This window comes from Antennarius striatus, chromosome 17 (assembly GCF_040054535.1).
Source record: "Antennarius striatus isolate MH-2024 chromosome 17, ASM4005453v1, whole genome shotgun sequence".
Taxonomy (NCBI): domain Eukaryota; kingdom Metazoa; phylum Chordata; class Actinopteri; order Lophiiformes; family Antennariidae; genus Antennarius; species Antennarius striatus.
In genome coordinates this window covers 2,782,936-2,927,114 of record NC_090792.1, presented here as the reverse complement: position 1 = coordinate 2,927,114, position 144,179 = coordinate 2,782,936, and the positions used below count along the sequence as shown (strand labels likewise).

Below are 144,179 nucleotides of genomic sequence, written 5' to 3'. Positions count from 1 at the left end.
AAATTACTAAAAAGGGTAACAGATTACAAAAAAAATGTCACATGAATAAAAATTACTGTGAAAATACCAAACATTTATTAGAATTTAAAACTCTGCAGTATCTTTCTATGTTAGTGCAGCTGGTTGGAGCAAGAGAACTTCTGACCAACGAGAAATAAGTGTGGGATATCCTTGACCCAGGTCAGGAGAGGATTAAAATCATCCAGAACATAACTGGGACCCAATCTTCTGAGCAGAATCAATGATGGTGAGATCAGGTTTGAAGCTCAGTGAAACTGCCAGGTGCTCCATCAGGTAAATGTTAAAATCAATCTAACACTGCACTGGGGAGCCAACAATGGGAGGCAAACATGGGGAAATATGAATTTTCTTTCCTAGGTGTCCGTCAGGAGTTCGGATTTCTATACAGAACATACCCTCAGCCTCAGCCTGATGTACTGGGAGCTTGGTTCAATACTGAAACCTCAACAATGTGTTCAATGAAGGCTTTACACTGTAGGTTGGTGCTCTGCGCTCATGAGCGATGGCGTCTCATGGGTTCCTCTTGATATATGTGTGTCAAGTGCATGTGTTCAGGCTTGAAATGTAAGCCAAGAACTCTCGGTCTGAAAACCACAAAGTAGGCTAACTGCTGCTCTGATTACCATTCTCATTTATTTAATCCAATTCCGCATTTTTCAGCCATTGATCTTACGAGGCTTGGAGAGAAATGATCGTCCAAACTGACCCAGGGGAAATCGATCAGTTATAAACAGAATGCCGACATGGTAAAGAAATGAGCCTCAGAAATGGTTCAATTTCTTTAGCTGTAACTATTACTCAATGTAATGTCCTCATTATAGCTACTCGCAGCATGTACACTGAACGTAATACACATTTCTTTGAATTTTAATGTGTGATCTCTCTTCGTATGCTCTGTTTATAGACGTCGGCATTCACCCATTATGTTAGCAGTTATTGCAAAACACACACAAAAGTCCTACTTGATGGTTTATGCTCTTGTTGATTGTCTTAAATTCCCCACAAACACAGTAGACTTTTCATCATCTGCTAGCTCAGTTAATTTCTCTCCTCAGATCTATGAGCTTCAAACATTATGCAGATAGGAAATAATCAGACACACAAAAACTGCAGTGTAATTCACACAACACTGAGCATCTAAATCTCTGCCTTGTTAGAAAATGCCTGCAGGATGTAGACATGTGGCTGTAAATAAATCCATTTCTGCCCACTGTTAGAAAACACTAGTTTAAAGTTAAATGACGTTGCAGCTCCCTCCAGTGTAAAGTGATGGACAGCAGTGAAATGATTACCTATTAAAACTTGCCTGGAGCCACAGCATCAACAGAGAAGCCCATAACGAGTCAGATGGACAAATATTGTAAGGCAATATTTTATTTTTTTGGCTCCTTCTGCTCTAAAGCAGACGTTCTTTTGGAAGTCCCTTCTGATTTTAACGGCTCATATTTCCCCTGCTGGATTATGTCCTTCTGTCCGATTGATTCGACCCATTGTCTCACATCAGAGAGTTTGGGATTTTGATAAGTGCCTCTCATTGGAAAACAAGGAGGCCTTGCAGCTACAGAGGTCGACTGGAGACTGAGAAACTGTGTTCAATTCAATTTAGCACATTGATTGCATTCATTGCTGCCAAGGTTAGTCTGTCACCCCTTTTAATAAAGTGACTGTTGGTAGGATTGTGTTTACCTGTCTGCACAAACATTTGGGATTTTATTAACGTTCAAAACAGAAATAATGTAAGATATATTTATGTGTTGGTGCACAGTTTGCAACAAATTCAAAATGCAACTTTCTTTTCATGATGTAACTTTACATCTTGGCCCGTAGAAGGTAGGATTTCAAGCTCTTGACATGCACTATAATTTAGTACATTTTGTGTATATTATACAGTATATATTTATTTTGCATTATTCTAGCTGTGCATTTAGTCAAAGGAAGAATAGTTCATACCATATCCTTAAAATCCAACCTCACACAAGCTGTTGCCATACTTTTTGGGTTAAATAAGCACTCAGAATAACCAAAGCTGAATATTTTTCATAAAATGAGAAACATAAAATATAAAAATCCCACACACACCAAAAGGCTTCACTCTTAATTACGGTAGGTTTTAGTCACGTTTAAAAAAGAAATATTAAGATGTCAGATGTTATCAGATGCCTTGCTGATAAATTCATCCCACCTGTAACACACACGGAATTCAAAATCACTTAACATCATGCCTCCAGAATGACATCACCATTAATTATTACATCAGACTGCTTTAGTTTAGCTGTACTGATTTTATTTTATTTTTATTTTATGTAAACCCACAACACGCATTCATCAATTCTCACAAAGGATGAGACTCAAAGAGGAGCTTAGATATTTGCTAAAATTTTTAATATTCACACTACAGATAACATACTGGAACATTAAGATTACTGAAGCAAAATCAGATGACAAATACTTTGAAAACAACTGAAATGTTGTGAATACGACTCAATACCTCGGAGGTAATGAAATCTTATTTTGGAAATCACTTACAGGCATTGTCCATTTGACTACTATCATGAATGTAAAGCTGGAGTAGTAAGGGTGCACTCATCTTAGAATTCCATTCATTGATTATTGGTCAGCGCAGGTTATTGACTCATTATTCACTAAATTTTCTACCCCCGACCACAATACTACAAAGTGGATGTGAGATGATCACCACGAGTGGTATCAACTTATTTAAGAGGCACTTTGTGACGACTGCTCATGAAAGGCGCTATAAACATATATTCTACTTGCTACTGTGTTTATTATTTAGGTGGGTGCATGCAAAGCATCTTCCATGACATATGAGCTGGCATTTAAAGGTTACTATCACAACCATGCCATAACTTAAACGAGGACCTAATGAAGCTTCTACAGTCACTTAACGCTTCATCAAATCAACGAGGATCTAGTCAAGCCTGCTGGCTTAAAGAATGCCAATCCTGAGAACGTGATGACATTTGTGATATCGAAGTGACATTTTTAAAGGTGGCAATGAACTGAGTTCGGAAGCCATCTTGGCCGAAATAACCTTTTCTTTCGATGTTCTCTTTATAGTGACATTTTAATGGATCTAAGAAATATGGGCTGGGGGTTGGGTAGGTTTAAATTTGACACTTTTGCACAAGCTAGGCGTTGTTTGAAGATTGATCACATCTCCTTCAGCGTTCATTGTCCACAATGTGAGAGAATGTAGCCCACTGTAAAGAAATGATGGGATGGTTTACTACAAACATCTTCAGCTGCTAAAAATCGACAGCAAATAGATTTGATAGAATCTACCACACAGCACCACTGCAAGTCAATGAAGCAAAATCATTAAAGACAAGGAATGTACCAATTACCGGCTGCAATTTGAGAACTAATAGCTGTAAAAACAACATTTTACTTACATTAAAACTCAAATTAATGTGAGTCATGAAATACTTTAAAGGTTGATAATGTGCAGCAGTTCCAGGCAAAGCATAAAATAAAGGTCTACTCTACTGATATGCAGGGAATTTAATAATAAATTAAAAGGGTTTAATGGCATGAAAGATTACAGCAAATTAAAAATGCTGTAGAAAATGGGGGACAAATATACAAGTTTCTTTTTTTTTTTTTTTTTGCATTTCCCTGAATAAAAAAAAACAACAAACAACATAATTTACTTCAGTAGAGTACACAGCCCTCTAAATATCCTCTATTATTAATACCTCTCATTATTAGTGTTTAGGAAGATTTGTGTTTTTTTGTTTCCCATGATTTTTTTCCTGTTGTTTACGTCCTGTGCAGGATATGGAGATATAGAGCATCTAGTCTTGGACTGGGCTTTTTCTTCTAGATTGCATTCCAAAGAGTCTTTGCAGCAGAGTAAACATATGAACCAACAACAACAAATAAGACAAGGAAATGAAAGAGGCATGAAGGGCATTTCTCAAACAATGAATTTGTTCTTGGTGGTTGAACCGCTTTTGGTGGATGTGTCAGCGTGAGATTGGTAGCCAATAGTCATCTTCATGGGAAGCCCCAAGCGCTCCTTGTAAACTCTCCTGTTGACAGCAAAATAAGCCCATCAGCGGATGCGCCGCCTGTATTTATTATGTACGTATAGATGTCAATACTTCAACATATAGCCTCACCCTATGTGTGTCACTGCTTCACGGTTCTCATAGTCTGAGGTCCAGACGGCTATTTTATCTCCTTTGGTGCGGACGTTGACCACAGCGCCGCAGATGTCATCGCTGTACTCATCAAAGGCCTCTCCCACTAAACACAAGAGCTGGTGATAGAACAAAGAAAAGAAATTTACATTACAAACGCTTTTGGAAATAAATCAATTCCACCAATATTTGAAATGGTTTGTGCTGATCTTGCACATTTCATTACTACAGAAATGACATGATGATCAGTAATCCAAACTCATTGTTATACCAGTGGCATGACATTGGTCAGGTCACTGCTAACAATCCCTTTGATACAGCCTCAAATGTGTGTAAAAGAAATGTCTATAAAACAGAACAGAATGATATTCACATTCCTTTTAACTTAAATATAACAAAATATAAAACAAGGAAAAGATATAGAATGTTTAAAATGATAAACTTTGTTGGTTTTAATACATATACACTCACTGTGAATTTTATACTTGTAGAACATTTCAATAGTTGGACAGTAAGACAGCAGCTTGTTAACTATTGTGTAAAATCACCATTTCTTTGAACAACATGGGCTCATTTTTCACTAGTTTTTTATCAGCTCTGGTCTTTCATAATTCTCAAACACACATCAGTGATATATGCGACACCCACAGCAAAAGCATGCTAAACTGAGAGACTACTACTAATGGTGTTCAATCAAACTGCATGAAGTAGCGGTGAATACATGCGTGATGTTTTTCTCTGGAGGACAATAAAGAGATTTTGTCAGCTGTTAATGATTTCAGCTAATGCTTATGAACAGCTGAAAATCTGCATGGTGGTTTTCATGCCTCATCTCTGGTAGGTTTGTTTTAAGGTGCTGCCAGCATTGGCTGCTGACAGCAATGCTCACTGCCTGTGTAAATGCAAAATGACCACCGACTTACAATCAGGCTCTCCTCATTCACGTCACATGATCACATATTGGATACAGGTCCAATCTACATTAAAAACTGAGGCAAATTTGATTAAAAAAACAAAACAACAACAATAATATATTTATCATGTTTGAATTTGAGTAACTTCAGCCTGGTAACGCAAACAAAAACAAAACAGCCGTGTTTCAGCTGCTGTCTTTGAACAGCAATGGAGATGGTCCATGAAGAAAGTTGAAACATACTTTGGAAATGCAAAAATTAAAGTGAAGTGTAATTCTCGTTCTATCTGTTCTATAGCAGCAGAATGAGTCTTCCATGTTCACTGGAATCAACATGAACATCTCTGTGAAAGATGACACTTGAATGACAGCATGTGTTCCAAAATCTGTATATACCTTCCAGTAGCAATAGTAATTTCACAGATGTAAAAGTTACACATGCCACGGGCACTAACACACACACACACACACACACACACACACACACACACACACACACACACACACACACACACACACACACACACACACACACACACACACACACACACACACAAACACACACACACACACACACACACACACACACACACACACACACACACACACACACACACACACACACACACACACACACACACACACTACCGACAATCACAGACGCTACTTTTGAACTTTGTCTGGTAAAAATCTGGATGTTCAATTTCCTCTTAAGCCTGGAGGAAACAGCATCCATAAAAACAACAAAACAAACTGTGTTAGTCCATCTCTGGTGAGCGCGGGTACAGAAAAGTCTGCTGCGATTCTGGACGCCTTTGATAAATGGCTTACACATTATAGGGCTCGATCTTAACTTGTATTAGTAGATGCAGGGATGAACAGTTTTCCTTGTGTTCCTGAGCTCATGCACCTACAAGCTTCATAGAATCAGGTCAGTTTTTGATGCTGTTCTAACTACTACTATGTCTGCTGAGTCGGACAACGGCTTAACAGCCTGAAAGTTTTCCCACAGGATCCTGTGAGACTTTCCCAATAAGTTGTAACCACTTCTGGTGGAGTTTCCCACTGAAACTGAAGAACTTCTAATCCATACTTGGCTCACACAGTACTGTATGCCCCTGTACTCTATCCCAGCCAAATAGCAATGCCTCGCAATAGAGACTGCCCAAACTTGAATATTGCAGCCTAATATTGCTCCTATGTGCTGAACTTTTAAAGAAGCATCCTTTACTGCCCCTTGGATGCTGTCTGTTGTGGTTGACCCCAGCCTCTACTAAGTTGATGCTTGGGGCCTTTTCATGTACTGCCAGCATTTCAGTTTCATCCTTCTGACTGGCCTTTTCCAGCCAGTTCCTCTATCTGCCACCGACACCCCACATAGACGGTCTGGTTTTTAAACATTCAGTATTTCCTCTTCCTCCTCATTTTCCTCTATCTGTTACTGCCTGTCCCTTATTAATGCTTCTCAGGAGCATTTTCTTGATGTATTCATGAAACTCCTTTTTTCATCCTTTTTGTTGCTTATACAGTCTCATGGTACTGAACTTTAGAGTAAACTCTGCATTGTGAAGAGTTTTCATGTCTAGACCTCAGTGGCAAGTTCTGTAATTATAGGAAATGTTGACAGTGGTACAGCCTTATGGCACATTAAAAAGACTAGATGAAAGGATGCTATCACTCATCTGATCGGTGACAGATCGTAAAGAAACAGACTTACTCATTTGGGTAACAACAATGAACAAGACACAAAGTTTAACCAACAAACTTACAGTTTCCAGCCAGAAGCGGTCAAGTTCTACTCTCCTCTGCTGTTTGTTGAGTGTGATCAGCCAGCGCCCACCACGTTTGTTCCTCTCGTCCTCCCACATGGGTTCAATACCTTCCTGCATTGGTAGTTGTACATGTCAATGTGAATCCTAAACCATGGCAAGAAATACTGAAAATGGCCTTGAAGAAAAGCTGTTTTAACAGAGCACTGTACAGGTGTTAGTACATTAACTCCTATGCTGTTGATTTGATTTCCACTTTTCCATTAATTAGATTCAGTTATCTTAAAAAACACAAGCTCAAGCGGATGCTATCCAGCTTCTGCCACTCATCTAAGTTCCACACATGCCGCTCATTATTCTCTCACATTTGATTAAATAAACTCTTTGGGGGATGAATTCAGACTTGGCAAACACAAAAATCCTTTTTTTACCTACCTGTGTCTCTCCTCCAATCATAAACTGCTGTTTAGACTTAAAATCTCTGTCAACAATTCACTTCAGTTCTGTTTGCAAAAGCTTTATTTGATTCCTTTGTCAGAAACATCTTCAATTTTTTTCTTATTTGATTTTCAAATGAAAGTCAACAATTTTTACAATCAGTTTTAAACAATAATATGAGACCAGTTTTTCAAATGATATCCCCTTCCTCTTTGGCTTTAGCCAAAACATATCGTCTCATCAGATAGATGTGAACTTCTAGAAAAGATATTCTATTTTTTAAGGTTTTCTTTAGAATATTAGCATGCAAAAGCTCCTCTCTTTCTGCATATTTACATATATATTAAATCAATCAAACATACCTTAAAAAGGGAGTAATCACAGCCTGACATGAGGTTGCTTGACAGCTGGATATGGTTGTAGAGCCTGAAATAACGACAGCATTGCATTAAGAAAACAAGTCCACTAAACAGTATCTCACAAGGCAGTTTGGCATTTTACTGCTTCAGTTACGCTAAAAAAAATGAAAAAGGCTGAGATTTATTGCTCCTTACGCCCAGAAATCTTCAACCGTGTCAAATTTAGAGATGAGTCGTAAGTTGGCCTGCCATGTTTTGCTCTTGTCATTCTTGAAGAACCAAAGAGACCAGCTGTTGAGTGTAAATGGAGAAAGAAATTTGCATAAATGAAACAGGTCTCTAATTAAACAGAAAGCAAACAAAAGAATCCAAAATCCATTGAGCTTTGGAGCAAATGAGCAATGTATAGCTGCACCTGGATGCTGCCACCATGAATCTCCTCTAAATCGAGCAATCAGTCTCTTATTCCAATTAATTTTGACAATGTGCCATACCTGTTAGACCCTGAATCCATTCAGTGACTCCCTTAAGTTCTTTAGAGTGTGAAACAGTAGTGAAAAAAACAAAACCCTACCCTACGATGACATTATTAAACCGTTAACGCAGTTCGTCTGTCAGTGGGTTTGGCAGGTGTTTTGGAATGATAACACATTCCAAATGAGAACCAGTGAAGGATGGAATAACACACGTTTTCCTGCCGAGCTTTCTCAAATGATCAAGGACCCAAAACATCATTTGATCCGATTATGTTTTTAACTCAAAAGCATGACTTTTTCATGTTGAGAAATAGTTTTTCTTAATATGTTTGTTACTCACAAATTGTTGAATCGACATTTTCCAACGAGTGCAAGAGGTTCGCTTAGCATTACTTGTTCACACATGCCTGCTGGCATCCTGACTTCTTTTTTGAGGCAGGTTACTGATTAAAAAATAGAAACTGTTTCACTTTAATAATACAAGCTGACCATTCCTTTGTGTGGAGGAAGGGCCATTCAGCTCTTTACCAGCTGTGTGACGTGTCAGTCACCAGTCAGTCAATTTCTTTGAACCTGACAAACTGACCACACATGTCTGTAAAGTAGAAATTAAAGCTGAATGACAGATATATAATTGAAGCAGCACATTATCACATATTAGAAGCTGTTGCAAGTAAATACCTGGATTTTCAAATTCATGTAACAGCACAGTAAATAAGATGCTTGTTGATTAAATAAAAATTGTGCTGAACATTCCATTTTCTTTACTGCTTGTTTCCTGTGGGGTCTGGACCAGTTACCACTTAATTACTCAGCAAATTCATACACAACATTTTACTATGTGGAGAGAGTGAAATTGGTAACACAATACACTAACAATTATGCAATAACAAAAAAGCAAACTTTAAAGTTATTGAATTGTGACAGTGAATACTATTTAGTTTGACAGCTTGACAACAATAATTAGGACTCAGTACAAGTCCACAGAGTGGGACTGGAAGGAGTTTCGACTTTGATTTCACAGCATTTTGGATCATTTTTCAATTCTACTGATGAAACATCTAAGTAGGACTGCTCCCTTTAATAAAGCGCTGTGTCAAACAATGCATATTGCAGATGCAAACCTGTTTTGGAGCGGGTGTTTGATGTAGGCATCTGGGCTCACAATCTCCTGTCCGGTTTCCTCAGCTGCATCTTCATCAGGCTGGGCTGGACTTGGGTTAGTTTCCTAAGAAGCAGTCATGTAGGAATGAGTGAATCGTATGAGGGAAGTGGGAAATGACTTTCCTCTCCTACAGATCATACACGGTAGTGCTAGTCTGGCCGGTAAAAACATGTTGTGACTAAAATATGACATCATATCTTTATAATTAAAACTTGTGATTGTATAGGTGTAATGCACAGCTGGAAGTGGAGTCACAAAATCATCAACTGTCATTATTTATGAGATTTATACGGAATTTATGTTGGTAATTTGTTAGTTGCTTTAAGCAAATCAATCAAGAACAAAAAAATTCTCAATACAACAAGTCTTTTGCTTTCAAAAACGTGCAGAAATTCAAATTTTATTCACTATTAAGAGTTTCAAAATGGTTCAATCCTGAAGCTTTGGAACTTTGTAGAGATCTTTGGCTGCAGCATTCCATGAGGAATCTTAGCCCAATCCTCATGGACAAAGCCCTCCACTTGTGTAGTATTCCTGGGTTTCTGTGCTGCAGTATTTTTTTTTTTCAAATCCCACAAGAGATTTTGTATTGGCTTCGAGTCAGGTGACTGTGATGGACACTCTAGAAGCACGTGTCAAACTTAAGGGGCCGAATGTGGCCCTCCATATCTTTTTATGTGGCCCTAGAGTGCATAAAAGGTGCGTGTGTTCATAAATAGATTTTAAAAAAAGTGTGCTTTCACCAAAAACTACATTTCCCACAATGCAGTAATTAATCCCATGTTAACATTGACAAAAACGTTTCGAACACAGTTAATGTCCTAACTTGTGTTTGATGTTCTTTTTCTTTGTGCTCTTGGATAGTTTGATCCTTATTTGAATGAGTTCTGTGGGTTTTGTAACCTGACAAATTAAAAGGATTTCTGTCATAACAGAGTAACAAACAAACATAGTTTTTGTTTAACTAATGTTTGTAACTTGAATAAGTAATTATTTCAGTTATTTATCATTATACAGTAGTTCTATTTTTGTTACATTACAATGAGTTACTTTTAGTTACATTTATAAGTTACATCGGGCCCTTTGAGGACAGCCGATATGCTGATGTGGCTCTTGGTGAAAATGAGTTAGACACCCCTGATCTAATGCTAGACCTTTATCGAAACCTCTTGAAGGTATGTTTGGTATCATAATTTAATTACATACATGTTTCAGGTTCTTCACAGATGGTGAGACAATTTCATCTCAGATGTCCTTCAGAGGACATTCTTATCACCTCCCGCATGGGACAGGTTTCCATTGGTCAAGGAAGTGCTGCAGTTACGCAAAATTGCGTAACTGTGTGTGTTACGCAAAATTCACAGCATAGCTACACACATAACTACACACTGCCATGTTTCATGCCATGGTGCTCTTTTCAACATAAGCTTCATTTGTCCTCTTCCAGCCAAAAAGTTCCTGTTTTGTCTCATAGCTCTACTGAACAGTATCCTAACTCTTGTGTTGCATCTCAACGCCTTTTCTTGTGCTTTTGGGTCAACAGTGGTGTTTGTTTTAAAGTTCAGGCTCCAAGCTCCTTATTTAAATGCACAACACAGGAAAAAAAATAAATACGGGGACTCTTGAGCAAAGATAAATCAATGGCATCGGTGCTTGAATTGTAAATGTATGCTATTATGAGGGATGATAATTACTGTCAAATTATTTTAAGACGGAATACAGCACTAATAAAAGTAGACTTGTATGTTGCATGTTGAAAAAATAAATGTGTTGCTGTGAGCTATTTCAAGTCTTCTTGTCTGATTCGATTATTACTGACTAATAGTGCATTCTGCCTAATACACAAAGGGAATTAAATAATATTGTTTAAATTGCAAAAAACGGTGGTGATTGCACAAAGACCAGATTTTATAAGGACTCTACCTTCCCTGACTGTTCCTGTGTTTTAGCAGGTAAGTCATTTCTTAAAAGTATGTCCAAGCACTGAGTCCACGAGTGAAACACAATATGAACATCTGGTAGACATTTCAACGTGACGTGAGCAGAGACAGGTCGGACATTTAAAACTACTCATCACTACTCATCAAATTGTTTTTGTCAAAGAAAACAACATATAAAGTCCATTCACACAGCATTTAAATTATTGCATTTTACAACCATTTTACCTTGAATTAAATGGAGTTCTGAACTCGCTGTAGGTTTCATAAACCAGTCAATGCTTTGCATGAGAGAGTTTACCCACTCACTAGTTTATTAACGTGTCGCTAAAATATACTGAATATCTAATATTATATTATAGATTCCAGCAAACAACTTTCATCCATTTTTTTTACTCTTCACGTTAGTTGCAAAACAGCTACTTCTATGTACAGTATAGTACAGTATAGTACAGTATAGTATAGTATAGTATAGTATAGTATAGTATAGTATAGTATGGTGTGTTGTTGTTGTTTTACCAGCCGAATTCACGGACGGTACTCAGTCATAGTACACGTTTTAAAACATGATAGTTAGGTATTCACTTTAGTGGTTAACTCAAACAAAGCCAAAGTAGCTCATTTGGTAATGGACGTTTCTGTGGTTCTCTTGGCAGAGGTGAACGGCACGTCGGTTAGCAGCAACGTCAGCCTTAAAGTTGGGACATCTCCATTCACAAACATTCTTCTTCTACGCTCAGGTCGTGGCACAGATGACAAACTTTAAACTACTCTAAACAGCGCACTCATAGTTGACAACTCATGATTTCACATTAGATATATTTTTTGCGTGGTTCATAAACTTTAAATTTGACATTGGCCTCTCCTCAAATCAAGAAGCTTCCAAATATGTTTTGATATTTTTAGGCGAAAATACTCACCGGTTCGGCGGTCGCCATCTTACAAATCTCTTTTAGGAAAGTTTGTGCTGATTGGTCCAAACTCTGACCACGTGACTCTCCCTTTGCGGACATGCGCAGTATTTCGTTACTGGCTGGCTGCTTGTCTGCGACTCCACCCCTCCTGCAGACGAAGGCATGGCGAGCACCGAGGCTAGAAGGGAGTGTGAGACAGAGGGCTGCAGCCGGGACGCCAAACTTCAGTGTCCCACATGTATCAAGCTCGGTATTCAAGGCTCCTATTTCTGTTCACAGGTACTGTTGCTTTCCAGGCCGGCCGGGTTCAAACGTCGTCTGCAGCCTCTCTCTAAGGCCCCGTGTCTTGTCACGAGGTGCTAACTATCAAGCTAGGTGTGGATGGACAGGTGCTTGGAAAAGCACTCGTAGTGTTTTTTGTTTCACTTTAATGACGACCACGTGGCTGTGTAATTACGTTCTGGTTTCTGAGGAGAATAATGCAGTCGGTGCTTGTAATGATGCCATCTTTGTAAGAGTGGGAACAGGGTAAACGTTTAGCTAGCTATCTGTTGCGTGTTTAGCTAGGATGAGTGATTGTCATGCCTCTGTTCAGAATGAAAAGCCAAATTATTCGTGTGCACACATTCATCTGATCGCATAAAACTTCATGAAGTGTTCTACATTGCATGGGAAACTGGTATGAATATAACAATAGCGATACAAGACAGTTAGTTTGATAAGTGCTGCAGATTTCGTTTCGTGACATCATTTGTTGCCACCAGGTTAAACCCTGATGTCTCTTTGTAACGAAAGACCCCAGTCAATAACCTGTTTGTTTAAATGTTAAATTCTCCTCGATGACACCTCATTATTGGCTGAATATAAAAACATGTAAATACAACTAAGAGTCTTAAACACGTTTCAGCAATACTCGTGCTGTTGACTTCCATTTGTGTAGCAGCAACTTTGGAAATAAACATAAAATTGCAACTATTGGTCTCTGAAAGTGTTTTGAAAAGATGTAATCCAGTGATTAATCCAAGGCTTTATAAATAGTTGGGTGAGGTAACCGTTTGACCATTTGCCATGGCATTTGATGCCAAAGAATTCTGTAGTGTCAGCACTACAGAATTTTGTGTAACCTGAACTAGCTCTCATTTTTCTTCATCTGTTATTTTCCCAATTAAAACACAAACATTCTTGGAATATATGTATATGTTTTAGAATTGTTGTGTCTAGGAAGTATGATAAGGTAGGTTTTGGTTAGAATAGGATCAGAAGTCATCATCTAAGTGTTTTATGCCGGCTTAAATCTTTTATTGCTATTTACACTCAGTCATTTGAGAAAAAGATTGTGACTGTCTGTGTTTTCATTTCTAGGAATGCTTCAAAGGGAGCTGGGTGTCTCACAAGTTGCTCCACAAAAAAGCAAGTATGTATAAGTGGGTTCAGTGCTTTAATGGTCTGTGACACTGTAAAGTTCTTAATGATTTTCAGTTCTCTTCATTTTCTGCCCACATGGTGCAGTCTTTGACCTTATTTGTATTGTGAGTGCTTCAGAATGATTAATTATAAGTTTTATGTACTCTTACCAAAACCTAATCTTTATCCATCTTGTATACCATTGAGGATTATTTCCTCTTTATCAGGGAAGGGCATGCTTTCTTCCCCTCTACAGAGTTGTCTGTAGTGCTGACAGTTGGGTTTTTAAAGCCAAATGAACCTAAACATGGTTTAAACTTTGAGCTTTTTACAAGGGCTGATAAATATCCATTTCATTATTAAACTAACAGATGCTTTAAAGACCTTGTGCTGTGTTTTGTCAGAGGAAGACAAGAACCAGAATGAATCGAAAAACTGTATGGAGAAGGACATCAACACAGACCCGTGGCCGGGCTACCGCTATACAGGGAAACTACGCCCTTACTACCCACTGGTAAATGTATTCTTATAAAAATGTATTCTTATATATTCTTCTTCTTCTTAAAAACACCATATTATTTGAAATATTTTAATGTTCGTTATGTATTAAATGAAAATTTCCAGCCTTGACTCCAACTGGTCGCACAGCCCTGATTACAAAACAGGCTGCGGTAACATGCAATGAAATGATGTGCAGTGTTTTGCATTTATGACATGCCTATAAATGAAACCAGTATAGAGACAGCGTATTGTAGCATTTGGCAGTGCTGTCTGTGTATACACGATGTCCACAGTGAAACTTCAGATAACCATAGATGTTTGAGGTTAAGGATGTGGAGAATAAATTGGCACAGTCATGTAGAACTGAAACAAAAATGTTTTTGGCACAACAGAAGAATCAGACTGCCATATCTTACTCAGTTTTTGAACTGGATGACATGACATTAACCTCAGCTTTAAACTACAAGGCAAAAATAATGTGTGTGATTTTTAGTATTAGCTTTCCAGAGGAAGTTGGACATTTTCAAAGTAGATCTAAGAGGAGAAACTTGTGTTTCTCACTTAGCAAACTCAGCCATGAGCAGCAGCTGCCCTTCTTGTTTTAAATCCCTCTCTAGTCAGAACCGTTGAATGTGAAATTTAGAAACAGGTCATAGTATCATGACTGGGTATGAAAGAGCGATCCTCAAAAGCTGTCATTGAAAAGCAAAGATGGGACAACATTCATCACTTTGTCCAAACACAACACCTTCTACAAGAAATCATTGCATGGATTCAGGAACATTATAACCTGTGAAACCACTCTTGGCAAACGTCCGTGAAAGTCAGATCAGGAAGAACGATGTCCTCTTGGATTAAAATCTTAATACATTACTTCATTCGTCACCAGGTCTGCCTGCGTCACATCTGACAGATGATAAGGTTTAGTGTTTAATGATTAAGAAAACTCCCACACTGCATTATTTATTATCATTGTTTTGATCGAGAAACTAATAGCAGTGGGGTGTCAGGTTATCATTGCTGTCATCTAAACCACATATTTCAGCCAATGAAAAATCCAGTACATCATTATGCGCTGATGCCAGTTGGTGCATATTTATTTTGAAAAATACTTGATTTTTAATTAAGGAGATTCATTTCAGCAAAGCAGACAACTGATGAAAACGTGTCTTCATGTGATGTCACATTTCTGTCTTTCTTGGATCCTGGTGTAGACCCCCATGAGGCTAGTGCCCAGTGACATCCAAAGACCTGACTACTCTGATCATCCCAGAGGTAACTGCTTGTTTCTCAAAGAAATGGACATGACTGCATCAAAAAAGTGCAAAACTGATAATTAAGGTAGTGAATGTTCTGTTCATGAAGCTGAAGCTCACCCAATAATAAGTCCAACAACATTTACCTTCCATTGCAGAGGATGTGTTTTAGGAGGTGTAGGGAGGAGAATAGTGATGATGGTGGGCAGTTAGTTTGTCTAACACTTTGTCCCAGAGCACATTTCCTCCACAGCTATCAGATTGCCATGAGATTTATTGTGCTTATTGCTGTTTCCCAGACAATGTTTATTAATGACGCTGGTTATATCACTGATTTCGCTGTGAGCTTGTCGCCCACAGAAAAACAACAGATGTGTGGGATTATGCTGCTGTTATTCAAGTTAATTTTAGCAGAAGTATTTTTCTAACTGACAGTAATTAAAAATGTGTTATATACTGGCAAACTCTCTGGATTGGAAGTGGTGCGTAGATGCAGAAAACCAGTGTTCTTTGTGCTTGATCACTGCTCTGCTGATGAAGGTGTTGATGTGGAGTTATTCATAAAGAAGTGTTGTGAACTTAATTACAGCTATGAAATCAAGATTCAAAATATGTCCAAAGGCTGAATAATGCTGTCTTTTGAAAGTTCTTTTTTCATATCACAAACTGTTAACTGTATTAAAAAATAGATTTGTAAATCGGTTCATTATAAAGATAAGAGTCATAATTAATACATTTATTCCACAGAAATTTATCCAGAAACCTTTTTTTAGCTAAAACTTTCTAGATATGAACAGAAAATAAGCCTGTTTCTTTAATTAGTTAAAACATGGTGTTTTATTACACTAAATCAAAACAACAAGAGTTATGATGAAAAATACTTTCAACTGAGTGCAAACTGCAAACAAATATTTTCATGTTTGCAGCATGAAAGTGAAAATCATACAATTATAAATGACTTGAGTGGTTCAGCATCTGTCCTTATTGCCGTGTCCATGAAGTTGTACAGAAAATCAAACTTGTTAAAATTCACACACACTACCTGCTTTTGAAGGCTATAAGTTTGATAGAATCATAAAACCTGCGACTGCAAATCAGTTTGTACCACCATGTCCACTAAAACTGAAGAGTCTTATGGAAAAAGCCCACAAGTCAACCGTTGTGGTGTAGACACGGTAAAGTTTGTCTACATTATGAGTTTAAGACCTGTCTGTGTCACAATAGTCAGGACAAAGCCTCCATCCATGCTTTTTTTTTTTTCTTTAGATGCATGAATACACAGACAAGCTGGTATGTTTGTGATGTAGGCTAAAGATATCCACACAAAACCCTGTAGGCGGTGCTGAGAACACAGTTGGATGTTGAACAAGAGCAGGAAATGGATGAGTTCTGTTGCAGCTGAAAGTGAAAAGCAAAAACTAAGTTCATCAGAACTTTTGAGTTGTCACTGGATTGTTCATCACTCAGCAAAAGTGAACAAAATGTTTGCCTTGATGCAGTTATTTTCTCATAGTTGTCATCTGAACGTCTTTACCTCCACCTGGGTTCAGTAATCAGTTCTGATTGTCTATTGGAAGAAATACATGTATTATACAGTACATTTAGGAGTGTGTCCACGTAAAGGGGCAGAGCTGGAATTTTTTCTAACATTTTAACAATGTAGGGAATGCAGAATGCTTTCGTGTCAATGATGTATCCCTTTTGCTGCATGTTTTTCAAGTTCCGTAAAGTTGATCTTTGCTGATACAGCACCATTCAAGCCTGACGGACTGGGCTTTATGCCACCAGCATTCACCCATGACATTCATACTGAGGTACCAAAGGCTACCATCCCAGCACCACCTGCTCATCAGGAGCAATAATTATGTCCCAATCATTCACAAACCAAACGGAGCAGCAATTTGGAGTAATTTTGGGTGAAGTGTCTCTCCCGAGGACATTGAAGCACTAATGTTTCCCTCCTGTGCTGCCGCTACCCTACATTTGGTAGTATTATGAAAAGCATTGCTAAATGTTTTCTTTATTGAAAATTGGTTCAGAGGAGGTGTTTGTATGTCCATTATAGCTTTATAATGTCTCTTCAGAATCATTGAATGTCATGTTTACACCATCTTTTTAATTGTCAGAGCCAGTTCTCTAAACCATAAACATTACAAACCTACAAGCCTCACCTATAATTGTAACATGCATTATTATTATTATTATTATTATTATTATTGATAATAATATTTACGTCTATTTCTGTGAGCAAGCCGTTCACTTTGCAACCATGGCAACCTCTACATCCTTGCTGTCTGACTGCATAGATTCGTGCTGTGGTAACCACGGTTACTGTTGCCTCTCAGGGACTGAGGCAGAGTCGTTGCAGGCTAATGTGTTAAACATGGCACTGCCACAGAGCTGAATTAAAATGTAAAACTGTTAAGTAACCCATGAAACGGTCGTTATGTCAAGTGAAAAGACGTGCGTCACACCTGTAGGAGGTCAGTATAATGTGCACATGATGATTCTGTCGTGTTTGATTTCTCTCTGGGCAGCTGAATCAGAGCGTAAGTAAGTCCAGTTTATGGTCGCCCTCAAGCTGTCGGCTCCTCAGGTGGAAAGCAGGATTGAGAATGATTTGTATACAACTCCATCTATAGTCCATGTTTTTATTAATCCAACAATTATCCGGATGGGTTTATAAATTATGAATCTGTCATTTATTGGGTCTTTTGTTTTGACCAACATGTACTGAAATTCACATTGGTCAAAAATAATATGTATATGAATCACAGGTTGATAAACATATGAGTCCTGTGGCTTTGTTCCTCATTTTGCCATAACAATCCTGCTTGTGCTTCTGTGCCGAGTCCACAATCTGAGGGTCATCAACCATTAGACTAGATGCGGTAGATTATTCAGTGCGTGAACTGTTAGTTATCCTTAGAACCATAGTCCCACTAGTGGCTTCAACATCTGCTAGATCGGAGGGATGTAAGCTGGATATCATGTATGTATGTAAAGTATACTACTGAGAGGTCACTGAATACACAACCTATTAGAGCAGAGATCAAAAACACAACCTATAATAACTAATAACCAATATCCGTGACAGGAGTTAAGTCTGTCGGCATTAAAGAAATAGATTGAACTCCTACTATGTATTGCCGTTTGCTGCAAGTTTGAAATTGACAGTAGAATAAATGTGAACATTTAGTCACTGATAACTTCTGATAAATGGAACAATTTGTAACGTTTCTTTATTTAACCGTCAAGTGAAATACTGCAAAACGTCACTTTGAACAAAGGATAGTTTTTATTGACTGAGTCATGGAGAAAGTTTTATCCCTTTGAATAATATTTGTGTTGATTCATCTGATAAAATTAAATCTCCTCAGCTTTACTCAGCATCTGGACTTGAATTGGTTGTGCAGTCAGTTAATGTCAATTGGAATGAGTCAACACAGAAGGTAAAAGTCAGTGCTAGGGTTATGATGCTTTGGTCTAATCCACCAGATGGCTCAGTGTCACTCTCTCCAAAATCAATCAATAGTCTTCAAATTAGACTTCTGCTCTGAATTGATGCTGAGTGTAAATGTAGATGGACGTGCGACTGCGGCCTGTTGAGGCCCGGTTACAGTCGGCGATCATCCACAGTGACACGTGAATGATGACCGTCGTGTCGGTGTTTGCTTCACACAGGGATGTCTGAGTCCGAGCAGTTCCTGAAGGGGACGTCTCAGATCAAGATCCTGTCCCCTGACGACATTGAAGCAATGAGAGTAGTATGCAAGGTAACAAAACTTATGTTATTCCAAGTGTGCCGTGTCTTTTCTATCTATTTTGATTTTGATGTGTTTGTGATCGTACTATATGTAGCTGGCAAGAGAAGTCCTGGACATTGCAGCCATGATGGTGAAACCTGGTGTTACAACAGAAGAAATAGATCATGCCGTGCATCTGGTAGGTTGTGAAAGCTGGGACGATGTGTTCCTTATTTCAAAGATAGCAAGGGAGTCCTCCAATCATTCTGTTACTTTCTTAGATGTTTCGGTGTATGATCAGGAAAAATAGGTAGAATTCAAGCAAAGCACGATGAATATAGAATGAAAGTTGAATGAAAAATCTTGCAGTCAACTCTCAATGTCTCTAATGGCCTCAGATCACCACCAAGTTCATTGTTACCACTGCTCTGCCCTGCTTTAATTACTACGTACATTATCACAGCATCCTCCGACTGCTGCCTCATTCGTTGTTGTGGAAACACTTTTGTCACTTCTCGGCTCTCCTGCAATTGTGCCAAAGTTGATCTAAAGGACATGCGTATGCTTGTAGGTTTTGATGGCTAGACCGTTTTAAAAGGACGAGTATATTTAATTCATAGGATGATAATGTAGAATGACAGATCTTGACCTTCCAGCTGTTCCAACATTCCTGATCTCTCTCTTTTGTTGCTTGCTCTGTAACCAAAATTCACCCATTTGTCAATTCAGGCCTGTACAGCTAGGAACTGCTACCCCTCCCCTCTCAACTACTACAACTTCCCCAAATCCTGCTGCACGTCTGTTAATGAGGTCATCTGCCATGGCATCCCAGACAGAAGACCACTGCAAGAAGGAGATATCCTCAATGGTATACTATTAACACTACACAGAACACAAATCCAGCCAGCTGGCTTTTCTCAGTTTTGTCATTATTTTATTTAAACTGTCCGATATTTTGAATTTAATAAAAAATGAGTGAAGAGTCGCAGGAACACAGTTTAAGTGAGTCTCCAAACCAAGGGTGGGCAAACTTTTTGACCGGCAAATAGCTGCATTTATAGCTGCAATTAATTAATGAAATCAGTTATATAGTTTAAACAAATTTGTCAGGCTGGATTGCAAACCCTAATGGGCCGCACATGGCCCACGGGCCGTAGTTTGCCCGTGCCTGGTCTAGACTATCTAATACGCCTAAAATGGACCTTGTTTAGAAACCTCCATTTTCCATATTGTCAAATTCTTCACAGTTTAGCAAAGTTTGAATGCAGGGAAATGTCTTATTAAAGACAACGAGGGAGATGAAAGATTCCTCCTCCATGATAAATGGTTCTACCAGCGTCCTGAGATTTTGTCAGCGGGTGTTTGGCCAATTTTAGCCTCTTTATGAATATTTCTGCAGAGTCGATGTCTTCCATCCACCACTCCCCTCAGAGTGTCTGATGGAATACTTGCCAGCAACTCATCTCTCGCTGCATGGTCCAACAAGACAAATAGTTTCATTAACCTTTACCAGTGGGGATTTTCTAGTCCCATCCTCTGCTCTCTATATTTCTTCTTAAGTGAGAAAAGTGTTTACCAGGAGCAATTCCAAATTCACTGGTGATTTTTACAAAAGGAACATCTTGTTTGGCCTTGCAAATAGGTCGCTCTTTTTTAAAAATGTATTTTCTCCCAATACATAGTGTTTCATTCCATGATTCATCAGTCCTTTCTTTCTGTGAGCCAAACATAATAGTCCGGTTTGTCACGTAACACAATCAACCTGCTGTGTTTATCGTCATCACTCCTTTATGCAGTGGATATCACAGTCTACCACAACGGTTTTCATGGTGACCTCAATGAAACCTTCTTTGTTGGAGACGTGGATGAAGAAGCAAAGAAACTGGTTCAGACCACCTACGAATGCCTTATGCAAGCCATTGATTCTGGTAAGAGTTCCACTTCATATGGTTTTGTTATTGCTGATGTCTGAATACGGAATGTATTTCCACCTGTGAAAAGATAGAGTTTTAGATATTGGTTTGGATATTGTACAAAGATGTTTGAATTAATTAGGAAATAATGTAGCCATGACATAGTTTGTCCACTAGAGGGCGATGCTATTAGAGAGCAAGTTGAGATTGAATAATTATAGTTGACCTTGGAACTTGTATTCTTTTATTTTAGATTTATATTAAGTTGACATTGACCAAAACTTCTCAAAACAAAGGGAAGTAATGCAAAATTTAACTGTTAGATACTCCCCAGTAAATATTGTGACCAAATTTAAGCAATACGTGTTATGTGTTTGCAGAAAACCTCTACATCACATAATATTTGCTTGTTTGTTTGCCATCTCTGCTTTGCTGACAGTGAAGCCTGGCATTCGATATAGAGAATTAGGCAACATCATCCAGAAGCACGCTCAGGCCAACAGCTTCTCCGTGGTGCGGAGCTACTGCGGCCACGGCATCCACAGACTTTTCCACACCGCTCCCAATGTGCCACATTATGCCAGTGAGTAGACGCTACCGGCCTTCACACGAGCTGAAGTCTGACAGTCTGCTCCACAGCGTCATTTCTGTGTTCATTCATTTCCCAGAAAACAAAGCGGTCGGAGTTATGAAGCCTGGACATGTATTCACCATTGAGCCCATGATATGTGAAGGTGAGTAACAGGCTTTGTATGAATTATGTGAGCTAAAATAGGGATAATTGTAGACCTTTTTATTTGAATTGATGTAGATATAATCGACTTAATTAAACAAACTGTTAAATTGCTGCAATTAGAGGAAAATATTATGAGCCAGGAGACTGTAAACAAGAGAACTACTGCATTAGATTAAAAGACCGCTCCTCTGATCACAGCTCTTAATGTGAGAAAGATTTTGTCTTTAAGAATCTTTGCTGATAATTACTTTTGTGTTTAGTTTTTTGTTGTCAGTAATCAGATTTTTCTCAACCCAAACCTATTAAATAACAGATGAATCATGAACTTTTATGATGCTTATTTTCATGTAGCAGCAAAAATACGGTGTTATAAAACTGTGATACGTCAATAATAGACCTCATAATCTAGATTAACCCTAAACCTTTCACCTGGGGAGGATTTAAATAAGTGATCCAACTTGAAAGCAGGTCAAATGCAATCTGATAACGTCACAGGTGTCCAATGAGTCGTGTCGGACGTCTTGTTTTACTCCTGGCGGTGTAAGCTAAAGCTGTCTGTGGGTGTGTTTGTGGGCGATGTCTCAGGTGGCTGGCAGGATGAGACGTGGCCCGACGGCTGGACGGCGGTGACCAGAGACGGAAAGCGCTCGGCTCAGTTCGAACACACGCTGCTGGTGACGGAGACCGGCTGCGAGATCCTCACCCGGCGTCTGGAGGACAACGGCCGCGCTCATTTTCTGACCCAAATGTAGGCTGAAGGTGAACACAGCAAGGACTGGACTTACCAGACATAGACACCCCTATTCTCTGGGTGTGATTCACATACACACACACACACACACACACACACACACACACACACACACACACACACACACACACACACACACACACACTCACACGCACATCTCAAACAAGAGGCACCACTTTGAGAGTTCGGTTTACTGTGGCTCTCATTGTTCTTTGAATTTAAAATCTGTTCCTCTAATTAAATGGAAGTACTTGAATGTGTCATATATCAAACATGGATTGCTTTATTAGTGAAAAAGAGGTAAGGAAATATTAAATTATTTATTAGATCTTTGTTTTACGCAGTAGACAGGCTTGACATCAAGCCTGTCGACCAGGGTTTTTTTCCCTGGCTGGATAGTTGTCATCTGTGGTGTGTGGAGCTCAGGGCTAATCCAGCTAGCGCCCATTGCTTTGCCTCTTTTCTGTCAGACTCTGCTAAGCTAATAAACTGAATTCACTAGAGATGGAATGAAAAAAAAAAAAAAAAAAAGCACCGGTACTGAATACAGAAGAGTTTTCCAGCAACACTTAATTAGAAACTTATTTCTGGTAAACAAAGTCTGATCTTAATTCCAGTTTATATTTCAGGTTTCGAGAACAAAAACCCATCCTCTTCCGGCGATAGTGTGTACCTTAATCCAACATTACATATGTGTAACGGAATAGTGTACTTTTGAAGAAATACACTTCGAGACGCTCGATACCTAACGTCTATCAACAACCAAGAGATGGTTTCCTTATTCTTACATATAAGATGGAACAGCGGCATTCATCAGCCTATTTTATCCACAGTGGGGTAATAAAGTTCCACGTAACGTCAGTACTGTAATTTAGGCACCAAATCATCTTTGCTCAGTTCTAACAGCTGCTTGTTGCTTATGTATGCTCCTCCAAAAGCTAAACCTACACACAAACGCTCATCAGTACACAATCTGTGATGTTTTGTTTTGTCAGTGGCCTACAGAAGTGTTAGCAAATTCATTTAGCTCTTTTCATGAACGCTAGCTGTTGATTTTTTAAAAAAAACTTTAATTCCCAGTCGCGGCTAAGACGAGCCAAGGTTAACTGTCTCCTGCCTCTAGCTTTATGTCTGGTGGAAAAGCTCTGGAAGCTGTAATGTTTTCATCCAACTCATCGACACAAACAATCATGTTTCCCCGAAAAATGACGAATTTGATTCTGTGACAGTGAAAGGAAAATGACCAACGATGTGACTTACTGCTTCTTGTCGACCAGATGACTTGTTAATTTCAGCACCAAGACATGTATTACTGTTGTACCTGTTGTCCAGTAGGAGCACTCTTTTTATTTTTAGAGGACATCATGTTTTCCTGTAGAGGTTTTCAGCCATGGTTCGTAGGGAGGACGGGGATGCAACAACAAATCATCTGCGTAGATATCCAGGATGAAAAGAATGACACCGAGCACAAAGCTGGTCAAGCGCTGAACTTGTTAATGCTGTTTATGCTTAGAGGAAACTTAATACAGTGTTTCTTGTTTCCGATAGCCCTGGTGTAGCAAATTGAGCCTTAATGTGTGAATCTAGCCAGACATGGCGCGTTAACTGTTCACCCTTATCTCAACTGTCATCATTTACATTGATGTGAGGACTCTTGGTGTGAGCAGCATTCATTATTTCTACATTTTCAGAGGACTAATGGATCACAGTTTCTCTGCCATGTTTGTATTTCTTCTAATGGAGTAATAAATGACTCTTGTGTACCTCTGTGTGGGTGTCTGTCCTTGAAGAGAGAGAGATACACTGATCTGAATCCCCAGCATGTTTAATTCAGCCTCTTGTTCTTGGAAGTGATTGGGTTTGTGAACTCACTACAGATGTTTTGAGAATTGATTTTGATGCCATGGTGATGTTTGTCATACTGCAAACACATGATGGGCATAAACGCAAGAAGTTTGATGACCTTGCACAGTTTCCATCCAGTCTTACTAAGAAACAGAGTGACGACCTTTTGTTCGGTGCCACCCACGTGTCAGGTTAATTCTAACCATCTATTTTCTAAAACAATTTAAATGCAAAAAATATATATAGATTTTTATCCTCTGCTACAAAGATGTTGCCTCAATCTTGGTTTACTCTAAGTGAACATGTTACTCAGTTTGTTCCCTCAAAATGTCACAAAAACACCTCTTGGTTCCTTGAGCCTTTCACACTTGAACACATCTTCAGCAGTGGCACTACATTCTAAAGTACAAGCATCTACACTTTATATTAACATTTTCACACTAAAGTTTTACACATATCGTCCTTTTAAATTCATTCATGAATTACCAGTACGCCCGCTAGAAACATCACATGAGAGAGATCTTAATCCCTGTTGGGTTTTTTTTCTTTTTTCCTGTGACTACTTGTACTCAACAGCGTGAAAATGTAACAAACCATGTTTTTTTTTTCCTGTGGAACACAGTAATTGTAATTGGAGAGGAAAAAACATCTTTAGACGATTAGTCTTGGTAAATATTAACATTTATTACAGGACGTAGGAGTGACGGCTGCATTTAGCTAGATTGACAACAAAACAGCTCTGCTGTCAGATCATGAGCTTGTCAGTGCAGAGACCATTAAAGCACGACTTCTCAGCTCTGCCTCCTGTGAGTCATGATAGGAAATTAACATTTACATCTGTGACACTGAAAACTGACGCGATTCTGGATATTTATAAATCACTGACTTTGGTTCGTTAACAATGAATTAGTTTTATCACGTTGCTGTTGCTGACCAGCGTTTGTATGGTGACGTGTTTCAGCCTTGGCCAACAGTGAAGGGCTGTTGTGATTGGTCCAGACATCACACTGAATAACCTCATAAATGTTACCTGCTGCTCTTCTAGAAAGGGGAAGGGTTGTTTTCTTTATTGGGTGTCTATATGTTAATACTAATAAAACTCACAAATAAAAGTGAGAAATAGACCTACAGGAAGGATTCAGTTGTGTGAGAGAATGGTTACACCACTGATACAAATGAACTCCACTGTGGTAAATGAGCTCCTCTATAAGGCTCATATGAACAAGGGTCTGTTGGCTTTTATGGAAGGGGTGTAAACCCTTTAGAGTTGCCATGGTGAGGCCAACCACAGATCAGGCTGCTCTTTATTTTAATCTTTAATCCATTGTGAATCACAAATCTTTTGCTGCCATCGTACGTATTTTTAAAAAAAAATAATGTAGGTTTACAAATGTTGCAAAGTTGCGCAAGGAGATTGATGTCACTTTTAAAGCAGTATGGTAAATATGAAGCTGTAGACTGTCAGCTTGTAAAAACTGCAAACAAGGAAACGGATTGCCCATTTCTATCCAAAACATCTTTTGTGCAAAACAGACATTTCCATTTTATTGCAGAGCAGAAGGCTCTTATCTACATTTCATTAATGTCACATATTCAGTACATAAATTGTTCTGAGAAGTCGTTCATCTCAAGTGCTGACCTTTGCTTAAAGTGTGTATTTTCACATCGCAGTTTAACCACAAGGAAATGAGAGCATCCTCTGTTTGGACCAGAGTTTCTTACTGCTTTTTTCTTACTGCTTAACAGCATTGTTAAAACTAATTTGTATGAAATTATGACTGCGATTCTGTGTGATGGAGAGAGTGAACTGCATTGAATTATTGAGAAAATCTGTCCCCTTGAAATGTTTAGACCGAAATGACAACTCAAAAGAAAGCATCATAGAAATTCTATCAAGGCGGTTTCACAAAAGCACATCAGTGAGGCTGGGAAAATCCTACAGAATTAATGAGAAGATGTTCTGCTGAAGAAAAACGCTTGTAGTAACTGGAATTTGAAAGTTTTTTATTATTAAATTCTTAAGGATAAGCAGGAATTGCTCCTCTTTCTAAAACTGCAGGACGACTCGAATGCTGAAAGACAAGGAAGAACTCATATTAGCACATATAAGATCATACGTCACCAGTGGATTTTTACTCAATTTTTTAAAAAGAAGGCCAATCATGGTTTATGGCAGGGTTAGGTATAATGCTTTACCATTTCCCAGCATGCATGAGGTCAAAACCATCAGTGATCTTCTCAAAAGGCAACGTGTGAGTCACAAATTCATCCACTTTGAGCCGCTTGTTCATGTACTCTTCCACCAGTTTGGGAACGCTGTCAATGCTCTTGTAACCTTTGGAAAGTGTAAATGAACACGGCAATAAAGTTGTTTGTCTTCAAGTGTTTGCACAATGTTTCAGTATTCATTTGATTTTGTCCATATATCAAGTTGCACAAAAGACAGTATAGGCAGGGCAGTATGCTGAACTATCAGAATAAAGGCCTCATTCTTAAATGGTCTTATATTGTGCAAATATAAGACATTCAGTTATGCAACTGAGCTGGATGATATCTAAGGAGTAATTGTGCTTAATGTAAACTCTTTTTTCTCCAGTTTCAGATACAAAAAAGTTTGCATAACATCTTGGCTTTGTTCCAGAGCCATGTTTATGGTACAAAATGTACTGTACATTGTGAGCTCATTAGCAGTTTCTTTTGCCTGTCAGCAGTTTGAGTCATTTCAATCGATGTGGCCACCCACAGGGGGGAAGAATGTCTGTACGAAACTTCATAATCGCAATCTGTCCGGCAGCTGCTGACAGCTTGATCTGAACCAAAGGGGGGTGCGACCAACTGCTGAATGCATCCCTGTAGTCGTAGCTCAGATTCACCCTGTGATCACCATCTACCTCATCTCCACCTGTTCTTTTCAGTGTTGAATGTAAAGTATTCACATAATGTTAAATGCACATTACTTCCTAGGAACCATCCCATGCATCATCCTTAGTCGTTCCAGTTGTAGGGAAATACCACAGCCGATGATGCAGCAACAGCATGATAATTAATGAGTGTCATAAATCTAAATGGCTGTTCACTAAAACTGCTGGGAATTTATTATATGGTGAGAAATAAATGGTGATTTTTGAATGATATTCTTTCCATTTACACAATTTCCTCCTGTATTAATCAAGCGTCCATCCATCTAATCGTTCGTCACACGATCTTGAATTGAGAATCTCCTCACATCAGCTTTTGAAAACTGATCACTACTGCGAGCCAATCACCTCCAAAGGCAGTGCCTTTCCAGGTTCGTCCAGTCACCAGCTGGAAGGGGCGGGTGGAGATTTCCTGTCCGGCTGCTGCCACCCCGATGATGACGCTGGTGCCCCATCCTTTATGGCAGGCCTCCAGGGCTGCCCTCTGACACCAAGAGAAAGAATACCAAGTTACCTGGTGCCCACAGTCACTTGTTATTTCTCAGTTTTGTTAATCCAATATTTAACCCATTATCGCATTTTAACAAGACTATGGCTATGATGTTTGCAGATGACATTGTGATCTGCAGTGAGAGCAGGTGGAGGAGAAGCTAGAGAGGTGGAGGTTTGTCCTGGAAAGGAGAGGAATGAAGGTTAGCCGCAGTAAGACAGAGTACATGTGTGTGAATGAGAGGGACCCAAGTGGAAGAGTGAGGTTACAGGGAGAAGAGATCAAGAAGGTGGAGGATTTTAAGTACTTAGGGTCAACAGTCCAGAGCAATGGAGAGTGTGGAAAAGAGGTGAAGAAGCGTGTCCAGGCAGGATGGAACGGGTGGAGGAAAGTGTCAGGTGTGACGTGTGATAGAAGAGTTTCAGCTAAAATGAAAGGAAAGGTGTACAAAACTGTGGTGAGACCAGCGCTGTTGTTTGGTCTAGAGACAGTGTCACTGAGGAAAAGACAGGAGACAGAGCTGGAGGTAGCAGAGATGAAGATGCTGAGGTTCTCTCTGGGAGTGACCAGGAAGGATAGGATCAGGAATGAGTACATCAGAGGGACAGTACATGTTAGAGGTTTTGGAGATAAAGTCAGAGAGGCCAGACTGAGATGGTTTGGACATGTCCAGAGGAGAGATAGTGAATATATTGGTAGAAGGATGCTGAGTTTTGAACTGCCAGGCAGGAGGCCTAGAGGAAGACCAAAGAGGAGGTTTATGGATGTAGTGAAAGAGGACATGAAGGTAGTTGGTGTGAGAGAAGAGGATGCAGAAGACAGGGCTAGATGGAGGCAATTGATTCTCTGCGGCGACCCCTGAAGGGAAAAGCCGGAAGAAGGAGCAGAAGTTTGCATTTTAACAAGACCGTTGTCATTCTACAACCAATGGTAATCTTCCTTGAGAGAATTTGTCATTGATTTTTCTTATAGTTTCTGGTCAGAAATTCCTAACTCACCATGATTCCCACATTTCCCACACACTCAAAGGAGTAGTCCACACCTCCGTCTGTCATGTCCACCAGGACCTCTTGGATTGGTTTGCTGTGGTCTTTTGGGTTCACCACATCTGTAGCACCAAACTCACGGGCCATTTTAAACTTGTCGGCGTTGAGGTCGATCCCTATGATCCTGGCCGCCCCGGCTGTTTTACAACCCATGATTGCGGCGAGACCCAGAGCGCCCAGTCCAAACACTGCACAGGTAGAACCGGCCTCCACCTACAGGGCGAGGGACAGGAGGGGCGAGCAGATGTCTGCAGTGAATGATACATGGAGAAATGATGAGACTAAGGTCAGGCTTAGGCAGACTCACCTTGGCGGTGTTCAAGGCGGCTCCATAACCAGTGGTGATGCCGCAGCCCAGTAGGCACACCTTGTCCAAGGGGGCCCGGTGGTTCACTTTGGCCAGCGATATCTCAGCTACCACAGTGTATTCAGAGAATGTACTGCAGCCCATGAAGTGGAAGAGGCTCTTCCCTCTGCAGGAGAAACGGGTGGTCCCATCCGGCATCAAGCCTTTGCCCTGAGTGAGTCTGGGATTAGAGGATGACAGAATTACCTGCATGAGTCAATGAAACAGTGCTGAGCACCTTAATCCAGGGCGTTTACCTGATCTTTTGACACAAATTGGTTTTGGGATTCTTGCAGAACTTGCACTCGCCACACTGTGGAACATACAGAGGTATTACTGTGTCCCCTGAAACACACAAAAAAATGGTATTGAATGTTAAAGTGTCTGAATTAAGTGTAGTATTCCTTCCTCTCAGGAGAAGGGAAAAGATAGCCGACCTGGTTGAAACTTGGTGACTCCCTCTCCGACGCTCTCCACGATGCCAGCTCCCTCGTGGCCCAACACGACAGGGAAAACTCCTTCGGGGTCGGAGCCACTCAAAGTGTAGGAATCGGTGTGACAGATCCCAGTGGCTGCAATCTGGAATAGAGCACTATGATTTAATTCACATTCAGTGCCAGTCTTTGAGGATAAAGATCTGAGGTCAGGTAGATAAATAAATCAGTTTACTAATATGTCATACATTGCAACGTAATTACAGCGTAAACAAAAAAAGATGTGAGATTTTTCCGAAGAAAATTGTTAATAAAGAGAGTAAACCCTTTACCAACATGTAACTAGAAATAAAGGGCAATGTTCTCTATCATGTTAGACTAAAAATACTCTTAACTATGAACAGGACTCCAGATAAGGTTCAAGGCGAGCTGGTCTTTATGTGCAGATAAATAAGATTATTTACTGAGAAACAGATTACATCATAGTTATCAGAAGGAGGTTTCTAACAGCCTCTGTATGACTTTGCATGTTTTTTAAATATAAATGATCATGAAGTATATTCTGACTATGTTTCCATGAGCATTTTAAATTAATATGAAGCCTTCCTGAGGGAAAAAAAACCCCCTCATCAACCACGATTCTTACCTTGAGGCGAACCTCCCCATGCTTAGGAGGTGCCACCTCCACCTCCTCCATCACGAGAGGTTTTCCAGCCTCCCATGCTACGGCTGCTTTGCACCGGATCACCTACGACATCAGCATACATGAGAGCTTTAGCTCGGTGCTCTGTTACTCATGGCGACACATGTCTGCTCATTTAGTGCTGTAAAGGAAGTGGTCCTGGTTTGAAAGGATGGTTTCTCTGTTTCTTCACCCAGCGTAGCAGAACCATTAAAGAGATGTACAGAACTCTCCAGTGACATTTTGTGTCTTAGTAACAGTGAAACAGTTTTGACTTTCATTCATATTTACATTGCAGGACAGATAACTTCGGACTGCAAACATCCTCTCTGTAATGTAAACACTGTACGGGGCTAAGTAAAAGCTCCTGTGTAGAGAAGCTACAAAAAAAACCTTTCAAACATTTGCAGAAGTTCATTTTTCTTCTATAACTATATGCAAGGGAAAATCTGGATTCTTACCCTTCCTGCAGTTGCCATGTTGTTTCACAGCCGGCGTGACTTACAGGGTTAGGTATGTGTACAATGTACTTATCAGGGTTTTAACCAATCATAAACGACCCTGACTGTATGGGCTGTCTCTAGACACTTCCTATTTCTCTGTCCGGTTTCCACACTCTGAGAAACACGGGTTCTCAAAGGGATTGTTCTAATGGGTTGAATGTCTACCCACCTATTCACTTGTAATTCATGCATTTCTGCAAGTAAAGGGTTAACTGTAAGAATTAAGGATTTCAATAAGAGTTCTTTTCATGACAAAAAACCTTGGGGAAAAACATTTTTTGAGGATTGATATTGAAGGCATTGTAGCTGAAGGACTCTTATCCGCAAATAAGATCCTCCACTTTAAGGTTAGGTTTGTGTCTGTTTAAAAGGTTTGGTGAAGTTTAAATTTAAGAGAGACAGTAAAAAGTTTCAGTTATTATGACCTCATTCCTAGCATTTACCGTTACTCACCATTTATTATTATCACTTAAACTTCTACACTTGTTATATTATAATAACACTTTTAAGCCTATATGTTAAATATAAATGATAGAAAAAAAACTCAAGACAAAAAAAAGCTTGAAACCTTTCACCATCTATCTGAGGATCTTCTCTCTGACAGGCAACACGGCTACTGAACAAAAGACACAATGCTTACAATACATTCCTGTTTGTCAAGGATGTGAATGCAGTCAGGAAGGATTACATGTCTGTGCTTTGACTACTTATATGATGAAAGATTTTCTATGATTCATTTCACCCTGAAAAGTCCTCAATGCGTAAATGAAAAATACACACAATAACCTGAAAATTAGTTCTCTTAAGGCCAGTAAAGATCCTGCAGCTATCATTTAACTGATATTCTGAAAAAAATTGATGATTCATACAAGGTCACGATCATTTCTGTCTAGTTTCAAAATATAAAATATTGATGCATTTTGCTATAAGAGTTAGAGTTTACACATAAAGTACACAACACTTAGAGCACATTTACACCACTTAACCCTCTCATCACACAGACCTTTGTAAAGAGGAGCTGCTCAGACAGTCTCACACATCACAGTTCAGCACGTTTGAGTCCAATTAATGACTTATGGTGAAATATTGATGGTTTTATTGCCAATAATTATTTCAATATTTTTATGATGCCACCATAGAGCCCAGAGAAACAGGGAGGTGGACCAATGGAGGCTCTTAGTATAGTTGTTGTAGATTTTCATTCCCATTATCAACATTACTATCACAATTCATAAAAAGTACATACAGTAAATACGACACAGCTTTGTGCTCAGTCACCGTTATTAGATATGGATTCTGTTTATTGTCCTTCTTTTCCTTTCGGCTTTTCCCTTCAGGGGTCGCCACAGCAAATCAATTTCCTCCATCTAGCCCTGTCCTTTACATCCTCTTCTCTCACACCAACTACCTTCATGTCTTCCCTCATTACATCCATAAACCTCCTCTTTGGTCTTCCTCTAGGCCTCCTGCCTGGCAGTTCAAAACTCAGCATCCTTCTACCAATATATTCACTATCTCTCCTCTGGACATGTCCAAACCATCTCAGTCTGGCCTCTCTGACTTTATCTTCAAAACCTCTAACATGTGCTGTCCCTCTGATGTACTCATTCCTGATCCTATCCATTCTGGTCACTCCCAGAGAGAACCTCAGCATCTTCATCTCTGCTACCTCCAGCTCTGTCTCCTGTCTTTTCCTCAGTGACACTGTCTCTAGACCAAACAACATCGCTGGTCTCACCACAGTTTTGTACACCTTTCCTTTCATTTTAGCTGATACTCTTCTATCACACATCACACCTGACACTTTCCTCCACCCGTTCCATCCTGCCTGTACACGCTTCTTCACCTCTTTTCCAGACTCTCCATTGCTCTGGACTGTTGACCCTAGGTACTTAAAATCCTCCACCTTCTTGATCTCTTCTCCCTGTAACCTCACTCTTCCACTTGGGTCCCTCTCATTCACACACATGCACTCTGTCTTACTGCGGCTAACCTTCATTCCTCTCCTTTCCAGGACAAACCTCCACCTCTCTAGCTTCTCCTCCACCTGTTCCCTGCTCTCACTGCAGATCACAATGTCATCTGCAAACATCATACTCCATGGTGATTCCTGTCTAACCTCGTCTGTCAGCCTGTCCATCACCATAGCAACAAGAAGGGGCTCAGAGCTGATCCCTGATGCAGTCCCACCTCCACCTCGAACTCCTCTGTCACACCTACAGCCCACCTCACCACTGTCTTGCAGTCCTCATACATGTCTTGCACTGCTCTAACATACTTCTCTGCCACTCCAGACTTCCTCATACAATACCACAGTTCCTCTCTGGGCACCCTGTCATAAGCTTTCTCTAGATCTACAAAAACACAATGCAGCTCCCTCTGGCCTTCTCTGTACTTCTCTATCAACATCCTCAGAGCAAATACTGCATCTGTAGTACTCTTTTTTGGCATGAAACCATACTGCTGCTCACAAATGCTCACTTCTGCCCTTAGTCTAGCTTCCACTACTCTCTCCCATAACTTCATTGTATGGCTCATCAGCTTTATTCCTCTGTAGTTGCCACAACTCTGCACATCTCCCTTGTTCTTAAAAATGGGCACCAGCACACTACTCCTCCATTCCTCAGGCATCTTCTCACTATCTAAGATCCTGTTGAACAACCCAGTCAGAAACTCTACTGCCACCTCTCCTAGACACTTCCATACCTCTACAGGTATATCATCAGGACCGACTGCCTTTCCACTCTTCATCCTCTTCAATGCCCTTCTCACTTCATCCTGACTAATCTTTGCTACATCCTGGTCCACAACAGTCACCTCTTCTAGTCTTTGTTCTCTCTCATTTTCCACGTTCATCAACTCTTCAAAGTACTCTTTCCATCTTCCCATCACACTACTGGCACCTGTCAATAGACTTCCATCCCTATCCTTAATCACCCTAACCTGCTGCATGTCCTTCCCATCTCTATCTCTCTGTCTTGCCAACCTGTATAGATCAGTCTCTCCCTCCTTACTGTCCAACCTAGCATACAAGTCATCATAAGCTTCTTGTTTGGCCTTTGCTACCTCTACCTTCACCTTACGCTGCATCTCCCTGTACTCCTGTCTACTCTCCTCAGTCCTCTCAGTGTCCCACTTCTTCTTAGCCAACCTCTTTCTCTGTATACACTCCTGTACCTCCTCATTCCACCACCAAGTCTCCTTATCTACTTTCCTTCCAGATGACACACCAAGTACTCTCTTACCTGTCTCCCTGATCACATTAGCTGTAGTTGTCCAGTCATCTGGAAGCACCTCCTGACCACCCAGAGCCTGTCTTAACTCCTTCCTAGAAGTCATGCAACACTCTTCCTTTTTCAGCTTCCACCATTTCGTCTTCTGCTCTGCCTTTGCCCTCTTGATCTTCCTCACCACCAGAGTCATCCTACACACCACCATCCTATGCTGTTTGGCTACACTCTCACCTACCACTACTTTACAGTCACTGATCTCCTTCAGGTTATACCGTCTACACAAGATGTAGTCTACCTGTGTGCTCCTACCGCCACTCTTATAGGTCACTCTATGTTCCTGCCTCTTCTGGAAGAAAGTATTCACTACAGCCATTTCCATCCTTTTTGCAAAGTCAACTACCATCTGTCCTTCTGCGTTCCTCTCCTGGATACCAAACCTGCCCATCACATCCTCATCACCTCTGTTTCCTGCACCAACATGTCCATTGAAGTCTGCTCCAATGACAACTCTCTCACTTCTAGGCATGCTCTGCATCACTTCATCAAAGTCCGACCAGAATTTCTCCTTCTCCTCCAGCTCACATCCTACCTGTGGAGCATACCCGCTAACAACATTCAACATCACACCTTCTATTTCTAGCTTCAGACTCATCACCCTATCCGATACTCTTTTTACCTCCAGGACATTCCTAACAAACTCCTCCTTCAAGATAACTCCTCCTCCATTTCTCTTCCCATCTATACCATGATAGAACAACTTGAACCCTGCTCCTAAACGTCTAGCCTTGCTACCTTTCCACCTGGTCTCCTGGACACACAGTATGTCTACCTTCCTTCTCTGCATCATGTCAACCAACTCTCTACCTTTTCCTGTCATAGTTCCAACATTCAACGTCCCTACTCTCACTCCTATACTCTTGGTGTTCCTCTTCTCTTTCTTCGAGCGAACGCACTTTCCTCCTCTCCTTCTTCGACCAACAGTAATCCAATTTCCACCGGCGCCCTGTAGGTCAACAGCGCCGATGGCGGTCGTTGTTAACCCGGGCCTCGACCGATCCGGTATGGAAGTCATAGGTTTGATTCGCATCTTTGATTTGGCAAAAGTTTTACGCCGGATGCCCTTCCTGACGCAACCCTCTGTATTTATCCGGGCTTGGGACCGGCACAATAAGACACTGGCTTGTGTCCTCTTGCGGCTACATTGGATTCTGTTTATTGTCCCCTGGTTTTTAATTGCAGCAGCCTGTTCCTAGTGAAAACATTTTGAGAAACAGGCAGAAACACTGCTTGAGGACAAACTCTGGAGTTCGTCATAGCATAAGACTTTCAAATCTGTCTGCCGAGTGAAAAAAATACAAAACATTGATAAGGTTGGTTTGAGTAAACCCGAGTTAAAATGTTGACTGATACTAGAAACCCAATTTTAAGATGCATTCAAACTGGGACGCACACTGCTGTATCCACAAAATGGAACATAGTAATAATAAAATAGAAACAAGAGAGCGACTGATAAATTAGTTCATTTATTTTCCACAATAAATGTGCAAGTATACAGTTTACCTTGAACCCTACGGCTGATTCCGTCATTCAAAACATCATTTATCATTGATTGATTGTTCTGAAACAAACAGTTATAATAACGTGCATAATTTGATAGACTGCTAATTATGTGTTTTGTATTATACGCATAAATATTCCTCTCATAGTGTCGAAATAATGTCTTCTTGGTTCTTGAAAAGAATCACGGTGGTCTCATTGTGGAGAAACCTTCATCATCGCTCGAATGCTGTGGAATAAAAATAATTGAAAAGTAAGCAGCCGTGCAAACAAGTCCTTGAAAGCTGAATCCTCAAAGGTTGAATTTGAAGCAACTGGACTTTAAATGACATTTATCAGTGCAGAGAAACTTTTTCAAACCCTAAACAGAAGTTTGATTATTATTATTTTTTAGTCAAGTCCTTGTGTCGTGTCTTGTCCTTTTCTTTTCCTGTATTCCTGCCAAGGAGAGCAGACTCACCATTTCCCGTGTGTCATCAGTTCAATGGCGTCGTTGATCTGGTCAAGAGTCATGTCGTGAGTGATGAATTCATCCACCTTCAACTTCTTATCCAGGTATGCTTTAACCATCTGAGGAACTGCATCCCTTCCCTTGAAACCTAATTCATAAAATCCAAATAATAAGCATAACGTGCTGGATATTGATGAACGCAACCTCACAGCCCATTCGGTTACCAAACCTCACCTCCAAACACAGAACCCATCCATTTACGCCCAGCGATGAGCTGGAGTGGTCGAGTAGAAGCATCCTGTAAGGATGTCCATCCCATAACCACGCTGACACCCCATCCATGCACACAAGACTCCAAGGCGCTGCGCTACACGTGGAAACAGCACGTTAGTCAGTTTGTTACCAGAATGGTGCAAGTTCACAATTACAGTGATACCTCTACTTACGAATGTCTCTACTTACGAAATTTTCTACACACAAAATTTCTCAGCAAGAAAATATTACCTCTACTTACGAAATATATTTCGACTTACATATGTAAAAACACAGTATCGGCTGATACTCAAATCTCCCACAGGTTCCTGAAGGCAACATTCTCTTAGCTGCTCTGCCATTGGCTATTACCTATTACGTATCTTCCTCGCATCCCATTGGCTAAGAGGGATGCCACTCCACCTCTGTGTGGAGCTACAACGGTGCTTATGGAGTGTCTCGGCATTCGGCACTCAACCCGTGAGGTGTTCTGATGGTTTTGCGCAAATATAATAACTTTTTCAGTACGTATTCGCTATGGACCCCAAGAAAGTGACGGAGAAAAGAGGAAAAGAAAAGACAAAGAAAAGAGTTTTTTGTCCGCACAAACAAAGCAAGAGATCATAGAAAAGCATGAGAAAGGGATGCGTTTGGTTGATCTCGCCACAGAATATGGCCAAAAATCTACAATCGACACGTCATTAAAACAAAAGGAAGTTTAAGGAGTTTAAGGCGTCGCATGGGTGGTTGGAGAAGTTCAGAAGGAGGACTGGAATTCACTCTGTTCACATTGTTCATGGTGAGATAGGAGCGCGTGAACCAAAGAGGGCAAAAAACAATGAGGACAGCTGTTAAAAGGTAAATGAACGTCATTATTATTCTTTACTCTATTCTTTGTTTTTTATGTTATGCACAACTCTCATTTATTGTCTAATAATCTAATTGTATTTGTTACATGGATTGATGCATTTTTATGCTTCATAAAACATTTATATCTGAATTTTGGGGGGCTTGGAACGGATTAGGGCATTTTCTACTTACGTAAATTCTTCCAGAACTAATTAATTTCGTAAGTAGAGGTACCACTGTACTATTAGAAGTAGTCCTCAAGACACGAACACCCGACTTGGAAGGAATGAACAACTGTGCGCCGCCATATCTGACTATTGTCCCTCAGTTCCCCTTTCAACCTACACCTGTATCTTATTATGTGTTGTTTTTGCGTCCTGTAATTCTATCAGGTTAAGTTATAGAGAATAGCACTTTCATATTTAGAGAAGTAATGACATTTAAATTACCTCAAATTACCATCATAAATTGAAATGAATAAATAATAACAAACAATTCAGCGTACAAACAGCCTCTCAGATCAAATTGTGTTGGTAGGCTGAGTACCAGCTATATTGATTTTTGTTAAGGATTGTGCAGACTAGTATATCCATCCACTTTAATTTAATTTTAATGTTAATTTTATACAATCAATTTCCCCACAGGGAAATTAGAAAAATATGTTACTTAATTTTTCATTTTAAAAAAATTTTTTTTTTGAGTTGTGTGGTTTGATTATTCGACTTGCCTTTTGATTTTAGGGAGAGGGAGACTGACTGCTGCATGAACGCCCATTAATGCATAGTTTTAACAAGAGAGGGAGTGTGACATTGCACTGTAATATCAGTTTGTCTCAACAGTTACATTTATTATATGGTGATATGAAGAACTAAGTCAGCACTTTTCTGCTCTATCTGTCCCCATCTTGGCAATATGTATTTATTCTAGTCTCAGTAGCAAATTTATTAGCAAACCATATTATAAAACAATCAGTTGGTGCTACTGATACCACTAATATTTCATTACATTATTGAAACAATGATCTTACCATGACTTCAACCTTTCCAACACATTCCAGGGAGAAGTCCACTCCTCCACCAGTCATCTCAGAAAGCACTTGGTTGATGGGTTTATCGTGGTCTTTGGGGTTCACAAAGTCAGTCGCCCCAAACTCCTTTGCCTTCTCAAACTTGTCAGGATTGGTGTCAACAACAATGATCCTTTTGGCTCCTGCGCTCTTGCAGCCCATGACTGCAGCCAATCCCACGGCTCCCAGACCAAAAACAGCACAGGTAGAGTCTGGTTCCACCTGAGGACAAGCACACTTTAGGTAACAAATTGGCTTTGTCAGTTAGAGTCTAACTATTAAATACACACCTTAGCGGTATTAACTGCTGCTCCATATCCTGTACAGATTGCACATCCTATGGGACCAACTTTGTCCAGAGGGGCAGCCGGGTCGATCTTAGCCACAGCCATCTCATTGACCACAGTGTACTCAGAGAAGGTACTGGTTCCCGCATACTGCAGCAGCATCTTGCCCTTACAGGTAAATCGGGATACTGGTGTTGCCATAGCATTAGGAGAAAATATGGACTTCCTGTGAGGAATGAATGCTATTGTTATTTTATGAGACAAACTTTGAAAAGATTAAATTGAGTGAAATAAAGGTAAAGTATCTTTTCAAAGTAGTTTAATATCAGCTAAAATTACTAAACCTAAAGTAATATGATAAAGAATCTTTTTGTCAAACAAACAATTTGAGCACTTATCTGAGAAATGAATTAAAAACTTGGAAAAGAAGATTAGAGGACAATGAATGACAAGAGATGACTGCTTTTTAGCCTCACCATAACACGTCACACTGGTTGGTCTTTGGGCTCTTACAGAAGCGACATTCTCTACACTGAGCGATGAACAGAGGGATGACTTTGTCTCCTGAAAGACAAAAGAAAAAATGAGGAAAAATTCCCTATTACACCACAATTAATTTTAGAAGAGTTTTTATAATGGATATGTTGGTTAAGATTATAATTCATTAAGATCCTAGGGATTATTCCTGTTTTAGAAGCAACTGAACTTCTGTTTATGGTTTGAAGGTCTTTCATGAGGTTTCTTCAGTTGTACATTGTGGGGTGTACAAATATTTACAGAGTACGCTTCTCCACAGGACAAACAAATACTGTATATTGTTCTTATGGACCCTACAGCCTGAACTGAACAGGCAACTAGTTACAATGCAATTGTTGAACTTATCTTACAAAAGGCCTCAATGCATTTCAAACTGACCAGGCTGATACTCAGTGACTCCAGGCCCAACACTCTCCACTATCCCAGCTGCCTCATGGCCAAGCACTACTGGAAACCCCTCTTTAGGCATACTCTCCAAAAGGTGGTAGAGGTCCGAATGGCACACCGAAGTCGCTACAATCTGCACCAAAGAGAACCGAACAATTAAAACACAAGGAGGATGAAGGGAACAGTATTATCATTTTCTGTGGGTTTAGTGATGGTAGTAATCACAATGTTCCCGTCTCAAATTTATATTTCAAAGCCAATACAAAGAAATGCTCTGTGAAAAATGAATGAAACAGAATCTGATCACTTTTTCTCTTTTTTTTCCACTAATGTCAATTATAATCAAAACTGATAATAATGGTTTACTTAGTGCTTTACTTCATTCCTATTTCATAGGCTGATAATCAGGTTTTTCCAGGATTGCATCTGTTATGGCCAATCACGCTTGATTTATAACAGATAAATATCATGCCTGTATTCAGGATTTCACTACACACACATCTTGTTTACCACAAATATAGTTCAGGCTTGCAGGTAGAGCAGTGTGACTTCTCATGCTTGCAGGCGGGATTGAGGGGAAAGAGTTAAGAGCAGTGAAAATAACATGGAGAGGACACTGGCATTAAATCTTTAACAGTAAAAGAAACAGAAGTGATCAGACAAGCCTATATGCAATATTAGAAATATTAGCAGCCTGTGGGTTTGCCTAGGTTCTACATTTGAGCTGTCCCAAGAGGATTAAGGAAAACTTTTTTGTAAAATTCATACATATATGCAGTATTTGGGGTGGCGCAGTGGGTCTCTGCAGAATTTTTATGTTCTCTCCTTGTGTGATTAGGTTCTCTTTGGAGTCTCTGGCTTCCACCTCCAAAAACATGCAGCTTAGATGAATTGGTGTACACCAAAATGTGAGTGTGAACATGCATGGTTGTTAGTTTATTGTGTTGATGACCTGGCATCTCAATGAAGGTGTCCCCTGCCTAGTGTCTGTTGAGAAACACTATAGCAGAACCGTGACTCATAACGCAAGTAAGTGGCCATAGAAGAGACAATTGCCATTGTTTCATTTGCAAAAAGTTGGATGGATGGATGGGTGGATGTAAGCAGTTATAAACAGAATAGAGAGGCTGCTAAAAATCCGATTATTAAAATATTTGACTTAAACGTAACAGATGCAAAGTGGGAAAGTGGAGTTGTGAGAGTGGATATCTCTGACCTTGATGCGGACCTCGTTGGCCTCTGGTGGGGCAACCTCAATCTCTTCAATCACCAGAGGCTTGTTGGGCTCCCAGGCCACTGCCGCCCTACACTTGATGACCTAGAGAGCAGTGACACAAAATGTCCTTGCATGAGGAATAGCAAATACTTCTGCAGTACAAGGGATTGTTTCCCCCAAAAAAGGTACAATCCCATTAGATCTTGCTAATTATCCTGCCAATAACAGGCAAAGAGGTCTGTGTGTGTGTGTGTGTGTGTGTGTGTGTGTGTGTGTGTGTGTGTGTGTGTGTGTGTGTGTGTGTGTGTGTGTGTGTGTGTGTGTGTGTGTGTGTAGTAGGCTAGATGACTCAATTTTTTGATGGATTTGAAAAACATCTACTGAAACGGAAGGTGCTGGGGAGGGGAATCGATTCAGTAGATTTAAAGGTTAAACCAGAAGCCGGCAGGGAAACACCGTAACCCGCACCACTCTGCACAATCAGCTTCTGTACATTTCTCAATGAGGAGCTACGTGACATAATCGACATACCAGACTCATGGTCCTGACGAACATCAGGAATCAACTTAGTGCAATCTACAGTAAAACACTTTTAAAATCACCCTGTTCCCCAGTCTCTTTTTTGAAAATAAATAATATTTCATCATCATGGATAGTATTTAATTTTTAGTGTGTGTGCATGTTGAATGTTGCTTACCTTCCCAGCTGTGGCCATGTTTTTTGTTAAAAGGTCAAAAGCTTGAGGTGAGTCAAGTCGAAGGAGGGATCCTGGATTTTATACCAGAACAGCAGTTTGGCCCTGCCCAACTCAGCAAGAGCCCTTGAATGGTTGGTGAACTGAATCATGGAAAAAATCAGTAACCAAATATAACCAAGTTCACACACTCTAAAGAAATATGGTTACAGATCTACTGGCTGCAGGTGCTGCAGCTGACAGGATTACAGCCTGAATATCCGGTGAAATAATCAGGATCTTACAATGATGTCCAGGTGTGGTTACAAAAAGAAGATTCATCATAACATTTTAATATTCATCTCAGGTGAAAAGTAATATTAGTTCCATACTGTCATATATGGGATGTTTTTTCCCTTTTCACCCCACTTTCCTGTCATTAATGGTTATAGACTAGAGAAATGGAAAATTTTTTGAAAATATTTTTGCCTACATGAAACACACCATTTTGTAAAGGAGTGGGAAAAAAAGCCTTGAAAGTTCTTTTAATGCTTTTTCTTTTAGCAGAAAAAGTGGTTTTATATACTAAAATGGTTTATAGCAGAACTCAGTCTGTGAATAAACCCTTATCGGACCATGTCTTCTGAGAGTGTATGGCAGCCTGTGTCACAGCAGGACATAGTGTCCTTTTTTCCGGTTGTCTGTAGGTCAAGTTTCATTACAGCCTAAACAAGCCATCTAGTGGCTATATTAACATAGATTAAGAATGTGAGTGTAATGAAGAGCTAGTTTAATGAACAAACAGATGACATGTTTAAAGGGTTCCTATTTTGAAAAACATGCTTTTTCTGGTTTTTACATGTATACTGTAGTAATCCCTTACTCAATTGTGGATTTTTACTAGTCACGTGATACTGAATGTGCATTCTATTGGCTGACAGCATCCGTGTGTATGCACTGCAATCCGAGACTCATGGTTTCTGTTGCAACTTTTCTTTAATGCAAAAGTGTTTTAAACAATCTATAAGAATGTGGGAAAAGGTAATAGATACAAGGTGGTTCAATATCAGTATGGGGAGGGTTCATAAACGTTTAAATTACCGTAAATAATAGTTTGTCGTTATATCGTGGAATTTCGTTTATCGTATGGTAAACTTTGCCAAATTGGAGAATCATCTCCACAACTGCTATCATCACTTACTTTACACTTTTTGCCAATACCACTACCTACATTTTATTGCACTCATGTGACCATCACCAGTCCTCTCTTGGAACTAAGTTGTCAAACTTTATTAGAATTTCCTATCATTAGCCAGAGAGGGAAATGCTGTACCTTGGTAGGTTAATGGGGAAACCAGGAGGAGACAGGGAGAGAAAACACACACAGGGTAGTGGATAGACAGGCTGTGCTGTTAGAGTGGAAGAGACTTGAGCTGTTTAATTATTCTCACAACCGACGCCTTAATACCCAATGTTGTTTAACATCAGATTAGTGGAGGTGTTTGTATGTTGAGGATTATCTGTAATATCGGACCTTTAACTGTTCAGTCAACACTAATAGTTTACCTCGAATCGCATTCAATCACTTTTTCTTCACTCCTATGTAATATGCTGCCTGTAAATATTGTCACACTACACTGGACACCAGTGTTAGAATTATCACCAGAGCTGTGTCCCAGTTCAACAGCTGCTTTCTTCAAAAGACTCAATAAAGAACAATTTGCATTGAATGCTGTCAAATAAGGAGGTCAGGTCGAAGGAGCACCGGCTCCGTGCTGTGTCTGTTGCATAGCAACACTTATTTAGAGTTGATTAGTACTTGTTTAGTATGTAAAATTGTAGAAGTAGTAACAATAATAGTAATTACAGTGAAATTTGTATTTATAGTTGTATGTAAAAGGTTTATGTTATATTTTCTGTTGAGGGTAATTGCTAGGAGTAATTTATTTTTGGATGAGAAAGGCCAGGAAGCAGATTATTCACAGCCTGGGAAAAGGTTGAATTTGAAAGAGCCTGAATTTAGACATCCCTTTAAAAAATAACTGGAGGATTAAACAACTGAGAGTGTCATGGTCCTGGTCTGGTGCAAATTCTTGATCCCGCCTCTCTCCCTCTCTCATCAGCAGGGATTACGAGGCACACCTACTCGTCGTTGATAATCTGCGAGAACGTGCAAATCCCACATTGTCCCATATCCTCTGGCGGACTTGAAACCAGGTCCATCCTGGTATAAGGCTGTAGTAAATTTTCCTGCACTGCAGTGCTATCCCACTTAACCCTATTTAATACTTTATTAGATGTTCCTATTGTTCAATCAAAGCAGCATGAACTTCAGTACAGGAATCATTGATGAAGTTTGAGGAAACCGGAACTAAAATTATTTGGCTGGTACAATATAGTTTGACTGCTTATTGAAAGCATTAAACACATCCAGAGTTCATTTTGCATTAAGAAAGTAGTGCATCCCCGGGATGCACTCCCAAGAAAAATTTTAGCATCCCAACATGACGTTTATGCATCCCAAAATAACAGAATATACGGTAGAAGTGTATGCAAGGACTGATTTTTTTTTACCAATTGTACAACATAAAAATTAAACAAACTGTTAATTTTAATGTTTTTATTAATAACATCTTAAATGTCTAAATAAAAAAAATAAAAAAAGTTAAATTATATATTAGTTTTATCAAAATTTTAAAGCCTGGTAGTCATTTAAAAAAAACTACTGTTTTAGAAATAAAGATGTAATTTATCATTTTTCACTTTTGCTTTTCTCTCAATAGTTTTCTTTGCCTTTAGTTCATATACTGTATTCTCCTGTGGACACTGCATCAAACTGACAGGCTTCACACACATTTCAGAAATATCTGGCTCTTTTTCTTGTTTAACTTTTGTTTTCTTTATGCAAGAAAGCGCTCATTGTCACTTGGTTTTTCTCCAACATCTGCATCTTTTTCAGAGGCATGGGGATAATCAATCAACCTTTATTTGTATAGCGTTTAATCGAGCAGAAGTTGTGTTGCCGTTTGGACGATTGTAATAAGGCAGAATCTCGCGTGAGACCAAAACATAATGGTGATTTCTGGGTTCTAAATTTAATCACTGCATATCTACAACATGGAAAACAGGAAACACCACTTAGCCAGTTTGTTGAGACAGTTTATTTGGCCCAATAAACATTGCATTTTTAAATTTTGCATGCATGATTCTCACAATCAAAAAATTCATATACGACATATCGGTATGCATATTGTGTATATTTTGTAATTCATCCGAGTTCTTCAGGAGCATCACAGTGGTTTCATTGCGGAGAAATATTCAGCATTGTTCGGATGCTATGGAATGACAATGATTACAAAGTGAGAAGATGTGCAAATTATGCTGCTGGTGGATAATGGATGGTGGAGAATGTGCACTCACCATTTCCCATGCTTCATCAGTTCAATGGCGTCGTTGATCTGGTCAAGAGTCATGTTGTGAGTGATGAATTCATCCACCTTCAACTTCTTATCCAGGTATGCTTTGACCATCGGAGGAACTCCATCCCTTCCCTTGAAGCCTAAACCACAAAATACTTCAAATGTGAGTAACAATTCTGAAGCAAAATGAAAATAGTCAGACATTGATTAGCACAGTCCCACAGCCACTAAGTTACCGAATCTCACCTCCAAACGCAGAGCCTGTCCATTTACGCCCAGCGATGAGCTGGAGGGGTCGAGTGGAAACATCATACAAGGATGTCCAGCCAACAATCACACTGACACCCCATCCATGCACACAAGACTCCAAGGCGCTGCGCTACAGGTGGAAACAGCAGAACATTAGTGGGCTTTTGGAAACAAAGTTATAGACTAGTAAATGAATGAATCACACTCAGCTCTACCTCACAACCCCATCCTGTAAAATAAGATCACAATCGTCAGGTCGATTTTAGGCACAGAAAAAGATCACCTAGTACTCCATTTCCTTATAATGAATGGAAGTGGCACACTGGGTGGAGAAATGGGTAGCACTGTACGTAGAGCTGTCGCTGCACAGCAAGAAGGTTCCAGATTTGATTCTTTTTCTGCTTGGAGTTTGTATGTTGTCCCTGTGTGAGAGTTCTCTCCAGGTTCCCTGGCTTCCTCTCACCTCCATTAACATGCAATTAAGTTTCCGTCTAAATTGTTCTTCCTTTAATAGGACAGGAATTAGCAACTGTATTATAAAACAGATGGGTGGGGCTATCTGATTAGCAAATTGACTTTAGTAGAGGTTTCTACAGTAATTTGACATTAATATTTCAGACATTTCTTGAACAGTTTTAATAATTTTGCAATTTTGTGAATGTCAATAATACAATTTACAAATCATGCCAGTAATACCTCTAGATATTACTGAAACAATAATCTTACCATGACTTCCACATTCCCAACACATTCCATAGAAAAGTCCACTCCTCCTCCAGTCATCTCAGAAAGCACTTGGCTGATGGGTTTATCGTGGTCTTTGGGGTTCACAAATTCAGTCGCCCCAAACACTTTGGCCTTCTCAAACTTGTCTGGATTGGTGTCAACAGCAATGATCCTTTTGGCTCCTGCGTTCTTGCAGCCCATGACTGCAGCCAATCCCACGGCTCCCAGACCAAAAACAGCACAGGTAGAGTCTGGTTCCACCTGAGGACAAGCACACTTTATAGCACTTTTGCTGTCTGGAAAAATGTCACTGCTTCATTCAGTACTCCAATGGGGGTTACTTACCAATTTGTTTTGTCAGTTTGTGTGTGTTAAATACACACCTTAGCGGTATTAACTGCTGCTCCATATCCTGTACAGATTGCACATCCTATAAGACCAACTTTGTCCAGAGGGGCAGCCGGGTCGATCTTAGCCACAGCCATCTCATTGACCACAGTGTACTCAGAGAAGGTACTGGTTCCAACAAACTGCAGCAGCTTCTTCCCTTTACAGGACAGCCTGGACTCAGGTGGTGCCATGACATTGGAAGGATAAACTGCCCTCCTGAAGGGAGACAGTTTGACTGTGTCCTGTCAGATGTTTCACTTTAAAATACAGACAGTGCCCGACTTACAAACACAATATGTTTCGAGGGGGCTATTTGTAAGGTGAACTGTTTGTAAGTCATTATAGATGTAGTTACTCTTTCTGCCTTAACCCCCGATAAACAACACCGCTCCATACACACATCTCCAACACTCATCACCCCTTTTTCACCCACATTATACAATTATAGATTGAAATTTAACATATAATGGCCTACAAACAATTCAGCTTACGAACACCCCTCCAGGACCTAATGTGTTTGTAAAGTTATCCACTGTCTGAATATTAAATTCCAATCTATAATTGCAAAAATAAACTGGGTGATAGTGTGAGAGATGTTCTTATGGAGCAGTGCTGCTCAGTGGGGGTTGTGGAAGAAAGGTGAACTACATTTGGATGTTTGTAGAGAGGAACATCTGACATACAAACATTTGGATGTTTGACTGTTGGATGTTCCTATCTTGGGGAACTGCTGTGCTTTCACCTCCACTGCTCAAGTGCATTAAAAATAGGTCTCATATCAGTGTTATTGGCGTCAGACAGCAGATCCTTACTGAACTGAAATTGTCATGGTCCTCAACCGTTTCCTTCAAATTTGCTTTTAACCTTATAAAAACTCTAAAAAATGAAGAAAAAAAAAGTCTGAAATGAGGAAACAATGGAGTGGATGGCAGGAAAAGCTCACCATGCCTTTTCACACTGGTTGGTCTTTGGGCTCTTACAGAAGCGACAATCTCTACACTGCGAGATGAACAGAGGGATGACTTTGTCTCCTGTAAAACAGGACAATAGTGTCACATCACCATGGAATTTATTTTAGGAAATCTTTTAAAATAGAGTTAAAAAATGAGTGGCATAAGAAAGCCTCAGTTTACTTTGGATTACTTCTGCTATTCAGTCAAGTTGGTTAGCATTTTATAAAATATCCATATAGCATATTTTAGAATGCGCTGTACTGAACCATAAAGCAAACAGCTGTATTGTACTTACAGACAGTGTACTCTGAACAGAACAGGGAAATATAGTTACAATACATTTTTTTTAAAAACAGACCAAAATGTTTCATTGTATTTCAAACTGACCAGGCTGATACTCAGTGACTCCAGGCCCGACACTCTCCACTATCCCAGCTGCCTCATGGCCAAGCACTGTTGGAAACCCCTCTTTAGGCATACTCTCCAAAAGGTGGTAGAGGTCTGTATGGCACACAGAGGTCGCTACAATCTGAACCAAAGACAACAGGACAATCAAAAAAAGGTAGGTGAAGGGGCCAGTTGGATGAAAAATTTTATTTTAGCAATACTAAACACACGCACACCCCTTATAATTGTAAAATAAGAACTTCATGCTGACTCAACGGGAACCTGTTCATCATAACTTACTAGGAAATCTTATATTTTTTCTTATAAATACTTTTGTCTTTTCTTTTTGTTTTACCTGTGTTTTTATTTGCTGCAACTTATTATGGGCCAGGCCTCCCTTGGAAAAAAGGTTCTTAATCTCAATAAGGTTTTCCTGATTAAAGGTTAAAAGAAAAAAAAAACCTGAAACAAATTAGGTTGCACTAAATAAAACAAAATGTGATAAAAAAAAAATTCACGACTTAAAAAAACAACAACACCCCCCCCCCCTCTGTTTTTTTGACAAATCACACTATGCATACATCCACCGACAGATAATAAAAGAGGAGAAGTGACAGGCTGATATGTGCGACATAAGAATACTTGTTGTCTGTGTAAATCCTTTGGTTGTAAATCCTGGCATTTGATGGGTGGAACTGAGTCATGACGAGACATGCCACATATCAGAGCACGCTGGGCTCAGGCAGACAAATATCAGGCCTGTGGCCTCATTTACAAAACTCAGCCTGCATCTCATCCTAAAACATCGTGTACCCACACATGTCAGAATGTACTTCCCCAAGACCCCATAAAGGTCTATAAAACCTTGTGGTGAACACCTGGGCTCAGTCTCCCCACTATAAATAGGTCCATCAAGTAGTGAACTGTGTAAATATAGTCTTGTCCCAGTGTCACCCCTGCTCCCAGTACTGTCCCATAAGTCCATAAATAGGCAATGCTTCATGAATGTGCTATTGGATGGATGTGTTACTGCTGAGCATTTGCAGGGAACTTCATAGATGGCAATGGAACGTACAGAATGTTTGGCATCCACAAACTAACATAACAACATGAACTATCCTCAAACTCCTATTTACGTGCAAATTGCAAAACTAACATTTACATATTCACGTTTTAGGCTCCAACAGACAGAAGAAGACCATCTATAGTCAAAGACAGACATATACATTATGAAATACTGCTATAGATTGCCTAAATGTCTTTTTACCCTGTCATACCAATGGACTCTGCATCATTTGGGTATCTGTCGTTACAGTATAAACAGAAGAGCTGCCAAAAATAGTATTAACATCCAGAAACACAGCTGGCTTCTCTGAGTGAGAGTTAATCTGAGATGAACAGATGCAAAGTGGGAAAGTGGAGTTGTGAGAGTGGATATCTCTGACCTTGATGCGGACCTCGTTGGCCTCTGGTGGGGCAACCTCAATCTCTTCAATCACCAGAGGCTTGTTGGGCTCCCAGGCCACTGCCGCCCTACACTTGATGACCTAGAGAGCAGTGATGCAAAAATGTTGTCGCATGAGGAATAGCAAATACTGCTTGGGACTTCTGCTACTCAACAGTACAAGGGATTGTTTCCCCAAAAAAGCCACAATCCCATTGGATCTTGATTGTTATCCTGCCAATGATGGTCAGAGATGGTCAGTGGTCTCTCTCTCTCTTGGTAGTAATGCTTACCTTTCCAGCTGTGGCCATTTTCCCTGCAAAGCCAGACTTCAGTCAAGAGAAGAACAGCAGCTCAGCCCTGCTCAACTTGCTGAGGGTTCTTTGAGTTGAGAGCAATCTGAGGAAGCAGTGCATTACATAATCAAGCAAGCATACTCTTAGAAAGGAGGGTTCCAAAGTGATCCATTATATTTTATAGAGGGTGCAGCAGCCAACAGGATCAGAGGATGAAGTTCCTGTCCAAATTTCCCACACAATGGCAGTGAGTTTTATAAAGCAGCCAGCAATAGTTGTCATGATCTAACAACCTTCTCCAGCTATTGTTATTTCAGTTACCAAAAAGAGGGTTCATTGCAACATTTTTCCGCCTAGAATTGTCCTTAACAATGGTATTAGTTCCATCTTTTCTCATCTTGGTAGTTATATACTATTTGTTAACCTCTTTCATTACTGATTCTAGTCTATTCAGTGACATGAAATCCAAATGTCCTTGAGAATATCTTCAAAATAACAATGTGCATCCACTACGGCGTTTATAGAACAAAAGGGTTTTAGACAGACCGTAATCTGTGACTAACATGTTTGAGACTCACTTTTCTGAGGGTGGCGTTGCAAATAGGTGGAAGACATCACCTTAGGACAGATTCAGCCAACTTGTATCCACTTGTCTCTGACTTTAATTAGAGTATAAGCAATCCAGCCTTTGGCTCTTAAAACATAGTCTGACTCAAGGAAAGCCAATGAAAACCATTTATTCACATTACAAAACACACTATCTCAAATTACAGTTCCTTTTGTGTTCTCACATATAATGCACTGCATGCCATTATAATTATGTGTTTATCCTAAATCGTGCGCCAAAAACCGTTTTGCTAAAAACAGTTCTAAGTCTTTTTCAAGGTAGATTATTTGAAGGAATAAGGTGTAGACTCAAGTCAAAGACAATGGAGATGTGGTTCAGTTTAAAAGTTCAGTTTAAAAGTCAAAGTCCATTAATTAACTGAATACAGCAGTAACAGAAAAATCCTGATCAAAATTTACATGACCAAATTGCTGACCAGGGGGAAAATCCACAAAAACTTACCGAGCACAAGAAACACGGGTAATCACAGGGGGAAAATCCTTAAAAGAATAAAACACATCAACAATAGATGAACAATGAGTAGCAGGAATCATACAAACTAAATTCACACCATGAGACACTCACACTGGTGTCAAGTTGAAACCCTTCAAAATAAAACGGGAACAACCAAACAAACTGAAAGCACTGAAGTTAAAGGATCGTAAAATAAGATTGCGCCTTTTTTCAAGCAGTATCTCTAAACTTCTTATTGTTTGACATGTTTTGCATAGTCAAAACTTTAACCAGCTTTGATTAATAATTTTTACTGCTTTTGCCCATTTTGTCTGACCCATCAGTATTTAGTTTGTTCAGGAAGAAATACAAGTTGTCCTCAACATATGAACACAATTGGTTTCAAGAGACTGTCCGTAAAATAAATTGTTTGTTTATATACAGTATATACACTGTATATATACCGAGGCCGGCACGTTAGTGGGTAGCACTGTCGCCGTTGTGTATATATATATATATATATATATATAATATATATACTGTACATATACATATGGTTGGGCTACTGTTGGACTTTAGCTTCACTGCCACTAGAATTAAAAGCAATAAACAATTATAAAAAACTAAAACAATAAAGATTAACCCCTCGCTCCCACCCTCCATACCAGACATAAACATCCAATCAAGACCCGTGTTTGATTAAGGATCCATGATTCAAGAACTGTGTTGGACAAAAATTCCCGAGTGTGAACTGCCAGTGGGAGGTACCAGTTCACCTTGTGCGCACTGCAGAGGTGCCCTTAAGCAAGGTGCCCTTGAGCAAGGCGCTGTCCCCTTTATAAATGGCTCATTTACCACAAAGGAACTGCCCACCGCTCTACCCCTCCATCACTTGCATGCCGACAGGCCCCTTGTGTGTGTGTGTGTGTGTGTGTGTGTGTGTGTGTGTGTGTGTGTGTGTGTGTGTGTGTGTGTGTGTGTGTGTGTGTGTGTGTGTGTGTGTGTGTGTGTGTGTGTGTGTGTGTGTGTGTGCCATCGGCCTGTACTTACTATATACTGTATGTTTGCGACTAATTACCAGTATGGACGAATAATTTTGTCCATGCTGTGTGTGTCTGTGAACACATTAACTCATTCACAGACACAAAAACAAAGGATACCTAGATATAAACACTGTCCCAAATGTGAAACGTATGTGCTGCGGCTGTTTGCTGCATCTGGCAAATGGGGTCTTGACTGTATAGAAATCTCCAGACAATGTGGGGAGAAATGCGTTGCCTAACGTGAGGAAGCTTGATCTCAGTTGAACTTAATGCATTCACTTCAAGCAAAACATTGGATTATCCTGAAGTAGTCTCCTATGAGCCCTGAATTAAATCCTATTGAACATCCATGGGAGGAGTAGCAGCATGTCCTCTGGAGAAGGCACCCTTCAAACTTGAGACAAATGGAGCAGTTTCCTTGCATGGATTGGGTCAAAATACCTGTTGACAGGTGCTGACGTCTCATTGACAGTTACAGAAATTGTTCAATTGAAGTAATTGTCTCAAAAAGTTGTGCAACAAAATATTAAGTTAAGGGTACTGCCGTTTTGCCTTGGCCTGTTCCATTAGTGTGTTTTTCTGTTGATTCTGTTGAACCATAATTCAAAAGCAATGTCTAATTTTCATTGGTTAATTTTCTGTAAGTTTATGTATTACAGTACTAGTTTGTCAGTTTCATTCATCTTTCATGAGCAGAGGGGTACCAACAATTTTGTCCACATGTGTATTTTATGACATGTTGGGGAACAGATTGGTGTGTTTCCCAGCATGCCTTGAGATAGTGGATTTTTAAGCGACGATGCCCAAGTTTGGACGTGCTCACCAGCATTTCCTGTTGTGGAGTGTTTGATTAGGGTCAGGGTTAGTAATGTCGCTGTTATGTGAATTGGTTGTGTATTCAATGAGGCAAGACTGGGATATCATAATGTGGCACCAGGTACATGCTATGGTTCCCTAGGAAACACTACCACGGATGATATTCCACCATTGAGGTTCATGCCCACATGAGCAGGTTGGGCTGAGGTTATCATGGGGGGGGGGTGGCTTTGAGGCAGTTCTCATGGAACTGGATGATAACTTATAGCTGAAACTGTGCTTGATGAAGCACTAGACTTTTTCACAGACTTAATAAATCATTGCAAACTGCCAAACAGAAAGTGTTGTGAGTTGCTTTGACTATACAAAATGAGCATAGGTCAAGATATCTGTTTTCATTTACAGCACAAACTGACTCACTGACTCACAGTCTATAAATTGGCCAGAGGGATGTGCTTCAGATCGACCCTGTGTTACTGATTGACTATTCTAGTTGGCTGTTGGCTGACTATCCAATCAGAAATCAGGAATGGTACTGGTATATTGACTATAACTTTGTTCCTCAAGTTGCAGTTTCTGATTCAGAGTTTGTTCTGTTATAGGTAAATTGCAAATTGTCCTCAACAGCACTACTTTATGACTTAAGGAAACACCACTAGTTTGTTTCCATAAGGAACCAAGCAAGTGCATTCAAAGTATGACACATTGCTGTGTCCACCAGAAAGAACAAAAAAAACACACACAACAAAAATAAGGAAACCAGGAAACCATGTTGACGCTGTAGATCATTTATTTTTCGCATTAAATACTGTGCATTTTAAATTGTACTGCTTTATCTGATTATTTGTTAATTGATCCCTACAGGAAATGTTTTAAATTGGATTTTGTACACATTTGACTCCTTATGGTCAAATATGTATATTATGCTCTATTTGAATTTGATAGATCTCTTTATAATGAAGTTATGTATGATGGGTAGCGATATTCCTCTCAGATTGGTACATTGCTTATTTCTTCTGGGTTGTTGGAATACATCTCAGCGGTCTAGTTCTGAGGAGACCTTCATCACCGTTCGGATGCTATGGAATGAAAGTGATTTGAAAATTTACCAGTTGTGCAGTTGTGTTGCTGATGAGTCATGAATGATGAATAAAATTTAGAAAAGTAAACTTACCATTTCCCATGCTTCAAAAGTTCAATGGCATCATTGATCTGGTCAAGAGTCATGTTGTGAGTGATGAATTCATCCACCTTCAACTTTTTATCTAGGTATGCTTTAACCATCTGAGGAACTCCATCCCTTCCTTTAAAGCCTAAACCACAAAATACATCAAATGTGAGAAATAATTCTGAAGCAAAATGAAACTAATTAGACATTTATTAACAGTCCCACAGCCACCAATTTACCAAATCTCACCTCCGAACACAGAGCCTGTCCATTTACGTCCAGCGATGAGCTGGACGGGTTGAGTAGAAATGTCATGCAAGGATGTCCAGCCAACAATCACACTGACACCCCATCCATGCACACAAGACTCCAAGGCGCTGCGCTACAGGTGGACACAGCAGAACATTAGTGGGCTTTTGGCATCTGCGTGTAAAATGTGATCTTAATGAAACATACCCAACGCATGTGATCTGACCTCTGGAAATAAGGCCAAAGGAAGCAAGACTCGTCTTTTTAAACCTCACTTTACTGAACTGAATGTATCAGAGTTACAAACTGATCAATTTCAAACTATAAGCAGTGAGTTTACATTTTATATTAATTGCTTGTGATCGCAATTGCATTTCCTATTTTAATTTTCACATCAGACATTTGATATCTATAACAAGTTGTGTTCATTACAAAAAGCACATATTGCAAATTGTGTGAAGTTCAAATACTATTTTGTGTATTTTAGCCATGGATTGTGTAAATCAGTATATCCATCCATTTCAGGAAAATATCATTTTAGACAAAACACCATCTTGTTTTGATTAACTGCTTATATTTTTCCATATCCACCTTCATGTCAGGGACAGATGTTGACTAATGATGGGATGCCGCTCTTCAGTCTGTTGATCATCATTACCGACACATTTTGCAATATTTTTTTTATTTTTCAAAACCAGACTTACAAAGCTGAGAATACATATTGTTTACATGTCTAAACGTATTAGAAAGATACATAATAGTTGGTTGTAGCTGATGAGCATGCTCACTTTGACATCAGTGCAACTATTAAAAAGTTTGTTTTGGAGCATTTTATGAACAGTTTGAGTAACACATGTAAATGGTCCTTCTACTAATACCTCCAGATATTATTGAAACAATGATCTTACCATGACTTCTACATTCCCAACACATTCCAGAGAGAAGTCCACTCCTCCACCAGTCATCTCAGAAACCACTTGGCTGATGGGTTTATCGTGGTCTTTGGGGTTCACAAAGTCAGTCGCCCCAAACTCCTTTGCCTTCTCAAACTTGTCTGGATTGGTGTCAACAACAATGATCCTTTTGGCTCCTGCGCTCTTGCAGCCCATGACTGCAGCCAATCCCACGGCTCCCAGACCAAAAACAGCACAGGTAGAGTCTGGTTCCACCTGAGGAAAAACACACTTTAGTCAACAACAACCAAGCAACTTTTGGCAATAGGTTTGTAATATGCTCAATGAGATTATTATTGAGCCTCCTCAAAAGGATTTGGGCAAACTGAGTTTTTGTTATACTTTATATTCATAAAGATCTAATTTTGTCACCGGCAGTCATTCTACACTACGTGACAATTTATTGTCTTGGAATGCATTTAATCAACATAAGAAAGTCTGCAATGCATTCACTTCAACTTTATGAAAGCTGTCATGTTTATCTTTTTTCATCTTTCATGTATATTACATCTTATTGTACAGTGCGAAAACTACTGATATATCTTTTGTTATTCGTCCCCATTTCCTATTTTTGCTAATCTAGTATTATCATAATTAGATATTGAAAAATTGTCAAATTCATGACTTCTCCCAGGTATTAATTACACATGTTGAAACCTTTTATCTTCAGAGTCACTTGAATAAAACATTCTTAGACATCCCCTCCATGTACATATAACAATTTAAATACAGAAAAGGCTTTTTCAAATGGACCCAAAAAGTGATGTGCTTTTAAGTTTCTTGAGAGTACAAAAAAAAAAATGACAGAAGCAACTTATAAGTGTTAAATTCACACCTTTGCATTATTAACTGCTGCTCCATATCCTGTACAGATTGCACATCCGATAAGACCAACTTTGTCCAGAGGGGCAGCCGGGTCGATCTTAGCCACAGCCGTCTCATGGACCACAGTGTACTCAGAGAAGGTACTGGTTCCAACAAACTGCAGCAGCATCTTGCCCTTACAGGACAGTCTGGACTCTGCTGGTGCCATGACATTGGGACGAGAAGTAGACCTCCTGAATAAAGATAAAAGATTAAAATTAAATTTATTGTCCCCAGTGGAGAGATGATCTTTTCACTCAGACTATGCTGCTATACATACATACATATATATGTGTTAGACATGCATGAGTGCAAACAATGTAGTGTACAGGCCCCTGAAACAAACACACAACACACTATGGCCTGTAGGCATGCAATTAGTACAATACAGGGGAGGCAGAGTGACGGGCAGCGGTTTCACGCTGCACCTAATTGTTGACCTAACTGTTGAGCTCACCATGCCTTTTCACACTGGTTGGTCTTTGGGCTCTTACAGAAGCGACATTCTCTACACTGTGCGATGAACAGAGGGATGACTTTGTCTCCTGGAAGATATGACAATAGTGTCACATCACCATGGAATTCATTTTAGGACAGCTTTAAAAGTAGAGTTATAAAATTCTAAGCAACTTGACTTAAATGCATAAGTAATCCAAAGTAAACTGAGGCTTTCTTGTGCCACTCACTTTTTAAAATATCCATACAGTATACAGTGTGCCCTCGTTCCTCACGGTCAATGCGTTCCAGGAACCACACGCGAATAATGAATTCCGTGATATAGCGACAAACTACGTATCTTATTATTTAAATAATTTAAAGCTTAATGAACCCTCCCCATGCTGATATTAAATCACCGTCTATCTGTATTACCTTTTTCCCACACTCTTATTCACTGTTTAAAGCACTTTTGTGTCTCATGGAAGTGCATTGCATTCCGAGACTCACGGAATGCAATGCACTTCCTGATTCTGTCAGCCAATAGAATGCGGGTATGGAATCACGTGACTACCTACTAATCAGCAATGAGGTGAAGTCGTGAGTGTTGATGCTCGAATGCGCGAGGGCATACTGTATTTTAGAACCATAATTTTTTTAAAAAAATTTTATATACTGGTTTGATCCCCGAAGGGAAATTAAGAAAGCACACTCCAGCTACTGATTACAAACGCATGCATACATATTTGTGAGTACAGGCCCCTGTATCACACACACACACACACACACAAAGGGGCCTGTAGGCATGCAGGGGAGGTAGAGTGGCAGGCAGCTCCTTCTTGGTGCGCCTCAAATGAGCAATTTGTAAAGGGGACGGCACCTTGCTCAAGGGTGCCTCGGCAGTGCTCTGGAGATGAGCTGACACCTCCCACTGTTAGCTCACCTCCGGGTATTTTTGGGGGGGCGGGAGCGGGAATCGAACCGCCGATCTTAAATCATAGGACGACCCGCTCTACCGCCCGCTTTACCACTGAGCCACTGCCGCCCCTACAAAGCGAATAAAGCGAACAGCTGTATTGTACTTACAGACAGGGTATTCTGACAGAACAAGAAAATAGTTATAACACAGTTTTTGAAAAAGTACACCAACATGTTTCATTGTATTTCAAACTGACCAGGCTGATACTCAGTGACTCCAGGCCCGACACTCTCCACTATCCCAGCTGCCTCATGGCCAAGCACTGTTGGAAACCCCTCTTTAGGCATACTCTCCAAAAGGTGGTGGAGGTCCGTATGGCACACAGAAGTCGCTACAATCTGCACCAAAGACAAAAGAACAATCAAAACACAAATGAGATGAACCTGTATGATTGTAACACAAGAAAACAGAATGTTATAATTTTTGTGAAGCCCTGAACCCTTTTTTTGATATGCATTCTTGATGTCTGGGCTTATTGAAGTCTGACTTGTGAAAAAACCAAGGAACATCTTTTGGCATGATGTAGTTGTAGAGAAAATTAGGTCCATGTCCCTCATCCAGGTAATAACATGGACAAGCGCGAAACCATATCCAACTATTTTCCTGCAGTTCCTCTTTTCTGCCACAACCCCCGCTGGGGCAGTACTGCTGCGTTCATGCATTTCCAACACTCGTGTCCCCCTCTTGTTTGTTGTTGGCTCCGGGAGCATCTCAGAGCATCAGACTTTGTACCTTGAATACTTGACTGTTTATCATGGGTGATAAAGCAAAGGCTAGTGATCTCTCTGATGACAACATTCTCTGACAATAATTCCCCTCTCTTCTTCCTTCACTCTAAAGGTAAGTCACGTTCTACATGTTACAGTAGAATCCCTGTTTGGAAAAGCATCTCAGTACTAGATGCTTTTCAAAACAGGGATTCAAACTGGGGTAAGAATTGCTGACATTGAGATCGACCAAATTCATAATTGTCTATTTTACTTCTGAAATGGACTCCATATTCTTTTTTTTGACATATATACAGTAATAGACCAGGTGTCTCTGTGTTTTTTTGTAAGTGACATCTCTGACCTTGATGCGGACCTCGTTGGCCTCTGGCGGGGAAACCTCAATCTCCTCAATCACCAAAGGCTTGTTGGGTTCCCAGGCTACCGCTGCCTTGCACTTGATGACCTGGAGAGTATTGATATATAATATTTAATATATAGTACGTATATAGTACACATCCATAGCCAGATGGGAAATGAAATACAACACAAGGATGCACTAAATCAGTTTCACAAATACAAATGAGAAATGCAGCCATTACATAAGCACATTCAAGCAAATAATATTCAAACAATTTTAGTCAGATTTTATTTTATGAGAGCAAGAATAGATAATATTGACACAAACATTGTGTCAATACTGTATATGAAATGATGGTTACCTTGCCAGCTGTGTCCATCTCTAAAAAAACAGCAATGAATTAAAACACCGGAATGAAAGGTTCCTGGACTTGATGGTTATATTTACTGTAACAGCAGCTCAGCCCTGTCCACCTTCCTCTGGGGTCAATGAACTGACCTGAATCAAGGCAACAGATAACGTAAGACTACACAAACAGCAAGCACACACTAAGAAAAGAAGGTTCCAAAAAGATCCATCAGCTGCTGTTAAAAAGGTGCAGCAGCCAACGGGACGAGGATGTCCTGAATATCCTATCAAACGTTCCCTCAGAGTTTCCCACAGGTATGTTTGGCTGTCATCAGTCATCCAATAATGATTTCCAGCAGTGGTTATGCAAGAAAAGGGGAAAAAGATAAGTGTGTTGAGGTTCTTCAGGTACTTGCTTTTTCAAACATTGTTCTTTAAATAACCACTTTTTTGTAGAACCATTTCGTTTGACAAATTCTTTTGAAATCTGTCAAAAGAAGGGAGCGACTATGGTTCTGTCTAATGGTTTTAGATAGAGTCAATCTGTGAATAATCCTCAGGGGACCCTTCCTTCTGAGAGTGTAGTTGTGTAGATCTACCTATGATTGGTAGGTAGATTGTGTCGCCATAGGGCACAATCTGGCTAGTTGTATACTGTCTTTTATTAAGACTATGTGAATCAGCATCTGGTTGAATGTGGTTCTGGAAGGTGAATCATTACATTAAATAAATAATTAGACTCAAGAAAAGATTAAACTGTAACAACAAGAGAGTTACATGAAAACTAAGTCTGAAAAATATTCAAATGAAATGTTGGCAGTAGTGAAAATGAAACGTATATTAATCAGAATTTGGTGTGTTTATCTTTCGGTTTCCTAATATCATTGTCAGCTGTGAGTTTTTCACTGCCTTTGTAATTATGGACCAGCTTCACAATACTTAGACCACTTCTTTACCGTAAGGTCTGTTTGTGTTAACTTTTCAGAACCACTGATTAATGTGGTCGTTTATTCTGTGCATTGAAGCATCTTGACTGTTATGAATATGCATAGCTTACGTGTGACAAGAGGGTTGTGCATCTGATCTCATTTGATGAATTACTGGTGAATGTTGCTCTGAATATATTGTATAAAATTAAATTTAGCAAACAATAAATAAAATACCGTTGAGTCATCAACTTTCAGTGAATATATTTCCCTTGTAAAATAGTTTCTGGATTAGTTTTTCATTTCCTTGTAATGCGGATTTGCATATTGGGGAGATGGACATTTGTGTTTCTCAAATTTCCTTTGGGATCATGAAACGGTTTATGTAGCATTTATGAGTGTGTGCTTCAAAAGCAAAGCAGTAGTAACAAAGAAGTAAATCATTGATCTGCTTTGGTGCTCCACTAAAAGGAAAGTGCTGATGGTGTTTGCTGGTGAAGGCCACATACCTGTAAGCATTCTGACAATGCAGACAGTCAAAAGTAATTTAATTAAATTGCAGAATGGAACAACCTACGAGTCTCTACCCATCTCGATATGTTAAGTCAGCATAAATCCAGCTAACTGCAATTAAGTTCTTTGTCTTGGAATCACTATAAATTGGTAAATATTATTTGATTATCTCATTGTCTCCGAGAATATCAGTGGTCTCCTACCAGAAAACACAGCTCAGTCAGTGATATCGCTTATTTCCATGATTGTTGTATATGTGCACATTATAATGGTCCCGGCACAAAGACACTTCAAAATGTTTTATGTACACAACCCCACAGAAATCACAAGTGTCAAGGGAGTGTACAGTTGTACACTCCCTTGACAGCAGGAATATCCATGTGAGATCTTTTGTGCCAATTCACAGGAATTTCATAGACTGGGTGAAATGTGGTTCTTCAACACCTCCCAGACCCTAAAGATGGTGCTGATGGGTTCAGCACAAGAGGATTTTTTCTTTGGAACCAGTTCACAACATAGCAGATGAAATCAGGTGACTACTAGGAATCAACCTACTGGTTATTTTCTCTTTCTGCATGGACACAGACTATGAATGACATACATCCAGAATTGTGGTGTAACTCATATTGGTGACTGCTATTGAAGCCATATGTGCCTTTATCAAAGATAGATTGACTGCCATTGAAAACCTCAATGGATGTGTGCCTCTGATAGGAGAGCTAGTAAGTCACCAACATAATCGCTGTGCAGGACGACAACTCAATACTCAAATGCATGCTCAAACACAATGTGTGTCTTGGGATACTGTTTGCTTTGAATCAGAATCAGAAAGGTAGACAGAAGTGCTGAACATGCAGAGAGAGTGTGTAATGAGGTAGCAGTAAAGAAAGAACATCAATGGGGAAACGCTGACAGATGGCTCAGCTTACTACCTTCAACAACAACAGAAAAGTAACAAAGGAGGTTCTCACAGCGGGTATGATGATAACAGATTTTATTAAATCTGTTGGAAAAAAATGAAACAAAAACTCTTGGAGTCCATAGGGAACTCATATAAGGTACTGTTATAAAGTCTGCACAATTGTTTCCAGATAACAATTTTTAAAAAAATCTGCCTGGTTAAAGACGATCTTGCATATACAAATTTACAAAGGAGCAAAACTTTTTTGGGCCTTAAAAGCAGCATGGAGCTACAATTGTACCATGTGAACATAAACGTAAAGATGTCCAGTGATCTGCATGACGAATGGTTTTATTCTTTGCCTTTTCATTTAAAAAAAAACAACAGATGCGTGGACCAAGTTGTGCTGGAAATGACTTTTGATGCTGTACTGCATGATAAGCTTGAATCACCAACACCGACTGAGGGGAGAGTTTTATTGTCATTAACTGGCACCGCTTCACTTCACATCTTACGTAGTTGTTCAGTTTTATAGTTGTTTACATCTCTTCCATATTTTGCAAAACTTTTATTATTCTACATTTAACATTTTTGTGCCGCTAATAACTACACTGAATGTGAAAACAAGTTATGTTAATATAATGATTTTATTTTAAAGTATACATATGTTTAGAAAGCAAAGATGAGTGAACTCTGAAAAGTTTGCGTTTTTGGCTCAGCCATTTCTTTATTGATTAAATATTGATAACTTATGGTGAAAGAATACCGTATCACCTGATTTATACTTAATCCATTCATCTACAAATGCTATTTTGATACCAAAAAAGTTCCATGGAGGAATTTAATTGCTGGGTCTATTCCACGTGTAAACAATCTGTTCAGGTAAAGATCCAACCGTTATTGCGTAACCTGGATTAACTAAGAGGGCAAAGGACATGGTAATATTGAACTCTTAATATACTGTGGGATTGGATTATCATTAACTGGATTATCCTCTGCCAATGATAGTGCCTTTGTTTTACTGCTTTGAAAAAGATTTAAACAGCTGTATTTCAACACACTATTGCACAGCCAGCACATTTTCATTAGTAGCCAACATGTAAACATAAAAATTAGAGAAATTTTGCTCCTCAAAGATGAGCCCATTAGGTAATTCAATAGGAGAAATAACTTCTATTTAAATTCTAGGAAATAAACACTGCATGCAAAGACACCTTAACCTCAGAAGGGCAAATCACACACCACACAAAATAAAATCCAGTATAGAATTTAATAGCACGACACAGACAACGGTGAAGATTGTGTGCATGAATCTTTTGTTAACACTGAGTACAACATAGCTGCAGGTCACTGAATAGCCGTGTTGTCAGTGAAAACATCACGATGACCTCATTGTGGAGTCACACTCAAGACGGACCGGATGCTGAAAAAACAACAGGATTTAGGAAATGTTATTATTATTATTTTTTCTTCTTCTTCATATTATTATTATTATTATTATTATTATTATTATTATTATTATTATTATTATTATTATTATTATTATTATTATTATTATTATCATCTATATAACCAGTTAGTAAATGCCACATGAAGGTGAACATTTCAGGGTGTTGATTTACCATTTTCCGTGCTTCATCAACTCAATGGCGTCATTGACTTGGTCAATAGTCATTTTATGAGTGATGAACTCATCTAGCTTCACCTTCTTCTGCAGATAGGCTTTAACCATCTCTGGCACACCATCCTTACTCTTAAATCCTGAAAACACACATCAGAAAGCAAAAGTAAATACTCTATCAGTAATATCTGTTCAATGATTGCAATTTAAACTCAAATGTATGGCAACTGTTAAGTCAAAAAAGCTTATCGTTGCTTGAGGAGACAGAAAATAATTTAGATGGTACTCTAACCAGTGGTTTGGCTGAACATTTAATGTAACTTGGTAACCTCCCTGATTCCAACACAGACATAATTTGAAAATAGTTAGCCATATTATCTCACAAAACAAATTAAATTAAATTGAAAAAAAAAGGGCGGCACGGTGGCACAGTGGTTAGCGCTGCTGCCTCACAACACGGCGGACCCGGGTCGAGTCCCGCTCTGTGCGGAGTTCATATGCTCTCCCCGTGTCTGCGTGGGTTCTCTTTGGGTTCTCTGGCTTCCTCCCACCTCCAAAAGCATGCGCTTCAGGTTGATTGGCCGGTCCCAAATTGACCATAGGAGTGTGTGTGTGTGAATGGTTGTTTGTTTGTTTCTATGTGGCTCCGCGGTGCACTGGCGTCGTGCCCGGAGTGTCCCCCGCCTCACGCCCTGAGACTGCCAGGATAGGCACTGGCTACCCCGCGACCCGCATTAGCGGATTAAGCGGGTTAGAAAATGAATGAATGAATGAAAAAAAAAAATGCAGGCCTTATCCCATCAAGATGTCCCTGGTCTCAGGCGTCTCACCTCCAAACAGGGATCCCTTCCATGTGCGTCCAGCAATGAGCTGAATGGGTCGTGCAGAGATGTCAAACATATCTGTCCAACCAACCAACACGCTGACACCCCAACCTTTCACAACGGACTCCAGAGCACTGCGCTAAGAGAGAGTTACGTCACAAAGTCAGAGGGGTTGTAACTACAGGATGTCAAATCAGCAGAAAAGTTGAGAAAACTCTGTAAAAATCTGAGAATACCTACAATTATTCACAGCTAGGCACACAATGATGTTAAAACAAACAAACTTCTATACAAAAATCTCCCCTTGCCTTACCATGACTCCCACATTTCCAACACATTCCAAGGAGAAGTCCACTCCTCCTCCAGTCATCTCAGAAAGCACTTGGCTGATGGGTTTATCGTGGTCTTTGGGGTTCACAAAATCAGTCGCGCCAAACACTTTGGCTTTCTCAAACTTGTCTGGATTAATGTCAACCGCAATTATCTTCTTGGCTCCTGCGTTCTTGCAGCCCATGACTGCAGCCAATCCCACGGCTCCCAGGCCAAAAACAGCACATGTAGAGCCTGGTTCCACCTGAGGACAAAGCACAGTAGGTTAACTTGGCACATGAGGTTGGACTTCTTATAGCTCCAAACTTTTCGACAGTGTGGGAGCAACTTATGACAAGTATTTGCTCTCAATAATTATAATAATAATATAAACCTACTGACTTTAGCAGTGTTGACTGCGGCTCCATATCCAGTGCAAACCCCACATCCAAGGAGGCACACTTTGTCCAGGGGGGCATCAGGGTCGATTTTAGCCACAGCCATCTGATTCATCACGGTGTATTGAGAGAAGGTGCTGGTTCCCATGAACTGCAACACCTTCTGGCCCTTGCAAGTAAACCTGGTATCCACGGCTGACATCACATCATGACGATCAGCAGCCCTAAATAGAAATTTGTATTAAAATTAACCTGAAATTTCTATTTATTCATTAGCCTTGAGCTTTTAGTTCAACAAATAACGTGAACAATCTGCCACAAAAGCAATGATTGAGTTCAACAGACACCAGGACAAGTTAGTCCTCTGAAAAAGTGAGAACTGTTATATATACAAAGACGTGGATGATAGAATGGATCTATAACTTTATGTCATTTAGTGTTGAAAAGAAAAACATGTGCTTACCATCCTTTCTCACACTGGTTGGTCTTGGGGCTCTTACAGAAGCGACATTCTCGACACTGGGATATGAACAGAGGGATGACTTTGTCTCCTGGGCGACAAAAATTATGAAGTCAGGTTACATAAGAACATTAGAATTGGTGATCCAAGAAATAAGTATGCTCATTAATTAACAATAAACCTCACTAAACCAGTAGAAATCTGTATTTTAAGCACAAAGGTCACAAAGTTTACTGACCTGGTTGGAACTCAGTGACCCCAGGCCCAACACTCTCCACGATGCCAGCTCCCTCGTGGCCCAGGACAGCTGGGAAGCCCTCTTTATGCATACTCTCAAACAGATGATACAGGTCTGTGTGGCATACACCAGTTGCCACAATCTGCACCAGAAATCACACAATTAAAACACTGACACTGGTTTCTTTTTTCCAGAATTCTTTTTTTTTTTCTTGAGCAACTGTCAAAACCTCAGCAAATCAAACGTACATGCTATAGTCTTGGGTTTATGTAAAGAGTTTGGAAGATAAACTATAAACACAGGAATACAACTTTATTTAGCTGATGTCACCTGGATTTGTGGTTGATGAAGTAAATAAAGTCATCTCTGAACTGGTTGCGTCTCTCACCTTAATGCGGAGCTCATTGGCCTGGGGTGGGGCCACCTCAATCTCCTCCATCACCAGAGGCTTGTTGGGCTCCCAGGCCACCGCTGCCTTGCATTTTATGACCTAAAGAGCGGTGACACAGGATTAGATCACTCAGATGGTTCAAAAGTGAACTATTAGGATGGATTTTGGAAAGTCACCATTCCTCAAAATCCTGCTTTTTGCATTAACCTAGAAAAAACAACATTTTTCACTATGAAATTAAAGCACGCCCCATTTTAAATATAATCATATACACTGAAGACCAATGGTTTCTATTTCACTGCTTTTCCAAAAGGAAATCTAGCTGCTTTTTAGTAGGTAGTCACATGATATCGTATATGCATTCTATTGGCTGACGGAATCCGGAAGTGCGCTGTGTTCCATGAGTCTCGGTGCGCAGGGCACTTCCGTGAGACACAAAAGTGCTTTAAACAGTCTATAAGAGTTTGGGAGAAGGTAATTATAAATTGAAGGGTGGTTAATATCAGTATGGGGAGGGTTCATAAACATTTAAATTACGGTAAATAATAAAATAAATAGTTCATCGCTATATTGCGGATTTTCATTTTTGCTGGTGGTTCCTGGAACGCATTAACTGCGAGTAACAAGGGCGCGCTGTACAAAAAAAAAATCACAAAAGTTCAGACAAAACATCTGACAAACACGCTTTTGATTAAATGTATCAATGTAATAAGAAAACCACAGACTCAAGAAGTTATGTGTCCACACGCATGAAGTGTCCTCTTTTCATTCTCTCTCTGTTAATGTTTAATGCCACTATAAACTTCCATCATTATCTTTCTTGGCCCGCCAACATCTCATCTCTGCCAAAACATACAGTCGGATAAAACTGACAATATGAGTCATGTAATACGAAGACAGAATGAGAATAGCATAGTACCTATTACTGTAGCCTCTAATAAAAGACAAAGTTAGTTTGACGGAGATAAGTATGCATGTGTAAGACATGTTAAACAGAGAAGACATTAGAGCACAACATGAATAAGTTTTGCATATCACACCTGGACACTCACCACATGCACAAAGCGATTACAATTAGAAGCTTCTAATATTACAGTAAATGTTTATTACAGAATTCTGGTCTGCTATACTTCATGTACTTAAACTATCCTCTGAAAACCATCTCACTCATTCACAGCACTATTACTTTTCAAAGGTATACCTACCTTACCAACTGTGGACATTTTTGCAGGAAAGATGACGAGTTTGTCGATAAAGCAAGAGCTGCAAGCGCAGGAAAGAGAGGAGGAGAGAATGTGGAGTAGTGGAGGAGAGCTTAAGTACTGCTGCAAGAATAGGCAGCTATGTAAACATGCACATGGGCAGGGTCTGCTAGTTTTTGAATGTGCTTAGAGTTACTGGTTATCAATGTCTGCATAAAAAAAAGTAAAGATGAACGTTCTCTTTACCTAAATCATAGAGAACAACATGTATATATATAAAATGACATAAACCTGGTAAAACACCTGTATTTAATACTGCATTTATTTGCGTCTTACTCATTATCTAACAGGAAATCACAAATGCTGATATGAAGCACATATATATACAGTACCTGTATATGTGTAGGGGGAGTGAGTCAGCAAATGAGTCATCAGAAACAGCATTTTGAAGTCAGGTTGGTGTTTATGACAGCTGCTGTTCTGCGTATTATTATCGCCGTGCCAACAGTTTCCACCGTAATGACCCACCCAAGCAAGACAAATAGTTTTACAGCCACAGATAAGATATTGTACAACATTGATGGAAATTAGATTTTAACTTATTGGACAAAAATGTACACAATTCAATACAATTTCACATGTGCTTTGAACGGAACCCCCCAAAAATTGGTTTCCTCATTCTGTTTGCTTTTTAAAAAATTTCATCCACATTTTAATTTTTATGCAAGGATTTCTATTATTATGATAAGTGATATAATGTTTCCATATCAGCACAAATGGACTTTCTCCACTAGCAAAGGTTGTAATGAACGGTTAATTCCGTCCATCCGTCCATCCATCCATCAATCCATCAATCCATCCATCCATCCATCCATAGGCCCCTGTAATCGCCTATCCACAGCAACTTCCTCCACTTTGTGGATCACGGGTGCTGCTGGACCCTATTCTTGCTGGCTATGGGTGAGAGGCAGGGGACACCCCGGGCGCATCGCCAGCGAACCGTGGAGCCACAAGAAAAACAAACGCACGCCATTCACGCACCCACTCCCACCTAAAGACAATTTGCAGATGAAGTTGAATATAATTAATTGCAGTAAATGTACAGTGAAATGGAAACAGCGCAGGCTGACTGGAGGAAGGGTGGCGCAAAATGTCCTTATTATCTGCTATTCTCCATAAACCACAAAAACAGAATATGAACATAAAGTACCAGTAGGATTTGAACATCAGTTTCAAAGACTGGACTTCTCTGTTGATGGAGAACATAGGGTATGAAAATATTATCTGGAGAGAAGACACTCTGCCAAAATGCACCACAAAAAAAACAAAAAAAAACCTCGCATCAATAAGGAAGCCTCAAATTCCATCTGTGTGAATGAACACTATAAATGTTTTGTCACCAAGGGCATTTAATCCACTGAACAAGGCTGAAGCCATTAGACCAATCACATGTTTGGTGCATTACATGAGAGATATCTTTGTTTTTATTATTTGTATTATTTATTAGTATTGCAGCATATGCAAATTCTGTTATGTTGATTTTCAGTACAGCATACTGGAGCTGGAGCTCAGGTAGTTATGCCGTCATTGAAAGCACCACAATATTGTTATTTTGGAGAGTCAGAATCATCTGTGTGCTGTGAAAAAAAGGCCATTTGAGTACATTACTGGAAGTGGCTGTGTATCCAGGAAAGACCCATAAGCTATGGTCACACTGTTTACTCATGCTACTGAAAGTGACCTAAATGCTTCAAATTCAGAAAGCAGATTGGAAAACACATGCTTTAACGGTTCGATACTTCCTTGGTAAAGAATCACACTCATATATATGTATCGCCATGAATTCAGCAGCTGTTTCAGAAAACACCTGGGTTTATTGTGATCCTTGCAGTTCATTAAATCGGTCTTGCTAAAAACCTCGGCATTCTGGGTATTCCGTGGTGTGATGAAAACTGTGATTATGGTGTAGACTTCTGGATTTTTGGCGACTGCGTTCTTGTTGTCCATGACTGCAACAAATCCCACAGCTCCCAGGCCAAAAACAGCACATGTGGATCCAGGTTCAACATAAAGTCATCCAAACTTTTGTAATCTTTATATACAAAAGAATAGATTTTTGGTCATGTTACACATGTTTGATTGACTGAAAAGAGTGTAAGCTGTACTACACAGGAGCTAAACAACTAACCCTTTTATTATAAGCCACTTTGTTGGGCTCACTACCACAAATACGCATTGATCTACGCATTGCCAAGACAAAATTAACAACAGAAACATTCAACTGTTCACAATGAGACATCAATATTTAATTTATCCTGTAAATAATGACAAAGTTCAGTGCCTCTAACGCTCTCTATGATGCCATAGAGAAGAACTTGGAAGATGGTGTCCACTGACACAACCTTGTCATGCGGATAGATTAATATTTGGATTGTTTTCTTTCTAAAACTGTTCTCTATTGATATTAAGAATAAAAAGTACCTAAAATTTCAACAATAAATCATTAATTAAACTTGCAGGTAAATGCCAGCTTCATTTCCTTGTCCTAATATAGACTAGTGAGGATGTCAGCATTCTGCCAGAGCTTCAGTGTTTGACAATGGATCTGTCAGGTACATATTTAATATCTCACAAGTTCTGTGTTAGGATGGGGTTTTTTTTTGGAAATCCAAAGACTTTCTGAAATTTCTGCAATTTCAAATGAGAGGAACATTATTACATATCCGAGTGCGACAATCTGCGTCACTTTAGGCGATGCAGGTGACGTGACAAACTTACTAAGAGCGGATCAGTTTAATCACTCATGACAAACAAAACAGTTTGCCTTGAAGTTTATACTGTTTTAGGTTTTTTTTAGTTTCTAATCTGCTATTGAACTGGAGTGAACTCTTTGGGTTCTGACATTATCTTTCTTGGCTCCTCATCTTTGCTACTGTTGCACAAAAAAATCTGCATAGTTTGTAATGAGTTGTGAAAACAGGACAGGCTGTATTTCCTTTAGGTGAAAGGGACAGAAAGACAAAGGGATTGGTGTTTTCTGCTATTATATATTCTAATAAAAAGTTGAATTAAAATGCACAGGTAAAGATTATGACTTTAAGAGTAGGGCAGACAGCTCCGTTTTATTGTAGCTGGTTTGTTATTACATCAAGTTCTATTTAATTCTTATAAAATAAACCTTTGTGTAGTTACGACTTGTGTTTATTCCACAAGACATTTTTTTGGGGGGGTACATCATTGAAGTACCATCAAAGTGCAATCATTTCCCGTCTGAATGTTTATATAGTTCTATCTGGCTCCTCAGATTTCCCTGACCTCTCTCAAGTCCGTCAGCTTTCTTTCTCATGTCACTAATCATTCACACAAATTTAAACCTTGTGATATTTTCTTAACTTCAAACTGATAATGAATGCTAATCATCCTATTATACACTCAACTATAAAAAAAAAACTTAGTTGTCCAGAAGAGTATTTCAGTGGTGAATAATATACTTTACACTGTCAGTGATGGGCATTTCTTTACATTATGCAGGTCACTGGTAGATTCCAAAACTGTTCGTGTAAGAAAATGCTGAAGATATTGAAATAAATGCGCAGCTCTTGTTTTGTAGTTTCCAGCTAATTCTCCCTACAGTTAAAAAGAAATAAGGATAAACAATGATAGTAAAAGACAGCTGTTTCATGGTGATGCCAGATGGAGGCTGAACTCTAGGCTGACTGTCCATATTGTCTGACAGTGTGATTTACTTTTAGTATTAAGATAAAGCCTCATGATGAAGGTGAACCAAGAGCAGCGTTGCGTTACGGAAACCTGACCACAGCTGGGACAAAAAATCAGGAAAACAACAAACATTGATTTCAGTTGAATGTGGAGTCATTCTGGATATAATAATGATTTCATATTTCCAGTGCAGTTTTAATTGTATAAGATGTTAATTCTGGTGTGTATATGCCATAGCTGTATGTGTGTGCATATTTATCCTCCTTAAACCAGCGATATTTAAATTAATTACTTCAGATCCTTTTTTTTCTTCTTTTCTTTCTGTCCCCTGTGCCTTTGTGAAATATCGCCTGTCCTGGTTTGACTCAGGCCACAGCGTGAACCTCTTCTGCAAATGTCATGTATATTTTGGCAAAGATCAGGGGTTAGTGGGCCAAGAGATAATAGTAGAAGCCTAACAGTTGATTGTAAATCTGTAGTGGAAGAAAAGTTGACCAAGAAAAACAGGAAAAACACTTCAATATGTGTGACTTCATGATTTACTCAGTGCTCAACTGAACTTTTATTAAATAAATTATGCACTTATAATGAAATCCTTTCTGTTAGATCTTCTGCTGGCTTTAAACTTCATCTTTTCAGCTTAGTGATTCTTGCTTTTTCAGCAGCAGCTGTATCAAAGACAAGGAAACTTTTCTACACTGCTGACATGGAAATAAAAACATACAGTAAAACATTTTGCACAGCGGTGCATTAGTCACTTTGATGAGTGTTTGCTTTCAACTCATCGCACAAAAAGATAGCAACATTTCATCCAGCGCTCCGTGAGCTGTAACAATAAAATGCTGCAGATGATTTTGTGTTTCTGATTTTATGAACTTGTTATTCCAAGTTTCTTAAATCGGGGCTTGTGGGGGGTTTTAGTTATAGGTCGTGCCATTTTTTCCAACAGCCCATTGTGGTGTAGTTTAATTGTAGCCCTGCTACATTATGTGAGATTTCATGCTGTTTCAATGCCCTCTAGATCATAAAGCGCAGAGCAACAGTGACCTGGGAACCAAAGGAGCCTCTGTTGATTGAGGACATTGGGGGTAGCCCTGCCCCGGGACAATGAGGGGGGACACTTGTGCCCTCAGAGGTGATGGCGTGCTTGTTTTGATGTCATAATATGATTGGTACCCTGTATAGGATTTGTTACAACCTCAGTGGTATACTGATTAATCGCCAAAGGAGAACAGATTCAAACACGCTTGCATCAAATTGGAATTACGGTGTTTTCCGCACTATAAGGCGCACCTAAAAGTCTTTAATTTTCTCAAAAACTGACCATGCTCCTTATAATCCAGTGCGTCTTATATACGAAAAGTTTTAATATGGGCCATTCATTCAAGGTGCGCCTTATATTCCAGTGAGCCTTATAGTGAGGAAAATACTGTAAATCATGTTTGAAAGGGAAACAAACCGCCTGTGTCAAATTGGAATGATGGTTTCTAAATAGAGGTGGGGGTCTACAAATCCACTTCTCACCACCCACCATACGATGCAGACTCCCCATAAATTGATAATTTAATAAGCAATTATTATTTTTTCGACCCTCACCATAATACTCCCTCATAATTGTAAGATAACCATTCTTACCAGCTACGTACATCCAGGATGACTTGTGAGTATATATTCAACATGGGATGCATGATGAATAAAATGTCTCAACCAAACAGCAGGCATTGAAAATAGATGTCTTTATTATTTTAATGACCTACTGATTTCAATGTAAGAATGAACGATGCAAGTTTACAACAAAGAATTCTTACTAAATCCTTTGCTTCAAAAGGCAAAGTATCAGAAAATAGTTATCTCTGATGTGTGGTAATTTAACCAAAACATTATTTGACACCACAGTGGTTTATACCATACAATTCATAAGGACAGCCATACTTTCACTGTTACCTCACCATTAACAAAATATTACACATAATCCACTTAATGTGAAACAATATAAAATCTCTCTATATATAAAAAAGGTGGACCAAATTCAGTTAAATCTAACAAGACCTTAAATACCAGAACAAAAAAAAAAGCATGAAGTTTGAAAATGAATATATTTGGGAATGTCATAATTATACATGTAGTTAGTTTCAGTATCAGTGGTTCTACCAGGTCTGCTGGATGGTGGGGGAACACAGCAGGAGTTGGACGGGGTCCAGAGGTAACATGATATTTAAAAAAAAACAAAAATTACCCCAATTGAAATTCTCAACACTAATAAATTAAATAAATGCTGGGTGATTTGTGTGATTGCTGATCAAATTAGCATTGGGAACTGAACTCTAACATGCCGTGCTTCAAATTTTCTGCAGCTTGATACAAGTGGAGAACCGTTGTGGTTCTCTGTGTGACTGATCTACAAGATGACTCCTGACCATTTACTCTGGATTATGGGTTCTGGGATACAGTATGTGTGAAGTGAATGAGATCCAGGGTTCATTTCAATCAGACGAATGAATTCTTATAATTCTTCTTCTTGAACTGACCTATTTCACGATGGACTTGACCCCAATAAACTTTATACTAGCAGATATTCACTTTTAAATTGAAACGACAGATATGACATTCATGACCTTAGCCTTGACCTGCAAATCCTGTTAAATCTGATGTTTGAGCTCATCCTTGATATATAAACTGTATGAATACACAATGAGCTGATCAAATAATGATAATAAAAAAATATTGCCCTGAACCACGGGTTGATGTGTGACAGCTGGGTGAATAAGACGCCGGTCAAATCAATCCGCAACAGATGATCAGGGATCAAACACCTAATTCAAGACAAGACTTTTGTATAGTTTAAGACTTTGTATGCTTTTAATTTCAGATAAATTTAATCACTTAAATGCCATCTCTGGTTTAGTTAGTTGACTTAACAGAAATGATTACAATATCGCTGGAAACACAATAAAAATATGATTAATCTCACTCAACAAAACAGGGATAACAGGAAAAAAGGAGAGTCTTTACTTATAAAAAGCTGTCTTATTATTATATCAGTTATATGTGATGATTCTACTAATCTTGAGCTCTGATAGAGGACATATGTGGGGCTATGGTTTTTATTATTATGCTTCGACCTGCTGATAACTTGATCACTAGTACTGTAAATCCACCCCCATGCTGGCGCTGCTGTTCCGACCCAAGGCAACACATTTTTAATGGCCAGAACATCAGAAAATGAACATATAATTCATTCAAGTGTCACATCTCAACCAAACAGCAAACATTGAAAATAGATGTCTTTATTGTTTTAATGACCTACTGATGCAAGTGACATTGAAATGTTGCAACTAATGTGTTTTCTATTGTTTAAATGCATGGTGACTTACAGTGACAAGTACATCTCGTTACTGTACATCAAGTACCAACAGTCCTCCACTTAAGTAGAAACCTCAGTTACATTGAAAATCACATCATTAAGACACAGTCGTGAGGTTTTACGTAATTACAGTCTTACATTAAAATACGGTCTAAATGCCTGCTTTTAAAGTGATACTATGTGCAAATTTAAACATAGGTCCACATAAAGACATTCTGCATTTACAAGAGCGACACTCAAAGTCTTATAGCAAAGGAACAATCATTTATAATTCCAAAAATCACACTGTGAGCCCTCTCCTACAGTTAAGTAACTATGAGAGACAAACATTAATAGAAAAGAAACAAACCCTCTCCCTGGAGCCTAGACAGCCGTTATTAAGTCTGGAATAAAGAACATTTTCAGACAGCATTCAAACAAGTCAAATCAAGCGTGCCAGAATGTATATCACTGAGGATTACTGGGTGTGGTACAGTTTCAATGACTTATTCATACTACACAGTGATTAATTAAAAAAAAAAAAAAAGTGGTTTCACAATGTATGTATGTGTGCATATGTGGAATGTGAACGCATGTATTTGGAAATTTAAAGCTGCCTTAATCTCCCTAAAGCTAAAGAGACACAGAGGTAAACCAACATAACAAAAGATAACGCCATTAAAAACAGGCGTGGAGGAAAAGACAAGAAAAGTGCAGACATTTACATTAATACCCGAATCCATGCAGACAAACGCACAAAGCCGCTCCCAAGACAAGATTAAATTTGCTGTACAGTTGCCACAACAGCGCTTTCTATACATTATCAGATGCAAAGGTCAAGCACAATCACACCCAAACCATTCATCACATGTTCTCATGTTCCACAGATTGTGTTAGTAGAGGCGAATGAATGAGATATAAAACTTTTGCATGGCTTTTAAGAATGCTAATCATACTGAGTGAATTAGCACACTGTGGCTAGTATCTAACATTTATGACATTCGAAAGACATTTAAGAATATTATATTAGGGCATTTCTTTAAATCAAGAGAAAAAAAATTTACACCTCTGGTATCGTGTGATTATCTGAGCGTAGCATTCAGTCTGGCAAAAAAAAGGGAGATCTCTAAGTGGTACAGAAACACATACTTCAAACCGTAAAAAAAAAAAAGTTGAAATGTTGGAAGTTGAAAAGAATGGAATTATTCCTCTTTGGGCACAAGGTACGTAGTTGTAGTTTCATATCAATGAAGAGGAAGATTTTTTTTTTCATCTTTATTAGTCATGAAAATGGTACTGATCTTTCATTACATGTCAAAGAAGATTAAAAAACACTATGCTTTTGTCAGTAACTTAATCAGAATAACGATCTTCTCTTAGAAAACTAACTCTGATTTGGAATTCAGCATCACGCGGCCGATGTGAAGGCAGTTTGACACGGAATCTGACGCTGTGTGTTTGTTGCCCGTCTGAAGGGAAACCGTTGGCCTCATCAATGACCTGGTTAGATCACATCATGCAAAGACATTTGGAAGGATGACACTTGTCCACCCATGTAAACAACCCCAGGGCTTAACATAATGAAAGCTGTACTCACAGCAGAAAAACACACAAGTCAAGGAAACAAAAAATTAATTAGAGAAATAATCGAGAAGGAGTAACAAAACTACACAGAGGTGTTTCAGTGTGTTGACAACAGGGTCCGCATGTTTAGATAAGGCAAAGAAGAATCAGACGATATTTTTGAGTATCTTTTTTTTCTTTGTCAGACGTTACGATAAACTTGTGACAAGGGTGGGTGGGGGGTGGGGGGCACCTGGACACATCTCGGTCCTTGTGGAAGACTTGCGATCCATCTTGAACCCGGTTTGTATTTTCTTGGGCTCGTTCAGCTTTCACGCCACTTCAGATGAGGAGCGGCGCATCAGTCGTCGATGTCCTCATACACGCTATCATCAAACGGCCGCGCCGTCGACGGTTGTATTCTGTGACGGGAATACTTGAGCTGAAGGAGGTCTCCTACCTCGCTGATGACATTCAGAGCCTGTGGGGACATTTATACAATAAAAAAAGAAGCTGTCAGTGCGAAGGGCAATAGGTGGCTCCAGGAAATTCAGAGCTGAGCCAAAGTAGCAATTTTTATGGGAAAAAAACAAAACAAACCCCGCCAGTCTCGTAAGATGAAATCACAAACTTGACACAGAAAAAACATCCTATAATGCTGCAGATGGACCCAATCTGTCCAATGTTTGGTCCCTATTACTTGGGTGTGAAGTGAAATCACCAGCAGGACATCTTGTTAGAACACAAGAGGCAATGAGTTCATACAGACTTGTCATCCACACAGCAGTTCAATCTGGATTGACACCCTGATCTGAAAATGAGATATTAAATCTAAAACCACTATTAAATGATATATAGAACAATAATAATAAAAAAAATAAATAAAAAAAAGGTGTAATCCATTTAGGGGACTGTGTGGTACATATCACGGAAGGTAAGGGGACTGCAGTTGCAATTAGGCCTCCTTATAGACCGGCTTCTAACACTGAAAGTTGTGCTTGGGGAGTTTTTTTAGCTAATTGTGTGTTTTCTACTCAATTATTTCCGATAAAGAAGTCGCGTTTGATGACCGTCAAAAAGGATTACAGAAAAATATTTGGACAGATTTTAGTGAAGCTTGGTGAGAAGGAGGAGGTGAGGGCCAGGAGGAGAATCTGGAGATTTTGCTGCAGATCTGAATACAATGATGGATTCAGGAGTATTGTATTATATTAAATAATATTTCAATAAATTGAATAAATAAATCAAATGCAGAGGAGGTTAGGAGATGAATATTCATCCCAGCTGAAAACATGTGCTCTGTTAGTTTACATTTGCTTTTCTCTCCACTTCACAAAAATCCATGTAGCTCTCTGGCCGCCTAATACTCAGCTTTATGCTCTCAGCGGCTGTGTCTGCTGTTCGGCGCTGAACAGGTCGCACTACAGCTGTTTGCGTGTTTATTTATTTTGCTACCAGCTGCATTTGGAAAAAAAATTAATTGGACAAACTCCGGAAGCGAGTAGTTTTTCTGCATAATAGACAAAATTGGTGTAAAAAGTCCTCATCGTTACAGAACGTGTAATCAATGCTTGCATCCTCCCTCTGGATCTGAGCCACTGCAGCATTTAATAGGCTCTTCCCTGTCATTTCAAGTTTCGTAAAAATCTAATAGTTTTTTAGATCCTGCAAGCAGACAAACAAATGACAAGCTGCTGTCGGTGAAACTGTCGCCTCCTGACACACAATTAGGCTGAGGTAAAGATGGGAAAGCACTAAGCTAACATACTAAACAAGCTCCGGAGAGCTGGGTGGGGACCAGAAGGTCATGTGATCCTTCTCTGCTGGTTTGTTTGATTCCTTGTTAATATTAGTTTAGCTTTAACCTGATATGTAATTCATGTTATATATAGTAAATCTGGATCTATTCATCTACGGTCGTCTCTTTTCACTGATTCTTCATTTTGTATTGTATTTTACACTTGAATGGGATTATTAGACCACAGAATAACTTAATTGAAGTCCTTTTCTTCTGTTCTCTATGATGTCTGTGTAGATCAGTGATTTTCTCATTTGACTCAGGATATTAATGTGGTCAGTAAAAGAAATAAATAAAAAGGCATTTAGATTAATGTTGGGTGAGTTTGAATGAGACGGCAAAACAGTGACAGCTCCCTGGCAGTTTGAAAGAAGGAGACATATGGCCGTGACACAATGATGCAGTCGACCAGCAGAGATTCTGACATCGTGACGAATAAAAAGCTCCAAGATCCTCCCACACTACATCTTCATCTCGTTTTATTCTTTGAAGACCAGGAGGAATGGGAGTGGAAAAACATCCCCCTGACACAGCACACCGCTCAGCCAAGAGGACGGCCCAATTAGATAGAAGGTTCACGCTGCGTGCCAAATGATTCACTTTTATGTAAAAATGAGAGAGAGACTGACGTTTCCAGCATCTGGATGATGCAAAGGTAGGTCTGTAGTGAGCTCAGACCGGTAGAAGAGGCTTTATTAAGTAGAGTGGGCGGCTTTGTGATGTGTGGCCAGGAATAACCAGAGCTGAACCGTCTGCATTTACAGTACAACATAACAAGCATAGCTGACATGAGAGTGGAGGCATGAACTCAGCTCGGGGAATAGATTGTACGTGAACCTTCAGAGGGATCTGGATGACACCCGACTGGAGTTATAGCATGAACTTCTGCGTTCTGGTCTATTCAGCGACCTCTGCTGTAGGGGTCTCAGTCACAGGGCCGGGAACGATTCTGTGTGACCCAAGTGATTCAGAAACACGACATCCTGGGTTACGACAGATCATATTAAATCCCTCCAGGTACAAAAATTTATCATCCGCTAACCTGCCCCCCCCCTTTTTTTTCCCCTTGAATGTCAGAGTGATCTCTCGGCTTAGTTTCACGAGACTCAAAGGTCGTTACGGCGACACCGAAACAGGAGGATTTCAATTTAAAGAGTCTAACTTTAAACATTCAACCTGGATCCTGGAAATAAACCATTTAGTTTTCCTGGTGCTGGACGCAGCACCAAGTCTTTAGCACACAAGAAGTAAATTGGGTTTATTAATGAAGTCTTGTCACTGAACAACTATGGCTTCAGTTAACACAGTGACTATAAAGTAAGAAGCAGGTTTTAAAAATACGAGCTGGTGAGTGTGGAGGAGCTGGGGATAAAAAGACAGCACTGTTTAAAGAGAGTTACTTTAAAGCCCAGAATGCAGAGTGTAAATACTTTTATGTATTGAGAAAACTCTCAAACAGAACATTTCAGTGTCAATACACTGACTAAATTAGCGAATTTCCATCCGCTCCATTAACCAACATGCATTATACGTGTCAAGTCTGGTTTCCAATGTTCTCAATGTTGGAAACCGGTGACAGCGATTCCTTACCCTGTCCAGCATGTCTTTCGTGTGGGCGGCTGAGATGCAGAAGCGGGCGCGGGACTCTATGATGGGAGTAGCAGGAAAGCCCACAACCACCACCCCAATGTTCCTCTTGAACATCTCCCTGCCGAAAGCTCTGTTGGGACAAGAGGAGGAAACAGAGAAAAAATTATAAAAGATCCATGAACCATGAAACAACAGTTTCAAATCAACAGACGTAACTTTAATGCTACATTTACTGAAAATGATTCGATCCCCTAATGACAAGCGTCTCTTGCGGTGTCACAGGAAGTAACTGGAGTTAGGGTGTTCATTTTAGCTGGGGGTCAAAGCTCCAGACTCACCCTATCTTGGCGGGCATGTAGAGCATCATGGGTACAACAGGCGAGTCCTCGTTGCCGTAAATGATGAAGCCCATTTCTCGAAGCCTCTTTCGGAAGTAGACTGTATTCTCTGCTAGCTGTCGCACACGATCGCGGCCTGAGGATGAGAAGAGACACATGTCGAACACATTTCTATGAAATGTTTGTGAAGGCTCTACTTTCAATAATTGAGTTTACTTAAAGCGTTCAGACAACGCTGAAGTCATTAGATGGTGTTTAATGCACAATTTACAGCTTTCATTAAATGTTAGACTTCTCTCCTTCACATATTTCCCTTTGCCAAATTTAGTCTTTCTGTTCGGGCTAAAAACAAAACCATATAAATATTTAGAGCTGGGTAAAAGATGCTTTAAAAAGATTGTAAAAGAAAGCTGACATGCAGCTGTAAACATTCAGGAGTGAGCGCGAGAAAACATCTGAGTGTTACAGCATCCGGGCACCATGGGGAGATCAAGTTTCTAGTTTCTCTGTAATGTTTTTTCCCCACGGGAGATCAGGAGTTTCACAGACTTCTTTGATAAGCTGTGTTTGCTTCAGATACGAGAATGCACTCTGTTAGCTTGCTTGTTATTAGTTCACAACAAGTCAGGGAAACACAGTGTCACATGCAAATTTTTTGAACAACACAAAGGCCTGCAGTGTGTTCTGTGGTCATATAAATGATATAGCAGCAGCAGGAGCAAGAAATCACTTTGGGATTTTAAAACACTATTAGGCAAAACTGAACCTTTTTCTGGCTTGGTTTCCCTAATGTAAGGTTTGAATAATCAAATGTCAGCTATAAAAGATAACTGACATGAAAAAACACCTTGTTCCTTTTACTGATCGAGTTTTTCATCTAACCGGTGTGGATGTAAGGCTTTCAGAAGAACGCTGACGTTCAATCTGGGTTTCATTAGACTACACTGACACCTGCTGGTGAGGGATGATAATTGCTACAGCTGAGATTAAAAAAAAAATCCATCAAAACAGAGAGTGGTCTATTAAAATACAGTGGTACCTCTACTTACGAAATTGATTGGTTCCGGAAGACACTGCATAAGTAGAAAATTACGTAAGTAGAGACGCATTTTCCATGCACATGCCCTAATCCATTCTAAACCCACAAAAATTCCTACATGTTTTATAAAGCATAAAAATGCATCAAAACGTGGAACAAATACATGTTACGATTAGATTATTACACAATAAATGAGAGTTGTGTATAACATCAAAAACAAAGAATAGAGTAAAGAATAATAATAATGGTCATTTACCTTTTAACAGCTGTCCCCATTGTTTTTTGCCCTCTCTGGTTCATGCGCTCCTTTCTCACGATGCTGAACAACAGAGTGAATTCCAGTCCTCCTTCTGAACTTCTCCAACCACCCACGCAACGCCTTAAACTCCTTAAACTTCCTTTTGTTTTAATAACGTGTCGATTGTAGATTTTTGGCCATATTCTTTGGCGAGATCAACCAAACGCATCCCTTTCTCATGCTTTTCTATTATCTCTTGCATTGTTTGTACGGACAAAAAAACCTCTTTTCTTCGTCTTTTCCTCTTTTCTCCGTCTCTTTCTTGGGGTCGATAGCGAATACGTACTGACAAAGTTATTATATTTGCGCAAAACCATCAGAACACCTCATGGGTCGAGTGCCGAATGCCGAGACACTCCATAAGCACCGTTGTAGCTCCACACAGAGGTGGAGTGGCATCCCTCTTAGCCAATGGGATGCCAGGAAGATACGTAATAGGTAATAGCCAATGGCAGAGCAGCTATGAGAATGTTTCGTTCAGGAACCTGTGGGAGATTTGAGTATCAGCCGATACTGTGTTTTTACATTACGTATGTTGAAATTTCTTTCGTGAGTAGAGGTAATATTTTCCTGCTGAGAAATTTCATAAGTAGAACATTTCGTAAGTAGAGACATTCGTAAGTAGAGGTATCACTGTACTCTTATCAGTGTATTTGTAATCACTTTAAGAGTCCTGCTTTAACATGAATGTGAAAGGATGTCAAAAAATAGGCCAATCACAATAAAACAAACTAGGATTGTTTGCACAAACTCTTGTCTTATTGTTTGCACAAACTCTTGTGTGTAATGTGACAGAGAAATTAATTTCCCTGATGGAATCTCCTGAAGGGATGAATAAAGTCCTATTCTACTCTACTCTACTCTCTGATTGTCTGCATTCACCTGTAGATCGGCGACAGTAGGAAACCTTTGTATCAAATAAAATACTCCACTGGCCAACTTTAACATTGTTGTATCACTCACCGATTGTTGTGCCATCTTCTCCCATAATGCACTTCATGGAAGTGATGATTTGCTCCACCACGGGAGGAGACATGGAGGTGGCGTAGACTGCACTGTGGGAGTGTGAGCGCAGGTACTCGATGAGCTCCTAAACCGAGCAGACACACAGGACACGTGAGTGGAAAATTTAAAAAAAAAAAAAAAGAAGTCTTAATAGAACATGAAAACTGCAGTTTTGAGTGTGAGACAAATGTAACTGATTAAAATCAAGATCAAAAACCTCTGCACATATTTCCTGTCCCGTCACACAAACATGACATCTGAAACATCTGCTCGCCTTGTTGCCCTTTCTGCGAACCTGAGTTTTGACAAGTTTCCAGTAATGTGTTGGAAACACGTTTAACATGTCAGGAATGCAGCGTGGTGTCGTCGCAGCTGCCAATCAACATCACTGCGATGACAGGAGGCGGTTCTGACATCCTTTTTAACTTTGCCAAAAGGACACATAATTAAATTTGAGAGATAAGTCATCAAGTATTCTTAGTGACTTCCGTTTAGAAGTCTTTAGTGACAGCCTAACTGAATGAATTCTCCACACGTGCCTTGTGACTCCATTAGTACGGCTGCAGCCATGTTAATAACAATGTAAAATGACATCCTCACCCTTTTCCCAGCGATGTATCCTCCTGCGGCGCCAAAGCTCTTGGTAAACGTCCCCATCATGACATCCACATCACGGGGGTCTAGCCCAAAGTAATCCACCACACCTCTCCCCCTTGGCCCCAGAGCCCCTATGCTGTGGGCCTCATCTAAATAAAGGTAGGCCCGGTAGCGCTTCTTCAGGGCGATCACTTCCGGAAGGCGCACTATACTGCCCTCCATGCTGAGGGGGGGGACATGCAAAAGGATGCGTGTCAAACAAACATTTGAATGTGTTCACATTAATTTATTTCCTCACAACCAATAAACTATCACCAGATACGGTGAGCTTTTGCCCCACCTGAAACCCGAGATGAGACCACAAAAGCTGTGTTAATGCATCCGCTGGTGCCTCTCGCAGCATCCAGGCTGGTGGACTCAAGTAACCTTTTAAAGTTGTTTGCAGTTTGTTCATCCAGTTAAGAGCTAACCAAAGCACCGAATCAGCTCTGCCAACCAGCATTCCAGTCCCAGGAGGGTTGACGCTGCTGAAGCTAACGGAACCATGGCCATCAGGAATAGAACGCGAAGTGCTGCTACTGGAAGTGTGTCATTTGCATTTGTTTGTGTAACACTCCGACATGCTAACGTTAAGGCTGATTGACTAGAAATTAAACCACTAAGATGTGTTCTGCCGATTACAACAGAGACAAACAGGATGAACACAAATCCAATCCAAAAAAGTGCTTGAAATTAGATGCGTGGAGATTCTCAGTCATCCAGGTCATAGTCGTGGTCTGAGAGTTCTGCTTTAAATTAACATATTTTCTGTTGAATTAATGAATGAAATCAGCAGTGTCATATAAACGCATTATTAAACCTACTTTATAAAAGCTTTGATTTACACATGACTTTTGTAAGACACCTGTAAATGCCTTCCACCACTATTAGGATCTTCTTCCACGGCCTGTGAGTCCTGGGCTGCCCGTGAACGATGGATTCTCTCAGGAGTTTCTCGAGACTCTGCATGTCTGAAAGGTCAAAGCGTGCTACAGTTAAGCATTCATTAACCACAAATTACTAACTGGAAAGGTCAAATAAATCAGCATGTAGCGACAGTGAGCAAAGTCATTCCCCTGGTGTTTGAAACACATCCGTATTATAACAAAATAAATATTACTGTACAGAAAACTACACCTAAAATGAATTAGAAACTATTCTTACTTCTAGAACAAGCAAAGACGACCGTCTTAAAAACCAGTTCCTCTCCTCCCTTGAAGTGTCTCAAGAAAACATATTTAATGTCGTAATAAGAGTCAAACATTTCGCTGAAGGTCTAAAATGAAGACAGTTATGTGTGGATCGTGGGACCAATCTCTCAAAATCCCCTCATTAAGACACAGGATAGAAATAAAGACATCAAATATAGAGCCGACACTACTAGCAGTCTGCCTTGTTACGCTGTTTGACAGAATGAGATGACAGCACCTGAAAGTGGTGACAAGCATCCTCTATGTGATGTAGGATTAGATGAAGGTAGGAGGTGACCTTATATTAGCTTGATTGCGCTGATGGACTCACTGTTGTGCTTGAAGACTCTGATGGTGGACCCGGACAGTCTGGCCCCCAGGACCAGCGAGGCGTGGTTCAGTTCATCGCTCAGAATCAGACAGCCCTGCGGGACACCGGACGTATGACATCATTAAAACATGTCCAACACATCTAACTGGATGTGTATCAGTGGTTTGTAGGTCTGAGTGGGTGGAGTACCACATGATGCTTATATGTAATGACATGCACTGATTTAATTACAGGTACAATGCTGCTTTGTTGACTGTATTGTTTGACAGCTTCAGTTACTTCTGTCCTCTCTAGTGAACACTGTACAATGATAATTTTATGTTGAATTCTTTTTCAGATTAACTTACAACCCATTTAAAATTAAGTTAAATTTACATTGATTTACACTCTAAAAATACATTCCACCGACTGTTTCTTGAGAGCAGAATGATTTAATATCTAGTCTCATACTCGACTGGTTTCGTCTCACCGGCGTTATTCTGAAATGTCAAGTGTTTACTTGTGAAACACTTAAGAGCAGCAACGTGTCAAACAGACCGATCGGATCTGTTATTGTACACGTTGTCATGCCAACAGGAAGGGTTGCCTCCTCAAGCCCGATGGAAGGTATGCATCTGTATATTCTATACCACTGCGACAGCCAGGTGTTATGTAACTGTTTTGTTCCAAGTTAATTTTACTCTGAGCCAAGTACCTGGTAGAAAATCTATTTCATTAATGGCAAACACTGATCCATGGAATCAAAGTTAACGTCCAGCTAATATTGAAAGAATTCCAAAGAAACACAGGCTGGAGAAACAAAAGAGGAAACCGTGACCAGACTACAAAGCATATACATTTACCGAAATGTATACATCAGAAATAAAACTGGGCATTATCTTGGTCTTACTTTGCCCACCAGTGCCGGGATGTTCATGGAGTTTGTTGCAAAGCCCATCCCAAACGCCATGGCTGACTCCACTCCCACAAACTTAGCCACCAGTTTCTCCAAATCTTCATGCCTATCCAGGTTACCTGTGATACACATATAAAAACACAATCATTAAAAACGTCAAGTTTTTTTTCTCTTTTTTTTAAGCTTCATATCAGTAATTTTACAGAAAGTGAGGTGTTTGATTATTTATTGGGAGTATAGGTCACCAGGTTTTCTTTTTCAGATTTTTTTACAGCGGAGACCAAGAAGATAAAGTATTTTAAATAATGATCGAAAGCTATAATCTAACCAGGCTAGCCCCAGCGACTTCTAGTTCTTATTCTAAACTATGCTCAGCTAACTAGCAGCTAGTGATTTCTTCATACTCAGTAAATAGACATAAAAGCGATGAAAATCCAGCCAACACCGAAAATTTAACTTGTGTTTGATGTTTAACCAACTGACAAATTGCCACAAGACATATAAAAATACTACATAATATTAATCTCTCAATAAAATAATCCCATTTCATTTATCTAAACATTCAGTGTTAGTTTGTATACTATGTAATAAAAACATGCATCAGTCAGATTTGTATTGGGACTTTTTTTTTTATCAAACTGTGTGCAGGCTGAGGGAAGAACCATCTCTAATCATGTGACTGGTTTCTAATTCTCCAGCGTGATCTGGATTTTATCAGATCTATTCTTCAGTCTGCCCAAAGCTAATAAAAAACATACGATACGCTCTCAGAAGTATCTGTGGAATGTCGTTTCAAAATGTGTTTCTTCCTTGTTTTACTCCTTCTGTTCATATCTGAAAGTGTGTTACTGTTGCTTTACAGGTTGAAAAACTGCATTTTAAAGTGGGGTCCTGCTTGAAGGGGCAACTCCCCAGCAAATTATTTTTAAATATGTTGATAACAGATTTCATACACTTTCTGCAATAAACATCACATTTTAACTTTTCTATCCGATTTGGGATGCTGTGACAAAAACTGTAGTGTCCCTGGGCTATTTTGTGTCAGTTTAGGGGCCCACAATATGAAACTGTGTGAACTACTGGGTTCAAGCAACAGTTCAGTTTGAAGGATAATGTATTTTCCGCACTATAAGGCACACCTTAAAGCCTTTAATTTTCACATATTTGCATTGAACATAAAGGACATGCTTTGTTTTTCATGGTGAATCAAGCCCTGCTCATTACTGTTATGAAGTTCCAGTGATTGATTGTGTTTTGGGGCATCATTTGTACCGATTTCCTGCCTGGTACTTGCAACTCCGACACCATATTTGATGGTGACCTCAGCTGCAGACTCGGCACACAATCCGGTGTTCTCAGCAAATCCGAGGTAATTATACGAGCCCAGGTTAATCACATCCGGCACAGTCTGACCTGTGTACCTGCAAGTGAGACAGAGGAAGATAATTAGACCGGGGAAATGATCAATGATGTTTCTGCAACCTTATTGGTAGACTTTATAATAATGGCTGGTGCTGCTAATTAAAACTAGATTGAGGTGGACAGCATGCAAGTCCTCTTTCTTTTTTCCTTTTTTAAAAAAATCTTTCCAGTCTCCAGTGGCAGCTCTTATTTGATGTGCTGGTCGCCCAAACTTCCCTCATCAGAAGTCCATGTTCTCTGATCAACTACCGTATGTAGAAGAGGCAGAATGAAATGTTTTTAAATACCATGTGACCAACTAAAAAAGGAAAATAAACTTACTAAGTTTGATATTAAAGAAATAGGTTCATTATCTGTGGTTTAAATCTGTACTGATAAAATCAGGTTCACAGCAAGGCACACAAAGTGCGAATCTGAAGGCTTCATCATCCCTTTAGAGTTTGTTATGGAAATTGTTTAGTCATTTTTAAATAAGTAATGAAAGTCATCAAAAAGTCCTTATTGCACTATCTTGGGGGAAAAAAAACAGAACATTGAAAACTAATCCTTGATTTTTGGTGTTCTTGTTTTGTACACAACTATGAAATAAATCAGTTACAAACTTAAGATATTTCCCGGTTTTCAACTGTATTTAAAAAAAAGATTATTGTACAATTACACACTTTATAGAACAGAGAACAATTGATTCTATTGAGAATATAATATTTAATGATGGGAACACGTTAGTGGCAGTTCGTTTATTTTGCTTCTTTAACAAACCTTTAAACAATGATTATGACTAATAATGGCAGCAGGCATCACCGTTTCACACTGAAGAACTACTCAGGCTTCCTGCCAGTTTCCTCTTTCCTACAACTTAACAGCATGAAAATCTATCAATCAGCTCTGGCCGGAGAACAGGTTTAAAAAGCAGTTCAAGGTTAGTGGAAAGGTGGGACATTACCTCGGCTTGCTCCAAAAGTCAGGAGTGTCATTTTTCATGCTATTTGTGCAGAATGAGATAAGAGCGATAGCACAGCTCCAGCTAATCCTTGCTATGACATTAACCCTGCTGCATACTTCCCTTCACTACAGCTTTTATCAGACTCACAATTTACTGCATTCACAGTGATGAATAAAAAAGTCTTCCTCACTCAAAAGTCCAGTTGTAGTCGTGGGATATTCGCTCCATCAAGTCCATTTTGGCGCCAGGGACGCTGCATATGGGCCTGTTCCAGTTGTCTCTTATACGCATATAGAGGTTTCGGGTGTAGAAGTTCTCAAAATCTTGATAGAGAGGTACAAAATCCTGTGGGTGGATGACAAAAAGAGAACATAATGAGTGATGTTGAAGAACTGTGTACCGTTAAAGGCATTATGGGCCTTTAACATCAAACACAAATCAGGACGTTCCTTCTTCTTGGTTCTTGGAGGAAACATCCACGGGATATCCGCAGGGTGATTTAATGACTCTGTCCCAGGAAATACTTAAAAACAATAGGCTTCACTATTTAATGTTGCATAACGGATTAAAAACAATGTCTGTGGCCAAGGACATGCTTCAAACTTGCTGATAACTCCGGCCCTAGTGTGCTGATATATCGGCTGGTGACACGCTGCACTGACTTGAAAAACAGTAACAACAAATTCATGGGAATATTTGAAATTCTACATCAACCTCAAAGTGTTTGCATTTGATAAGCAAGATAAGTCTTTTTTAAAACCTATGTGTCTGAGCGCACAAACTCTTTTCCTGCAATCACCATCTTTTTTGGAGATCGACTCCTGGTAAAATTATGTTTGCCCTCTGCAAGCTTCCTTCTGAACATCAAGCTTTAAAGCAACACTGTTTTAAACGCAAACGCCAACAGCTTCTGGTGTTGGGTTTGCAGGAAGTAGGCATTTCTTTGGTTTGATTTGAATTTTTTTTTTTTAATTTAAAAAAACCCAAAACTTTGGATAACAATGCGAACAGACATCATTTATCTGTAGTCTGTTGGATTTCTCTTGGGTCCCTCTGGGAAAATGATTCCATTTACCTGAAACACATCTGGTCTTCTCCTCCTTGACAGCAGCTTTAAAGTTTCTGGTGCAACATTCCAATCATACACAGTAGACTGTTATACAAGCAAAGTATGCTGACAGGACATGTCTACTGTTGAAAACACACTTTTTTCAACGGTAACATATACATAGGGCTACAGGAAGCCACCGCCAGCCAGGCTTGTACATTAAGATGATCGACAGATTCACCAAACTAGCCTTAGGACTTTTTACTCGTTCCTGTCTCGATTTGTTAGCTGGTTGAGGATGGTGTTGCATTTTCGCGGCGCTTCTCACCCTCTGTTCCTCCTTCTCCCGAGCGATGTTGCATTTCTCAATCTGCCAGTGGCGCAGGAAGTCCCGTAGGTAGCCGAAGAGGGTCAGAATACCGTAGCCCATGTAAGTGAGCACCGCCACCAGCATGGGCGTCTCCTCGAAGGACTCAATGAAGGGCCGGCGGTACAAGCCGCCATGATGCGATTCGGTGCAGCCACGGGCAACCTGGGAAACCAGACAAGCTACTGTAGTTAAACAACATAAAATGAATCATTGATGAATGTTATAGGATAATCATTTGATAATCATTTGTTGTTACTGTTCTGGTTTGTATTACTGTAAATGTTTATCAGCGCTTTGTGATAAATTAGGATTTAGTTACAGCTTACATGACATCTTAGCATGTTAGCACAAAATAACTGGATACTCAAGTAGAAGTTGCTAAAAGATCTCATCATAAAATATGGGACCTTCCGTATAAATCAATGTCCGCTACATTCAAGCCCTTGAACAGATTTTATCTTCCTCTTGAAGACAACCTTACAATCAGTAAATGGTGAAGAATCCCTGATCAGGACTCTGGATCCTGAAGATGATTCAGATCACCACCAGAATCCGAGGAGTTTTTCTGTGAGCCGTCCTCCACACGTCCTTAAAAATATCACCAACATCCTTCCATATCATTTTGAGTAATCTGGCAAACAGTCAAATAAACAAACCCAGAGTGGCTAAAACACAAGCTCCTCTACTGTGATTTGTTGGTTCTCTATCAGTTGTTAAAGATAGAAAAGAGAAACACAATAGTATCCTCTAAATAGGACAAAGGTGTCCCAGTAATACTCTGACTCTGAATAAATGTTCTTTCTTTGTATGACTATAAAGACAGCAAGAGAATATTTACACATTTACCACAACTAACATCTCAGCTGGAATCAGATTTCAATACTGGAGCACTTTGTACTAAGTTGACTCTCCTTTTATCCCGATGAGGAAAAACACGGTTTGTTTTGTTACTGTTGAGTGATGTTTCCATAAGGCTCTTAAAGGTGACTTTACATGGAGCCAGTTTCACAAGTGGGAAGAAGAAAAGGAAGGTCAACAGAACGTTAGGCTCAGGGATCAGATATACACAAACTATCCAGGGAGACAAAAGACGGTGACACGCAAACAGAGGAGGACAATTTGACTGACAAATAAGGGAAAACTGGTTGTGGTGAAAAATCTGTAAATTCCGGGAACAGAATCTACAACTGCTTCCTCAATTGCATTATAAGATGGTTTACGGCTCATAATTCAACTTCACTACACATGTATGTTATGTAAGTTCATCTTTCCGTTATGCTCGTCTCAATGCTCGTGGCTATTAGGCGCCTCATGTGACCGGTCATGCTTCTTTCACAAATACCTTACAGAGCAGCAACTGTGACACCAGCTGAGCCTCAGTCACCAGACACACCGTTTCTCAGCCCGATTCAAGCAGTATAGAGATAATCAGACATTCTTCTGGCATCACCATGTTTGCTGGAGATGATAACCCGTCTGCTGTGTGTCTCAGCCCTCATCTTCCTTCAGGATCTCAAACTAGATAATCATAGTTGCTAATTTTGCAATCAGGAAGTATGACGCCAGTTATTGGGATTTTGCAGTAGGTGACAGACACATACTATATTCAGTTTTACGGTAATTGTGATGTGAAACTAAGCTGCTTTCACAACTGATGCATCCACACACAAGCAGCCAGGAGAACGTTTTAAGTAAGCATATTAAGGATCCATATTAAGGGTCAATTTTCAAAATTGAAAACAAATCAATAAATGCCAGTGGATATCACTGCATATGGTAGATGTGTATAGGCATCACGACAGGATTTATTTGAGTGTGTGCAGAACATCCTGTGAAAAAATATTAGTTCTGGACTTAAACTTCAGAAGTGTGGACAGACAGAACACATTACTGTACACATGGAAGTGTTTCCCAGCCTGGGTTACACCTCAGGCCTGGATCCGGATATAGGTGCACTGGTCCAGGGACTGTCTCATGTGTCATCGGTTCATCTTTGCTATTAAGTCACCCTTTAAATAACTTTTCCAAAACTTTTTCTCGATTTAATTATCCAAATAGGGGCTTCAACAGAACCCATTCTTTAATTCGGCAAACATTTCAGTCTCTGAACAACCAGATAACTCCGTGTCATCTTCCGGATTTGACACCACTGAGGGGGGGGGGCCAACGTGAACCCAATCATTTACTTAACAGATTTGAATATTTCACAAACTCCTCAGTGCAAATATGAATTCAATTCATGCGCCGAATTAAAGAACGTTTCATGATTTTATGAGTTAGGCCCCTGACTTTGTGAAGCACAAGTATTTCATGTTGAAAAAAAAGTCAAACTTAGTAAAACCAGGGTATCTGTTATGGAGTTTGGCGCCTGCGTGTAACAGCTCGTAAACAGCCTGACTGCAGCAGGACTCGGAAAACACCTGATTGTTTTCTTCTTTCAGTGTCATCTCTTAGAAACGGAGGTCAAAGGAAAAACGATCCGATGGCAGCAGCGTCCAAACCCACCAACCCCCACCCGCCTGTACACGTCCCATCCCGGGCCTCACCTCCTTCTTCTCCTCGGTGTGGTAGTGGTTCTTGGGCGGCCGCTCATGGCAGCTGGCGACGCTCAACAAGCCGTTTCTCTCCGGTTTCAGTCCGTTCTTCACACGCTGGTACACGTCCCCGTTGGCTGTCTTGGTGGCGGGGCTTTCGGTCATTGCTGGTCAACGACTGGGAAGTCACGACGGTTACTAACATGTAGAAACACCCGCCTGCCTGCGGAGCAAAGCGGTGACAGTGTGTGAACTGGGAGTGGTTTTCCAGCCGCTACAAACTCCCTCAAACACGCACAGTCAACAAACTCATATCAACACTGAGGAACCTGAAAATCCAGAAGCAGAATACCGGAAATCAACGCCCAATAACAATACGAGAAGCAGCGGAGGGGGCGTGGCGACATGTTCACATGTGCAAAGGGGCGTTCATGTGTACGGGAAGTACACTGGAGCGGCAAGCAGTAGAGCAGGAAGCGGAAACATGCGATTAAAATTATTTCTGGGGATAAGATCTGAAAAAAACAAACAAACAAAAAAGGTTGAGTAAAATTTGAAAAAAAAACATCTTAATACTATCACTCAAAACAATTACCAGTTTGAACATAATTTTATGAATGAAAATGAAAGGGCATTTCATCCTGTACATGTACAAGCCAAATGTTGTTTATTTATTTTTTTTGCTGTTCTGGGAATTTTCATGTGTTGAAGTTCTTAGATGTGTAATGTGCAGCTGATCTGTTAACACCTTATTCTTAATTGCCATTCTGAATTTCCTTTTGGGGATTATAACAGTGATTAATTTTTTTTTTTTTTTAATCAACCATTTAGGAAGTTCTACATCAGAAGTGAATACAAGAAGTAGAAGCCTGCTAAATATAACTAGAGAGCCCCAGACTTGGAATACAAATTTGTATTCTTGTAGGTTTAGTCGATGAATTGGCTTGCAAATATTAATTTATGCATTTTGCATTCAAATTTATTATGCATCATATCAACAACTTGAAAAAAATAGTGTAAAAAGTATTGCATTGATTAGTTTGAAAGTGTGAGTATGAATGTAATGTATTCAAAATTCAAACCACATCACCTAATTGTTATGTAGAAAATATGAATAAATATAAATAACTTTGTAAATGCAAAAGTTGGCCTTTCAGAATCATTAGACAAAATTTATTCCAGGATTCAGCGAGGTTCTGGGTGAGGGGGAAGACATCAGCAATTGTGTTGGGAAACATACCTATTACCTGTCAACTGAGGAAGAATCTGCCGATAGACCAACAAGGAAGTCATCAGTTGAGTAACTAAGTTGACCTTTGTTGGAATTGTTTAGATACATCAATTTAGACTTGGACATTCTTTACTCCTCCCCAAGGGGAAATTCAATTTCACCAAGTATGAATTTACAAGACATAAAACACTGTTTACTACAGCAAACATATCACATCCCCACAATAGCACCAGGTTGGCAACCATATTGGCAGCATCATCATCTAAGTCTTTTATTGAGTGTAGCTATGGGTTCAAACGCTTCCAAAGTAACCCTGACTGAATTTTAATGTTCCGTCCTCTGTGAGAGTACATGTGCCAAACATCACTTCATTGATATTGCAAAACTAAGAACCTGTTGTTCAGTTCTACAAGGTTGGGTGTGGGGAGACCACTGATCCTGGCTGTAATTTGTGCAATGTGTCATTTTCACCCAGTACGTGACAGAAAGCATGGTGAGGAAACGTGTAAAACAGTGCAAAATGATTGTTTGGATGATGTTTGATGTTACAGAAGTAGGTGGGGTCGACATGGATTCTTCTAAGTTTCTGGATGGCTGACAGTCTTTGTTGGCTCCTTTCCTGTACTTCCCCGGTGTGCTAATCAGGACCGAGTGAATTACCCTGAGTTACTCTTTGATAATTCAAAGTGTGCGCTGTTTCAGCTGTGTGGTTTTCATTAATGATAGGGTGCTGAGGTGAAGGAGGAAGTGAACATTATTTTCTTACAAATTCCTGGTGTTGACGTGAAGATGGTTATTCCCACACCCCTGGGTGAATTGTGTGACTGTGTTCTGATAGATCAGAGCAGAGTTTTGGCTACTTTAAAATTTTTTTAATAGTACCAGTAGTTCTCATTCATATTTTGTCTTTAGATGCCATAGGCAGCAGTCAAAAACTGGATCAGCTGACCTGAATCTGCTTACAATCGGGATGTATCAAAAATGGAGGGTACTGTATTCACAGACAGAAAGGGTCTTGTTGACCTCCAGTTGACCTCCCGTAGCATTTTGTTGGGGTATCAGATCGTTTCTGCTTATCAAGCTCTGCCGGATCCAGTAGCTGTGTGAATGTGTGGCGTGTACACACCACATACAATAGGAAAGACTGATTACTTTATTGATTGAGTAACTGAATCAGTAACTGATTGTCATTGTTGATCCAGTTTTACCACCTTTGAATATGTCTTAAATGATTGTTCAGTGGTGGAAATCTGATGGAGATCTTCTGAAATGTCAAAAGACTAAGATTTGTGGTCATCTGACAGATTACCTCACTGCTCCAATAATGATGATTTAGCTGCGAGGTCAAGATTAGACCCTTCTACAACTGTTCTGGAGAGTTTCTGAAGAGGATTAGCTGACTTTTAATCATGTTTTAATTTTTTTTTTTATGTTGCTGCTTTTCCAGTGTGGTCGGATGACTTTAAAAAAAAAAAAATCCATGTATGTCCAGTCAGTTTTACAAATGCATACCATAAATGCATATATAATCAAGGGACTGACTGCATTTGTTATGTGTCACGTATGTCTCATACATACATATGTAATACATAAACTAAACCATATAATAGATTTAAAAAAAATATTTTTAATAACCGTGGATGACTTGCCGAGGCTGATTGTCTGGTTTTGGATTAAATTCTGACAATCCAAAATGATGGAAGGCTTTATGGTACTAGCTGATTACAAAATAATGAATGAGTCTCTGTTCGCTTTCACTGAAATGAAACCTGTCCTGCTACTCAACGTGTAAACAGACCTGAAAGGACAGGTTATCTCAACTTTTTCCTGGCCACAAATGCCATGTAGCAACTCTTTGTTTTACATGATCATTTTTTAAAAGCAGAATGGAGGCAGGGATGGGAGTCACTGCTCAGTGCTATGATTAGTATATTATATGATTTAGGTGAAGCCAATCATGGCAGGAGAATGCACGAGGCCCAGGAAGTGTGAAGCAACATGTTTTGGGTGTCATTAGAAGAAAAAAAAAGGAAGTAGGTGTTTGAAAACCACCCACACTGACTGATGTAACACACATCCGACACATTAGGTCCTCAGCAACTTTTGTTTCCCTGTCACCACCAGAAAAAAACCTCTGGGCTTTTCCTTATTACAATAGACACAATAATTAATAATGAAGTAGTCCTGCTTATTCACCTCTTACAGAATCTGAACATGTAATTTATTTTTATCAAATTATAATGCATGTAGCAATTTAGGCTTGAAATCTGGACGTTACAATCTAGAATGATAGGTTGCTTGTATAGTCGCTGAAAACCAATAATGACTTGGAATCCAGATCGTATAGCGCAAAGGAGAAGCTTTATTTTTACATTTTGCTGTTCTCTGAGAAGAAATAAAAGAAAACAAAATGTGAGGGAGAAGGGAAGTGAAGGTTGTGCCAAAATTATAAAAAAGCTTTGCAGCAAACTATCCCTGCCTGATCTTGTGAATAGAAACCAAAATCTGCCTACTCTAAAAACAGACATAAACAAATATAAATACAAAGATTGGAACTGATCACTTAAAATTTATGTCTAACAAAGGAAAAAAAGGAATCAGGGGTCTACAAACCTTTTCCTGTAAGGGCCACATAACTTTTCCCTTCTCTGATGGGGGGCCGGGGTCAGTTTGTAACAGATAAACTGCAGATTGCAGTGGTGCTTAAATGTGAACATTTGTTCTCTTCCAGAAAGCCACACATAACCAAATATTGATAACCCTTTTATTGATCTTAATAGAAAAAAAAATCTGGGACTGTTCAGGGGGCAGTGCCAAATGTGGAGGTGGGACGCATCCGTTTTGGGGACCACTGCTCTACATGGTGAAAAATGTATAGGGCACCCCCAAACTTTCCTCCTCCCCGCCTCCTACCAAAGACGTCTATCTGAATGTCAAAGACACACCACCAGCTGTGGCCTCCAGACCTTAAAGAAGTGTGCAGCTTATAAGGTAACTGCCGATTGGAGATTGAACAGTTTTCCATTCTCCTCAGGGAGAATGGAAAGGGAAGGGAAGGGAAAAAAACGCTAGAATCTACTAGAACACTGGAATTTGACAAAAGGTAATACAACCTTGATCAATTAGAGCGTTAACAATAAAAATCATCGAAGATTTTTAAGTCAAAGACCAGCTGATGTTAAATATGCCTTCCTTCATGAACTCTGCCATTTACAGTAAAGGGTTTTTGAGCTATATACAGTGTCATCCTGCTGGATCAACCCTGGTGACCTCTGTAGCGCCTGAAGCACTTAGCACCCGTGTCATTCGGAGAGGACAAATTCCCTGTTTCATACATTCAGAATTGCAGTATAGGTCTTTGATTGGTTCAGTGAAGTAGAAGGAAAGCTAGCACATCTGCTCCAACACGTCAGCAGAATCACACCTTTGGTGCTGTAGCTTGAAGTACTCTGGTGTAACAGAAAAAGGGTGTGATTTGTTGGGGAGGATAGGACTGATCATCCCCCCCTGTAGTTTTTCATCTCTACCTCTGATGAATCACATCCTAACTGACGAGTGCAGCAGAATGAATGTGTCCACACTGAACAATCTTCTTTTTGCCAATTGGTTAAATGTACATTTGTTCCCTGCTCAGAAGTTTGCAGAGATGTGGATAAAAGACGGACGAAACGCTGCAGATGAAGCTCAAACAGAAAAGCTGAAAAGGTCGCATGAAGTCTGACATCAGGACAAACTGTTCATTTAGTCTGATATTGAATTACTGGGTTATTTTGACATGATGTGAAATCTTAATCTAATGGGTGTTAATGTTACGTTATACAGACCGTTTGGATTGGACTAAATCCTCTAGCCGTGTTCTCATGATCAGCTCTCATCCATTAACTGCTTCTTCTTTTGGCTTTTCCCTTCAGGGGTCGCCACAGCGAATCAGTGTCCTCCATCTAACCCTGTCTTCTGCATCCTCTTCTCTCACACCAACTACCTTCATGTCCTCTTTCACTACATCCATAATCCTCCTCTTTGGTCTTCCTCTAGGCCTCCTGCCTGGCGGTTCAAAACTCAGCATCCTTCTACCAATATATCCACTATCTCTCCTCTGGACATGTCCAAACCATCTCAGTCTGGCCTCTCTGACTTGATCTCCAAAACCTCTAACATGTGCTGTCCCTCTGATGTGCTCATTCCTGATCCTATCCTTCCTGGTCACTCCCAGAGAGAACCTCAGCATCTTCATCTCTGCTACCTCCAGCTCTGTCTCCTGTCTTTTCCTCAGTGACACTGTCTCTAGACCAAACAACATCTTTGGTCCAAACCCTGGGCCTGGCTCCAGGGCGAGGTCCTGGTTGTGCCATGTCCGGTGGTGTCATGGTCCTCGATATTTGAAGACCGTGATGACCGTGACAATATGTGAGTCCCAAAACCAGTATTATGGTTTTGGGACTCCTCTGTGGCACGTCACCCAGGACCTGTTTGCCAAGGGAGACCCTACCAGGAGGAAGAAGCCCCAGACAATATAGCTGAGATCATTCGGGCACTCAAACTCCCACACCGTGATAAGGTGGCATTTTAAGGGGGAGACATTACATCTCAGTTTATGTTTAATCCAATCCTGTTCCTGTCAGTTATCCTGCTAATGGATAAATGATATGAAGATTGTAAGTTGCATTTCTTACATGTAATGAAATGTCAATATTGTGCCCCAGATGTCACAGTGAATCTAGTGTTCCCCAATGTCATTAGCACAAAATTTTAGAGCTACATAATACAAAGCTTATAAATAAAATAAAATTAGTACATGAATGTATTTGCAAAACACCATTGACCTGAATTAAACCGGACATTTGGGCTGACTTAAGAGGGTTTGGGTACAGGTATACCTCACCCTGTCATTAATTGGTTCTAGGAGACAGCGAATGCAGCGGGATAGAAACTTAATGATGAATGACAAATATGATGTACAGTATGTTGAATCAATTCATATCCAGGCTTTACTGAAAATAACCATCGGTCTGTACTTTATTGCTGAATGCATTTTCAATAATATATTGTTAATACAAATCTACTTTTAAGCATTTTCACCATGAAAGACTGACCATTCGGATTTTTTTGATTTGCTGTTCAAGGGTGCCATTGGCTGGTTTGGAGAACTTTACTGGACTCCACTGTGTTTGGATTGTATCACACTGATTGCAAAGCAGGCTTGTGTGATTGACATCCATTGTTCTCTGTGTCTGCTACTCATCAGTGGAGAAACTTAAACTTGAACTCTGATCCCAAACACTGGCACATAGAAAACTAATGCCTTTCTTGCCTGTTGCTGTTTGTTGGTTTGGATGCCCTGAGATAATATTGGTTAGTGTGCAGGACCAGCCCAGAGGGATGAAGCTGATTGATTTTGGAAAATGCCCTTCCAGCAGTGCCTGGAAGGGCAGCAACGGTAACATGTCTACCCTGGTATAAATGTTTGTCACTTACCTACAGAAATCTCCATTTGTATGTCGTCCTTTTAAAGAAACAGGTTGTTCTCTTGCAGATTTCTATATGATTTACCAGTAAGTACCATGAGTTTTGGCCTACAAAATTGAACCTAAAAAATAAAAGATCTGCCTAAAGCAAAAAACAACAAAAAACAAACATGAGAAACATGTTATTTAGTATGTGTAGTGATATTATGCACTGTATACGCACATAATTAGAAAACAATGAAATTATGACACTTTTCTTTGAATGTGTCATAACCAAAGAAATAATATTTTACAAAGGATTATATGCATCCTGTTTTACATCAGTTTAATGTTTGTTTAATGTTCTTTTAAATAACTGTAAGAGATATTCGACAGACATTGAATCCACTACTACTACTACTATGTGAGTCTGGGAAATGGACAAACCAATAAACAAAGTGAACTTGGAGCCAGTGTCTGATTTCTTGCTTCAATAAGCATGAAAGTTGTGTGATCCATTCTACATGCTAGCATTAGACATAAGTGAAGAAGCTATGTGTGTAATGTCAGCAAGTACATGAGGAAAGAGACACAGCATTAGTTTCTGTGGTTATGGAGTAATTGGCTCTCAGGGGAAGAAATCTGCTGCTATGTGCTAGTGCTCTCTTCCCTGTATCTGTAACTCTAGTCTCTTCATTCTCTCGTCATCCTCTTCCTTTGCCTTTCCTAGAACCTGGTTGTCTCTTAGGCACTAGTTTAATGGAACTGCTCTTTGCACTGGGCACACCTCAGAAACATTTTGACAGTTGCTACAGACAGGGGTCAAAGGTATGAGACAACAAGAAGTATTGAAATGAATAAGCAACACATCAAAAAACACAAAGACAACAAATTGTTGGGGAACAAGTAAAAGATCTTCAAAATTAAGTGGCAAATAGTTGTTTGGGTTTCGTGATCCGAGGCTTGAAATAAAAAGGCCTATACTGTGTCACAGAGCCTTGAACAATGGGAGTATAAGGGATATTGCATTTCGTGCCAGGCCTAGCAACCCACGCTCTTGTAACACACCAAGGATCACCTGATTCCATCACTTTAGCTTAAGACAAAAGCTCCACTCCTTTTCAGGAACAACAGTATCGCTGCCACCCACATTGCATTGCAAGAACCAGCTAACAATGCCACTCTCAATGCATGTCACAGACCAGCTGCCATCTAAACCTCACAACAACACACACAACATCAAGATGGAAGACCGAGTCCACAAAAGTAAGAGGGTTTATATCTGGGCAGAGTAGATCAGAGACGTAAATGTTGGGCTGACTATTGAGCTGTATATATCTTCTTACTGTCAGCTGTCAATGAGAAAATGACCTAACTCATTCACTGCCATTGACATCTATAGACATTAATTGGATTCCAACTACCAAATTGCCATGTGGTAGTTGGCACTTTATATCAAATGTAGACAATGAACATCATAATTTGTTCTTGAAGGGGTCCTATTATGAAAGTTTTTTTCAGGTCTCTACATATACATAATGGGCCTCCCTAACCCGACCAAATCCTGTAATCTGGAAGACAAAGGGTTCCTGCATTAATAGATACTTGGAATCTTTTGGATTCATGACTGGACAGAATTAAAAACGATCGGATTCATAAAGCGCCGAACCCTACAGTACTGTACGTCATCTCCGGGATGTAAATTGACCTATCCTGAGTCCTATTTTATTCTTCACCCGGATATGGGCGTGGTTAAAAAAGTTTCAGACTATGGCGATCGATTGATCTGTAGTGTGGATGCATGGCGCATGTAAACAAACGCACGTGAATATGAGGGGGAGGGGAGTGTTGATAGAGACAACTCAGAAGGGGGGAGGGGGTGGTGACAGAGAGCTCGCAAGCACGGCCATTAACACAGAGCGTTTCAGAAGGAAAGTGATTTTAACCATATTCAATCAAATATATTGAGGACCATGGATCACTTTGGGGCAAGACATTTCTAATACTATGTAGTTGAACATCTGGCAGCTGAATGACATGTGTCAAGAAAAACACAGTAAAAGCTGTGTTTTACTTGACACAGCTTTTCGAAAACTTTGTTTTCAACATTTTTTGGAATAAGTAAAGAATGGAAAAAGATAAAAATAAAGTTTTTTCTGAAATACAGTAACACATCAATACTCATGGTTAATGCGTTCCAGGACCAACTGCAAAAACCCACGAAATTCTGCTATATAGCGACCAAGTATTTTATTATTTATGGTAATTTAAAAGTTTATGAACCCTCCCCATTCTAAAATTAAACCACCTTATATCTGTGTTACCTTTTCCATCACTCTTATAGACTTGTAACACCCTCGGTGTTTCTCATGGTGGGCTAGAATGACACACAGAATATTTATTGAATGGTCTTTTTTTGGCGTACAGCCTGCACAAGGGAACAAAGAAGAACTGACAACAATCTCCCGCTGTCTCTCCCCCTTCTCAGTGTCGTCAATACATGCAGAACACACACACGTACACGTAACTCAGGGCAACAAACACACACAACAGAACAACCTAGGTTATCAAACTGTTCTTTCGTATGAAAGAACAGTTGCAGCAGGAACCATGAGTCTCAGAACGCAACGCGCAAATACTGTCAGCCAATAGCATGCGCGTACGGTATCACGTGACTACCTATTAAAAATCCGCAATGTAGTGAAGCACAAATAAACGAGGGAGCGACAGAGCTCTTAAACGCTGGCTGTTAAGAAGTTTTTTGTAACATCATAACATTTTGGCAGCACAGTGGCATAGTGGTTAGCACTATTGTCTCACAACAAGAAGGTCATGGGTTCAAACCCCATCATTTCCAACATGGCCTTCCTGTGAAGACTTTGCATGTTCTCTCCGTGTCTGAATGGGATTTCTCTGGGTTCTCCGGTTTCCCTTCATCATCAGCAAAAAAAATGCTAAGGAATATTAGGTCATGTTGGCTCGTAGTGCCGGGACACCCCGGGCGGCGGTGGCTCAGCGGTAGAGCGGGTTGTCCAATGTTCACAAGATCGGCAGTTCAATTCCCGCTCCCGCTCAGCCAGCTGGAGTGTGGGCTGACAGTAATAGGCGTCAGCTCACCTCCCGAGCACTGCCGAGGTGCCCCTGAGCAAGGCGCCACCCCCCTTTACAAGTTGCTCATTAGGGTGCACCAGGAAGGAGCTGCCCAGAACCGTACCTCCCATTGCATGCTTACAGGCCCTGTATGTACTAATATATATGAATACGTTTGCTTGACAAAATACTAGAGAGTGCTCTTAATTCCGCTTCGGGGATCACAATAGTATACAAAATATAGTATAAAAAAATAGTATAAAAAAATAAATTAATCATCTTTATAATCATTAATCATTCATTTACTAGAAACAAAATTTACTCTACATTAGTGCAAGTTACTGTTTTATTGTAGATTTATTGAAGTTGACATAAATTATTGAATTATAAATTATTATTTTCAATTATCTCTACTCATGTTTTAATACCCAACTGTATCCAATAGACCAAACATTATGATCATGCAGTTCACATATTGACCATATTTGTAGTAACCAGTACTATCCTGTTCTGTGTTTCAGAGCCTGTTATGCTAGAGTGTGTAGGCTCAGAGGCTGACAAGCAGGATTCAGTCCATAAAGTCTTTCAGCACACACACACACACACCCACACTAAAATATAGTGACACGTCTGTCGGTTGCTCCTTCCAATATTTACAGATGTATTCTATCTCAAAAAACTATAAACCAGGATTAGATATACATCTCTGGTTGTGCGTATTATGAGAGAGAGACAGAGAAAATAATGCATAAACATGACAAAAAACCCCCAATATCCAGTACTGTAATGATATATCAAGTTTTTTATTTGGTTGCCATACTAACTATGACCACAAGATGTCAGTCATTCACAAGTAATGATTACAAAATGCAATCTGTGAAGCAGGGGCTGTGACAAAGACACAACTATGACCGACCATGTACACAACAGTATATATTTACTGTCAAAACTAAATTACTTCATCTATCATCAGACTTATGGCTAAGAACACAACATGAGTTTATTGCATTTATAAATAAAGGTCAATTTTCTGCCGTATTTTTGTACCACCAGTTTTGGTAGTGGGTGGCACCCACTACCAAAAAACAGTTTTGGTGGTGGGTGCAATTTAAGTGAATTGGTCATGCCAAATGGTGCATAGTTGTGTATGTGAGCATGAGTGATTGTCTGCTGTGTGGCCCTGTGATAAGCCGGCGTCTCATCCGGAGTGTACCCCGCCTCTAGCTTGTAGCCAGCTAGCTCCAGAAGCAGATACTTGATCTGAAATGCGGTTATGTGGCTGAAATGAGACAATTGCGATCATATCATCTTCAAGAAGATGAATGAATAGATTTAAAGGAAAACTATTGAAAAAACAGCCTCTGAAATGAGCATCAGATCAATGTTTTTGATCCCAAGAGTGACGATGACTTACAAGTGGTTTGTACGGACATATTTTACTCAGATGATGCTTTAAGAATTCTTTTTGTTGGAGGTCTGTGGAGAGTCTCAGTTCTCCAGGTCATGGTAGGGCCTCACATTGAATTACGTCAAATAGATATGTAAGAACAGTTTGAAGATGAGGAGTAGCCTCCTGGATGAGAGGTAAACTTTTTTCAAGCTTTCCCTACAAGTCCAGTTGACTTTATTCAAAAAAGAGGCCTGTACTTGTTTCATGATAAAAACTCGCTTTACCCTGTTCACTCATTTAATATACTTAACATAACTCTCTACATACATAACACACTGATCTCAACCCAAGACATGCTTTTTTTTTTCTTGACTGTAAACCTTAATTCTGGGAATTTCCTCTTTGACAAGATTTTTCTACCAGCAAATGGGTTAGCATAATTCCAGTTTTCTAACTTTAATAAAGAGTCCAGGCTTTTTCATCATATCTCAGCATTTGCAGCAGTTGAAGCATTTCTCATTTCTGTGACAAAAGACTTTCAGTTTTTGTTAATGTGTGATTTCTTTCTTAAAATGCATTTGTAACAATATTTTTTTATGATTTCTATAAATATCCAAGGAAACAAACAGGAAAACCTTGACATTCATTACCAGCAGAACTTCACATGCAGCTATTGAAGGATCTTTTTGGAGTCTTGGGGAGGTAAAGTAAAGCAGCTCTGTCATTGACCTTGCTTTGTGTGATCTAAGCAGTGAGAAAAGAATCCCTTTCCCAAGACGGGGACATTTTTGGTATGTGAAATTTCTAATTAACATAAGAGGAGCAGTTGCTATAATGAGGAGCTATGGAGAACGTAAGTTTATACAAAATATGGGAATTAAAATATACGGAGGGAATATAGTAAGACTTTTAAAGAAAGGCACAGCAGTGAAAGAGGCCAGAGAAGCAGATGAATGTTGATCTTGCAAATCTGAAAATAAATGACATTCTACCCTTTTTATTCCCCTGAGGACACATTATCCCATAATGACACACATGCAAAAATCACTTCATTTGGCTAAATCAATGTGAAATTAATTTTCATTGAATATAATCTATGACACACAATAGACTCATCAATTTCCCGAGCTAACTGTATTAGCTCAAGCAGCAAAAGCAGGACCAAGAATAGAAACATAATCCAGAAGTCTGCATGTTTGATGCGCAGCTTTAAAAAAAAAAGTTCACGATACCTGAAGCAAATACAACTGAAGGCATGCAAAAGGAAAAAAAACAACACAATTTGTCTTGCTTTGTTGTAAATACACTGCTATATGGCTGTTGACATTATTAATGTGCTGCTGAGCAAGTTTGCAAACGTAATGTTTGCCCTCGGCTGAGTCTTTATCGCTCCGCAATTAGTGAAAGGGCAGCTCTGTTTCAATCTCAAAATGTGCAGCATAAGTTACCATGGTGACCCATCCAGGTTGAAATAGAGCCACCTTTGTAACTATATAAACTGCAGCTTAAGGCTCAACATAGTAACCCGTTTATCTGCCCTCATGTTGCATCCCTCTGGCACACCTGGGAAATATGGATGATGTAGAATCAACTTATTTTTCAAAGCTGAAAGCAGTTTTGGATGACAGACATCCCACATCTGCAACATATAACGAGACGAGAGGCGGGGTACACCCTGGATGCATCGCCAGTGCATCAGGGGGCAAAGACACATGAATGTACACCAAACCACATCACCTGCATTTAATTGTGATTTACTACCTGTTCATTTGACCCCTGCTTTCTCTCTTTTCCGGTCCTCCTCGTTCTTCTTCTCCTTGCTGACCAAACTTACTAATGAGGAGACCCCCCCACCTCTCCTCATCAATGATAGATCACAGCTATAAGTTAAATCAGTTTTCACAGTCATATCTTTAATGAAAGACCTGAACCCTGGAGAGCAGAGAAAAGGAAATAAGTATATGGATATGTAAATGGATCTGAAGACCTCTTCTATGTCTATCTCTTTTTTATCTGCTCTACAGTATTTGCTCTGGAAGGAATGTTACATGAATTACAACCCGGTAAGATCCCTCAGGGCCGCCTTTATGATAAAATCCACAGATTGAACCTCCTCACGGGTTCGGGATGCAAACACGTCCCTGGTCAGTAAAAAACCTGCAGCCCTCTCAGAATGACCCCTTTGGGTATTACATCAGTTTTATTCAGGCGTGTTGTAGGGCATCTTATGACTGACCCCTGAATATATTAATGCATATGCTCACAAACTACAATCCCAAGAGCAGCTTCAGCTGGGGGCTCTGGGATGATAACTGTGGATGCTAAATGAATTCTGATTAGGGATGTGAGACCAGTCTTCTTGCTTCAGAAGACCCCTAAGGTATTCATGGAAGCCCTTTTAAGCATATGTTAACTGGACACCAACTTGTCACTGAATTCTGGATATATTGTGGAAGTGTATCCAAGACAGGGAAGGTCAGACACTTGAAAATGTCACAGGAAAAATCAGATGATTCACTTGTCAGTAATACAAATACATATTGTTTGCATCAGATTTGTTGTTTTCCGCCAGAAAACACTAACAGGATTATATTCTAACCCATCAGTTTTACATCGATCAGTCACATTAACACACAGATTTCGACTTGGGGAGGAAAATTTCCAATGCTGAGAAGAGCATCAGGCCAACATCACCTCTTATTTTTCACCGGGTGCTCCTGAGGGAATGCCAGTGTCAGTGGAGTTACTCCTCCTCACTCAGCTAAGTGGGGGGCAGGAAATTTGAGACAGGGGAAGAAAGAGGCAGAGACAGTAATGGGGAGGGAAAAGGGGTTGAGGAAGCCATATGGAGAGAGGAAGGGGTGGGAGATGTTGTGAAAGCCAGGAGGAGAAAAGAGGGGCCATCAAATTCTGTCAGACCCGTATACACTTACCATACCTTATCATAGCAACTGTTCTCATGTCTGTGTGTGTGTCTCATTCCAGCCAGCACAACATACTCTTTACAACAGGATGACATGAACACACAGCGGCAAGCAAAACGGTTCCCTCCATGGTTTGAAAATGTCTTCTACTTTCATATCCTACCAAAGTTTTAGTGTAGTTATTATATATTTTAATTCAATTTTTTAAAATTTTATTTCCCTCTCCCTTTTTATTTTTATTTGTTATTTTATTTAATTTAATACTGTTTTTATTTTATTTTAATCTATTTAGTTTTATCTATTTAGTTTTATCTATCTATCTATCTATCTATCTATCTATCTATCTATCTATCTATCTATCTATCTATCTATCTATCTATCTATCTATCTATCTATCTATCTACAAGAAATTCTACTGATAATTATGTTTATTCTGACATCTGTCTTTAAGGGGCGTGCGAAAATTATTCATGATCTTTTGCCTTTTAACATATGAACAACACTGGGTCCTCTCACCTGCTGTTGACATCGACCCCGCCGACCACGTGAACCAGCTGGAATGAAATTCCATTGGACCGATCCTCCAAGCCTGTTTCATCATCACCTTGTTAACGCGCTAACAGAGTCCCCTTCTCTGAAAAAATATTGCTATCTTACTGAGGACCTTTAGCGCTCAGAGCTCTCGACTTCAGTGTGAAGGCAGCGAGCATCAATTTATAATAATAATGTGTCCTTGGCTCTATTCCTCTGCACTTTGCTCTGGTTACAGTCGCATTTTAGAAAACCTTCAAATGAGTGTCATAGAAAATAAGCCAGAATTTGACACTGCAGGCTTATCAGTGTTTTTGGGTGAGGTGATCACTATTTAAGCATAATGAATTTTCAACCTTTGAATTGGAAACCACAATTTATGTCTTTATTTGATTTTTTTTTTAGATTTATGCATCAAAAGTATGGAGTGATCGAGCTTTGGGGTGGAAGGGGTTGACTTTATCAAAATACCAGATGGTGCTAGTTCAGTCACAGCCGCTGGGTCGTTGTCATTGCGACAAAAAGGAGTTTTCAAGACCTTCTCTAATTAACCCTTACATCCCTGACCTATTTTGGCTGTTTTTTTGGTGCATTTGATATTTGTCTCTACATACCACATTAAAAATGATTTAACATACCCATGCTTGGTATGTTCATCTTCAACACAACTATATGTTATATGACGTTATATGAAGAGATAGTTATTATTTCCCTATAACTTACTATATTGACATATTGGGGGATAATAGACACACAGTCAAATTCGAAAATGGAATAAATTGTATTTTATTGCACATAAAAACCAAAACAATGCGCATCAATTTGATTTTGAACTCAAAAAAGTTTGCCATAGGCTTCTAACATAACTATATACAGTTTGTGTCACTTGTGCCAATCTTGAAATGAGTTTTCCAAAATAAGACAGCGCCATGTAAAATGCACGAATCGCGAGACATGTTCGAATCACGTGAATAAATGCATCACCGCTTGTACGATGACGACTACATGGACAGAAACACGGCGTCTGATTTTCAAAAGCCATTTGAACCGCTTGTCTTAGATAAAATGCAAATGGGGCGTGATCATAGGGCTATAACGCTTAATTTGGTCTGCTCAAATACAATGATGGTAAACAAAACACAAGTGGATCTTACCAAATTTGTATGCCGATAATGTGACATGTGAGTCAAAAAGATATTCTCATCCAGTTGTGCAAACACACTTAGTGACTGTTGCGTTTCCTTGCTAACCATGTTTGCTGTTGCAGATTAGTTGTACATAAACATCATTTGTGAGTAAAAGGGCTGAGCACGGGCAATCAAGGGAGTGAAAACACAGACAAGGTGCTGTTCACAGGATAGCATGGGCGAAATTGAGATAAATATGTACACAGAGCCCACCTGAAGGGACCTGTGCCTCCTTACTGGAGTGCAAACTGGGAGCAATCCAGACTAAACAGCACCAGGTGGACGTCATTACGAGAGAGGCTCCGAGTTTGAGAAGCACAACAGAGTCAGAAGCCAACTGGCTCCTCGCCCAGCTGTGTTTAAGTTATTCATGACAAACACAAACTCAACAAGATTGGATATCTTCAAAAAAACAAACAAAAAAACCCCAAAAGGACTTACAGTCTCTCCAAATTAAACTGTTTTTCAAACCTGGAAGTATGGTGAGGATTTAGAGTACAGGCGATTCGTTGAATGGAGTTTTATTCTTTGTAATATGATAGATCTAAGATTAGAAATTCAAAGAAATATTTAGGTTTTATTTTCTACTTCACCAGATGACTGAAGGTTTAGTGACAACCTCTTGGTATAGAGCTGGTTTTGAGGACCATATCTATTGTATAGCGCTGCCTGAACAACGTGCACAAAATAATAAGGAAATGGATGAGGTTGTGTCTGTTTTGCTCTCAAGAACTTGTTGGTCTGACCTCTTCCTCCTCTAACACATGTGGGATGATCCAGAACAACACGCCGGCAGATTGGATAGCATTTTTTCCTGAGGGACTTTTGCCTGCATGGGTTTTCCCTGTGCTCTCCTGGTTCTTCGCATCACCCAAAACATGCATTATTGGTAAGGTTGTGACTCTAAATTGTTCACAGGAATGAATTGAATTGGATTTTTGTCTTCCTATATAGTCCTATGGTAAACTGGGGGCTTGTCCAGGGTGAACCCCTTCCTCCCGTTCAAAGTCAGCTGGGAATTTGACGTTCTTGTGGAGCGTATGGCATGGGTCTTCATAAGACACTACTGAACATCACAGTGAATGCGGAAATCAGAAAATCTACAGCAGACGTTCAAAATAAAAGAGGAAAAAAAAAAAAAAGTTGTAACCAAAATGCCACTTCTCTTTTTTTGTGAGTGTTTATTTCTGGTTATTAGTCATGAAATTCAAGTACAGTAGTCTGTACAAACATAAAGACATGATCAGCGTTTGTCCATCAATCTTCATTTATCTATGAATAGATCCACCTTCTAATTTAGCAGCACTTGTCACACCATTGACCTGCGTAGACACCCACCTGATAAAGTATGTGACTCACTAAAATCATTAGCTCAAATATGTAGGCAAGAAAAAAACAACAACAGTGATATCCTAATTGTAATCTTGCTTATTTTTTTCAAAGTCTCCTAAAAATAATCAAATAAAGGCACTACAGATAAAAAAAATTGAGACAGGTTTAATTTCCAAATCATATTAATATGGAAGGAGGTGATAGATATAACCAAATAGTTTGTCAGTGTGAATATTCCATTCAACGTTGAATAAAAACATTGCAATGAGTCAAAGGTCAAGTTAATGTCAAGGGAAATTCAGCATTTTAACAAAGTCTCAGTTCTCCTTGCTTGTTGCACATCACCTAAATGATGATGGTTGGCTGTAATTCAGTCCAAATACAGATTGTAATTTTTCTCTTTCTTCTTTTATTATGCTTAAGGAATATAAAACAAAACAAAAGAGGGAAGACGACCCTGTTTTGCTCTATTCTTTTAAGACATTTTTTCCCCCTTCAAATGGAATAATGTAAAAATTGTCAGGTTGTCTTCCACCAACAACTTTTATAATTTCTGTTTTTTACTCACACTCAAGGGAAATAGGTCTTTTTATTTCCGTTTTCAAGGATGAAATTAAGTGAAAGAAGATTGATGACAATCTCAGTTTTTGTTTTCAGTGTGGACACAGCTGAGCATGAAGACAGGAAGCAGAAGCAAAGAGCTAAAAAAAAAAATTAATCAACACCCCTAAAGGTCACGAATGAGCACACTGTTACATTTATTTTTATCTATATGTTTTAGATTGTACTACCTTTAATGGACTGGAGTGTACTGCATGTGCACATACTGGCTTGTAATGGACATCAGATCAGTAACAAAACAGGAGAATGTGTTTTTTTACAAAGGATAAAAATCCACCTGAGAGACTCTTCTGTCTGTGAGGGTTTTCCCTGTGCTCTCCAGCTGCAATCCCATCACCAAAAACATGGATTATAGAGCGGTTACTATAAATTGTTCACAGGTATGAATGTAAATGGTTGGTACACACTTTAAATTGGATTCTTTAATGCCAGACTCATTGACCAATCAGCTTTGAATAAAGGCCATCTGAATAGAGCTGATGATGATGGTGACAGTGACTGTATGAAAATGTTTTAAATATTTAGGGAGTGTAAAAATACAGGTGCTATGAACAGCTCAGTAAAGTAGATCTACTTGACATCCTGCAGATTAAACTTTAATGGCTGTGAGGGAAGATGGGTGCTCATGTCTCTGCGTACTTGCGGCTATGCGTGCGTCTCTGTTTGTGAATCCACTGGACACCAAAGTGCATTAAAGTTTCATAGTCGCTTGGTTTGTGTTGTTTTTCTTCTTTGGCAACACATGAAAGAGTGCATCGCTCCACATCTACGTGTTTTTGAGTGAGTTGAAGTGTATGAGGTGTGAGGGAAAGTGTGTGTGTGTGCAGTGATGTATGTGAACATGCATAGACATCCTGGGACGGAGATAAACTTAGATAACAGATAACTGAAAATAAATAAATGAAACTTTTATCTATTTATCTATCTGTGTTTATCTCTGTGCACACAATGAATATTTGATGGGGTGTTCTGTATTCCTTGGGCTGAAAGATTTAAAGGGATGCAAAAATGGTGGAAGAGATAAAAGTAGAGGAAGAGGGGATGGTGCAGGAGCATATGGTTTCTATGATAACACTGCATTCTCTCAATGTTGTTATGGACACAATGATGAGTGTTGTCAATTCAAAAGCGGACTGATTTGATATGGAAAATTATAAATGAAATTGTGCTGTCTAATCTGCAATACGCTGGTGTCTGGAGCATCTCCTTGACAGTTTACTCTTTGGACTTTTTTTTTTTTTTTCCCCCCCTGTAAACACCAACCATATACCTCACCTTGATGTAAATTGTAAATAGTTTTTTTTATTTCCCCTTATTCCTTATTATTCCTTATTGCTTCTCTTCCACCTTCTAATGCACCGACACCGCGTCAAGTTCTTTGCGTGGTAAATTTTACCGTACTTGGCAATAAACTGATTCTGATTCTAATTGCCATAAATCCACTGGTAGTGATTGAAAAGATCAAGACAAAAAATAGTTTTTACTCTGATTACATTTGGCATTCTTAATTCCATCCATCGATCCATTTTCCAAACTGTTTCGTCCACTTTAGTGGGACACAGAGGTTGCTGGAGCCTATCCTAGTTAAGAGGCGGGGGATACTCCGAACGTGTCGCTGGTGCACCGCGAAGCCACACAAAAGACAAACAACCACTCACGCACGCAGGCAATTGGAACCGATCAATTCATCTGACATGCATGTTTTCAGAGGTGGGAGGAAGCTGGAGAATCCGGAAAGAGCCCACACAGACATGGTGGGAACGTGCAAACTCCACACAGAAAGGAATCAAATTGGCCTCTTCTATATTCATCAAATGAATAAATTCACACCTTTACGAAAGGTAGAAATGGGCTAATAAAAGTAAACACAGGCAAAAATACTACAATTTCAAAATACTGCATTTTAAGTAAGTGGTCATGATTTAGAAGAAGAAGAAGAAGTACACTTTATTAATCCCCGGGGGGAAATTACACAGTCACTCAGGTATATTTTTATATGGTCTTTGTGTTAGTTTTTAACGGCAGTCAGTGTATACACAGGCCCCGTGAAACACAGCACACAGGGGGGCCTGTAAGCATGCAGTTAGCGTTAGTACACACATCAAACATCACACATAGGGAGGCAGAGAGACGGGCGGCGGCTTCAGGAACGCGCCCCAATTGAGCAGCTTGTAGTGGGGACGGTGCCTTGCTCAAGGGCACCTCTGCAGTGGCTGGGAGGTGAGCTGACACCTCCCACCGTCAGCTTACACTCCCTCCGAGGATGTCCTGGCGGGAGCGGGATTCGATCCGCCGATGGTTGGGGCGATCTGTCTACAGGACATCTGCTCTACCGCTGAGCCACTGCCGCCCCAATTGATTTATGCATATAAGCTCACATACAAACTTCCTACAGGATTTCTAGAAGATGAGAGACCCATGTATGTTTGTAATATAGTTAATACTGTATTAGTTTTTCAGTATTATTGAAACCATGTGATCAAACTGGAGTAAACCTTTTCAAATTCAGTTCAGTTGGGTTTCTCTGTCTGTTAAAGCACTTTGAAATGTCTGCTGCCATGATTAAGCGCTATATAAATAAAACTTGATTGATTGATTGATTGAAATGCAAAGTGCTGCAGTGATGTCTCCAGTGGTATTATGGAGATGTGGAGGTCTTGAAATAAGTGTAGATTGCTGCAAATTAATTCCTTTCCAGTTATTCTCTGTTTCTCTCTTGTTTTGTGGTCAATCAAAACAAGACAGTGACGTTTGTATGAAGAACACAATGGACCATTATATCATAGACTAGGATCAACATCTCTTGATCTCATTTTCACAGCACAGCCGTTTTGGGTGTTAACTCGCTTCAATCTACATTCAGATTCATTTGTTGAATAAAGATAAAATGCAATTCAGTCCCTGGATCGGAGCTCATAAATACTGCTAGACAGGAGGCACATTGCCTTAAGCAGGGTTCTTCAGTAAATCTTGATCAAAACTTTCAACCAGGTTTCAGATGGCATCTTCTGGAAGGCAGAGGGATCCTCTTGGTCTCTGAACACATTCTACTCATCAATGTCCCAATACAAAGTGTGACAAAAGAAAAAAAAAGATGTGATATTTAACAAAAAGTATTCCTATTTTCATAGTGAACCATTAACTGGTTGACTTAATATTAGTCCTTATATGTGAGGCAGGTTATGCATGCTCACCTTATTAAATTATCATGCTAGTTTGACGACTGTGGCCCGTGAATACGGTCAAATATCCTGTGACTGTGACACCACTGATCCTGGGTCAAATGTTTCAGGTGCCAGTCTCTATAGATCACTTAAACATGCTGGACCCATGAACTGAGATGTTAGTTAGTAACAGGATTCCTGTTCTCTGGATTTTCTCAGCTGATAAGGAGATTAGATATAGCAGAATATGAATAAAATCATCATCAAGCTCAGCTTGTTCAAGAAAAACATGACATGACAACTTTGCAGAAGACAGAGTTAGATAAAGGCAACTGATTCGGTGTGGCGACTCCTGAAGGGGAAAGCCGGAAGGAGAAGAAGATTATACAGTACATATATCATCAACACGCGCAACATCATGGATTTTTAGTAGGTAGTCACGTTATACCGTATGCACATTCTATTGGCTGATGGCATCCGGAAGTACGCTAAATTCCGTGAGTCTCAGAACGGGCAGCATCAATTTAGGAATACGCTTAGCCACTAAGTATGACACTCAGTGCGCTCACATTTGTTGACGTGGTGGCCATCAGTAATTGCTTCAGCCCTTCGTGTTTACGGTTTTTCCTTTCAAAAACTTCATAGCTTCGTGTTTAAGCTTTAGAGCTTTGATCTCCAGTGCTGAAGCAGTTTTTAAGGCTTCAGTGACTCATGTAACACCATATATTCCATGGAGCGGGCTCAAGGCAGGGAATTCACCTTTAAGGATGGACCTGTATTGTAAGTAGGACTCCTGATGTTGTCTTTTGAATGCAGATATTGTGTTCTTGGAAGTTGTAGGTGCTTCTGTCTCCTCATTTGGCTTCTTCCCCTTCCCAAAGAATCTCTCAAAAGAAGTTTGTTTTTTTTTAAATTAATTTTTGCTTGTGGGCTTAATTTTGGGGGTAACAGCTAGGAACCTATTATGTGACAGAGATCTGTCAAGAGACTCAGACACATGCATTCATATGTAATATTCTGCACAGAAGTCATTCATTCATTCATCTTCTAGCCACTTCATCCGCTGTAGCTGGTCGCGGCTAGCTGGAGGCTATCCCTGCTGACTAAGGACATGAGGCAGGGGAAACTCTGGGTGGGGCAACAGTGTTACCCACTGCTCGACCGTGCTGCCCTCGCACAGAAAGTAAAACATCTTCAGATTGATAGTCAATAAAAAAATAAAAATGCAAACATTCTGTGGATTTAGTCCTGGGATGGAAATTGAAGAGCTACTCATTTTTCCGCAAAATCCTTTCCTCTCTTACCACTACCTGATAACTTTTGATATACGGCTATTGTATAATTCCCTTCCTGCCAAAAATGTTAATACTGGATATTTATCAGATCATGGTGTTTTTAAATTCAAGGAAAAAATCCCAAGTGTGCTTAATTTAATCCACAGCGGGTTATTTTCCAAACACAGTTGATGTTAGTCCATCTCAAATTTACGAGTTTGTTGATAATACAACAGACTCTCTGCGAAAGACCTTAGATCTAATTGCTCCACAAAAAATTAAGACCACAAAACAGGGGACGCGAGTTCCCTGGTTTAATTCACACACAATTAAGGCAGCATACCAGAAAACTTGAGAGGAAATGGCTCTCTATTAAACTAGGAGAACACCATTCAGTTTGGCAGGACAGCTTATATAAAAACAGGAAGTCACCTCATTCTGCTAGAGCAACCTATTATTCATCATTAAAACAACCACAGGTTCTTGTTCAATACGGTATCCAGACTGACAAAGAACCACAGTGTGTATTGAGACTAGTATCCCATCAAGTCTCCACAGCAATGATTTTATGAATTTCTTCAATAATAAGATCCTGCTCATCAGAGAAAAAAAAATTATCAACAGGATATGTACCACGGTCCTTTAAAGTAGCTGTAATCGAGCCCCTTCTCAAAAAACCCAACCTTGACCCTAATGTTCTAAATAATTATCGACCTATATCAAATCTCCCACTACCTAAGATCTTGGAAAAAATAGTTGCTAATCAGTTATGTGATTTCTTTAAATCCAACAGCTTATTTGAGAATTTCCAGCCAGGTTTTAGGGAGCATCATAGAACGGAAACGACACTTGTCAAAGTTAGCAACGACCTACTGACCTCTTCAGAGAGAGGACTTGTTTCTTTACTGATTTTTTTAGATCTTAGCACAGCTTTTGACACAGTTGACTACAATATTCTATTGAAACCACTGGACAAAATCATTGGTATTAAGGGATCAGCACTGTTGTAGTTTAAGTCCTATCTAACTGACCGTTAATGATTTCATGTTACCATTGTTCAAGTTCCACTGTTTTCTAGATTGGGAAATGCTGTGTCGCATTTGCATTGTGGAGCTTTTATTAGTCAACCATTGATGATTTGGATGCTGTTTTATACTCTTTGATTGGCTGTCACATTCAGTATATAATAATGGAAACCCCGCAAAACATCAGAAATCACTGGACCTTGTAGTAACACAGTCTGTTGACCTACACATGCTATACTGAATTTCAGTTTGTTTATTTAGAAAAGTAAAAACTCCTAATTTCTTGTATACTGTATGAATTCAAGCTCTTCAGTAAATGGTCGTGAAGAAGAATTTTGGATTGAAGACTTTTATTTCTGACTTCCTGTGTTGAGAGCAAAAGAGCTTCAGGTCCTAGGTTAGTGAGGGAGCTGCACTGCTGCACCAACAAGCGTGATACTCCTTTTGTTGTCCCTCCAGATCACCCACAGCATCATGTCTGTAAGGAGGAGGAGGTGGAGGTTCCTGCTGACCAGCAGCTCTGGAACCAGGACCTGAAGTCTAGTATGAAGCAAGAGGACCCAGAGGTTCTACACGTGAAAGAGGAACTCCACGGCAGTCAGGAGGTAGAGCACCTTGTACTGAAGCAGGAGACTGATGCCGTTATGTTGACTACTACTTCTGAGGTAAAAGACTACTGTGAAGATCAGACTCTGTACATAAAAGCTGAAGATGGTGCAGCACAGACAGAGTCTATTGTCAACCTGCCGGTCATAAGCTCTGTGGTAGGAGCAGCAAACATTCACCTGCTGATGTCTGACACCTCTCATTTATCCGTCAGCCATGATGAGAGAGGGAAAACAAACAGAAAAAATGTTGAGATTGAGTGTCTGTTTCAATCCAAGATAGGTAGGTAGGCAGATAGGTAGGCAGCCATACGATTTTAAAGTATGTAAGAAAGATTTCAAAACAAGCATTGGCTTGACTCCCCACAGGAGAATCCACACATGGGAGAAGCCTTACAGTTGTAAAACATGTGGGAAAGATTTCACAAAGGAATCACGTTTGATACACCACATGAAAATCAACACAAGGAATTGGCTTCACAGTTGTAAAACATGTGGGAAAGATTTCACAAAGAAATCAAGTTTGACACAGCACATGAAAATCCACACATGGGAGAAGTGTCACAGTTGTAAAACATGTGGGAAAGGTTTCACAAAGAGATCAAACTTGAAACAGCACATGAAAATCCACACATGGGAGAGGCTTCACAGTTGTAAAACATGTGGAAAAGATTTCACAGTGAAGTCAAGCTTGACAAAGCACATGAGAATCCACACAGAGGAGAGGCTTCACATTTGTAATACATGTGGAAAAGATTTCAAAGTGAAACCAAGCTTGACTAAGCACATGAAAATCCACACAGGGGAGAAGCCTTACAGTTGTAAAACATGTGGGAAAGATTTCACATTGAAAGCAAACATGATTCGGCACATGAAAATCCACACGAGGAGAAGCCTCACAGTGTGTGAAAGATTAAAACTGTGTTGTCAAACATGTGGCAAATATTTCAGACATACAATCACCTTGACTGACCACATGAGAATCCATACAGGGGAGAAGCCTCACAGTTTTAAACGTGTGGCAAAAGTTTCACAAAGAAAACCTGCTTGAGAAAGCACATGAGAATCCACACAGAATGAGATACCTTAGAGCACATATGTCAAAGTCAAGGCCCGAGGGCCGGATCCGGCGCATGTGTGAGTAATCTATGGCCCCCTGGATTATATTTAATTGCTATTAGAACCAGGCCGCACACAGCTGCTGGTGTTTGGCAGCTGGTATTTTTTTCAGGCACCAACACTACATGCCCCATAATGCAACTGTAACCTGCAAAGTCACTGCAGCTGCACTGCATTCATCATCAGTCAAAGCAGAGGTCAACTTTCAGCTACCCCCCTCCTCACAAATGGCTAAATGGAAGGTGGATGCTGAGAGCAGGGGGTTTCAAGCCAGGTGGGAGTCAGAGTACATGTTCACGGAGGTAAAAGACAAACCTGTGTGTAGTCCGTGTGGAGAAAGATTAGCTGTAATGAAAGAATATAACCTCAGAGGGCACCATTAAATGTTTCAGAAACAGGAACAAAGATGTGATTGTTCTTTCAAGGACGTTTGTTTTTGTCTGTGTGCATGTTGAAAAATGTTTTCACTTGAAATTTCTGACAAAGCCATGAGAAAATATTGCTTCATTCATTTAATTATTAAATAAAAACAGTCTTGGTTCAACAGGCTATGTGCAATCATTTCAATATATTTTAATAAACATTGAACCAGTCCGGTTTGCTTGAAGCAAATCTGTTTTTTCGGGCCTCTGTGTATTTTACATTGACATCCCTGTTAAAACGCCTTAAAACATGCAGAAGGAAATGGAAAATATCTCCATCTTTTTCAGACAGATTTTTTTGTTGTTGTTGTGGGAAGAAAATAAATAGCTTGTTAAAGGTACATGACGTTCTGGAAACTGTCAGTAACAAGACTGACCACGAGTTGTTCAGCAAATGAACATACTTGAGTCGCGCTCACACATGGTGAAATGGGTAGTTGAATTGGATTCTACCTCACTCTCTGGGACATTTAAGAACCTCTTAAATAGTTCTTCTCTAATGTAATTGCAGCAACTGTCACACTCACATTAGTGCTGCTGTCTGGTTTCATTATGCAAACAGGAAAAGGAGCCTGACGTCCTCTGAAGCAAGCTGTTCACAAAGTTTGCCAACAAGCTCTTCTACTTTAGACAGTGGGAGAACTAGCTTCTATTATCTGGCACTGAAGATTGAATTATTTAAATGTTGTCATTCTCATACTAACTTCATAATACCAAATTCCTCTGTTAAATTTGTGGGCAACCCAAACCTTTAAATCCAATATCTGAATACCAATATCATGGTACTTTTCTTTCTAACTTAATAACATTGCCCAGGCTCACTACTCATCTTATAATGATGTGAGTTTCCATTAAAACATTGGGTTACATCCAGACACGCAGGGATGGCTTTTTCGTTTGGATGAGACTCACAAGGTTGTGACAAAATTCTCAAAGTCAGATAACCTGCGAATGAGACTGGACTCCCAGAAATGTGAGGTAAAAAGGTAAGAATGAGAGGTAAATAGCATTAAGCACACCTAATAAACACTTAAACATGTTTGGAGCTTTTAAATAGCATGAATAAGTAATGCTAATAGGTACAATTGTAATATTCCCCATGGGTCATGACTAACATAAATAGGTCTACAATTTAGTAACAATAGAGTAGAAATTGCAAGAAAAAAAATAAATGTTTAATATTAGTGACTGTTACAATGAGCAATCTAGGAGGTCATTATCATTGTAATATAAGTCTAACTGGTGAATCAATTGATTCTAAGTGGACTTTAGTAGCAGTCTGTGCAACCTCCTGAGCTCCTCCTTACATAGATGGTGACCCAAAACCTTGATTTTTTTTCTTTTTTTTGGCACAAAACATTGACTTGAAATCAGTTAATTAAAAGTTAATCAAGAGTCCTCCATGAGCCAACACACTGGTTTTATAAGTCTCAAATATTTTAGCTATAATTCATGGTTTCACTGTTTTAGGTAGATGATTTGGGTATTTTTTTTTCAGCCATTGTTAGAAGAAGGTGAACTCACTTCTGCAATGGACCTGTCAGGCAAAATGAAGGGGATACTGAGACGAGTGACAGATATCAGACATCAGTCCTGTTAGAACCAGACTAGCAGCAATGAACCATGTCTCAAAGGTACTCACTCCACCTGAGTAGACCCCAAAATGACTTACCTAAATGATATACACTTTGTCTTTGCTTCTGCTTTCTCCTTGTGTCATGCTGAGATGGATGCAGGCCTGAGCAGCAGGGATTCCCATAAAACGGAGACAAGGACTCCCAGGGGACTGTGGAAGGCTTGACATCTTGAAACACTGCAGTCCACTTGCTGTTGTGCCTGTCAAATCCCTGTTTCTGAATTACCTGGGTTGACCTAACCACACAAAAAAAGGTGTCATAAACAAATTTATTATCAAATAGATGGAAGAATTTCCTTTTTTTACAGAATGAGTCAAAGGCAACAGTTTCGTCACTGAAAGTCAGCCAAATGTCTAAGTATTGCTTTAGAAAAATTTAGAAAAACTCAATACGATAGAAATTACTCTCTTTGTGTTGCAATGATAATACTACCAGAGTTATTCTGTTTGCATGATTAGATTTGGATGGATTGTTTTATGAGGTGTTGTAGCATGTGTTTGATTGGCCTGTTCGCGTCTGCTCTACTCCAGCAACACTCCAGTTCCACACGTTATTGACATAGAAAATTAGCTTTGGAGGACTCACATTTGTTGATGCAGTCCAATATTTGAGGCCCCACTTCCCACCTACATTGATGTATCATGATATATGACATACAAGGGCTTGGGGGAATCTATCAATTGACTCAGGGATGGAGAAAACAAGAATTAATCATTTTGTATAAGGGTTTTTCTTTACAACAAGAACATGTTTGGGTATACTAGATTTTGTGAGGTATATCTAGCAATGTATCAGATGACAGGTGTCCTGTTGCAATCAGTCGTGGTAACCGCCCAATCTGCATTCATAACCCGAACGATAATGTGGACAAAATTACATTCTATACAATAAAATGGACAGCTTTACCCGGTGCCATGTGGGAGAACTGATCTAATCTATTAGCCACTCCTCTGGCTAACAAGAAGTCATAAGACTGTACCTCTGCTGCTGTCAAAAGAAAATATAAAATGCAAATCGAAAAACATTTCAATTACACAATCAACTACAGGAAATCTGAACAATCACAAACTTCAAATAAAACCCCTGCCCACCCCCACAGCAGATCTCTTCCTCTGTGATCAGATGAACACTTTCCTCTCGTGTTTTAACATCTATCATTGTCTGTCTGTCATCTATCTATTTATGATTCATCCATGTATCCACTGCTTGTGTTACTATATATGTGTACTGTGATTACAGAGACTGGGCTATGAATTATTCAAGTCTTTATTTAATTAACAGATTTTGACCTGAAACCAATTTGGCAGGCTTCTGGAACTTGGCACCCTGCTGTGTGAGTGTATAGTAAAAACACTAAGACCAAAGAACTAATGGCTTGGTTTTACACATACACACGCACACGCACACGCACGCGCACACGCACACACACACACACACACACACACACACACACACACACACACACACACACAAACACACACGCACTCACCAACTAAACCAACTGCTAAAGTGAAGTTACCAACCTCGTCTATGTAGGCAAAGAAAATGGCCATTTAATTGTAGAGCAATCAAGGCTGAGGCTTAATGGTACTTTTATAGCTTTCTATCGCTCAACCACTCACCCTCCCTCCCTCTCTCTCTCTCTCTGATTCAGTCCATGTGTTTCTTCCACTCTACATATTTTCATTCGTTTTGTTTTTTATCCATAAGTTGCAAAGATGTGAGAGCTTTCCTGTGTTGTTGCTGACATTCACTTCCCTCCCTTCATTCTATAAAATTACTTTGTGTCTCAAACTCAATAAACTGAAATCAAGGTCCACATGTGACACAAAGCAGCTTTTTCATCTCTGCTCTTGTTGGCTTTACTTGTGCATTCGTCTGATCTTAATGTCTTAATGTTGCGTGGCCTGGAAAGAAAAACGGCACAGAATTTTAGGTAAAGCTGCCAGAACTAAGCTAATCTCTCTGGACAGTCTTGAGTGGAAATCCAATGTGGGCAAGAGAATAAAGAGAAACTTGTGTTTTGTGTTGGTCGGTTGATAAATTCACTTCAAACTCAGAATGAACAAATGCTAATAGACATCACATGTTGCTTTGGGCCCTTTGAAGAGGGGCAGATACAGTTAGAATAATGTCTTGCAAATCTAAGATGTAGTGTACTACAATGACAAAGCTTTTGTTCTCAGGCATAAGTTTGTGAACATCTTCAGAGTTTCCAGACAAATTTTTGTGGAAATAGCCAACTTATGTATGTATGTATGTATGTATGTATGTATGTATGTATGTATGTATGTATGTATGTATGTATGTATGTATGTATGTATGTATGTATGTATGTATGTATGTATGGATGATGGATGGATGATGGATGGATGGATGGGTGGATGGATGGATGATGGATGGATGGATGCATAGATTTTATTAATCCCAAACTGGGAAATTTGAAAATTAATTTACTTAATTTCAATTACAGTCAGCAAACAAGTAACACTTTATTTAAGTGGATACACAGGTTGAAAAATGATTTAAATGAAACAAGAAAATGATGAAATGGCAGCACGAGGATAGTGCATGCCCTGAATGCTGGGGTTAAAGGTCCCATATGATGCTTTTTTAAATTCATATCATTCAGCTGCCAGATGTCCAACTACACTGTATTTGAAATGTCTTGTCCCAAACTGATCTGTGGTCCTCAGTATCTTTAATTGAATATTCCCCCCTGAAACGATCCGTGTTAATGGGCGTGCCTCTGAGCTCTCTCTGTCAACACCTCCCTCCCCCGTTGGGTTTGCATGCGTATTGTTTATATGTGCTCCAGCGTCAGATCGATCGACATGGTCAGGAACTTTCTTTCAGTAACTTTGTGACTAAGTATTTCACTTTTTTGTCGTTTTTGCCTCTTTTGTTAATAACTTTTTATTTCTCTGCGCTAATCGTGGAGCTACTATCTCCACATGACTCCGTAGCTCATTATGTTAACACTACATGAGCTGATCCAATTGAGACAGCCGTTAAACATAGCAAATAATTTAAATTAAATGGAGACAACAGCAGACAATTACGGACAGGATATAATTAAAGCTGTTTCCTGACAATCGTCAAGGACAATGAGAGATCGCTTGCTAACAACACCGGGGAGCTAAGCTAACGCACTTACCTGTTTCCTGGTTCCATGACCCAGTGAAACTTAAACATCCCGATCTTGACCTTTTTTGAACCTCAGGCTTTGACCGGCACGGAGATTTCACCTTAGACAAACACAGTCATTCCTTAAGATATACTTTGCATACAGGAAATTATTGGCCACACAACAATAAAACCAAATTAAAAAATGCAATGATAAAAGTAACTACCTTACACTCAATAAAGGTGATCAATCGAGTGAATTGACTAACTGCAGACTTCAGGGGCCTATTAACTGTGTACAATATCAGTAAAATGATGTAATGCAAACTACATGTCTTTTCTATGATCACTTCTTTATATTGTTCAACAGTGTTCTGAGTTTTTCAGAGAAGAAAACTTTTTCAACTTCAAGAAAATTGCCTGCAAATATGTGAAAATTGTGCTCCATTACATGTGGTTACTAATGTAAAAAAAAAACCAAAAAAACTAACACATTGCAGAAACCAGTTTGGAAAATAAACATTTTAGGGTGCCTACAAAGCATATGCGAAATTCCAATAGATTTGCCTGCACTCATAAAGGGAGGTTTTAAATTAATAGAGAAATTAAACAATTTTGAAACAGTTCTCCAGTGCAAACCAGTTGGCAATTCCAATTCCAGATTCCAAATGGATTCACTCAGCCACAAGGGCGCAGTGAAGTACCTGGGTGTTTCATCTTCATTTTGTGATTTAATGACTTAATAATTAGCTTGGCAGGACTGCAAATGATTGCACCCTGACTGTGTTTTTGCTGAGCCACAGAGAGAGGTGACAGATGGCTAAAAAGAAGGCAGAGCTGATGAAGACAGCATGAAAGTCATTATAAGCCTCCCCCTAGCAAGAGAGTCAAATTGTCTCGTCGTAGCCAACTGTCCTCTGGACACCGCTGAAAGAAAACAAGTTTCATTCTGGTTGCATTCCACTGATAAAACAGTCGAAACAAGATTTCACCTAAGTTGAACTGCAATCTGTTTTACATGAAATTTGATGAAATTCTATATATAATAAACAATAAACTCTGTCACTGTTCAACCTACATCTTTAGTTACTTTTGTCTTTCATTTAAAACATAAACAGAGTTTATACTTTTATGTATTAGCATTTCCAGCAGTGATTCTTTTATTATTCTACATTTGTTTTTCATTTTCAGTACAGGAAAATTCTTTCTTGGCAGTCAAAGGCCAGTTTACTTCAAAAACTGGAGATACTGGGAGAGAAACATCTCATCCATCATGAGGGAGTGTAGGTGTAGGAACGAGGTATTAAAATCAAACAATGTAATTATTAACAAAGTTGAATGAATTGTTCATTTCTACATCAAGAACAGATGAGCAAAGCTGGACACTGACCAGACTTTGCTTCATTTTGGTTCAACAATTATTTATTACATCAAGCGAAGCGGTGATGTATTGTAGTTGTCAGTGTTGCAGATAGAAAGATGAAAGAAAAAGCAGATTACTCAGGCAGCGAAGGGGATGAAAATGAGAAGAAGACCTTGAGAAAACTCAGTCAAGGTCAAATATCAGCTTTTGTACTCATTGCAATAATTTGGAAGGCAGTCATGTGATACCATATGCGCATTCTGACGTTTTGTGAACGTCCGTGAGACACAAAAGTGCTTTAAAGAGTCGATACGAGTGTTGGAAAAGGTAATACATATAGAAGGTGGTTTAATATCAGTATGGGGAGGGTTCATAAACGTTTAAATTGCTGTAAGATATATGAGATAAATAGTTTGGTGGGCTATCGTGGAATTTGTTAATAGCGTGTGGTTCCTGGAACGCATTAACCGCGAGGAACGACGGCGCACTGAATACCTTTTTTAGGTACACATCTCTGAAACCTGATGAGATACAATCACAAAACAAAAAGCAACATTTTCAGGAAGCCAGAGGCACAAAAATGTGTAGGTCAGGTTAAAATGTTGGGTTCAGGGGTGTCTCAGCCTGCCTTGTTACATTCTGTTGGGTTTTGCTCTGTTAGTTATATGGATTTATTATATTAGAATGTGTTGTATGCTTGGTGATCTCAAGTTTGCTATTAGGAGCTAATCAGTTGTGTGTAATTGATTCACTCACCTTTCAATATGTCAATCAAGAGTCCTTCATTTTAACATAAAGCACTAAAATGAACATATTTTCTTGTTCCATGTTTTCTCCAAAGTGTGACATTAAAGCCCATATGTTCTATGGGCTCCCTCTACTGATTGAACAAAAGACAATTACAAATTAGAAGGTGGAATTAAAAACTTCAATATTTTGTAAAAGAAGCTTTGAAATGAAAAGCAGCAACAGTGAATTCAATTTTCTCCTCAGCTGTGGACTCTGAGGCCAAAAAACACATGACAACATGTGGGCAAATAGGTTTTCAGGAGAAACTGTCAGCTTGAATTATGGCTGTACTGCCCTCAATAATTTAAAGTGGTACTGTATTAATTATTTCCATATCATGAAACAGTCAGGAAACTACTGCCAATCAAAAAATGCAGAGAGACGATACAAAGGGAGGGATAAGGATACAGAGAACATATGAAGCCTTCCGTTGATCATAAATGAGGCTTTAGAGCTTTGTATGAAAATACTCTGCCTCTGGGTTTTGACACCTAGTCTAGCAAAGTAGAAGAGTGATTTATTTCCAAGTCCTTCTTTAATAATGTAAAAATGACTCAAGTAGTAAATTCTCAATTGAGGTCACTGACAGACTGCGTCTGATTTGATGACAAATGTGGCTAATGCTAGATTATGTCAGTTTAAGGTAATCATGGTACAGGGGCCTGTACTCACAAATATATATATGTATACATGCGTTTGAATCAGTAGCTAGAGTGTGCGTTCTTAATTTCTCTTCGGGGATCAAACCAGTATATAAAATAAAAAAAAAATTAAAAAATTCAATAATCAACTTAAAGGCCAAAATAAAATATGAAAATCATTCATTGGTCATGATGTATGACAAAATATAAGAACGATGATGAATTACAGGTAATGCATCTTCAGAAAAATTCATTCATACATATTGTACATACAATGAATGTATGTCTTGAGATTTTACTTGATTAAAGTCAAATTATGGAAGTGCAATCGTAACAACATAAAAATGAAAATATTTTTTCTGATCTTTTTTGGTCATCTTCATGTATTCATTCTTTCCTCCTTTAATCTCCATTTCTCTACCTGTTTTGATGTGTTTCAAGTCAATTTCACATTTTCCCGTGAGACTGTAGATTAGTCATTTAAGCTCCTTCTTGCACGCAAACAAACACACACATACACACACACATGCACAGAGGTGCACACACCTGAATAATTGCATGCCATCTATGTGACATTTCCGTAATTACCTTGTCCAGCATGTTTGCCTCACCATACTTCTACAGGAGACATTCTAAACACATGCATGCCATGTGACAGCGTGACAAATGTGTTCTGTGCTTGTGTGTCATGTATGCCGCCACATGATGTGATGACATTGTCACAAGGACACAGCAAGAAGACGATTTATCACAGAAGCCCATCTATCTCCTTCAATGTTTATTTCATACTTGATTTTTGCTGCTAATCAGAAAAACATGGAAGAAAACTTACAGGTCTTTTCATTCTCCCATTGAAGCAACAATTTATCAATTATTTAATAAAGGAATTAGTATTGTTTCTTCATGTTTTATGAGGTAATAGGAATGAGAGAGATTACAAATTAAATGTTGACTGTGGCCACAAAAGCATGAAGTTTTTTTTTTTTTTTTACATAAATGTCACAGAAAACCACATAATATAAATATATCTCACATAAATCTCTATATCTGTTTTATATTATTATGCTTAAAAAGTTCTTGAGCTTTCGTTGCTTCAACTGTCGCTGAATTTTCAAGTTTCATAATAGAGCAGACAGATGACTTAATGTTGTCTGCTCTTAATGCTGTGTGCTCTTTCATGGTTATTGAACAGTCCACAATATATTTGATCAGTACACTAAAAAACAACTAAAAAGCTAACAGGTTTTGTGGTTAGAGCACTCCTTTTCTGCAACAATCTCATCAACTGTTGTCCAGAAATTCTCTTTTTTTTTCATTTTGTGATTTTAAATGTGTGATTCAACTTTTGTGATTTAAAAGTTGTCCATGTTATATTGATAAAGGTAAAAATGCTCTTGTGTGCAGTATCAGCACAGGTGATGACTTTGAAATGTATAAGCTACTTCGTATTTTAAATGTGCATCATTTAAAATAAAATGATCTTTGAAAAGTGCAAACTTTAGTGCATTGCCATAGTAGTAAATTCAAGCTAACACTGTCTCCGGTATAATCATGTGAAAGCACCTTCAAGTTGAGGGTTTGTCCATATGAAGACATATGAGGTTTCTCTCTGGGGACTTTAAGTGGATGTTTCTGTATCCTGACACGGATGATAAATCATCTTCTCTCTTTGTAACAAGGCCAGTCCAGAGTGCAGTCTGGTGAAATATGTTGGTGTAATTACTGATGCTGCTCTGTCTCCAACACTGTTAGGTCAGATAAAAAGACATGTAAAGTCTGCTCACCAGTAAAATGAATAATAGCTTATACTTCAGGACACACCTGGATATCGTCATCTGCAAGGTAAAACAACCATCCAGGACGCCAGATTTGTGTGATTGGATTTTCCATGTGAAACATGAAGCAAAGACCCACTCTGCATCTATTTCATGTTGAATCTGTTAATAACTAGTGTATCTACCTGTATTAGGAAAAATGTTGTCAACAGCTTAATTAGAGAATCAATAGTCAAATTGTGCATTCAAAATCCTGCCAAGTGGAAAAGCAAGACATATAGTGCTATAGTGCAGACTACCATCATATATTATTGAAATTATAAAGGGTCAACGTTCTGACATAGTATTGACTTTTTGGACAATGAGTTATTTATAGATTGGTATGACAATACATTCTAAAATAAAAAAAATCATCCTTAGAAAAGGTGATTTATGACTGAAGATAAAATATGACAATATGACTAAAAATCTGACAAAGTATGACATTAGAGAAGCTGCAAAAAGTCTAGTAACAAAGATGACAACCCGATAAATGATGTTTACTAGCTGACATTACAACCTTCCTTGAATATCTACTTGCATGGAGCTTTGTATCTGTTCTCTATTAGTGTAACAGTTGATTAAAATCATTACACTATTATTCAATAAACCAATCATATATTACAAATTCGAGGCAAATTAATCTGAAACAATAACTATGTCTTCCAAAAGATTCTGATAGCTCACCGGTTAAATCTTACATGTCATCTCAATGTATGAATATTTTTAAAAGCTTCACATGTACAGGGTATGTCCACCTTTTCAAATCATTGACGAACGTGATTTGAAAAGGTGGACATACACACACCACAAACTCATTCATCTGAAAGACATGAACAGTCACAAAACATATGTGATCACCTTTGTTTCAGTCTCCTAGAAATGATTGGATGATCTTATTGCAAACATACAACAGACACAGTCGTCTCTGCTGCCAGGATTTTCAGCATATCTAATAAAATTGTGTTTAAAATACAGTACCGACCTTACACATGTGCATACGTTAATTCACGTGCAACACCGTGATGGATGTCTCCTGGAGTTTTTATGGCCCCTGAATAAAGACATGATCTATGTTGGCAAACTGGGGGCTGGCTGTTATAACATCACTCTACTGAACAGAGCAGAGGATGATGGATGTTATGGATTCTATCTAGTTTCACATGACTGATGGGAAAAACTTTACTCTATAATGAGGAAGACGATGAACACAGGAAATGTGCTTCTGATAGAGCACGACCACATGAAGACATGAGATAAATCTGTTTTGTTACGTAAACGTATCCTTGAGCTGGAGAGTTCATTAATCAGACGAAGGCGATGAGATGGAAGAGTAGCGAGGAAGGCAGCTTCTTTGTTTGGTTGTTTTGGTTGTTTCTTTGCATCTTTGAGCAGTTTCATTCTGTTTTTTTCTTTATTTTTATGCAATTCTATTGACATTTCATAAAACATACAGCAGTTTACAGTCATATTTAGTAATCTTTGGTGGGTTGTAGGATTCAGGGAGCAATCTGGCTGTCCAGAGGGGCAACATGTTTGTAGGCTCTGGGTTCGAGAGTCAGTGCCAGTTTGATGCCAGTGCCCCAGAGAACAGCCCCATGGCTTCTTACGTGCTGCCCTGGTTCCACGACCTCGACCATGCAGTGTTCCAACTCCATCTCCCGCTGAGAAATCGCCAACCACCAACCCTGAGCCACAAAACAACACGCAGGACACGGGTGATCCAACAAAAGTGAAACAGCTGACGGATACACAAAACACTGATAATATTAGCATTTCACAAGGTGAATCTGTTGTTTAGGTTTTATAGGTTTAGTTAGAAAAGGCTTTGATAGAGTTGATTACACATACTTGTGAACTTTTTTTTTTTATGGGACTGCCATCACTGAGTCCCTCAGAGTGTCCTCTTCCTGCTCAAAGAGGAAGGAGGGCGGGGGCTCATGGCTGACTGTCCCTGAGGACCAGGGGTGGACAGTAACGGAGTAAATTTACTTAAGTACTGTACTTAATTACAGATTCTGAGGATTTTCACTTTACTCAAATACTAGAATTCTTTCATACTTATTACTCTTACTCGAATACATTTCCAAGGTAAAGATTTTTACTCTTACTCGAGTTAATTTCTGAGAAGGCTCATGAATACTCGTTACTTTTAGGTTTTCTCTGAAACAGGAGAAACAAGGTATTATATATAAAATTGTAAAATGACAGTAATTCAGTCAGGTCCATTCTCATCAAAGATTAAAAAAAAGGAATTTACACATGTATTTTAAAAGTCAATATATTTTTTTTTGTTTCTTTATTTAACTTGAAGGATTCTCTAGACCAGAGGTTCTTAACCTTGTTGGAGATACCGAACCCTGCCGATTTCATATGCTCACTCATCGAACCCTTCTTTAGTAAAAAAAAATAAAAATAAAATAAAATAAATAAATAAATAAAATTCAAATTTCAGTCATAAGTATATGTTTTTACTGGTGTATTTAATGAATTTTGCATTAATGTCACCTTTTTCAAAGAACAAAACCAAGACAGTGCATGAACTCACATGAAATGACCTACCTGCAAATCACTGTGACTTCTGCTGTTGTTACTGAGAGACCAGTTCAGTTTTGAGTGGCTTCACCTTGGCAAGTGTTACTCTGATGTCATTTTCACAGCAAAGTCTGTTTCTGTTGTTTTCCATGTAGCTTAAGGAAGTGTTCCTTTATTTTTTCCAGTGCGAAACTAGAGTTGCTCAACAAGACATTGCAAATCATGCAGAACGCTGACTCCCGTCACGTTCCGTTATACAGTACATGTAAATTCACTTTGCACATATTCTTCCGAGCACTTTTTTTTTTGGTGAACATAGTTAGGATGAATTAAAATACTAAGAAAGCAATCAGATGACGTACCATCGTGACAGGCATAAATCGACTACTGAACGCGCAAAATGCCCTGTATCACAGGTAGGCTAATCGATGTAGCGTGATCACCTGCAGCCAGTGATGGCTAAGGGGGGTGTATCATCACGAATTGACACGATATGTCAAAAGTACACAGTGATTCGTGTATGTTCGTCAAAAACACCCATCACTTCATGTCGGGTGTTTTGTCTTGACCCCCATCTGCGCCGAACCCCTGAGACCGACTCACCGAACCTCTAGGAGTCAATCGAACCCCAGTTAAGAACTACTGATCTAGAGAATCTGGAGTCATTGTCATGAGCTTTTCATTTCCATGTCACGGTTTCACTTTTAGACCATTTGGGAAACATTTGGTGATTTGCAATCAGTCGTGAGTTTCCCTAAAACATTCTGTGGCTTCTCATTCAGAGGTATAAGGTATGTAGCTCAAATGAAAAGACATTCAGTGCAACTCAGCTCCGTAATCTGCTCACCTGATGTCACACTTCTCCACCGTGGGTCACCTGATGTCATACTTCCCCAGCGCTGGAGAATCTAGCAGAAACTAATAGTCCCGATGCAATCCTCCAGAGCATCATTCCAAGATACAAGGCCACAGTTTAACAGGAGATGTTTGCCATCGATAGAACACAGAGAGACACTACATGTGGTCAGAGAAACTAAGGCTCTTTACCTATGATTAGGAGTAGTATATGACAGTTGATCTCACCAGGCATTTCCAGGGGTGAGGTCAAAAAACACGAAAGTACTCCTCAAAAAGCACATTGAAACGAGGGATTGGGGCTGCTCCAAAGTAAAAGAAGACCAAGTACTTAAAACTAGTTGCTGAGTGCTGGCAGAAATTCATTATTCCAGTAGAAGTCAAACCCTGAAGCTTCACACGGCTGTCAAGCTGAGACACGATGAAAAATGAAGATGACAATGACAAATTTAATAGAAAAGCTTTGTGTTTGCCCTCTGATGGTGGCAACTGTGTAAATTTCCACCACTTAAAACATTTTATATTTTCAAAAGTGAAAAAAAGAATGCATAAATAGATTAGCACTAGTTTAAGCGATCAGTCATGATAATAAATGCAACTCTGTCAGAGATTCAAAGATGCTTTTAAAATTTGTTGCAGAAAGAGTGCATTTGGGTTCAGTAGAGACTGAGTCACATACACTGAACCTGCTGTTCCTGAGCGACCAGCATGGGCTCCATTACTGCAATAGCCCTTTGTCATGTCCGCCCTCCCCATTGGCGTCTCTGTTCATTAAAGGCTAAAATACCATAACAGGGAGAATAACATGGCAGAGGGGACCTATGAACCCAAAGTCAGTCCATATATACTACATTAAAAGTATTTCAAATAAGAGTGTTTTGTTTGAATCTACCCACAGCTGCAAGATAAAGCTTGTCCAGGCTTTTGACTTATCAAACAGGAACACACAGTTCTTCATGTGAACACTCTATGTACTATTACATCTTATCGTCAATGAAAATAATTGTTCAAGATACATCAAAACAGAAATATATATTTAATATGTGAGGAAAACATTAAGAAGAATAATATACGTTGAAAGAGTGGTTGAATTAATGAATAAATAACATGAGACCAATAACAAACTGGCAGAATACACAGGGGAAATGGAGAGCATGACAGGATGAAAGCCCGGATAAAAAATTCATAGAGGAAGAAGTACCACAGGGAAATTAAACTTGAAATGCTCAGAGGAAGAGAGTCACAGAAAAAGACAGTAAAGCAAAATATAAAAAGAATTAAGAGATGAGTCAACATATAAAAAACAAGAGAGGACAGTGGGCTCTGAAGGTAATTTAATAACACGAAACAAAAAGAGTAGCAGACAACCAGAAAAAGACAGAAGGACAAACACTGCAAATAGAGAAAGAAAGAATTAATGATGAGAAGAGAAAGGAGCTTATAGACTGTGATGTATAATAATGAATTAAAAACATTTTGAGAACAAAATAAATAATTGAAGAGGATATAAATTAATTACACTTCAAGGAAAGCCTCCAAATATCACCAGATTCTAATACTCTGTTCTACTAAACAGGTGAGAGTATTTAAATGACCAAGAAAGAACCCAGATGTTATTAACATAGCACGGCTTATTGGATCTCACAGATCTTTTGATCTAGTTGCTCTGCTCATATTCCTTTTACAAGGGCCAATGTTACTGGTGTGTCTGTGATAAGATAACAGATGCTATCAAAGCATCAATCAAAGTGTTTATTATAACATTTGAGGCAGCCAGACAGAGACAGGCTAATTATTACCAGTTCAATTATTAATAACACATTTCATACTCCAATCCATGACATCATCCATCAAGGGAAATGCAGATCATAACTTCCTGCGTCATCAAACATAAATCTTTTATGATAGAAGCAGCTACAGCAAGATGATTTAAACAGGATTAACTGGGAACGCTAAATGTATAAATGGTAACCGACAAATGGTGACAAACAGTTCAAAAGACATACACTTACCACCAGTCATTATTTCCAGCATCTAGTCTTAAGGACTCATAGAACGTGACTTTATTCGTGAAATACAGACTTTAATCTCTAAATCTTTTTTTTTTTTCCAAAAGAGGGCCCATTCACTCTGCCTAAAATATAGTTATCTCCAAATGTCTTGGTTTTGAATCTTTGAATTTTGATCTTTGAATCTTTATTGAATCTTATTTTAGAAGAAACTTTTTATTTTTTATACATGCCAGCATCTTCTGGTTCTGTTCTGTATGCTTCTATTTTGAAGGCTCAAAGTGTTGAACGAGACGGGTGTTGATAACCGATTTACATACCAAACAGGGAATTTGAAGCCTAAACTACATAGAAAAGAGAATCTAGTTTTTTGAATCTGGGTTTTGATTGCTTTAAAAGTCAAATCTTGTTTTGAGATGTAGATTAATAGACAACGTCAATCCTGGTTCCACAGATGGGAAATTAGAAATGTTGGGAGTAAATATCTTTTTTGGGGGGAAAGGTGCAAACAGTGGTACAGTGGGTAGAACGGTTGCTACATAGCAAGAAGGTCCTTGGTCCAACTCCACCTGGGGCTTTTCTGTGTGGGGTTAGCTCCCTTACTGCTGCCCACAGGAGTTATTTGAGTTCAAATTCAATTTATGAAGGGTGGTCACACCAAATAGCAATGTTCAAGCCAGAAATTATGTTGTTGTTTTTGTAGACTATACATATTGTTCTGGTGGTTTAGAAAATGACTTAAGTACACTTTCACACAGAGCAGGATTCCTTCTGTCTTGATGTACTTTCATTTTTGGTAATAGCAGTTTCCTGTGTTCAATGAAAAACTCTGCAACATAAAAATAATGTTGCTTTTGGTTTTTCACAGAGAGGAGACAAAATGATTAAATGATGACATAATGCGTGTCTATAATTCAGATATAATTCGGATACCAAAAAAGATGGAACACAGTGTTGAATGGTACGGGTATGAGTTTCAAAAAAGGAAGTCAAGTTTACATTTGATATTTTTCATCTGTCTGTCTGTCCTTCCATCTGTCCGTCCATCCATCCATCCATCCATCCATCCATCCATCCATCCATCCACCCATCCATCCATCCACCCATCTATCTCCGACTTTCTCCCACCTCCAAAAAAACATGCAGCTTAATAAAACCAATGATGATTTGTTTTGTTTCATTCACTGATTCACAGCGGGGGCAGCATTTTGAGTAGGGAAGCCTAGATTCCTCTCCCCAGCCACTTCCACCTATTCCTCTGGGGGGGGGGGGGGGGCTTCCTAAGGTGCAACCAGGTCAACCGAGAAATATAATCTCTCCAGCCAGTCCTGGGTCTACATCTAGGGCCCTGAGATACTTGAACTCTTCCAATTGAGGGGGGTGACTCCCCTCCTCTTCAGGCTGAGAACCATGGACCATGGTCTTATATTTAGCGGCTCTGACCCCCATCAGAGCTGCTTCACAAACTGCTCCAGTATGGGCTGGTGGCTTCTGTCCAACTAGCCCAGTAGCACCACATCATCTGCAAAAAGCAGATATGGAATCCTTAGGCAAACCTGACACCCTCCACCACCTGGCAGCATCAGAACCAACATCCAGAGCCTTGAAATATTCAGAGCACATCTCATCCAACCATGGGAAATGTTTGAGTGGAACAATCTAAATTGTTGGGTGTGATTTCATGAGTGAGGTGTTGTTTGTCCTTGATGTCCTTCATGACCTTCAGTGATGTGCTGGTGATGCGTTCAGAGTGTACCCCTCCTCTCACTTGTAGCAAGCTGAGATAGGCTCAGTAACACTCATGACCTGCAAGACAAAAAAAAAGTAGCTGTAGTTGAAAATGAAGGTTTTCTTGTCTACAAGAAAACAGATGGATGGAAGGATGGATGGAGCAATACACGTGCATTTTACTGCACCTGTATTAGGATATTTCAACAGCTGAAGTCCCCAAACCAGCTGCTGATAATGGATTATTACTTTTTAGGTATTTAGAAGCAGACAAAATCTTAGACCCTGTTAGCATGGTGAAGATTTCAGCAAAATTAATAAAGTAATGCCTTTGTCTCTTCTGCATAAATGTCTCAGACATCAGACAAGAACATTACTGTCTTCAGAGATCACTTCATTCTTTCCTCATTGATGAGGTATCAATTTATCTAATGTAATCTCTAGACCATCATACTGTACACAGAGACATGCAGCAGGCCTCCTCCTCCTGCTCTTAAATATTGCTCACATGCCAGAACAGAGGTTTAGGTGATGGTGTGGGCAAACTGCCCCTCGGTGAAACAAGACGGCTGTTTAAAGTGCACTGCACATGGGTGTAGGTGCACCGCTACACCTCTATGTTTTATCACAATGCACCTTGTGAAGAAATAGCTGTGGGTCGTAACTCTCAGTGATTTTTCATCCATTACTTTAAGGCTCCTTCAGATTTACAAGAGTGAAAAACACCAAAATACCCTGAAAATAGAGATTATACTGTCACGACTGGATGTTTTTCCCATGAAACATATCTGTAATATAGATAACAATACACCATTAGTGTAACAATACACCATTAGTGAATTGTTATCTCCATTACTCCAGGTCCACCGTTCCAGAGAATCTAAGACACTTTCCATGAGTCCCCTTCACACTTTGCATCAACCCAGTTTTCTGCTTTCTGTTTGGAGCTGGACAGAGTGTATTTATTGATTGTTGATATTCATGTGATGGAACATCACTATTGGCATGACCTGAGACTACAAACTAATGCTGACATTGAACATGTTTGATTTTAATGTCAAGAATTAAAAAAAAAAAAAAACCCCATCAAGTTAAGGGAACTCCAGCTTCCACACATGATGGGCACACTCTTCAACTCTGGTGACATTTCTCATGATTTTATTATGGCAATGGAAACTTTTCCATGAGACGGAAATCTCCTGAGGAATCATTTGGTCTGAGGTCGTTTGTCTTTTTGCGGGATTATGCAAAAGCGTCTTGATTTTCTCCTACCACAGCAGGTTTATCCGGCAGCAGAGAAGAACCCATTAACCTCGAACTGGATCTGGAAAGAAGAAGTAGGTCCAGGCCTTTCCTTCTTAGTCTAGCATAGTGAGACTGCCCTTCAGATTGGTTTTCTCACTCGGGCTTTATCTACGTGATGGATGGCCGTAAAGCTGAGAGGAATATTGGTAATCGCCTGAAAGATGGAAACATAACATTGTTGCGTAAATTGACGTTAAAGACAAGATCCTTGATTGTTTTTAATTTTCATTTTAATTAACATTAACATAATCCTCAGGGCAGACATTATGATTTGCTCATGTGTTGACAGTCAAGCCTTGGCGGCAGTATGCCGTTTAGCTGAAAGATGAAAAGCATGTCACTTTCACTATACAATATTTTCTACCTTCCATTCTCTTTTCTCTCGCAACACATTTAAATTTATGGCTGTGGCGGAGCTTAGTTTCTCATCGTCTCTTGGGTTTCCATTGTTGCTGGACAAATAAATATGTCAAGACTGGTTTTGCAGAAATGTGTTTGTGGAGAAAGCTCTGTTGTCATATGTTGTTTATATCCTCAATATTCAGGATGGAATCAACGTTTAATTAGAAACACACACACACAAACACACACCCACACACTCCAGAGTAACCTTATAAACTTTCTGTCATACAGTTTTTATTGTTTTTATTCCTGTTGCCTCTTTTTCCCACCCAAATGGCTGCAGGTTGTGAATTAATGAGAAGAGCTGACATCAGAGGAGGCAGACAGAACAGACAGAGAGAAAGTTGAAGGTAAGGTGAGGGGGGAGGAGGGAGGGACATGAGATGACAGAGGCCGTGAGTCAAGTTTTTTATGATGTTGTCTCAATAGCCGCGGTGCTGTTGATGGTCGGAGCTCACACAGATGCCCCTGAAATCCTCTGAGAGAATTATGGTGGACTGTTATGGAACCTGGCGCAGAGGTTGGAACGTGATGGAACAGGGATTACTCCATTTTGTGAAAATTGTAGTTGAAGGTATACTTTAATAAAAATACATTGACCAGCAGGGATGCAGGTTTCATATCAACTTCAGAGGAACAAATCGTTCATGTTGCCTCCAAACTGTCACAGAAGGCCGACTAGAGTATGCCTACTTTTACTGTGCACAGCTTGAAATATTGAATTTAGTTTTACTTACTTATTGCCTTTATTTACAAAAATAATGAAATGAAGCTGTTGAACATTCCTGAAAATAGTTCTCATAATTCCCAGATGACATCAATCAAATAAATTCGTACAGTTTGGTCATTCTAATATCCTGCCTGCTGTGTTATTTATGAGGTGAAAAGGATTTGGAGGAAAGTTGTGCCTCAGCTGAAGTTTTAGCAGCCATTGATGACACAATTTTGCATTTGACAGCATGACAGAGCAATATGCTGCCCCCCCCCCCCACACACACACACAAATACACATCCATTATCTCACCCTACCAGCTGTTAGATAGCCCATCTACCGGATGGTTGCTGTAGGCATCAACATCGTCCCTCTATCCCACGTCATTCCAGATATTCCCTACTAGACACTGTAAAGACACTTTAAATGAGCCTTTGTTTGGATAGAGGCATGTGTGTGAAAGTGTGTGTGTGTGTATCCTTTTTATCGTTTTGTTCTTTTTATCCTATTCTTACACTCTCATTGAATTTGCCGTTACATTATTATTGCATACCAAAGCAACACCTTTGCTTTTGCGTCCCTGTACGATTATTTTTTTTAAATGTTATCGCAACAACTTCTTTATGCTCTTGAATATTTGATGATGCTCCATTTTGAACTGAAGTAAAAATCAATAAAACGACTTAATTTATTTCCTTTGCTAAACTTGGAGGTACAACAGGATTTTACTAACAATAAACTGTGGTCGGATAAAAATAACAACAACAGCAAACAACTGAACGGACTGAACATTGTTGCACCATGTCAAGTAATTGAGTTTAATAAACTGCAAAGCAATGTAGGTCGGAGAAGGAGAGGAGGAAAGTGTGTTCGCAGGAAGAGAGAAGAGCGCCAAGAGTATAGGATTGAGAGTAGGGACGTTGAATGTTGGAACTATGACAGGAAAAGGTAGAGAGTTGGTTGACATGATGCAGAGGAGGAAGGTAGACATACTGTGTGTCCAGGAGACCAGGTGGAAAGGTAGCAAGGCTAGAAGTTTAGGAGCAGGGTCAAGTTGTTCTATCATGGTGTAGATAGGAAGAGAAATAGAGTAGGAGTTATCTTGAAGGAGGAGTTTGTCAGGAATGTCCTGGAGGTAAAAAGAGTATCGGATAGAGTGATGAGTCTGAAGCTAGAAATAGAAGGTGTGATGTTCAATGTTGTTAGTGGGTATGCTCCACAGGTAGGAGGTGAGCTGGAGGAGAAGGAGAAATTCTGGCTGGACTTTGATGAAGTGATCCAGAGCATACCTAGAAGTGAGAGAGTTGTCATTGGTGCAGACTTCAATGGACATGTTGGTGCAGGTAACAGAGATGATGAGGAGGTGATGGGCAGGTTTGGTATCCAGGAGAGGAACGCAGAAGGACAGATGGTAGTTGACTTAGCAAAAAGGATGGAAATGGATGCAGTGAGTACTTTCTTCCAGAAGAGGCAGGAACATAGGGTGACCTATAAGAGTGGTGGTAGGAGCAAACAGGTAGACTATATCTTGTGTAGACGGTGTAACCTGAAGGAGATCAGTGACTGTAAAGTAGTGGTAGGTGAGAGTGTAGCCAAACAGCATAGGATGGTGGTGTGTAGGATGACTCTGGGGGTGAGGAAGATGAAGAGGGTAAAGGCAGAGCAGAAGACGAAATGGTTCGAAGCTGCAAAGGGAAGAGTGTTGCATGACTTTTAGGAAGGAGTTAAGACAGGCTCTGGGTGGTCAGGAGGTGCTTCCAGATGACTGGACAACTACAGCTAATGTGATCAGGGAGACAAGTAGGGGAGTACTTGGTGTGTCATCTGGAAGGAAAGTAGATAAGGAGACTTGGTGGTGGAATGAGGAGGTACAGGAGTGTATACAGAGAAAGAGGTTAGCCAAGAGGAAGTGGGACACTGAGAGGACTGAGGAGAGTAGACAGGAGTACAGGGAGATGCAGCGTAAGGTGAAGGTAGAGGTAGTAAAGGCCAAACAAGAAGCTTATGATGACTTGTATGCTAGGTTGGACAGTAAGGAGGGAGAAACTGATCTATGCCGGTTGGCAAGACAGAGAGATAGAGATGGGAAGGACGTGCAGCAGGTTAGGGATGGAAGTCTATTGCCAGGTGCCAGTAGTGTGATGGGAAGATGGAAAGAGTACTTTGAAGAGTTGATGAACGTGGAAAATGAGAGAGAACAAAGACTAGAAGAGGTGACTGTTGTGGACCAGGAAGTAGCAAAAATGAGTCAGGATGAAGTGAGGAGGGCACTGAAGAGGATGAAGAGTGGAAAGGCAGTCGGTCCTGATGATATACCTGTAGAGGTTTGGAAGTGTCTAGGAGAGGTGGCAGTAGAGTTTCTGACTGGGTTGTTCAACAGGATCTTAGATAGTGAGAAGATGCCTGAGGAATGGAGGAGAAGTGTGCTGGTGCCCATTTTTAAGAACAAGGGAGATGTGCAGAGTTGTAGCAACTAGAGAGGAATAAAGCTGATGAGCCATACAATGAAGTTATGGGAAAGAGTAGTGGAAGCTAGACTAAGGGCAGAAGTGAACATTTGTGAGCAGCAGTATGGTTTCATGCCAAAAAAGAGTACTACAGATGTAGTATTTGCTTTGAGGATGTTGATAGAGAAGTACAGAGAAGGCCAGAGGGAGCTGCATTGTGTTTTTGTAGATCTGGAGAAAGCTTATGACAGGGTGCCCAGAGAAGAACTGTGGTATTGTATGAGGAAGTCCGGAGTGGCAGAGAAGTATATTAGAGCGGTGCAGGACATGTATGAGGACTGCAAGACAGTGGTGAGGTGTGCTGTAGGTGTCACAGAGGAGTTCAAGGTGGCGGTGGGACTGCATCAGGGATCAGCTCTGAGCCCCTTCTTGTTGCTATGGTGATGGACAGGCTGACAGACGAGGTTAGACAGGAATCTCCATGGACTATGATGTTTGCAGATGACATTGTGATCTGCAGCGAGAGCAGGGAACAGGTGGAGGAGAAGCTAGAGAGGTGGAGGTTTGTCCTGGAAAGGAGAGGAATGAAGGTTAGCCGCAGTAAGACAGAGTACATGTGTGTGAATGAGAGGGACCCAAGTGGAAGAGTGAGGTTACAGGGAGAATAGATCATGAAGGTAGAGGATTTTAAGTACTTTGGGTCAACAGTCCAGAGCAATGGAGAGTGTGGAAAGGAGGTGAAGAAGTGTGTCCAGGCAGGATGGAACGGGTGGAGAAAAGTGTCAGGTGTGATGTGTGATAGAAGAGTTTCAGCTAAAATGAAAGGAAAGGTGTACAAAACTGTGGTGAGACCAGCGATGTTGTTTGGTCTAGAGACAGTGTCACTGAGGAAACGACAGGAGACAGAGCTAGAGGTAGCAGAGATGAAGATGCTGAGGTTCTCTCTGGGAGTGACCAGGATGGATAGGATCAGGAATGAGTACATCAGAGGGACAGCACATGTTAGAGGTTTTGGAGAAAGTCAGAGAGGCCAGACTGAGATGGTTTGGACATGTCCAGAGGAGAGATAGTGAATATATTGGTAGAAGGATGCTGAGTTTTCAACTGCCAGGCAGGAGGCCTAGAGGAAGACCAAAGAGGAGGTTTATGGATGTAGTGAAAGAGGACATGAAGGTAGTTGGTATGAGGGAAGAGGATGCAGCAGACAGGGTTAGATGGAGGCAATTGATTCGCTGTGGCGACCCCTGAAGGGAAAAGAATAATAATAAACTGCAATGCAAAAGTCAGATTCCAAGATACAGGACTTGTTCCATTTGCATAATTGTCTTCTGTACTGCCACACAATACAGCAAGATAACTGGTGGGAGATGAAACTCATCCCTTGTTCCAACCGGCAAGAAGAAAGAGGACCAAACTCAATCTCAGAGTTGAGCAGAGAACATGAGTTTATACTCATACTTTGTGCTGTACTGTCTATTCCACTGCCTGTGTTGTACTGCCTGTGTTGTACTACCTGTTGTACTGCCTGTCGTCTTGCCTGTGTTGTACTACCTGTTGTACTGCCTGTGTTGTACTGTGTGACGGGTTCGTGTATGCCGTAAAGAAATAACTTGATGGCGCAGCCGCAAAAGTTCAATTTTTGGTGGGCTTTTTATTCACACCACAACAACCCGTGAAAAAATATTTACAGTGCAAATAAAATGTCCCAAACCAAAAACCCAGTGCAACAAAAAGAAGTGTCTACAGAGGAAATCCACAACAATAACCATTTACCAATCGCTCCACTATCGCTCCTTGCAACTCTCCGACTCTTACCAATGCCAATTCCAACTCCAACTACCACACCTATGAAACAAAAATGCAGCTCTTAAATAACCCCATGCCCCTCCCCTGGCATACCAACATTAATTGAATGGGGTTGTTCTTACAATAGCTAATATAATAACCTAGAAACAGAAAAACCTCTTACAAAATAAAACCAGAACAGAATAAAACATAAATTCCCCTCATATGGCTGTTTACATAAAGCAAAAGGTCGACAAAATACAAATCAGTTCAACAACGTACCAAATGGTACAGTCCTGCCTCAATAGCGCGCCACAATGCGCTATTTAAGAGTCACCTCCGTAGAGCCTCGGTTTAGCCCACTCCAGAGGCGGAGCAACACCGCATCCACAGGTGAGCATTTGTATTTAGGAGCACGCATGGGCGCTGGGTGTGCACCCCCGACGCACCACCGCGACAGTTTGGTGGATAACTCACCCGCGAATGTACCATAGGTAAAACAGTCTGAGCGGGACGGCGCGGTCTCTACCGCTCCGTCACATACTGCCTGCTGTACTGCCTGTTTACCGTGGGTCAGAGAGAACTGCAATTTCATCTGTGCTGTATGTCGTGCATATATGGTACACTTGACAATAAAGCTGACTTTGACTTTGATTTACAAGTTAAATAGGAAAAGGGGAACTTCAAGGAGGAGATCCAGACGGCGAAGCAGCGAAGACCCAGGCAAGGCAGAGAAACCGAGGAGTGAGTGAATAGAGGCAGGAGGTGGAGACCTGAGATGAGGGAGTCGGGGTCCAGGGAGGCAGAGCAGGGATTGGGGTATTACTGAATTGCAATGGAAAAGTAGGGTTAAACCAGGGAATAATGATGGAGAACACATGGAAACAAGAACAACAGACATTGAGCTTCAGGTGTGTGTCCTGCAGACAATTGCAGTTGTCTAATCTTCAAACCAATATGGCTGTCACTGGCAATCAGTGGAACGGAACCAAGTGAAAGTTCTACACATGTCCTAGCCTACAATACGGTGATGAGGTGATTTATGATAATGACATCAAAACATATTTTTATATAGAACTTTGCAAACAAAGACATAAAGTTTGACAAGAGTGTGGTCTTGTCTCCTTTTATTATTCTCTTTGCTCAATCTCATAACTTTACCTGAAGTGAGACCAGAAGTACCACAGGAGGCCCAACAATTATCTGATCTCTCTCTCTTTCTGTGTTTGTGTATGTGTGTGTGTGTGTGTGGTCCCACAGAAGAAAGTAATATCTGGACAGCTCTGACAGCATTATTGAAACACCCCTGGTGCTCTTTTCTTCCGCTCCCGAGGGAAAAAAAGACTCACACAAAAACAAAAAACACACACTAGAGACGAGACACAGATTCTCATCTCACCAATAAGAGCTGAAGAAAGCGTAGAACGTGTTTCAGAATATGTAGATTCACATTTTATTTCTTTGTCATGTCAGAGTTGCAGAAAAAAATCACGGCTGCAGATAGTTTCCAAAATGTAATTTTTTAATCTGGTTGGATGTTTGTTTTCTAATTCATTCATTGCAAAAATTAAAAAAGAACACATCCTGTTGCTTTTCGTCATGTTTGCGTCTGTCTGTATTAATATCATTTGGTGTAATCCTTCTTCTGATTACTTCTGAAGGTACAAGGATCCAGGAGGACAACCTGGCTTTAATGGGGTACATCAAGGAGTGACGACAAAAAAAAAATTAGTCATTTGTATTTTCTGAGCTGTTTTACAGCACATAATTGTTTCATGAATTAGGTAGAATTTTAAGCCTAAAACTTTGCCATGATGACTGTGATTTAACCAATACTATGGACACTGGGATGTCTGTTCTATTTTTTCTTAGCTTACCATATCACATCCATGCTAGAGAGGACATTGTTAATCAAACCATGCTGATCTATTTTCTCTGTGTCACCCGTGGTGGGACGCCATCCAAGCATTTAATCTTTCTGCATGAATATTTCCTTTTTTCTGCACTCAAGTAAAAAAACTCACAGAATATTTTCTCATTCTTGCTTTTTATGTTTAATTCATATTGGACTTCAGACAACAGTATTTTTGTTGCCTCAAATTGATAAGACCAATATACAGGGAAGGTGATTAATGCTTAACGAAGGGAAATAAACAGTCACCATGCAACAGGAAAAAAATAAACCAAACTATATCCATGCATCCAGTTCATTGTTTCAATACTAATTAGCAAGTTTTGTGTTTAAGCAGGCTGTCTTGTCTGTAGACAGCTGGGGTAGGAGAAGCTGCTGAAGATGAGACCATTATGATCATCTCTTCTTCAAGAAGATGAATGAATGAATGAATGAATGAATGAATTCTTCAGTTCGGAAGGAAAAACTTTCCCTAACAAAAGGATAGTTGGGTAATGTTGAGATCCATATTAATGGGTAAGGTTGCCTTATCCCTATTAATAGGGATAAGGCAAACAATTAATAGGGATAAGGCAAACAATTGCATACTGTAGAATGTTAAAGCATTACTAGCATGCACACATATAAACTTAATGGCTGAACGGATTTTTGAGTTATTATTTCATCAATGTAACGCAATAACCATAATTTCCTTCAGAATCTTTTTGTCTGTTTGCTCTGTCACCCATTTAAACTTGTTTGAACGTTGCCTGAAACCAAGTCAGCATTCTTCATCAACCCCTGACACACACACAGCAGTGGCTAGAGGGCTTATCTACAAACACAGAATATCAACTTGACAAGAAACAGGATACATTTAGGGTATGAGCGCACATACGCGCATGTATGTGACTCTCTCTGTGTGTGTGTGTGTGTGTGTGTGTGTGTGTGTGTGTGTGTGTCTTTGTGAGCTATCAGTCAGGCTTTAGCCCACAGACAGGAAGTACAAAGTTTAGACACAGGAAACTGAGACTCAGAGCATGTCCTCCGGCATCCTCTCGGTGCATGATTCAGTTTTCTCCTCCTTTATGTCTCTGTGCTGCTGGCTTACCCTTTTTCCTTGTTTTTGAGGCATTCTATCTCCTGCTGTCTCGTCTGCATCAGTCTGCTTACACAGCTGTCATCCTTCTTTGACAGATACCTCGAAAATCTATAACAAGCACACTAGAAAACACAAGCACTGTCATGAACAAATGGGAATCATTTTCTCTCCATGTTGCTCAAGCAAGAACCTTGTTATGGAGAGTCTTCCTCATCTCTGTCTACTTGTCAAGACATGTGATCCTCTTCCAACCAAGTGTTCAGATTGTTGGTGAGGTGGTGAAGAGTCAAATATCTCTTTAGCCCTGAGGACATACTGCTTCTTCTTTCTCTGCTTTCACAAGGTTATTTCACTTCAAGGGTGAAAAATCAGAATGAACTTGAGTGGGTTTTTTTGTTCATACCACATCAAACTCTACAAACATCCATATTCACTCATACCATTGCTCTTAATGTAAAAACCCTGGAGAGATCACAGAGCCCTCCATGTTTTCAACAAATCAGTCTTACAGATCTTTTACTTATTCATCTCCTTTCGGTTTGTGCCATTAGGGGTCACCACAGCTCTAATGTCTTCCTAACTACACCCATCCATCTTCTCTTTGGTCTTCCTCTTGCCCTATTGCCTGGTAGCTCCATCCTCAACACCCTCTTACTAATATACTCACAATCTATGTTCTGGACGTGTCCAAACCATGTCTTCCCCTCTCTATCTCTGTCCCCAAAACATCTCACCTTGGCTGTTAATCTGATAAACTCATGTCTGATCTTATCCAACCAGGTAACTCCTGGACAAAACCTCAACGTCTTCATTTCATCCACCTCCAGCTCAACTTCCTGTGTTCTTTTCCTTCTCTAATGCTGTTTTAAACAGACCTCTTACTTTTACCATAACATTGGATTTGTTGCTTTTGTAATATGGGATGAAAATATTGGACTATGTACCAGTAAATGTTACAAATAATGCTGGTGGGTTAAGAATGCATGTGTATTGCCAAACTCTGTCAGACAGGTGGATTAATGTCATTAAATTTCGTAAAATATGATGTGTTCTTCTTTTTTTTGTATCCTACTCTGATCCCCAAATTTACACTCTAGTTGTAAATTCTTCAATCAAACATATGCATATATGTTAGTGTGTAAGGGGCCCCGTTAGCACATGAACACACACAAGGGAGCCTATAGGCAAGCAATGGGAGGTAGGGTGGTGGGCATCTCCTCCCTGGTGAGCCCCAAATAGGCAGCTTGTCCAGGGGGAGGGCGTCTTGCTCAAGGGCGCCTCGGCAGCGCTCCAGAGATGAGCTCATCTGTTAGAGCAGGTGACCCAAGTGTGGAGGCTCAGTCATCCAGCGGGGGTTTTGTGATTTGATTTGATACAACCTCTGGCCCTACATAAATATATGTATTACTTCAGGGGACAGGGTGATCAGCTTTGCCAGAAAAGCCTCCAGTTACCCAAATAAAGAAGTAGGATGTCGTGTTACCAGACAGAAACTTTGAACCACTGAAATCACACTGAACCACAACCACAAATATGTGGTTGTGTATTTTTTTCTTTTGTTTCCAGGTTTCCTGTTTCTACATTGTGTAGTCCATTAAAATGGTCTTCTAAAAACACCAACTGACCCCTGCTAGTAAACAGAAAGGATTTGATCTTAACTTTTAGAGAAAATTGTGTTACAACATACAAGGCTCTCACATGTTACCTCAGGCTTTTTGTCCATCCTTTTTTTCACATCCTCCATGCCTCTTTAAAATCAGATGATGATTTTCTTTTTCTGGTCATTCCACCAGAGATAGCACGGACATCACACAGCCCATGGTTTACTATCACTGATAAGGCATCCAGGAACGACTACAGAGAGACCCATACAGACCAGTGTTACCCAGCAGTGCCACGATAGTGACTGGAACGGACTGTTATCCCAATTTAGACTTTATTACTCTAAGACGTCATCCTTTTTTACCTGAGTAAAAAGGATGCTGGCTGTGTACACACCACCCAGTGCTGATGATAATGTAGCGTTACAGAGCAGCTGTTAGCAAACAATGGTCTGCACACCCGGATGGCATCTTCATAGTGGCTGAAAACTTTAATCATGGACTTAAGAACTGTGCTTCCTAAGTTTTACCAGCATATTACACGCTCTGGACAGTTTACCGCAACATCAAGGATACCATAAACCATCCAGTCTTATACTCCAAGGTGGGGGAGTACAAGACTTATTCAGTTCTGAACTAAAGAAGTCTCTTGGATGAGAGACAAAACATCTTCAAGAACTCTCTTAAAGTCCAGTGGATTGATTTAAATAGCTTTGGATCGTCCCTATATCTCACCCCATTATCTACCTCTCATAAAAAGAACACTGCCTTAGGTAAGACCCATACAGATTTGGTCTGAAAATACCATTCCTGGTTTTGATGGTGTCTAGGGGAGGGTACTGAGGTGCTGTGTGGACCAGCTAGCAGGGATTTTTACTTCTACTTTTAACCTCTCACTGGCCGTCTGCTCAGTCCCCCACTGCCTGAAATCTGCCACCGTGGTGCCCATCCCCAAGAAGCAGTCGGTCAGTAGCCCGAATGACCACAGACCTGGTTCTCACTTCTACTGTGATGATCTGCTGTGAGAGACATGAAATATTTATTGCCTCCCATCTTGATCATCACCAATTCACACACAGAGCCAACAGGACCACAGGTGATTCCATTAACACAACCCTTGAACACCTTGGCAGTTATGTTGTATGTGGAGT

General features: G+C 39.7%; 8 protein-coding genes across 10 annotated transcripts; 1 reads left to right on the top strand and 7 right to left on the bottom strand.

Annotated features, from left to right (window-relative positions):
- Positions 1–2,387: 2,387 nt before the first annotated feature.
- eif4eb (eukaryotic translation initiation factor 4eb) lies at positions 2,388–12,217 on the bottom strand. Its single transcript, XM_068338222.1, has 7 exons — positions 12,162–12,217; positions 9,264–9,367; positions 7,859–7,954; positions 7,667–7,730; positions 6,867–6,980; positions 4,164–4,303; positions 2,388–4,073 (listed from the first exon to the last, which is right to left on the bottom strand). Exons 1-7 carry the CDS (start codon positions 12,177–12,179, stop codon positions 3,959–3,961), a joined length of 651 nt encoding a protein of 216 aa, XP_068194323.1. The 5' UTR covers positions 12,180–12,217; the 3' UTR covers positions 2,388–3,958.
- A 77-nt stretch (positions 12,218–12,294) lies between these two features.
- On the top strand, positions 12,295–24,238 carry metap1 (methionyl aminopeptidase 1). Its single transcript, XM_068338219.1, has 11 exons — positions 12,295–12,434; positions 13,518–13,569; positions 13,964–14,073; positions 15,275–15,335; positions 19,001–19,092; positions 19,178–19,261; positions 19,792–19,930; positions 20,859–20,990; positions 21,415–21,558; positions 21,644–21,709; positions 22,297–24,238. The coding sequence occupies exons 1-11, from the start codon at positions 12,318–12,320 to the stop codon at positions 22,461–22,463; spliced, it is 1,164 nt and encodes a 387-aa protein (XP_068194320.1). The 5' UTR covers positions 12,295–12,317; the 3' UTR covers positions 22,464–24,238.
- Positions 24,239–26,272: 2,034 nt separating this feature from the next.
- On the bottom strand, positions 26,273–30,788 carry LOC137610578 (alcohol dehydrogenase class-3 chain L). Its single transcript, XM_068338220.1, has 9 exons — positions 30,685–30,788; positions 30,188–30,289; positions 29,545–29,686; positions 29,365–29,452; positions 29,069–29,288; positions 28,714–28,974; positions 27,574–27,709; positions 26,504–26,642; positions 26,273–26,379 (listed from the first exon to the last, which is right to left on the bottom strand). The coding sequence occupies exons 1-9, from the start codon at positions 30,700–30,702 to the stop codon at positions 26,355–26,357; spliced, it is 1,131 nt and encodes a 376-aa protein (XP_068194321.1). The 5' UTR covers positions 30,703–30,788; the 3' UTR covers positions 26,273–26,354.
- A 4,678-nt stretch (positions 30,789–35,466) lies between these two features.
- Positions 35,467–41,392, bottom strand: LOC137611392 (alcohol dehydrogenase 1-like). 2 transcript variants are annotated; one of them, XM_068339563.1, is made up of 9 exons: positions 41,259–41,392; positions 40,562–40,663; positions 39,337–39,478; positions 38,898–38,985; positions 38,425–38,647; positions 38,096–38,356; positions 36,202–36,334; positions 35,977–36,115; positions 35,467–35,745 (listed from the first exon to the last, which is right to left on the bottom strand). In XM_068339563.1, the coding sequence occupies exons 1-9, from the start codon at positions 41,274–41,276 to the stop codon at positions 35,712–35,714; spliced, it is 1,140 nt and encodes a 379-aa protein (XP_068195664.1). In that variant the 5' UTR covers positions 41,277–41,392; the 3' UTR covers positions 35,467–35,711. The 2 variants fall into 2 exon arrangements, with proteins under 2 accessions (XP_068195664.1, XP_068195665.1); XM_068339564.1 differs by lacking the exons at positions 40,562–40,663; positions 41,259–41,392 and adding an exon at positions 39,856–40,531.
- Positions 41,393–44,380: 2,988 nt separating this feature from the next.
- LOC137610764 (alcohol dehydrogenase 1-like) lies at positions 44,381–49,219 on the bottom strand. Its single transcript, XM_068338561.1, has 9 exons — positions 49,096–49,219; positions 48,804–48,905; positions 47,359–47,500; positions 46,962–47,049; positions 46,012–46,234; positions 45,629–45,889; positions 44,900–45,032; positions 44,655–44,793; positions 44,381–44,569 (listed from the first exon to the last, which is right to left on the bottom strand). The coding sequence occupies exons 1-9, from the start codon at positions 49,111–49,113 to the stop codon at positions 44,536–44,538; spliced, it is 1,140 nt and encodes a 379-aa protein (XP_068194662.1). The 5' UTR covers positions 49,114–49,219; the 3' UTR covers positions 44,381–44,535.
- A 3,580-nt stretch (positions 49,220–52,799) lies between these two features.
- On the bottom strand, positions 52,800–58,346 carry LOC137610865 (alcohol dehydrogenase 1-like). The gene is made up of 9 exons (XM_068338747.1): positions 58,095–58,346; positions 57,737–57,838; positions 56,862–57,003; positions 55,709–55,796; positions 55,223–55,445; positions 54,343–54,603; positions 53,435–53,567; positions 53,192–53,330; positions 52,800–53,096 (listed from the first exon to the last, which is right to left on the bottom strand). The coding sequence occupies exons 1-9, from the start codon at positions 58,110–58,112 to the stop codon at positions 53,054–53,056; spliced, it is 1,149 nt and encodes a 382-aa protein (XP_068194848.1). The 5' UTR covers positions 58,113–58,346; the 3' UTR covers positions 52,800–53,053.
- Positions 58,347–61,677: 3,331 nt separating this feature from the next.
- On the bottom strand, positions 61,678–65,992 carry LOC137611267 (alcohol dehydrogenase 1). Its single transcript, XM_068339369.1, has 9 exons — positions 65,868–65,992; positions 64,660–64,761; positions 64,272–64,413; positions 64,037–64,124; positions 63,578–63,797; positions 63,180–63,440; positions 62,873–63,005; positions 62,044–62,182; positions 61,678–61,844 (listed from the first exon to the last, which is right to left on the bottom strand). The coding sequence occupies exons 1-9, from the start codon at positions 65,883–65,885 to the stop codon at positions 61,811–61,813; spliced, it is 1,137 nt and encodes a 378-aa protein (XP_068195470.1). The 5' UTR covers positions 65,886–65,992; the 3' UTR covers positions 61,678–61,810.
- Positions 65,993–72,851: 6,859 nt separating this feature from the next.
- Positions 72,852–90,253, bottom strand: LOC137610739 (serine palmitoyltransferase 2-like). Of its 2 annotated transcripts, XM_068338519.1 has the most exons (12): positions 89,940–90,253; positions 87,352–87,555; positions 86,166–86,320; positions 84,883–85,031; positions 83,605–83,729; positions 82,716–82,809; positions 82,060–82,165; positions 81,159–81,378; positions 80,517–80,643; positions 78,217–78,352; positions 77,879–78,008; positions 72,852–74,971 (listed from the first exon to the last, which is right to left on the bottom strand). In XM_068338519.1, the coding sequence occupies exons 1-12, from the start codon at positions 90,090–90,092 to the stop codon at positions 74,852–74,854; spliced, it is 1,719 nt and encodes a 572-aa protein (XP_068194620.1). In that variant the 5' UTR covers positions 90,093–90,253; the 3' UTR covers positions 72,852–74,851. The 2 variants fall into 2 exon arrangements, 1 of the variants encoding a protein (XP_068194620.1); XR_011038537.1 differs by lacking the exons at positions 72,852–74,971; positions 77,879–78,008 and adding an exon at positions 79,512–80,126.
- Positions 90,254–144,179: the final 53,926 nt, after the last annotated feature.

What these genes read in the sequence shown, in the direction of transcription:
- LOC137610865 (XM_068338747.1), bottom strand. An exon ending in TTGGGAATGTAGAAGTCATG is followed by an intron (nt 53,568 to 54,342) that starts GTAAGATCATTG and finishes GTCCACCTGTAG; the next exon opens with CGCAGCGCCTTGGAGTCTTG. An exon ending in GACAGGCTCTGTGTTCGGAG is followed by an intron (nt 53,331 to 53,434) that starts GTGAGATTTGGT and finishes TTTGTGGTTTAG; the next exon opens with GCTTTAAAGGAAGGGATGGA.
- LOC137611267 (XM_068339369.1), bottom strand. An exon ending in GGTCACTGAGTTCCAACCAG is followed by an intron (nt 64,125 to 64,271) that starts GTCAGTAAACTT and finishes TTTGTCGCCCAG; the next exon opens with GAGACAAAGTCATCCCTCTG. An exon ending in TTGGAAATGTGGGAGTCATG is followed by an intron (nt 63,006 to 63,179) that starts GTAAGGCAAGGG and finishes ACTCTCTCTTAG; the next exon opens with CGCAGTGCTCTGGAGTCCGT.
- eif4eb (XM_068338222.1), bottom strand. An exon ending in ACCGCTTCTGGCTGGAAACT is followed by an intron (nt 4,304 to 6,866) that starts GTAAGTTTGTTG and finishes TTCTATCACCAG; the next exon opens with CTCTTGTGTTTAGTGGGAGA. An exon ending in GAAGCAGTGACACACATAGG is followed by an intron (nt 4,074 to 4,163) that starts GTGAGGCTATAT and finishes TGCTGTCAACAG; the next exon opens with GAGAGTTTACAAGGAGCGCT.
- LOC137610764 (XM_068338561.1), bottom strand. An exon ending in AACCAGTGTGAAAAGGCATG is followed by an intron (nt 46,235 to 46,961) that starts GTGAGCTTTTCC and finishes GTCTCCCTTCAG; the next exon opens with GAGGGCAGTTTATCCTTCCA. An exon ending in GACAGGCTCTGCGTTTGGAG is followed by an intron (nt 44,794 to 44,899) that starts GTGAGATTCGGT and finishes TTTGTGGTTTAG; the next exon opens with GCTTCAAGGGAAGGGATGGA.
- metap1 (XM_068338219.1), top strand. Translation starts at nt 12,318, where the DNA reads ATGGCGAGCACCGAGGCTAGAAGGGAGTGTGAGACAGAGGGCTGCAGC. An exon ending in GTTGCTCCACAAAAAAGCAA is followed by an intron (nt 13,570 to 13,963) that starts GTATGTATAAGT and finishes GTGTTTTGTCAG; the next exon opens with AGGAAGACAAGAACCAGAAT. An exon ending in TACGCCCTTACTACCCACTG is followed by an intron (nt 14,074 to 15,274) that starts GTAAATGTATTC and finishes ATCCTGGTGTAG; the next exon opens with ACCCCCATGAGGCTAGTGCC.
- LOC137610739 (XM_068338519.1), bottom strand. Translation starts at nt 90,092, where the DNA reads ATGACCGAAAGCCCCGCCACCAAGACAGCCAACGGGGACGTGTACCAG. An exon ending in GGGAGAAGGAGGAACAGAGG is followed by an intron (nt 86,321 to 87,351) that starts GTGAGAAGCGCC and finishes ATCCACCCACAG; the next exon opens with GATTTTGTACCTCTCTATCA. An exon ending in CAGAGTCTTCAAGCACAACA is followed by an intron (nt 82,166 to 82,715) that starts GTGAGTCCATCA and finishes TTGACCTTTCAG; the next exon opens with ACATGCAGAGTCTCGAGAAA.
- LOC137610578 (XM_068338220.1), bottom strand. An exon ending in AGTCACCAAGTTTCAACCAG is followed by an intron (nt 29,453 to 29,544) that starts GTCGGCTATCTT and finishes TGTGTGTTTCAG; the next exon opens with GGGACACAGTAATACCTCTG. An exon ending in CTCATGCATGCTGGGAAATG is followed by an intron (nt 26,380 to 26,503) that starts GTAAAGCATTAT and finishes CTTGTCTTTCAG; the next exon opens with CATTCGAGTCGTCCTGCAGT.
- LOC137611392 (XM_068339563.1), bottom strand. An exon ending in CCAACGAGGTCCGCATCAAG is followed by an intron (nt 39,479 to 40,561) that starts GTCAGAGATATC and finishes TCTTTGGTGCAG; the next exon opens with ATTGTAGCGACTTCGGTGTG. An exon ending in CTGATGACACACGGGAAATG is followed by an intron (nt 35,746 to 35,976) that starts GTGAGTCTGCTC and finishes TTTATTCCACAG; the next exon opens with CATTCGAGCGATGATGAAGG.